This window comes from Mytilus galloprovincialis, chromosome 7, assembly GCF_965363235.1.
Source record: "Mytilus galloprovincialis chromosome 7, xbMytGall1.hap1.1, whole genome shotgun sequence".
Taxonomy (NCBI): Eukaryota; Metazoa; Mollusca; class Bivalvia; order Mytilida; family Mytilidae; genus Mytilus; species Mytilus galloprovincialis.
This window is the reverse complement of record NC_134844.1, coordinates 57464220-57608398: the sequence shown is the minus strand read 5'-3', so window position 1 is coordinate 57608398 and position 144179 is coordinate 57464220. Positions and strand designations below refer to the sequence as shown.

Here is a 144179-nt window from a genome sequence, read left to right as displayed (position 1 = left end):
TTAACAAAAATATTAATTTCATTGCTGTTTTACTCGGGAGGAAGAAGAATTACATTTTAAGAATAAAAACTAGCAGATCAGTGTGACAACATAATTTTCTAAAATACTTTTAGCAAGGCATATGATAAATTACGCATATGACATGTATGTTTATTCTAATAACATCGCATTCATAAATACAACAACTCCACGTACTCCCTCCTCTAAACTCTCCACTAGCTCAATCTTCGATCTGCATTACCTTTTTCCTAGACCATTTTCATATAACCGACTTTTGACTCTGGAATTTATATTTTTTCGACAGGTTACCTTCTTTGTAGTTTGACATCCTGGTATCAAGAGCAACGTAAAATAAGAAAATTAAAGATTTTAATCGGTACAATTTTGAGGGAAAGCTTACTGTTTAATTCTGTTTATACATGAATAAATCATCAAAAAACAGTAACCCCCCCCTCCTCCGAATTGGTCCGTTTATACACTTGATTTTAGTTCTTTTGGTTGCTCGTAATTGACCGAGTACCAGGATGTCTTACCACAGAGTCGGTTACCTGTCGAAAAACGATAGAACCCGGAGTCAAAAGTCGGTACATGTAATGTGAAAACAGACTATTGAAGGATGGAAAAAGTTCGGAATCGTTAAAGTAAGTCCACATTGTCATGAACCTAGTCTTTGGTTGTCATGTGTCGAAGTTGTTTGTTGTTTTGTTATATATTGACGGCAGATCATTGTTAGTATCTGTTTTGTTTATTCATATAGAATCGGTACGATTACGAAATTGACATTTTTTAAATAACATGTCTATTGTCACAGACAACAAATTCCATTTTTCCCTTAGAGGTTGTTAAGGTTTTTTTTTATGTTATTGAGTTTCAATGACGAACATTGTATACCCTATATATCTTTGTATTAACATAAGGGAATTACAAAAATGTAATTTTCGATTGCTTCCTGATACATGTATCACGAAAAGCCCTATATATTTATCAAAATCAACAAAGTATACAGACGATGAGTCATCTTTCAGAAGATAACATCGGCATACATTTGTGTGTACGTGTGACAAACTTCAATTGACACACTCTGTGCAAACCAAGTTTCACTACATGTATTAGATGTAGGCTTCTGAAATGTTAGGGCACCAATTCCAAGGAATGGAGAAGACTTTATGGACATCTGATCAGGGGCGGTTCCAGACATTTTAAAAGGGGGGGGGGGTCCCAACCCAGAATAAATTGGGGGGGGGGGGGTTGCAGCTATATGCTCTCATTCAAATGCATTGATCGGCCAAAAAAAAAGCCGGGGGGTTCCAACCCGCGGACCCCCCCCCCCCTGGATTCGCCAATGTCTGATTACATAGATGTTATATAAAATATATTATGTTTTCTATTGTTCTCAGGGGTTTATCTTTTAAATAACAGGAAAAGTATCATTGTCTCAAAGTGTCCAGATGCAGTTACACTTTCCGAAGATTTTTGTAGTTATAAATTTGGATTGCAATCTATCTTGCGTCGATTTTTCTGTCATCAAATATCTGATTACATGTACTTCTTTGTATGGCAATATGAGTTGCTGTACTACATGTATCTGGTTCGTTTCTGGTTTCTGATAAATGGCAACAATTGTATCATTAAGTGTAATTATTATCGTTAGACACTGGTTGCTCTCTATAAAAAAAAACTGTATCTCACTGAAGTTTTTTTATCTTTAAATATCAGTTCTTTTAAATGTTTCACGTTTTAAAATATATACAAATTAAAAATGTTAAGAATTAAAAAAAAAAAAAAAAAAAAAATACAAATGCTATTATATTGAGATCCTGTAAGAAAAATCTTTCATGTTATACAATTTCAAATCACCCCTATTTTGTAAATAAACGTAACATTGAACATTGCGAGAAGTCCAAACAAGAAATGTTTGTAATGTAGCTAAGTGTCATTTAACATGTTAGTGCGCCGGCCAGATTTTAGAGAAAGTAGAAAAATACAGATGTCATCATCAGAGCTATTGCTAAAAATACCTTACATGTTATACAACTATAATTTAAACTTACAAAGGCGGCCATCTCTTAATTTAGTAAATTAACGACACATGACGAAAGTTAGAATCTAGTGATGCAAATTTAAGATAGCTTCAATAGAGTCTTAGTGTTGCATCCATAGCTCTGTGTAGTATTGTAAACTCATACACATGTATAAACGATATTATACACGGGGGTAAACTATAGAGAATAATAAGACACAAAAATATTTTAAGAAAAAGAACAATTCGGTAAGTAGATAATATTAGCTACACTAAAAACGAAATAAAGAAATACGACCTAATACCTAATACGAAATTAAATAACAAAAAAAAACAAACACATACAAAATTGTCCATTCAGACTTTCCTGTATTGTACAAATGTATATTCATGGGTCATCGGTGATTCATTTATTTTCACGGGTCATTTTTTATTCACTGTAGGGACATATACCGATATCTATGCTATGACCAAAAAAAAGAAGATTGTTTGTGGACTGGATATATTTCCTTAGTACACCATGTATAACAAACAATCTATCGTATCCTGTTTGCTGCTAAATATAATATTCTTTGTTCATGCACAGAAGAAGCTACTCAAATGCTGATTTTTTATACCTTACCCAGATGGTTTATTGGGGTATAAATAATAGCCATCCTGACTTCTCCCATCCGGCAGTACAGTGATGCGTGTTTGGCTGTGCAAGGTATTTAGATACTCTGCAACGCCAGGTCGGAATACGAGCTTCAACTTCAATGCCTTATGAAAAAAAGTTTTAAGTTCTATGCATTTAAAGGTAAACCCATGTAACAACTCTTTGGAGGGCTCGTAGGTGGGTTGTGCTCCTTTACCAATGTTTCTCTCTTTTAGCGGCATTCGGAATTCCTTGTCCTTCATCCCGGTCACCTTCTTTGATAACATTCCAAAGCGAACAAGCGAATACAGACGAGGTCACAATGACAATTCCATAACTAGCCTTATCATAAACAATTGAAATTCGGGGACCGTCCACTTCACAGTCTGACACATTTTTACTGGTAAGTATGTCGGGAATGAGAAAACACGTGTTTTGACACCTAAAATACATATTAATGTCACTTTCGTAATAGGATGTCGTAATTCAGAATGAGGAATGATCACCTCTGATTGCGTAATTATGGCGCGATGAGCTACATACAAATTATTATAGGCTATTGTTATTATTAGATTACCTGTCAGCGATAAAATCAGCAATTTGGCATTTTTATGCAAGATTGACATGACAAAAAGAATTTAATATCAAACATGCCATTACATGTACTTTTGGAATTTCAGTAAAATTCTATATACGACACTCGTATAGATATATATTTTTGAATACTTCTACGATAATTACTGTAACAAAAATTGAAAATAATCCAAAACAATCCGGAATAAAATGTAGAAACGTTCGACTTTAGCATTAAAAGAAGTCCATGATACATTTTGTACATGTAATAATAAATTAAGGAATAGTGTAGAACACAACAGTTTTGATTTACATGAACATTCAAATAAAAAAAAAAACAAAAAAAAAAAAAACAAACAAACAAAGATTCAATATACTGTTACTGCACAAATATTTAAAACAATACAAAACATAACAAAATTGGCACAAACTGGTAGAATGCAGAATGAAGTAAATGGAATTTTTTTTAGTGTTATTCAGAGTATGTATGATTATGCCAAATCTCGTTTTATACATCAGGGTGACAAATCTTATTTCTTCCCTTGTGAGATGGGGGTGCGGCAAGGGGAAAACCTTTCACCTGCTTTGTTTTCTATATTTTTAAATGATCTTCAAACTTTTTTTGAAAAATATAACAGGTTTAAAATCAATATCACAAGAAATCGAAAATGAGCTGACAGTATTTTTGAAATTATTTTTACTTTTATATGCAGATGATACTGTTTTATTAGCAGAAAATAGCACTGATCTACAGTACATGTTAAATACATTTTACGAATATTGTGAAGAATGGAAAAAGAAAATAAATACAAATAAAACTAAAGTTTTGATCTTTTCGAGTGGCAGAATGCCAGCAAATCTCAAGTTCACAGTTAATTGTAACGACATTGAAATTGTAAAAGAATACAAATATTTAGGTATTTTATTTTCTAGAAGTGTATCCTTTTTATCAAATAAAAATTACTGAAAAGAACAAGCTACAAAAGCTATGTATAGTGTTTTAAAAAAAGGTAGACAAAACAATTTTTCAATAGAATGTCAACTTGATTTATTTGACAAAATGGTTTTACCAATATTGATATATGGATAAGAAATATGGGGTTTTGAAAATATAGATATACTTGAACATGTACACTTACAATTTTGTAAAATGATTTTACATTTAAAACAGTCTACTCCAAATTTCATAGTGTATGCAGAACCCTATTAATGTGTCTGTAAAACTACGAATGATTAATTTCTGGAGTAGACTTCTTAATGGAAATGAAAGTAAAATTGGTGCTGTATTATATAAACTTGTATTTTTATATTTTAATGATTACGGAATAGACACTAAGTGGATATCATATATTAAAAATATTTTTGATAATTGTGGTATGTCCAATGTATGAAATGCACAGTTTGCTGATAAATGGGTGTCAAAATGTATTGAGCAAAAACTCAAAGATCAGTTTCAACAAGAATGCTTTGCATTTGTTGCAGAATCACCTAAAACTTTATGCTATCGTATTTTTAAAAATAATTTTCAATTGGAAAAATATTTTTCTGTTTTACCTTACAAATTCATTTATGCAAATATGCAAATATAGATGTGGTAGTCACCACTTTCCGATTGAGTCTGGAAGGTGGCAGGGTTTACCGAGAGAAGACAGAATCTGCCGTCTCTGTGACTAAAACGACATTGGTGACGAGTACCATTATATTATGAATTGTGGATCTTTTATGTTTGAAAGAAAGACATTTTACCTACATACTGCTGGTCAAACCATAATATCTATAAATTTGATCAACTGTTTAATTCATGTTATATTGTAATATTAGAAAAACTATGTAAATTTATCAAAGTTGTAAATGTGAAAGTCAGTCCTCCAAGTTAATTTCATTGTATTGTTCACACATGCTTGTAAAAATTGTACCTTATAGTTATATTTACGTATGTTCTCTATAACTATGTAATTGTAGTTTTATGAGAAATAAAGTATTCGTATTCGTATTCGGTAGGCTTTTGTAAATGTTTCTAAAATCAAAAGTGTTGATACTGTTAGTAATATTATAGATATGTTTACAAAGAATAATTGAGCTTTTTATAGAAAGTACGGAAATATTCGAACAACAAAGTTATATACTATAATTGATATGAGTTCATACTCTGGCAACCGCATTGAATACATGTACACGAAAAAAACTCAATTTTGGTTTTACGTTTAATCATACATGTATTATTGACAGATTTAACAAGTATTTGACAACCCCACACAATGCAAATGCCATTAAAACATCAAAAATTTAATCAAATATAAAAAAGTGTGAGAAAAAACATGTATGTACTTGTATAATGAATAAATACTTTGTTTTGTGATAAATAATAAAACTGCTACATTGTATATGATAATGATTTCAACATATATAAATGGGATCCGTTCTTTTTTTCTTGACGTCATATCCTTAGTCACGTTAGTCCGACGGACAACTATACTAATTGTCTGTTTCACAATTCCGTTTACTAATTGACCCTGTAATAAGAGATGCATTTTTTATTTTCTCAATTAAGAGGGACAAAGCTTCTTTGACAATTTAGAGCTAGCTGAAAGAGCAAATTCATCTGTGCGTAATATTTTCAATTATTTAAAAAAAACATTTATTGTTTTATGAGCTAAAATCTTTTTATATAAGTTATAATTTTTCAATTCAAAATGAAAAAAAGGCCACGAAATCACTTTCAATTATTATGATTTGTACATGTACAATGTACAACAAGGCCCATTTTGTTCGGTATGGAACCAGTCTACATGTGTACAATAGGCATAGGGAAACAATTCGTGAAAAGTGTGCAATGACAGATTCAAATGGGTAATACATGTATTAAGATAAAATGCTATTCAAACATTTATAAAACAGGGAATACATCATATTTTAACGTAATTAGATAATGATGGTAAAATTTTCATTGCAAACAAATTTTGTATTCTAGATTTCATTGACTTAAGTATTCTTATGTTTATTGTATGTTTTAGACTATTTACTAACCATTTCTCCAGATGCAAACTAGCCCATTGTTACTGACGCAATCAATATTTGCTAGTCTTAATCATCAATAGTTATATGAAGTATCCATCCCCTACATTTATACCATTTTACTTTTTAAGGAGGTAAACCTAGGTTAAGGGAAATAACTCTTAAAATCATCAGTATGTTTGTGTCAACCATTTTCACAAATACATTCTAAGCTTCTAGGTTACATAGATTATTTTCAATCTGTTTCAGGTAAATGCTTAAAGTACATTGATGAACTTGGCTTTTACAAACGCTTAACTGATTAAAAGAGTTATCTCCCTGAACCAAGGTCTACCCCCTTAAATATATCTATAAATTGTGATTTGGATGGAGAGTGGTCTCCTTTGCACTCATATCACATCTTCTTATATCTACTTATAATTTTATGTGTACCGCAATATCTTTTTTGATTTTTCATAGACGCAGTCGTTTGATGGAGTTCTATAAACTGTCCCCCACTGAGTTAGTAACCGGGATGACTTCAACTGATTATTTATTTGAGAATGTCTAAAATTGATCGTATTATGTTATACTGCTATGTCATGGGTTCAGTGAAACTGACCACGGGATGTAAGTATTATATTTATTACATCATAAAAAGCACGTATGATACCAACCTTCGTGCGCATGTCATGTGGTATTGGAAGGTTGAAGACCAGGATATTGGTATTATGTAAAATATAACATAAAGTACCTATATATAATACCCATACCACACTGATGACATGTGGTTATGGAAAACCCTTGATCAGACACGATTTGCTCAATAGAAAAAAATCTGACAATAAAATATATCATTCAAATTTTGTCATACGGATGCACGGGCTTTTTAAAGCTAATGCAGTCGTAGCTATAAGTCCTCCATGAGCGCAGCGACTTAATGATATTGATATAAACTTTTTATATCGATGTCTGCGCCTAAGTTAAGGCGTAAGTTCATAAATGAGATGCGTCAGACAGAAATCGACCTTAAGCAAGTGAACGGATACATGTACATGTATGAGACTTGGATTTATTTTGGAACATTATAATACGAAATGAAAGATGAATTTTGGTCTATTTTGCAGGGTTCTTAAAACAACCCAATTTTAAAACAGTTACAAACTTGGCCTATATATATATATTTTTCAACCCGAATATGACAACATATGTATTGATATTCATTTGTAATAGGTCAATTTCTATTTGACGCAGCTCAAATGTTCAATGGCATCAAAACCAACAGGCCTTAACATACTGTTGTTAAGTTTTTACTGAGATAGATGCATCCTTTGATTTAATATAGCAACATAATGTTTCTATGAACATGTACAGGCAAATAGATCAATCAAATAAGATGGGTTGGACACAGGGCCTCATCCATCATTCGAGAGAAAATAATGACAAAACCCGAATTTCCGTGAAAACAAAATGTGTGATGGTTCTTTCCGGGCACTTTGGCTTCCTCAGCCAATAAAACCTGAACACCACGAAATAGAAAACAGTGATGAGTGTGGCGTAAAATGCACAAATCATTCATTCAATTACTAAATAATTGCTTGGTTATGTCAAAGGTGCTTGTTTAGTCAAGTTTAGTTCATCATTAGACCTCAGATCTCAGTTTAACATAAAGACGCTGCCGATTTTCATTTGCTTGTGGCTGCACGACATGGCCTTTCGCATGAAAACATAGATTCCTCGTTAATATGAGATTTAAAAAATGTTTTCCAGCTTATTCTTATTATTACTATTTTTTTGTGTGCACCAAAACTTAAAAAACGGGCATGTGACCAGGAATAATATTACGGTGCAGTCCGGTGTATCCGCGCACCTAAGACTTATGACTTCACTTCATTCAACTGATAAAACCAATAATTAGATATGATTGTGTAAACACATTCATAACATACTTTTATTTCATAAAATATTCTGTCTGTATGGTTTCATCCTCTAGATTTTGTGTAATGTGTGTCCAAAATCAGAGAAACCACTGTTCTGAGAGTTCCTCCAATGTCCGGTGATTTCGCGCACTCTCCAAAATAGCTAATTTTGAATAAAGGAAAGATTTTGTACTACGAAATATAGCTGAGTTTGAACCAAGCACACTGCTAAGGATGCAGAGCAAAAATTATTTCAATCAGATAAAAATTTGACTTAAATAAAACAAATTTTATCTGATGATGTAATTTGTTTTAAATTGGCCAAATATGGTAAATCACTGGATTGCAGTTATTAATTAACTCTTGAACTTATCAATTTTATTCTTTTTCATCCCTTCGGAAGGCTAAAACAATAATACGGTCGATTTTATTTGTGTTACTGTGTTGATATGACGAATCAGACACTGGGGACTGAACTGGAACGCTGTCGAGCGGAGATTTCGTTTACATCGGATGTAACGTTTTAGGTTTGTAAATTTTAAAAATTGATTTTAAGATGCATAGCTAGCAAATGCAATAAAATGTCACAAAATACATAAACTGACAAAATTTCCATCTAAAGGTGTTGCTTTTTTATATAAAGGAAACATGGGGATATAGGTTGACGAACACAATTTAGCACAGGTAGATGCAATTAACGCTTTTTATTAAGATAAATTACAATTTACCAATGTACTAACATATTTATATGACATTTATTGTTCTGACTATCCATCTTGCATGTGAAAGTTATTTTTGATTCTTGACCATTCAATTAGTCCGAAAACGAGGTTTTGAGCAGAGAATATGCTGGAGAGCTTTCAAATCAAGAATGTCTGGGTTTATGTTTTATTATTGTATATAAATTGTAATCATTCAGCTATCTCATTTTCTACTCATACATGTAGAATGTATAATAATATATAATAGTTCAATATTGGATGTTACATCTCTTCTGATTGGCTGAAAATTATATGTCTATCAGCTCATATATATAATTTAGTCATGAGGCATCTACATTTTTTTTATGATTTACTCCTTGAAAATATAAATTAGAATTTAATTATAATGAATGACTGTAATATCTTGCTGTCTATTCTTAAAAATAACCAACTTAAAATGATGTGGTGCACACACTACTACTCGGGTTATTGAGTGTGCACCACATTTTGTATGTTAGTTCTTCATTGTTAAAAAATATTCCTTAAATAATATAATACTTGTATTTTTTTTTATATATAATGTACAAGTGTAACATGTGTAAATATTGTTTCAATTGTGTTAGAACTATTATCAACAAATACTCGATTATATCTTTTCTAGAGTCAATTTATTCATATTCCTCATCGTCTCCATCGTCCCCATTTCCTGTCTACATCGTCAACATCGTGATGTTGACAACGTCGTGACGACATCGTCTATATCGTCCTCTTTTACAGTCTACATTGTTGACATCGCCGACATCGTGATGTTGACAACATTGTGACAGCATCGTATCCATCGTCCCTCTTTCCTGTCGACATTGTTAACATTGCCGACATCGTAATGTTGACAACATCGTGACGACATCGTCTTCATAGTCCCCCTATCATGTCTACATCGTTAACATCACCGACTTCATGATGTTGACAGCATCGTCCCCCTTTCCTGTCTGCACCGTTGAAAGCGTGATGTTGACAACATCATGACAATATCGTCCACATCATCCCCTTTTCCTGTCTGCAAACTTCACATGGCCAATATCGTGATGTTGACAACATCGTGACAACATCGTCTACATCGTTGACATCGCCGATATCGCGATGTAAACAACATCATGACGACATCGTCTAGTATATATTCACTATTTCTGTCTACATTGTTGACATCTCCGATACCGCGATGTTGACAACATCGTGATGAAATCGTCTACCTCGTTTATGTCGAGCCAACATTCCTTCGTCGTCAAAAATATTCAATCTGTGGTTAAAGTTTTTGAAATGTTAATAGCTTTCTTAAACCATACAGGAATTCTACTAAACTTGGACAGAAGCTTGTTTATGATCATAAGATAGTATCCAGAAGAATATTTTGTAAAAATAAAATTCCATTTTTTCTGTATTTTACTTATAAATGGACTTAGTTTTTCTGCCGGGAAACATTACATTCACTCTGTGGTTAAAGTTTTAAAAATTTTAATAACTTCCTAAACTATCCTGGGTATGTACCAAACTTGGACAGAAGCTTGTTTATGATCATTAGATAGTATCAAGAAGTTTTGTAAAAATATAAATCCATTTTTACCGTTTTTTACTTTTATATGGACTTAGTTTTTTTTTTGCAGGGAAACATTACATTCACTCTGTGGTCACAGTTTTAAAAATTTTAATAACTGTTCTAAACTATCCTGGGTTTGTACCAAACTTGGACAGAAGCTTGTGTATGATCAGAAGATAGTATCCAGAAGTAAATAGCTGTATTCTACTTATACATGGACTTCCAGCTAACATTACATACTGTCTGCAGTTAAAGTTTTAAAACATTTATTAGATTCCTAAACTATTCTGGATTTTTACCAAACTTGAACAGAAGATTTTTACAATCAAAAGATAGTATCAAGAGGAATATTTTTATTGATTATTTTCTTCATTTTTGTTGAGCTTGCGTTTAACAGCAAAAGTAGGCGAGACACGGGATTCCACGGAACCCTTACACATTTTTCTTGCTGTCTACATCGTTGACATCGCTGATATCGCGATGTTAACAACATCACGACGACATCATCTACATAATCACCGTCTTTGTCTACATTTTTGACATCGCCTCTATCGCGATGTTGACAAACTGTGTTTTGACAATGTCTTTTTTGAGATGTCGGCAATGCAAACTATGCAGAGACAAGATGATGAAAGGATATCGACAAAGAAGTACAACACCATGTCGACATCGTTGTATTCAAAATTAACAATGTAAACACGAGTAATGTGTAGCGATATCGGCAATGTCAACGATGTAGACAAGAGTACGAAACGATATCGACAACGTTGTGCACTATCGTGTTGGCCTTTAAGGTAAAAACGCAAATTTTTGTTTTCAATAATTGTTATTTTAACGTATTTCAAAAGAATAAATCAAAAATAAATATTAGAACTTACAATGTAAAACTTAAACATTAATTGGGTGTCGACTTTTGTCATCATTTCCCCTAATATAGATTTGATCCCTGTGTTCAATAACTCGATATTTTCTAACTTTCTATTTCCTAACTTTGTCGTATTTTTTTGATTATATGTATTTGCTTTGTAAATGAATGTAATTTTAGAATTGTAAGTGTTACAGTTTTTTTTAAGAATGTCCGATTGAAAAAATACAATTAAATGTCACAAAAACTGATAAAAATTACAATTAATGTGTTGATCATTCTATATATAGATAAATAGCTAAATAGGTTGATCGTCACATTCTTGCAAAAGTAGATGCAGTTTTTGCTTTGTATTCATGATGACATATATAAATCACAATTTATTAATGTTTAAATATATATATGACATTTATTGTTGAGACTATCTGACTTGCATGTGAAAATAAATTTAAATTCTTGACCAATTATGTCCAGATGTTTTTATGGGATTTTGGACATACGACCTAGAGACATATTATAATAGACTCATCATAGATACCAGGTTTTAAATTTTGTACGACACGCGCTCGTTTTCTCTACAAAAGACTCTTCAGTGACGAGGGTGATGTTTTCCTCTGGTAGAAATCCTTGGTATTTCGAAAACCTCTAACACTTGATTTTAGTATTATATGTATGATGATATCAAATTCATGTCAACACAAAAGTGCTGTGTACTGGGCAGGTGATACCCCGCCCAAATAGGATCAACATGGTTTTAACGGGCATGTTACCAATTACATCGTCAACATTCGATATCACGCTTAATCGTGTAGCTCACATTGCCATGACAAAAACTATCAAGAAAAACCTCAAAAATGACAAACGAGTCTAATAAAGCACTACACAGATAACCTACGACTGGAAAATACGAATTCGTCCGAAACCGGGAGTTATCTCAAATACACAATCATAACCTAGCTCATTCACAATTTCAGATTGTTAACGAGGTACCCTATCAGAAGCAAAGGACTAGGAATGACTTAAATAATTTTTTTTTACCCTGTGGTCCATATAGTATTTCAATTTATTGTTTTACGAAAACGGAAACCGAAGTCTAAGACATTATTGTTACCTTTTGCAAATTTCTTAACATATTAATGTTGATACATGAACAATGATTTAGTACATTTAAAAATGTTTTTTTATAATTATTATCCTTTAAATGTCAAGGACACATCTCCACTCTTTGCACTTGTTAATTAAGTTATACATGAAGTGTTTTGTCAACTTATTTAATTCTAGTGTGCCGCACAAGGACGTAATATAAATGTGTATAATTATTTTTATTGTCTACGAGCATTTTGTGAAATAAACAAACAACCGTTTACGGTTTAGATATGAACTCATTCAAAGAAGATTACTGTACATTTTTTTCTTTTTTATTGAATACCACTAACAGAATCGAATGTCTATTTTGATTTCCAAATTGTGTTGACCACATTTCATATTTGATCATTGCCTGATTTTAGTTTCAAATGCAGTTGACGAGATTCATAACATAACATCAAAATTCTGACACAAAATATGGGAATAACTAGTGTAATTATTAATAAATTACCAAAAATTACCACTGACTATAAGGCCTTTCCAGCGTCCAATGCACCCGTAGAAGTTTGAACCACTGTTTATCTGCAATCCGGCATCGAATTTTGAGCAGATGCTTTCGTTTAGATTATCCGACTATCTACATTTGCAGCCATGTTCGGTCAATGAACAACGAAATAGCTTGACGTTTTTCTTAGATAAACCGACATATAAAACGTTATCATAACATTTTTTGTTTGTTTGTAAATGGTGTTTATGTATTCTTGTGGTTGCAATTATTGCTTTGTACCATTATAATAACGAGTTAATCTTTTTTATTCATAAATATATACTCAGTCTGGCAGTCATGTTTGAAATCTTTGTTTTAATTTCGAAGTTTCAGAACGATAAATTTATTTTAGTTTTATTCATTTGGAGTCTGACCTTTGGATACAAGCTGTATTGAACATTACCACCCCTAGTTTGTGGTGGGGTTCGTGTTTCTTTTATTTTTTTATGTTGTGTCATGTGTACTTTTATTTGTCTGTTGTCTTTTTCATTTTTAGCCATGGCGTTATCAGTTAATTTTCGATCTATGAGTTTGACTGTTCCTCTGGTATCTTTCGCCCCTCTTTTAGCAATTTATACCCCAGTAAATTGTTAATAACTCATTATAATATAGCAGTTAACATTTTCCTTTGTTTTTATTTACACCATAAAGGTTTTATTGCTGGACTTATGAAACACATTCTGTTTATATTTATCACATCCCAGAGGCTGCTTCGAGGCAAACTATTTCTATAAATAAACATTAGTATCTATTAATACAACATTATATATTCTCTATTGTGACCATGTATGTAAGGTCAATAAGCCGACACACCTGCATTGTTTCTTTAATTGATGATGATAATGATGAGATATGTAAAATAGTGCATATCTTATATTTATATCAGATACACCCATGATGGTACAGTCCGACTTGGTGTACATTATTAAGACATTATGGTTAGTTCAAAAGATTGATTTCAATAACATAGGACGGAGTATCAAGTTTGACTTCCAAATGTTCATAATGTACATGTATTTGTTGAATATGATACATTATTTTCAATTTTCATCTGATGAAATTTCTTGTAATTAAAGAGTCCATGTTCATGGTAGAAAATGACATTGTACATTCCAGACCTGTCCAGCTGTTGAATATGACCACTCGGTCAAACACATTAACTCACAGACGATTAAAAACAATACAAACAGTTTCGGCATATGATACAAAAAAGTTAAAAAAATTAATTCCGAATTCCGAGGAAAATTCAAAATGGAAAGTCCGTAATCATATGGCAAATTTAAAAGCTGACTCACATCAAACGAATCGATAACAACCAGCATATTCTGAACTTGGTGCAGACATTTGCTAACAAATGTATGTAGACAATGGTGGATTAAATATGGTTTTATAGCTAGCGAAACCTCTAACTTATATGACAGTCGGATAAGGTTCCATTATATTGCTAACGATGTGTGAACAAAACAAACAAACATTATATGTAAAAATGTCAAAAATAGAGATACAGCAGTCAACATTGTGTTATAATCTTGATTACTATAAAAACAAACAAATATGCAACAACGAAACATAAAAAGGCATATAGACAAAGCTCATTAGCAAAAATAAAAGACAAGAATACAATAATGTATCATATCACAATAATCCAATGACGGGATGTATAAGAACAGAGCCACGTCAAATTGATATCACCAACAAACAGTACCCATAATCTATGCTTCAAGACCATCGTGTTTTATTTGTGAAGCTGAAAAGGAATATTTATCAACTAGGTCTAGGTTCCCTAAGTAAAAACAAATCACGTTTCTATGCTTCATAAACTCCAACTTAGAATCTGTTATATAAAGTACACATTGCATATAAAAGAAAATATGGGTATCAATTTCACTATTGAAATCATGTGTTTCGGGAGATAAAGAATACTGTGCACCCTCTTTTCAACTGTCCTCAAGATTTGTCAATGATACGATTCCTAACAAAAGAAACATTTGCAAGGAATGATTTGGGAGTCATTTCAGTATAATTATGTCTTATGATACTTTTGTCCATCGACCAAAAATAGTACGTATGACCTTGACTAGCAACACAGTTAGATATATAAAAATAAGGAAAATAAACATAAATTGTACATGCATGTACACCTACAAACATAACCTTTGTTTTACTGAGTATCATCTGACAACCTGGTCTTCTAATGGCTACTATGGACATGGCATGATGCTGTATCTATAAATAGAAGGAAAGTATTTAGTTATGCTATATTTATAACAGGACCACTTAAAGAAAAGGTCATCCGATGGACATACATAAATAACATTAAAATAAACAAAATTATGAATATACATTAAGTAAAAGATCACGAAGACAATTATAATACTACACGATAATTTAAGATAAAAAAAAAATGTTTGTGTGGTTTAAATAAATGGTGTTATCATCAATTGCCCCCTTCATTTCCAATGTTTCACGATGACCTATGAAATTTGACAATTGTCCACTGTTTTGGCTGCCAATCCCTGACCACAACCACAAAAAAAAGAACCAAATCGATAAAAAAAACCACCGAAAAGTAAAGTGAAATAAAGATAGAAATGGGACTAGTTTTGATAAAAAGGTGATGTGATGTCAATGGGGGATAACACAATCAGTGAAACAGTCATCAGAATACTCATACCTACCATTAGAATAAAACGGACATTGCAGTCGAAAGCAAAATGTCGAGAAGACACAACAATATTTTAAATGTCGTATTTCTTAATAAGATTGAGAATAAGGAAGGTGTCAAATAGACAAAAACCTAACCAAAGAGCAGAAAATAGTAAAATTCAACCATAGCCCCAGAACTAAAAAACAGTTATACACGAGGAACATAAGCTCATTGGTGACAAATGATTTCAAAGTTTCATCACTGCAATTTCATAAAATATCCGTTGCTTCATATACCAGCTCAAAAATACTAAGCTGGTGATAAAGCTGGGGGAACTAAGTAAAAACACTCAAAAGCACATGTTTATTATAACATTGATGATACCAATTCAATTACAACAGATGCATTTCGTTAAATAAGGAACAAAAGTATAACCAAACACAAAAAAAAAGGAATCAAATGACATTTGATAGAATGAAATTTGTCCATTAAATATTAAATTTATTATCCAAGGCAGAGATTACCTTAGCCGTATTTGGCATAACTTTTTGGGGTCCTCGATGCTCTTCAACTTTGTACTTGTTTGACTTTATAACTTTTTTGATCTGAGCGTTACTGATGAGTCCAATGTAGACGAAACGCGCATCTGGTGTAATAAATTATAAGACTGATACCTTTGATAACCAATTAAACCGTAATGTCTGATTTTGTTTGATACATGGGACCAACACAGATGCCTTTACTTCTGAAGTGTATTTGCCACTGGACGTTAAGCAACCAACAATCAATCAATTTACTTCTGAAGTGTTATTCTGCAATGATGACCATGATCAAGAAACCAGTGTTTTACAATGGGTTTGAAATTATAACGTGTTTTTGAAAATAATATTCACAAGTGCATGAAAAGCAAATATTGAAAACATATGGTTATAACTCACTCATGCAAATGTGACCATAAATGGTTGAAGCTATTCGAAGTTAATTGTATGTGTAAGAAGAAGATGATTTTATAAGTTTAGTAAGAACGGATCATTTATTGTGTTGACATTCTTTAAAATATGTATGTACTTTTACTGTATACGAGAACATTTATTATGATGTTTATTTCTGACACAACCAGGGGCTAATGATAATGCAAAATTTTTCTATAAACAAAAACAAAGGTGTTTTTTATAGTTTCATGTTCACTTGGGTTACTTGATTTAATGGTCCAATTTTTAACACGCAAGCCTTTAAAATTGTTTGCAAGAATTCAACCCATACAAACCGCTCATAATTTCGGTCTCTTGTGGAGAGTTGTCTAATTGGCAATCATACCACATCCTGTTTTTTTTTTATGAAAACACTTTTTTATTCTATGCTAAAAGTTTATAATAAAAGACATTTCTGTGACAAATGTTTGTCTTTTAGGAATAATGTCATCACACAGAATTTCTCAATCTAATTGTGTGATGTACATCACTTACAAACTACTCAAATTGCTCAACGTTCGTGAACACACTGCCATTTGTGCTCAACGTAGTTCGCGCACAGCTTTCTCTAAGTACTCCGTGTTTGTATAGATATTACCTTATGCTACCTATCGTTTTAGTAAATGGCTGATTTGTAACGGCTTATAATTCAAATCCGTTATCTTTATGATCTTTGGTTATGATCTCCAGAAGTCGTTTTGTTTGCATGTATTCTAAACTGATGTGGCCCAAGTGTTTTTAGTTGTTGCGTTTATTTCTATTGCCAATTATTCCAGAGTAAATTTCAGTGGAGTATTTTGCCCTTGTCTTTTAATTTCCAAAAAATATAATCTTTTTTCATTGTTGTAACAATCAGTTACAATTGCCATTTAAACGTGTACACTGTTTCTTATCACTTCCTCTGTTGTCTCTGGTACCATGCTCGAAGGTAGTGAAAGAGGTCATTGGACAAATTCACGACCGGTATGAGACTTTGCAATTGGTATCTGCTTCTTGACTTAGCATGCGACATCACAGCTAAAAGTAAGAACAAATACTTATAATGTCTGAGACTGTAACAAATTATGTCAATGATGGTTGACATGACTTCCTGAGGACTGTTGAAATTTCGGGTTAAACATCTGACCGTGTCGGGTCTAATACAAAAGGGGGTGAAATATTCATATCATACTAACATATTTTGTTCTTATATGAATTTGACTTTTTACCACTGGACATTAAACATTCAAATATCATCATCATTATATAATTCAATTCATCGTTATGGTTTAACAATTACAAACTTCAATTGGCCGTTTCAGAATCTAAAGAATCATGGGTAATTTCATTGTTCGTACCCCAAAATGAAAATAACGCCACGTCATTGGTTAAATTTTCATTGTTTCTGACATTTTTAACCAATCAGGACGTTTTGGTGAACACTTTTGAAAATATTACCCAGGATGCATTAGATTCTGAAACGGCGAATTTGACGGCCTGAACTTACTTAACAGTACGAATACAAGTAATTCAGTTTGAAATCATCACAAACACTAATTATAACAGGTTAAAGAAAATTAAAACATGTAGGGAAATATTATAAACGGGACGGTCTTTGATTTTATATATTTTCTAACTGTTGAAAGCCGTATGATGATCTATAGTTGTTTATATCAACCTATGTGAACTCTAGTGGATAGTTGCTTCCTTTGCAATCATATCACATATCCTTTTTTTTAATGAAAATTATGCATGTCAATCATGTTAGGATTGTAAATATCTTATTATGATACTTATAAAATTGCGCTAATATATTTCACCCGTGATATAAGGTGTACAGCTTGTTATAGTCCTTGCCTGCATATTCCTAGGATACTGGCTGTTTATCAAATATATACAATTGACCAAAAGTATAACTTTTACAGTTAACACTTTAGCTTTATTATTAATGTGCGTATTAAAATAGCTGTTGATTAATTGTCCTTCACCTAGTCAAATTTGTCAAAGTGGACCCCGATTAATACAAGTGACAGTATGCAGATAATACGGTCATGTTACGGGTCAGGTCCGGACAAATTATAGGTATGAAAAAGAATAAATTCTTTACGCTTTCTAACACCACTACTTCAGTATATAATATACAAATAACGACAAAATAATTTCGACAAGTGTTCTATTTGATCCCTCTTACCTGTGTATCTTTGTTATTTCGTAGTCATATATAAAGTTACAGGTTTGGCTAGACATTAAACCAGGATCAACCTCCATTTTTTGTTTTAAAATGTTCATTGCAGGGCTATAATTAAAGTTTTATGTCTAAATACTGAATTATGAAATCATTTTCAGTTTCTCCGTTAGTTTTAAGACCTATCCAGAAAATTAATTAATAACAGTTCAAACATTTTCTTTGCTTTAGATTAAGAAATATGGAGTCTTTGAAGTTGTTATTTACCTTAAAGTTATCAATCAACAACACACTGAATAGTTTCACAAGCTCCTGAACAGTAAACGAATTGTCTCATCAATTTTGAATTTACTGCAGTTGAAGTATGGATTTTTTTCAGATGATGCTATCAGTAAGATCCAAATCACCGTTTAAGACGTAGTTTCAGAAGTGCCTTCCTACATACAGATAGTGATGGTCAATTATCTTTGATCTTTATTTACAGACCTGCCAAAAAATATGAAAAACATCAAAATCCAAAATCAAATGATCAAAGGATATAAACCGTTAAAGGAACGGATAACAACTGACATATGCACACTTGATATAGGCATTTATCAAGTAAAAAATAGGTTTAACCTTCTTCATAGCTAGCTAAACCCCACACTTGTGTGACAGCTGCTTAGAGTTCCGCTTTGTTGCCAACATTGGTTTTTGAAAAACCAAGGGACCTAGTTGGTAAGCCTGAAAATAGTTGATATCTTTCAACAGACATCACAGGTGCAAATGACTTAAATATCCATACACACATACAAATAGGAATCATTCCTAACTGCAATCGGGATATGCACTCAAGGTCAAATCTTATTTCCTGTTGATTCGCAATCTTAAATAATTTACTAACATTTGTAATTCGTAAAATACTGGGAAATTCATAATTAAAAGTTTCTCATAATAATGAAAGATCTAAATGTGGTGAGTGTTCCGTAAACAAAACTCTAGAAATAACATGCAAATGCTAAAATGTAGGAAATTTTAGTAATAACGCATGCATTGTCATAATTTATTATACTTCACGTTAAAATGCCATATTTTGATTGGCTAGTACGAGGGTGTTAATTTACCCTATCACATCGCTGAGCGCGGGTGACAATCTTTTTGAATGTCGCCCTCTCCTTTAGACCAATCCGAAATCGATAATTTAAAGGATAATGCATTGAATCTACATCAAGTTATTAAAGACAATGCTTAAGTTCTACGTTTGGCTCAGATTTTATTATTTGACTATCTAAATAAAAATAGTAAAACATCTTGCTTCACATCTGTTGTTTTTCTAATACATGTAACGTTGGTATGCACATCATATCAAAGAAATCACTTTTAAAATAAAATTGACCTGTAAAAGACAATAACGAAAGGATATTCAGTATAATAAATTAAATAAAACATAGCTGAGAGGTTGATAGAGCAGATTGGAACAACTCGAAAAAGCATTGTTAACCTTGGCTTAGCCGCGGTTGACAATGTTTTATCGTGGTAACAATCTGCTCTAGCACCCTCTCAGCTAAGTGTTATTTATATAATAACAAAAGCATTTCGTTTTCACATTTTATGTTTTGTCCAACAAAAATTAAGTACAAGTGTTCTGCCATACATATAGTTAAGTGTGTATCTTTAATATATGACAGTACGTTTGTTAAACATATAAGCTACTTATTTATATCACAAACAATAATATGTATTTCCTATATATAATAACAAACGCATTTCGCTTTCCTTTTTTATGTTTTTTCCAACAAAAATTAAGTGCAAGTGTTCTGCCATATATATAGTTAAGTGTTTATCTAAAATATATGACAGTACATTTGTTATACATATAAGCTACTAATTTATATCACAAACAATGATATATATTTCCTATATATAATAACAACGCATTTCGTTTTCACTTTTTATGTTTTTTCCAACAAAAAATAAGTACAAATTAAGTGATCTTGATATGAGCGTCACTGATGAGTCTTATGTAGACGAAATGCGCGTCTGGCGTACTAAATTATAATCCTGGTACCTTTGATAACTACTGCCATACATATAGTGAAGTCATCAAGCCATTGGTCCACTAATAAATTGTCTGTTCTTCTTACCAGTACACTTGGTACAATCAAAACTTGATAATAAATTGTTCAAATAAGGCCTTCGAAAGTAGTGAAATTAATTACTTTTGCAGTGTCAAGAACTCGTTGAAAGTACTTGATAAATTGCATGCTTATAATGGTGAATTTGAATCTGTTCAAAGTTTTGATTTTTCTACCCTATATACCACATTACCTCACATTTTTATTAAGAAAAAAAAACACACACCTAATTAAATCGGCCTTTATAAAGTCAGAATGTGATTATATATGTTCAAACTCTTTTATGTCCTTTTCAAGTAGCAATAAACAAAACAACTATGTCAATTGGACATGCTTTGAGACTATATCTGCCCTTGAATTTTTACTACATATCATTTGTGTTCGCTTTGGAGATTCCGTATATCTTCAGGTTATCGGAATTCCAATGGGGACTAACTGTGAACAACTTATTGCGGACCTCTGTTTGTATTGTTGTGAGTTTTATTTATGACAAAAATCAGCAAAGACCCATCGTAACAACATCTGATACACAAATTTAATAATACTTTTTGATATTTGGATGATATTTTGGCTCTCAATAATGACGATTTCAGTATGTATACTAAAGACATTTATCCTGTTGAACTTACTTTAAATAAAGCTAACACTAACAATGACCACTGCCCTTTCCTCGATCTTGATATCTATATCATTAGCTTAATACTAAAATGTAAGATAAAAGAGATGATTTTTCATTTCCTATCGTTAATTATCCATTTTTAGATGGTGACGTTCCCTTGTCACCATCTTACGGTTTTTATATATCTCAACTTGTACGATTCGCCTGTGTATGTAACAATGTGTTAGATTTTAACAAGAGAAAAGACAAGGTTCATTAATTGCACAAAATGCTCTAAAATATCAACTTTATCATACAACACCAAAAAGTTCTCAATTTAGTTCGTAAAGTGTTTATTTCAAAAGTCCAAATGCTAAATATATCAATTCTGTTCATAAGAGTACAAAAATAATCTCCAAAGTAAGCCCATTTTGGACATTTTGTCAAAATATGATGACTTTGTGCCTTTTTCAGACCTAAAATCTTTGGAAACACATTGGCCGCCACCTACGATCCAAAATGTGTTGTAACCAAAAGATTCCAATTTTGAAATAGATTTTATCAATATAAAAACTTTTTGGAACGTAGATGGCGGCCAAGGTTGATTACGCCAAAAAAAAATTAAAATGATGGGGAAAAAGTACAAAAATTGACCTTTTAATAGAATTATGTTTATTTATGGGGTTATAGCTCCATAAATTGTAAAAGAAAGTGCCAGAAAAAATATATTTGACTTACTAGTATTATCATCAGTATTTCTATGTTAAATATGTAATATTTTGGCCCGATTTAAAAAGCATAAAAAATTCAGGGCCAATTTTAACCCTTCGTGAACCTTCTGCTTTATGTATTACTGAAAAATTATTACACCAGGGTTTTCGATATCACAAACTAGTCAAAACATTTACTAAATTTTATCATCGGTATAAGGAAATCATTCGGAAATATAGCTCAACATGCACACTTCTTATAAGTTCAGGTATTTCACATCCAATTTTTTATTGAAATATTCTTTATAAAGCACAAAAATGTCAGTATTCTTCTCAGAAGCTAACGGAACCTTTAAATATACTTATCAAGAAGGGGTATAGTTACGATACTGTTGTCAGGTCATTAAAGATTGCATATTTTGGCGTTAATATTGATTCATCTATAGGGTCTTTGCATCGGAACTAAACACATTTATTTAAAAACCTGTTGTTGGCATAACATCATATATGTTATGATGATATGATACTAAACCCCTAACGGGGAGGATTATGCCTGATATTCATATGATGAAGACATAATCTTTCAATCAGTTTAATTGAAGTTTGGAGCTGGCATGTCAGTTAACTGCTAGTAGTCTCTTGTTATTTATGCATTATTGTCATTTTGTTTATTTTCTTTGGTTACATCTCCTTACATCAGACTCGGACTTCTCTTAAACTGAATTTTAATGTGCGTATTGTTATGCGTTTACTTTTCTACATTGGCTAGAGGTACAGGGGGAGGGTTGAGATCTCATAAACATGTTTAACGCAGCCGCATTTTTGCGCCTGTTCCAAGTCCAAGTCAGGAGCCTCGGGCCTTTGTTAGTCTTGTATTATTTTTAATTTTAGTTTGTTGTGTAGAATCTGAAGTAAAGTATGGCGTTCATTATCACTGAACAAATATATATATTTGTTTTGGGGCCAACTGAATGACGCCTACGGGTACGGAAATTTCTCGCTACATTAAAGACTTGTTGGTGACCTTCTGCTGTTGTCTGTTCTCTGGTCGGGTTGTTGTCTCTTTGACACATTCCCCATTTCCATTCTCAATGTTATATAAGCTACTTATTTATCATGTTTATACCACAAACAACAACATATATTGCCTATATATACATGTGGCGATAGGGCAAATAGTTTTACCATAGATAATAGATATCTATATCTATATTAGGCAAAACTACTAAAGCGTTATTAACATATAGTTTCATTATCATTTTCTTTTAAATATTAACTTAAATTTAACAAAAAAAAATCTCGGAATAATCGACTTAACATTTATGTTATCGTCTTTAATTTCCGTATTATCTACTTTAATTGTGCAATTTCCACATTTGGTTTAATATAATCAACCTAAATCTTGGTATCTTTTGTTAAATAACAGCACTTTTTGTGCCCTTAATATGTTTATTGAAATGTCTTTCCTCGACATTTAAGTTTTAACCGACTAATAATTCCATAAAATAATCAAAGTTCATTTCAATCATAAAAGTAGATTTATTTAAATATACCAATAAAAAAATTCCGCCGACTTGGTACTCCAGTTATAATAAAATGTTACCGATGTTAGTATGAAAAAAAAAGAAGATGTGGTATGATTGCCAATATAGCCATGAGAAAACTCACAAAATACCAAACGACACTGATATTTACAGCTGTAGGTTACCGTACGGCCTTCAACAATGACAAAGTCCATACCACATAGTAAGCTATAAAAGATCTCAAAATAAACCTATATACCCTGCATTTTAAGAAACAGCTAGTTAGTCTTACATCTAGGACTTGAAATCAACTAAAAGATCTATCAAAAAATGGTACATAGGAATAATGGATGAGACATGTAACCTTCGTAGACGTCTGCGTACTTTTTGTGTATGGACGACCGAAATGGAACAATGATGATGATCGAAAACGAAAAATGTAAATGCAATGGAATTTCCCGTTTCAAATAAAAAAAAAAACTTGGAACATAATTTAAACGTTTACGTGTCTTTCAAAGTTAAAATATATTATATGAAATGTAAGTTATGCAACCAACTTTTTACGAGGCGTAAATTATCTGCGACGATAAGTAAATATCATACGGATTTTCTAGTCTTATTGCCGAGAAAAAGGTGTGACTTAAGTTAGCATTAGATTATCTATTCAGCGTTGAGCAGAGGACTGATATCTTTTATTTTGTATGTCTGGTTTCTTCATAGTGCAAAAGAAAGGCAAAAGGTATAAAAGGGACATCAAACTCTTACAAAACACGGTAATCACAAATAAATATAGTTATGGTCAATGCAATTTGACTGTTCAAATAACACAATTGCTGTATAAATAGCAATATTATTCCATATCAGTATTTGTTTCTGCCATTGGTTAACTCAACTTGATCTTAAGGAATAGTTTTCGTAAAATAGTACACCGTTAAGAAGATTATTGAAATCAGTTTCAATTTAGATTGAAATAAATGGTACGGGTTTCTTTGAAGGTCGTAAAATGTCAAACTTTGTTAATATGTCGAACAATTGTTTTTTGTTATTTTTCTGACCTTTCTTATATCTATTTTAAAACTTTGTTTAAATTATGTCTAGATTTATGTGACCTTATGATGTTTTACGGTGTGGTTAATCCTTGTGAGGGAAAAGTCAACCTTATTGACAACTTGAACTTGATTTGCGGACGTAACACTGATGTTTTAGCATCTATAACTACAATCGAGGCTCCTTTAACTTGTTTGATGCTGTTGAACAATCTTCAAGGTTTTTGGTAAATCTTCATGTAGTGATAAGTTATAGTTTAAAAACAAGAAGGACAGGTCATTTTTGTCAGATTTGAACATTAATTGTTTACCTTTATTAGAATTAATTGAATTTTATTCTGAATCTTTTTCGTCGTTATCAAATTTCTGATAATTTCATGTTTTCCCTGTTTATTTCTATTTGTAATTCCTTTGTTGGTCACCTTAGAAAAGTATAACCTCTTTTAGTTTCTTAATATGTTGGTTTACTGATAAATATATATACACGGGTTATGTTCTTCTCATATATGTTATGATGGTATGATACTAAACCCCTCACGGGGAGGATTGTGCGTGATATTCATATGATGAAGACATAATTTTTAATCAGTTTAATTGAAGTCCTGAGCTGGCATGTCAGTTTACTGCTAGTAGTCTGATGTTATTTGTGTATTATTGTCATTTTGTTTATTTTCTTTGGTTACATCTTCTGACATCAGGCTCGGACTTCTCTTGAACTGAATTTTAATGTGCGTATTGTTATGCGTTTACTTTTCTGCATTGGCTAGAGGTATAGGGGAGGGTTGAGATCTCACAAACATGTTTAACCCGCCGCATTTTTGCGCCTGTCCCAAGTCAGGAGCCTCTGGCCTTTGTTAGTCTTGTATTATTTTAACTTTTAGTTTCTTGTGTACAATTTGGAGTTAGTATAGTGTTCATTATCACTGAACCAGTATATGGTCGGGTTGTTGTCTCTTTGGCACATTCCCCATTTCCATTCTCAATTTTATCTAATGTTCCGGTCAGAAAAGTAAACATGGGATAAGGAAAATACAATGAGTGTTAGCATATCTACAGAAAGTGAGGTAAACACATTCGGTATGTATGTTAGGAAATGCCATATACAATTAAATTATTTTTTTTTTAAAAACACCAAAGACATGGATTTAGTAAAAATACTGCTTTGTAGTTGTACACTAGTTTTTTTTCTCTTCTGATTCATTTATCGTTATGTTAAACATACGGATTGATTTACATGTATTTAATTAACTTTTCTGGAGGAAAGTGCATAGATGAGACAAAAAACAGAAGGGTGTAACTATTTATTAAATCATAATTTAAAGTACAGGTTGTTCAGTTTGTCTTGGAGCATAAATAAATTGCCATATGATTCATTCTTTAATGGAATGTTTATTTGTTTGTTGTTTTTATTTGAAATATTTTGACATGATTGAAGTGCATGCAGATTTATTTGTGTCATAACAATTGAAAATACTGTGAGGCGAATACCGCCCCCTATCATAATATGTTAGTATTAATTGAAATAAACTGATGCGTTGGCACGTACATGTACTTAGATTGATTTTTGAACAATCAAATATAAAATAAAAGTTTTGTCTGTTTGCTGATTTCGTTTAACAGTTAAGTTGCATGTAGATTTGTGCAAGGATGTAATAATATTTGTATATGGTCGATTTCTATCCGAAGCTGGTCATATGTATTTTTACAGGATTTCTGCATTGAAATGATACTTCTTTAAATCAAGCATGTATACGATATTTGTATATATGATCTTAATCTTAATTGTTTTACAAGAAATATTTTTTCGTTCAAATTTGAGAAATCACTGCAAACACAGGTTTGTCAAAACCACTTTTTTTCAAAACGAATTATTGTCTTAGTGGGATATAAAACGTTTGTTCTGTAACGTTGTCAGCACTTCGGTGTTTACATGAATATCAATTTTTATAAATTTCCTGTTTACAAAACTTTTAATTTTTGGAAAAACTAAAGACTTTCTTATCCCTGAAGTAGATTACCTAGCCGTATTTGGCACAACCTTTGGGAATTTTCGGTCCTCAATGCTCTTCAACTTTGTACTTGTTTGGCTTTTTAACTGTTTTGATCTGAGTGTCACTGATTGGTCTTATGTAGACGAAACGCGCGTCTGGCGTATTAAATTAGGTACCTTTGATAACTATTAAGATAGTCGCGCCTATACTGTTAAAGCGACATTAACAACATGGCTTTCTATAGGCTATCATATACAAATATACATGTTGTAAGTCGAGTGATCTCTCCTCTCCTCTCTTTATCCAAGGATCGTGACACAGAACATGATTAATGGTGGCATGAAGATTGAATGCATTGCATATTAGCTATGTTACTTTTCAGTCGTCAAGGTTTATAAATACTTATAACGCAGTCTCCTCTATATGTCTAAATATATATATAACATTCTCTATTTAATAACCTAAGGTTATATGGGGAAATCACCACATATTACATATAATCTAATTTAGGCCAAAATTGTTAGATTCGCAAATTATCCGTAGCACAATTAATTCCTTTTTTCAAACGAGATATGCAACAATGTTTGTATGTTACGGGTGCAAATTAGACTTCTTTATACTGCATTTTACCAAGCGCGATAGACCATTCAAGAAAAACAGTTTTTTTTATAAATCCATGTTCTTGGCTGATAATGGTTTTATTATACCGTTGTTTTGCAAAACGTCGCATTTCTTTAAAAAATATATCATTTCGCTTATTTCTTGTGTGACGCAATACTACGATATAATATATTTCTGTATGATTTGCTTTGGGTATTGCAGAAGATCATGTTTCCCTTTAATGTTTTATAAATTGTCTTTGAAATATTACATAAGAGTATTAATGAATTGTACTTTGATTTAACTATTAAAACTTTATGCAACTGTAACAAACTCAGGACGACATGTATATAATCGGCTTGCTAGAAGACAGTTGGAGGCTTTTCGTAGTCCAGTTGCTGTTTTATGGCCAAAAACTTAAATCATTATATCTCATACTACCATAAAGTATTATTCCAACCCTAGATTACACAGCTGGGGAAATGCATCACCAAACCCATGAATAGGTTAAGTCTATATATACACCATAGTTGGCATATTAGTCTAGGGTACTGTGAGCATAACCAAGGAGAAACCCATACACTGTTCTACGATACTTAAATATAATTTTGAAAAAGGAACAAAATTGAAGACAATTAATTAATTGACTCCTTGGAATGTCTTTAGAATAAATATTTTTACGAAGATGGAACTAGCTGAAAATAAATAACTTTAAGAGGTTTAAAATGAAAAGAAATAACTTTGAACTAGACATGATGGAAAGGAATATTTTGCATATTAGCTATGTTACTTTTCCTGTATTATACTGTACTATAGTCCTCTATTATTATGTTGTCATTTTAATGTTATATTTAACAATGCCATCAAAGTGCGAGGTTTGGTATGCCACAAAACCAGGTTCAACCCACCATTTTTGTCTTTAAAAATGTCCTGTACCAAGTCAGGAAAATGTCCATTATTATATCATAGTTCGTTTCTGTGTGTGTAACATTTTTACGTTGTGTTCCGTTGTGTCGTTTGTTTTCTCCTATTTGTGAGTGTGAATTCACATTACTATAAGACGTGTCACGGTACTTTTCTATCCCAAATTCATGTATTTGGTTTTGATGTTATATTTGTTATTCTCATCGGATGTTGTCTAATGCTTAGTCCGTTGCTGTGTGTGTTACATTTTAATGTTGTGTCGTTGTTCTCCTCTAATATTTAATGCGTTTCCCTCAGTTTTAGTTTGTTACCCCGATTTTGTTTTTTTGTCCATAGATTTATGAGTTTTGAACAGCGGTATACTACTGTTGCCTTTATTGCCACATAAAATGCTAGAAAGAATTGTGTGCAATCATACCGATTCTTCTTATATGTATATACATGTTGCAACAGACGAAAAGTATTTCAATCCAGGAATCCTCCTTCAACATCTCCGAATATCATATGGTCGTTAACAATTTTATCTTGCAGAATGTATTCTGAAAACGTGTTAAATATATCTATATGCACCAATTCATTATCTAGTCATAATTTTACACGTAAATTTTATTGCAATGAACTGATCCCACGCAAAGAATACAAATTACTTTTTACATGTATTTACTAGACTAGTCTTAAGATGTTTTGTTTGGCTTCGACAAACGGCATATGTTCGTGTTTCCCTTGACAATCAACATAGTTTTGAGGTCAATAAAAAATCATTTCAAATTAACTACAAAGAACTCATGTTTCAAAAAGTTTCTTGTAGATGGCAGCCTCGTATCAAATATATAATGATAGTGAACGCAATGTCTAAAAAATTAGGATGTTTTTAGTTATTTTAATTCTTGCTATGATAGCCTTTTTTTATCTTCACGTTGTATGGTCCTGATAGAGTTTGGAATATCACTAAACTACTGCTGCATTCCTATTCCTCTTAAAACACCGGATATACGCTTACGTAATTTCGTAAATAAACTCGAAATAAGGGGTCCGGTTTGAACGATGTTTCTTTCATTTAGAGGACATAATCGGTTAACATAAATAAATAGTATATGATGCATTTCCCTATAACCTTGGATAGTTACTCGGAAGACCATTTGTCAAGCTGAAAGAGCGTTCTTACTGGCAAAAATCTATTCTGTACACAATGGACCATTTATTTCTTTATTAATAAGGTGACTTTCAGACAACCGACTTTCATAAAAGTACACGTTTGGCATTTCCAATAACCTTTTAATTGCATGATTCATCGAAGACCATTGACAAGCTAGTCCAAATGTTGACAGTGATAAACATGCAGTAATAATACATGTGCATTATAAGTCAATGATGAAATTAATGGATACTAATTACTCAGTTAATCATCTTCACAAAACCGAATCTAATACCTAAAATATGATTGTAAACTTAGTCTAGTAAGTTGAGATATGATTATTGTGCAATCATAAAGTTAATGCTAATAGCTATGTATGCGTATAAGAGGCACAGACAAATAAAACTTAACATGTAACTAAGAAGTAATATTGAAAAAAGGTTCTCAAAATCTAGGAATTTTGACTGTTAACTTGACATTTTAAAGATAATGCGTTTGATTACGAGAGAAAAAAGAGCATTGCACAAACATATAATTTTGAACAAAATGCATGTGTTCAACGTAATGTTGATGTTTAAAAATTAATACTAGACGCTTTCCTGTTAATTTTAGCAAACGCAAATTATAATATACACAAATACAAACTACCTTTCTCAAAACCATACAGCCAATTATGGCTGTTCTTAGTGACGGGAAATCATTATAGAAATTAATGTATGACCTATTAATTGAATTAGTGTAAAGATATGCGTTTTTTTTTTATTAACATCGAATCTTTGATTTCTAATATTAGTTTTTTTTCTACCCGATGAAGGTTTGTCTTTAAAAATTGTTCTCATTACAGTAAATTATACAATCATGGTTCCATGAAATAGATATCATGAATAAATTCATTAGACCTATATCTATAGTTATTCTACGAACTGTTTTTTATCTTAAGAAAATGCAACGGCAATTTTCATGCATAATATACACATTTTCTTTTTATTCCTATGCATACAGTCAATGGTATAGTGGAATAGAAGTTATCTTTTTACAATACTGGTAAAAGCTTAAGTTTTTTGAAAATATTCTGAAAATGATTTCCATTGGTAACAATATTTGTTTGGCACGGAAAGGGTTATTGTATTAGTTGTTGACAAACAGTTCGTTTTCATGTGTGATGGCGTTTGTTTTTGTTGCACTTCGGTGTTCCTATTAATCCTTTTTTTTCTTCTTGTAGCTAATATGTTTCCCTTGGTTTTGGTTTTTTACCCGGATTTATTTTCTCCAAATCGATTTATGACTTTTGAACACCGTTATACTATAGTTCCCTTTATTTATAGAAATTCATTATTTGCTAAAACATATTTTTACGAAGAACGTTAGTAAGAAGTAGCAAACTAAACCTGTTACATGTGTTACTCTTCAACTTCGTACTTTATTTGGCCTTTTTAACTTTTTTGGACTCGAGCATCACTGATGAGTCTTTTGTAGACGAAACACGCGTATGGCGTATATACAAAATTTAGTCCTGGTATCTATGATGAGTTTATTGAAGGGCGAATTGTTGATTTATCTATTGATAGTAACTATCTTAATTTGTTCAAAAATGAACTAAATAGTTATGTAGTATTCTCATTTCAATCTCTTTCTTTATATATGATTGAGAACGATGAATGTGTCAAAGCGACAACAACCCGACAAAAGAGCCGCGACAGCACATTCCTTCCACGAAGACTTCGAGAAAATCATCACGCAGTTTCGTACTTCAGCTAATCCCTCAACCACAATGTATACCAGTGCAGTGTAATTGGCTTAACACAAAAGTCCAACACTTACAAACGAACTAAAGGAAAAGACACACAAGATCAACAAAGGCTAGAGATTCCTGACTTGGGACAGACATAAGAGGTTTAACGCTTTAAAACCAGGTTAAATCCACCATTTTCAACATTTGAAAATGCCTGTACTAAGTCAGGAATATGACAGTTGTTGTCCATTCGTTTGATGTGTTTTATCCTTTGATTTTGCCATTTGAATAAGGACTCTCCGTTTCGAATTTTCATCGGAGTTCAGTATTTTTGTGATTTCACTTTCGATCAATTAAGTCGGGTGAACTATGTTTTAAGATATCTTAATCCTGCCCCCTGTCTGTATCCAATGTGGAATAAAGTAACACACATCAACACGTAGTAACACTTAGTTTTAAAAAGTCCGAGTCCAATGTCAGAACAGGTACAATAACAATGATCAACATTAATTAACAAAGGACTACTCGCAGTTGACGATAATAATATAACCCGTATCATGGCAACAACTGGTTTTAGAATACATGCGTGTATTGCTGATGCAAAATCTTTAAGAGTGAATCAATAAATGGAATCATTATTGACTTCACAACAGTATTGTAACTATATCTCTTCTGAATGAGTCTCTTTAAGAAGTTTAGTTAGATTTTTTAGGTGAATAATGAAATGTTTGTTGGTTAAATATAGAATTTCACCCTAAAAGATGGAATGTGAATTACATAACCGTATACGATGTCTGCGCAATGATTTGTATTTACGAATGATGTCCATATACCAATAAAATTGAGAATGGAAATGGGGAATGTGCCAAAGAGACAACAACCCGACCATAAAAAAAACAACAGCAGAAGGTCACCAACAGGTCTTCAATGTAGCGAGAAATTTCCGCACCCGGAGGCGTCCTTCAGCTGGCCCCTAATTAAATATATACCAGTTCAGTGATAATGAACGCCATACTAATTTCCAAATTGTACACAAAAAACTAAAATTAAAATAATACAAGACTAACAAAGGCCGGAGCCTCCTGACTTGGGACAGGTGCAAAAATGCGGCCGGGTTAAACATGTTTGTGAGATCTCAACCCTCCCCCTATACCTCTAGCCAATGTAGAAAAGTAAACGCATAACAATACGCACATTAAAATTCAGTCCAAGAGAAGTCCGAGTCTGATGTCAGAAGATGTAACCAAAGAAAATAAACAAAATGACAATAATACATAAATAACAACAGACTACTAGCAGTTAACTGACATGCCAGCTCCAGACTTCAATTAAACTGACTGAAAGATTATGATTTCATCATATGAATATCAGGCACAATCCTTCCTGTTAGGGGTTTAGTATCATACCATCATAACATATATGAGAAGAACATAACCCGTGTCATGCCAACAACTGGTTTCTGAATAAATGTGTTTAGTTCCGATGCAAAGACCCTATTAGTGAATCAATATTAACGCCAAAATATGCAATCTTTAATGACCTGACAACAGTATCGTAACTATATCCCTTCTTAATAAGTCTATTCAAAGGTTTTGTTAGTTTTTGAGGTGAATACTGACACCTTTGTGCTTTATAAAGAATATTTCCATAAAAAATTGGATGTGAAATACCTGAACGTATAAGAAGTCTGTATGTTGAGCTATATTTACGAATGATGTCCTTATACCGATGATAAAATTTAGTAAATGTTTTGACTAGTTTGTGATATCGAAAACCCTGGTGTAATAATTTTTCAGTAATACATAAATTTCTCTCGTTAAAATCTAAAACATTGTTACATACACGAGCGAATCGTACAAGTTGAGATATATAAACACCGTAAGATGGTGACAAGGGAACGTCACCATCTAAAAATTGATAATTAACGATAGGAAATGAAAAATCATCTCTTTTATCATAAATTTTAGTATTCAGCTTTCTGTTAGTGATATATATATCAAGATCAAGGAAAGGACAGTGGTCACAATAACAAGATTTAGTAAAGTTTTGTCAAGTTTGTAGTATAGAAAACTGTTACAGTAGTGCAGATTTTTCTTCCATCTTGAATGGAATATGTCCAATCAGAATGAAACATTCATTTCAAGCAGTACTTGTCCGAAACTATATCATGACATTAATGAGATGCTGGATGGTGTTTACATTATACAAAATAATGAACACAAACTGCTACATAATTGGCGAAATAATTAAACAATTCAGAAAAATGGACCACACAGACTGGAGACTAGAGAATATGAAATTATGGGCTAATCACTTATAAAAAATAAGAGAAAATTAGCTAAAAAAAACCAAAATAGAAATGATAGGAAGGGCACACATACACGCCATCGATTGTACTTATAGGATGCTAAGAATAGAGGGTTGACCTACTGGTCGAGATTGGGAGATATAAAATCGTAATAAAATTAGGGAAATAATTATGCCAAGTATGAATAAATATTGGTATAATAACAATTAAAACAACAAATGTTTATAGCAAGATCTGTCAACATACGGACGAGAATTAATGAGAAAGCGGATCTTAACTTCTGTCGACTGAATATTAATTTGAAAGAATGCACAAATTGTTTGTATTTATTTCTGAAAAGGAAATTGAACGACATATGTCTAAAACCGAGATTTCCTTATTACTTCCTTTTGTGTATCATACATAAAAATAATAATATGTAAAGTTATCTGACAATAATTCAAGTGTTCAATCTTCTTTGATTCTGGTCATGTCACACAAAGTAAACGAAGCATGTCCAAATGAACATGACCTTATTTGGTCACGATGGATATAAACACATAAATGGGGCTAAAACACAAAGATGCGTTCGGATTTCAAAGAGGAGATACACATGTTTCATTTTGGCGGCGCAGGATAAGTACATAGATAACCAGACCTATTTCACAATACAAATTCACAGTCACTACCCATGATAACTTCTTACATGTAGCTTGTATGCTGTTCATAAAGATGGAGTCGTTGTATTGCTTGTTCAAAGTCAGGATAATTACCGTCATTCGCATAACGTCCTATCCATGTTGTTTGAACCTTTTGTCCCACAACTAGCAAGTATAAAGTACACCAGTTTTTCTATATTATTTATTGTATTGTTTGTTTATTCAGTAAGTTAGTTTTTTGTACTTCGTTTACAATAAATGCTTGCTATACGTACAGGTAATGGAAATGAAAGTGAAATATGCATATGTGTATAAAACAAACGTTCTGCCTTTAAAGCAGTTTGTTCCGAATAAGTCTTCTTCTGGCCAGTCCGGGACTTAAAGTTCGACTTACACAAGACAAGCAGATACATAGTGATTTCAAGGTCCAACCGAAAGGGAACATAAAAGTTCCCTCTGATAAAAACTTAACATTAAACATCTATAGATATTAATGTGTATTTTCAAATACATGTACGAATCGAATTGAAAGCTTTGTAATTCAAAAAACAAAACAACAGCGGATTCTAAAATGAACCTATATTTATTAAAAACACACAATAGATTTTTTTTTACAGATATCTTATAATACCAGTTTTTTCTTCTTTTTTTTTAAAATTTATCTGCATGTATGAATTGCCTAAAGAAAGATATATCAGTATTTCAGAATGATGGCGGTAAACGAAATGCTTGACAAATACGCTTATAAATACTTTATTTCAAAAAACTTTTTCTAATTTTTGTTCAACAAAAAATCAAAGAGAGTAGCGAGTGTAATAGTCTAGCTCCGAAACCCATTGAAACGAAGAGAGAATGTGAATAAGAAGTAGTTGAAACACGAAACCTTGTAAGTACAAACAGGTTAACTTATTTATGAAACAGAGCCTTTTATTCCAAATATTCATCGTATTGTCATAACAAATAGTGAAATATGACGTTTCAAAACAAGAATGTTTGCTTAGTACATGGATGGCCCATCCGCACTATCATTTTGTATGTTCAATAGACCGTGGAATAGGGGAAAATCTCTGATTTGGCATTAAAATTCAAAAGATCATATCAAAAGTAACATGTGTACTAAATTTCAAGTTGATTGGTCTTCATTTTCATCAAAAACTACCTCGACCAAAAACTTTAACCTGAAGCAGGACGAACGGACGGACGAACGAACGAACGAACGGACCCACAGACCAGAAAACATTATGCCCATAAATGGGGCATACAAATCAGCCATAATAAGTTCTGGCTACTACATACTTTAAATTGATTCCAGTTGTTTATGCTGTTGTTGCTTATCAGCACGAGTGCGATGCTTAATAAAATATTAAGAGGAAAGTGATCTGATGTTTATATTTTGGGTAAACTAAAAGAATACAGATTAAGTTGAGTATTTTGACAAACTTTCAAAAATCACCCGAAAAAATCCAGGATCGTTGCACTAGTAAGTATCTTACAATTGATTATTTTTATAATTTTATTTGGATGTAAAAGCTTTAACTTCAGCACATTTTTTTCGTCATTGATTTGTTCTAAAAGGTGCACTCGATCAACGTTTTTACAACTCAATAAAATTTTAAAAGAGGCATAAATTTTTTATTCATTACATTTTTATGTAAAACCAAAAATTATTTCTAGCGTTTCGGTTGCTTTTCTATTCATTCTTTTAACATTGTACACGTGCAGTCATAGGTGTTGAATTGTATACGGAAATAAACATTTGATATTGGAGTACCTCACAATTGTTGTCATCCAATCAAAATCGCATATTCTAATGAAACATACATTAATGTTATTATTATACACAAACCAATTACTGAAGAGGAATAAAAATTAAGCTGTAATATTCAAATAATTTAGACAGCATTGAAGTTGGCACGTGCAATACATAATACTTTATTAGGTGGCACGTGCAAAAAACAAATTATAACAACTGAAGGCAATTAGAGTTTCGTAAAAGCGTTGAGAAATTTCAATCTGTCCTTTAAGTATAGTAAAAAAAAATCATGTGCGTTCATTATGATATCATCGGCGTCTTTAAACTTAAAACAAAGCTTTTGTTTTAAAAATATCATGATTTACGATGGATCTAATTATAAACAGTTGTAATACGTTATCGTTATGGAATTTGCTGGTTATTTTTCAGATGAGTACAACTGAACTGGAATTGTTTTCATTTCCTTGTACATATATACTTGAAACATCCTACACAAATATCAAATAGTCAATACATATATTATGCATATAAATGATTAGAGTTACAAAATATGTTTGGGATTTTCTTCAATGCATAAAATTATTAGTTTGAACTGTCAACGAATAGTGAAACATATATCTTCCTTTATGTTTTTCTCCAAGTTTCAGCCGTTGAGCGAGGAAATAAACATATATATCTTCTTTGTACTTTTACAGTTTTGTATGAATTCCCTGCAAAACACAAAAGGTAGAATCAAAATTTAATTATCATAATAAGTGCATTTAAAACAAGTTACAATGTGTGACCAGTTTTTAATATTCTTAAGATTCATATAGTACGTCAATACATCTTACGTTCCAAATTAAACTGATAAAACGGGTGGCTGCTTTTCATAGAATCAACACTCCAGATCATATGAATATTTACGACCATGATTTGCAAACGGTCGAAGATTTACATCTCCAAGAGTACAGATTTTTTTTCAAATTCAAACTGACCTATTTTCCGTGCAATCTTCATTCCTCGTTCGTTATGCGTGTGTGTTCTATTCATTTATCGTGCTTTCGACGTGCATGCGCTCATCATTCCGTGTATTTTCCATTCAAAGTGCGGTCATTGTTCGTAATTTTCTGTTTTGAATTTGTAAGAATGGGCAAATTTGAGGATTTTATTGGAAATATTTTTGGATAAACATTCCATTTAATACAGGTTTATGTTATGAGGAAACACAAGGCAAATCACTTACAACCTTTCATTAACTTAACGTCCACATAAACCCCATTTTACTTAAAAGTATGATACAGTTAAAACACAGCAAAGATTTTAAGACTGCATTAACTTGTTTCACCAACCCAGTAGTCAGTACTTGTGTGTTGATATGAATTATCATTCATATAGTCATAATTATAAAAATCTGTTTACGAAAATTTAAATTTTGAAATACAACTAAGGCTTTTTTACTTCGGGTTTACATTGCCTTAGCTGTATTTGGCAAATCTGTTATAAATGTTACGTTCTCATTGCCCTTCAACCTTGTACTTTATTTTGCTTTGTGTTATCTTTTGTGACTTGAGCGTCACTGATGATTCATTTGTAGACGAAATGCACGTCTGGTGCAAATACAAAATGTCAATTCTGGTATCTATGATGCATTTATTATATGCATTAAAAAAATATATTAACATGTTTCATGATGAAAATTCTGGTATTAGAACGTAAAACATCAGGCACGTTTCATTCTATAAAAAACTAACTGACACGTGCATGACCCAATTACAATATCAAAATCTAATGACCTTGAGGCATGTGACAGATATAGACAAGTTTGACGAAACAAATAAATAAAACGAAGTTGCAAAAATCGAACTCACTAATTAACAATGTTCTAATCATCTTACAAATATAATTGCAATATCAAAAGCCAATGACCTTGAAGAATAGTCATACTAGTTATATATTAAAGAAATAAAAATGACATATTTACAATTGACCTGATACAAAAAAAGGCAATATCTTATATATTGACATGTCTGACGAAAATAACTATATGAAACGGAAGTTAAAAAAAAATCGAGCGTAAAAGCATCTAGCTACCACGTTTGATTATCAAACAGACATTTATTCTTAGAAATAAACAAAGGCTCTTTCGCATTGTACTGACAATTTGTCATCAGAAAAATTATTAGAACAACTATATTTTCGAACATCACGCGTTCATGTCCATCCACTTGAATGTATCAATAAAACAACACACTTCATTCATGTAAGCGAACAATTTCAAAAGGGATTGTATGCGTAAAAATATTCGTGATCTGATTTTTGTTCATTTTATTTTATATTCTGAACGACAATGAACACTATAAATGCATTTTTTCTAATACAAATAGCTGATAAAAAGAATAATGCCATTTTATTTTTGCATACAGACTCTTTAAGTATAGAACCTATCAAGATTCGCCTGCGGTCGAAAATTCACTTCTGCAAATGTATATCACATATTGAATAACGTTGTGATTTGTGATCAGAATCATTTATTCAAACGTAAAATATCAGTGACACGTGCTTCACGCAATTGAAGGTTAAAAGTGTAATGACCTTGATGAATGTGATGCTAGTTACACAATTAAGAAATACAGAAATACATATTTATGATTTACCTGATATTAAAACAAGGCCCGGCATAACACATATATTGACAAGTTGGAGAGAGAAAACGGAAATGGTTTTCTAATAGTTGAAAACCGTACGGTTGCCTATAATTGCTTGCATTTACTTCCTCCGAACTTTGTTTGATGTTTGTCTCATTGCTTAGCATACAACATATCCTTTTGTGTATTATGAAATTATGAAATAATTATATTCTCGATTACATTTGGTAATAATTGGCAAATTGGAGGTTTTTTGAGAACTATTTATGAATGAACAAAAATACACTTTATCACATTCTATCTAAGACGGACTTATGAGTATATACACAAGGGAGACAACTAACACATTTCCATATTTTAAACATTCACATAAACAACATCTTACTTAAAAGTATGATACAGTGAAGCACTTCGAAGCTTTAAGACAGCTAAAACTTGTACGTATTTAATGCTGTTATTAAATGTTTCATGATGTAAAATCTTTTATTGAAACGTAAAACATCAGGACGCGTTTCTTTAAAAAAAAACACGTGCATGACTTAATTACAATGCCAAAATCTAATGACCTTGAGACATGTGACAGATATAGACATGTTTAAGAACAGATACATAAAACGAAGTTCCCAAAATCGAACGTAAAAGTCACTAATTAACAATGTGTAAATTATCTTACCGAACCAATTGCAATGTCAAAACTTAATAACCTTGAGGAATGTAATTCAATAGTTATACTAGTTGCACAATGAAAAAAATAAAAAAATGACATTTTTACAATTGACTTGATATTAAAAAAAGGCATGTTCATTTTTTTACTGAGGTTGTTTAGTAAATAGATATAGGAAGACATGGTATGAGTGCCAATGGGACAACTCTCCATCCAAATAAAAATTTATAAAAGTAAACCATTGTAGGTCAAGGTACGGCCATCAACATGGAGCCTTGGCTCACAACGAACAGCAAGTTATAAAAAGGCTCCAAAATTACTTGTGTAAATCCATTCAAACGTGAAACCAACGGTCTAAATAGTAAAGAACTTTTCATAATTCGCCAGCGGTCGACGATTTACTTCTGTAAATGTGTATACATGTATCATATTGAATTATGAAACGAATTCTGACCAAAAACGTTTATTGAAAACGTAGAATATCAGTGACACGTGCTTGACCCATTTGCAAGGTCAAACTATAATGAACTTGAGGAAGGTGTCGAAAGAGTCACACTAGTTACACAATGAAGAAATAAAAAAAAAAAAACACAGATTTATAATAGACCTGATATCTAAACAAAGCATGTCACATATTTTGACAAGTTTGAAGAGACAAATTGTATAAAACGAAGTTTCAAAAATCGAACGTTAAAGTCACTCATTAAACATGTGATAATTTACAAGCGAACCAGACAACAATACATTCTTTTAAGGATGTACATATACGTTAAGGGACATAACTCTTAAATTCATCAGTACGTTTGTGTTAACAATCTATATATATGTAATCTAACTAGTCACATATGTTTTCGAATCTGTTTCAGGTAAATGCTTAATAAACATTGATGAAACTTGACTTTAACAAACGCATCATTGTTTTAAAGAGTTATCTCCCCAAACCAAAGTCTACCCCCATAAGTGCAAAATAGTCCCCATCACACTGTACATTCAGAAATGTTGTCCTGGTATTACTGATTTAAGACTATATATTGTCAAAATAAGAAAAGCGTAAATTTGCAAACTTGACAATTAAAGTTTCCATCAACTCTTTATTATAACTTTTGAACTTTCCAATCGTTGTCTGTTTTTTTAACATCTTATGGTGTTTATATATCTAAACTTGTACAATTCGCTCGTGTATGTAACAACGCGTAAGATTTTAGCGAGAGACATTTATGTATAACTGAAAAATTATTACACCAGGGTTTTCGATATCACAAACTAGTCAGAACATTTACTAAATTTCATCATTGGTATATGAAAATAATTCGTAAATACAACTCAACATGCAGACATCTGAAGCCAGCTGAACGACGCGTCCGGGTGCGGGAGTTTCTTGCTACTTAGAAGACCCATTGGTGGCCTTCGGCTGTTGTCTGCTCTATGGTCGGGTTGTTGTCGCTTTGACACATTCCCCATTTCCTTTCTCATTTTTATTGATCTTTATTGTGTGGACAATAACAACCGTGATAAAGCTGATCGGTCCTTTTGACAAAAAAAAAAAAAAAAAAAAAATCAAACTGCCTTGATTTTCTAAACATAACAGTTGGTAATATTTCTCAAAGAAATTGCTGATCGGCTAAATGACTATAATTGCTACAAATGTAAAATGAATATCCCAGTTCACTTTATCTAAAAAATCTGGATCGTTGATATGCAGTTTTGTCGGCAATCCATCCACGTCAATGTATAAATGAAACGCAGTTTTACTAAATAAATGATTTCAATTCATTTCATAATGAACAAGAAACGCCATATTTTGTTAATACAAATTACTGATTAAAAGAATATTGACATTTCATATATATACTGATTTTAGAATTTCGCCCTAGTAGGCTCGATTCCTATCCTAGCTGATAAAGTAAAACAAAATACCATTATTCCATATGTTAACTACTCTTTTAATACATGTTCAATAACGGACTCTCTTTCATACAACGTGAAAGCATAAGGCTTTACACTGTAATTGTTATTTTTATTAATGCTATTATGTTAACATGTTTGTGTTTGCTTTATGTCGTTAGAATACACTAATTGTACATACCGTCTTTAAATCCTTAGTGGTGATGGCTTCGTCAAAATTAAACACAATACCATTTGACATATCTTCCGTAGGATCAGGGGATAGAGAAAACGCTACTGGTGAATTTATAGCAGTCGACATTCCGCTATCGACTGAAACTGAACGTAGAATATGGTCTGCCTTCTTTTCCAGTTCTGAGTTATCTAATCCGATGTCCCCTTCATCTTCGTCAGAACTCTCGCGCGCTACATGTAAATCAGGTACACTCGATACTGCTCCGATCATAGCAAGTGATGCAAAACTGTTCATTGCGGAGAAAACAGAGCTGACTTTTCTTTTTTTCCCTGAGTAAATAAAGGGAAAATATGATTATGTGTTTAATAATCCCATTAATTTACTTTTTTTTTAACATGTTGTATCACATTGCATTAAACTATTGAGAGGCGATAAGACTTTAAAGTTCATGAAGGCATTAATGTTTTCAATCAAAATTAAAAATTAAAAATTTTCAAAAGAGTGTTCTTGGGTTCAAATGTGAATGAGAGCAAAATGTAGCAACTAAACTATAAATTCCGTTGAACAATGAAAAATGAAGTGTAAATGTCTAAGTATTTATTCCAAAATCTCCTACAACTGTAATCTCTACCAATACCTTTTGAGCAAATTTTTTTATTTAACTTTCTATACAGAAGCTAACAAAACCTTTACATATACTTATAAAGAAGGGATATAGTTACGATAATGTTGTCAGGTCATTAAAGATGGCATATTTTGGCATTAATATTGATTCACTTATAGTGTCTTTGCATCGGAACTAAACACATTTATTTAAAAACCAGTTGTTGGGATGACACGGGTTATGTTCTTCTCATATATGTTATGATGGTATGATACTAAACCCCTAACGGGAAGGATTGTGTCCGATATTCATATGATGAAGACATAATCTTTCAATCAGTTTTGAGCTGTCACGTCAGTTAACTGCTAGAAGTCTGTTGTTATTTATGTATTATTGTCATTTTGTTTAATTTTCTTTGTTACATCTTCTAACATCAGAGTCGGACTTCTCTTGAACTGAATTTTAAATGTGCGTATTGTTACGCGTTAACTTTTCTACATTGGCTAGAGGTATAGGAGGAGGGTTGATATCTCATAAACATGTTTAACCCCGCCGCATTTCTGCGCCTGTCTCAAGTTATGAGCATTTGACATTTGTTAGTCTTGTATTATTTTTAATTTTAGTTTCTTGTGTACAATTTGGAGTTTAGTATGGCATTCATTATCACTGAACTAGTATATATATTTGTTTAGGGGCCAGCTGAAGGACGCCTCCGGGTGCGGGAAGTTCTCGTCGCATTGAATACTTGTTGGTGCCTTCTGTTGTTGTCTGCTCTATGGTCGGGTTGTTGTCTCTTTGACACATTCCCCATTTCCATGCTCAATTTTATCTTTTGTTTAAATAGTGACAGTAGTTTGTCTTTTGGGGCTTTTTGAATGAGGTTATGTATTGGTAAATTGAATAAAGAATTATGGGTCAAAAGTTCAGAAAAAGGGGACAAAATATAAAGACTAGACAAAAATAGACAAACAAAATTGAATAGAGAATTAAAAGAAAATGTCTAAAAAGTTTTAAAATATGGAATTGAAGCCTCTTGTATTGTTTGATATTTTTCCATTTGTCTAACTTTTTGTTTCCTAAATGTATGTACATGTTCATGTCGTTATTACAGGCCTGTCTGGAAATTCATTTCAGAACTAACTGCATATGACTTTTAAGTACAATTTGAAACATTGTTCAATGTTATAAATGTTTTATATTTAATTCTTAAAATGTTCTAGCTTTTAACATATTTCTAACCTAACCAAATTTAAAAGTTGAAAACGATTTTTAATTGAAGTGACAACCAATTTATATCTTCTTTTGATCTTTTTCTCTAGCATGCTACGAACCAGTCATACGTGTTTAAAATACAAATAACTTGTAACAAACTAGCATTTAATAATTTGGCAAATTCAGGCTTTCGAACACATGCACTTGTCTCTAAAACATGTAACCTATATATACTTGTTTTCAGTGGGTCCTCAATGCTATCCAACTTTGTACTTGTTTGGCTATTTAACTATTTCGATCTGAGCGTCACTGATGAGTCTTATGTAGACGAAACGCGCCGCTGGCGTATTAAATTATAATCCTGGTACCCTTGATAACTATTTTAAAGTATATAAGTATTTTTTTTTCCAGAGATAGTTGCTTGTCTTTGGGATTTTTGTATATCCAAAAGCTTGCCCCCTCCTGTTTTGAAATATCTATAAAGTGATCACTATTGATTTATAGACAAAATAGACAATTGAATTTCTGTTAGTTGTTCAAATTCTAGTTTGTGTTAATTGTGACATTTTATATAGTTTTACGTAGTAAACAGGATATTACACATCAAATATAGATGGAATTTTTTGACAGTATTTTTGTCCTGTCAAACATCAATAAAAAGTAATAAAACTATAATTAAATTGACTTTTTTTTAACTTAATTTGAGGTTTCATCAATAAAATAAATGAATAGACCTGTTTGTACCTTATATATTTTCCTTTAAAAATGTCCTGTACCAAGTCAGGAATATGGCCATTGTTATATTATTGTTCGTTTCTGTGTGTGTTACATTTTAACGTTGCGTCGTTTGTTTTCTCTTATTTTTTAGTGTAATTTCACATTGCGATAAGACGTGTCACGGTACTTGTCTATCCCAAATTCATGTATTTGGTTTTAATGTAATATTTGTTATTCTCGTGGGATTTTCCGTTTTCTGTGTGTGTTACATTTTAGTGTTGTGTCGTTGTTCTCCTCTTATATTTAATGCGTTTCCCTCGGTTTTAGTTTGTTACCCCGATTTTGTTTTTTGTCCATGGATTTATGAGTTTTGAACAGCGGTATACTAATGTTGCCTTTATATATAAAACTACAAACTACTTCTATTTAGTTTTATCATACATGTACGTATCTTTTGGTGACAATGTTTTTTTGCTGTCAAACATTTTTAAATAGATAAAAATATAATCAAATTGTCTATGTTGAACTACATTTGAGGTTCATCAATGAATAGATCCGTTTGTCAAAACCTAATCTTGAATCATTTTGATTCATACATGTACTACGTGTTCCCTGGCACATCATTCATAAAACTTGAGAAGGTTGAAATTAATAAAAAAAATAGTATTTGTCAATTTTGAAATAGAGTTGGGGTTTCCTCAATGAAAAAACAAATTAGATCCGTTTGTCATTGTTTATCTTGAATCATTTTAATTCGTACATTGTACATGTATGAGTTCGCTGGTACATTATTAATAAAACTCGAAAAGAGATATTTTAGTCAACCTTTTAGACGAAATGCTTAATGTTAAAAAAGCTATCATGCATATGCGCTAGTTATAGTTTTTAAAATATATCAAAGGTACACGGAAAGTAAATCACATTTTAGAATCAAATCTATAAATATCACTTGAAAGAGCCGACGAATGCAAATTGATTATGGTTGCGCAATCGTTTATCAATCAAAATGTCGAAGAAGTTAGCGATACACATTGAAAACAAACGTGCATTAAAAGTTGCTTCATTTGCTTCATGCATATGATGTACATTGAAATACTGAATGGAATATCCCACAATAGATGTCAAACATTTGTAAATGAATGCAATAATTTATGTTTACTGTTTCAGATTTTCATCATATTTTAAACAGACTGTACAAATGTCTGGAAAGGTCAAAATATACTACGTCTGGAAAGGTCAAAATATACTACGTCTTCGGTCGGGCTCTTCCTATTTAGTACATGTATGTTTACGAAATTCGAAAAAAATATATTACACATCACGTAGGAACTTCCCCCGACAAAAAAAGGTAAAAGTTTTCCATAAAAAAAAATCTTTTCCATAATATTGGAATATGTTTTTCCTATTTATTTTTAATACAGTGTCAGATAATAATTATGAAGTGAAGTTTATATGGTATTGGTATGATTGCCAATGAAACAGCTATCCTCCAAAAGATTCTAGGCGCAAAGATTTTCTCACACAATTTTGATCCGTCTTGATGAATAATACTTTGATTTAATATTACATATAATGAAACAATGTCATTAGGTACGTATTAAATTCCCCTAAACTGACTATTTTGTGAGTAAATTATTTAAAAAAAAAATGTTTAACTTTTAACGTCGTTTTATACTACAAATTCCCAAATTAAATGAAAATGAATGACGAAAGACGCTAGTTTCTGTCGAATTATATGACTATGTGTGATGAAATGAACTTTAATCTCTTGTCTGATCGATATTGATATGACATATATTGATTTAAAAAAAGGTTGAACGACAGTTTAGCATGATTTTTACTGCCATAAAACATAATAAGGTCAACATGAGTTTTTATTGCCATTAAACATAATAAGGTCAACATGAGACAATCAATCGGTCATTACTGTCGAAGTATACTACCGTAGATATTGTAAAAAGATCGTTTTGAAACTTGATGTATACATCGTTTCAACGCACTAAAAATTAAGTGCAGCAAACGTCTTTTCAGTTAAAGCCATCGAATGGTTCTATTTGAGAATTTCAGTTCAATGATTATTTAATCATTTTAAAAAGAAATTTTATTCTATGCAATCCGTGCAAACGTAGTTGTTTTTCAACAGGTTAATTTCGCACAAACGTAGCGAGTTTTGCCGCACAAACACCCTTTTTTCTCTCTCTTTTGCAAACGTACTAGGAAAAATTCGCCCAAACGTTACATTTATTTGATGTTTTTGTTGTTTTATAATTGCATATAACAGTCTCTCATGGTTCTTTTAAGAATGGCACATGCATTCTAAATTTTATATTGTGTACTTGATATTATATTGTGTTTATACTTGTATGTATGTGGTGAGACTTTAATAAACTATTGAATCTGAATCTGAATCTGTATCGCTATTATATTAATATATCATGTTTTTATTCACAACTTAAATTTCTTTTAAACATCAATGAGTTGTGTTCATGCATCTATTTTTTTTTATAGATACCCCGATGCTATTACCAATATTATTTCAACTGATTGGGCGGAGCTTATGTTTTAATTTGCATTAGGACAGTCTATTTGAAGATGTGTGCTATCAGGATGATTGCCGTTATAATTATTCTTCAACTCTAATTACCTATCAGTGTCACCAAACGCATATACAAAAGAACTGAGTGTATGATACCGGGCGAATAACTGGACACTTCATTGATGAGCTTATCCCAAAACTCCTGTCTATAGATGGACTGGTCTTAAATAAGCGAACTATTTAAACCTCGCCCAGTCAAGTGAAATAAATCTAGTAATACGCACTAAATAATGTTTAATTGCACTTTTTTCAGGTGACTTGAATGAGTGAGTTCGTTTGAGTTCAAAAATTTAAAACTATCATTTCTGAATTTATGCACCTGACTAAAAAATAATTACCTTGACATTAAACAAATTTTGCTATTCTTTTTTTCATTTATTTATTTTTTTCGTTCTTTTATGTTGTAATACTTCTCGCGGATTTATGTTCGTATGGTTTTGATCGTTTTTGATGACGGTGTTTTCATGAAAGCGCTTTGCGGGTACATGAACCACATTTAATTTATTATCTTATTATTAACAATGATTAAATCTTGTTATATTAGCCTATATTTGAGTTCTGTTGCATTTTTGAGGTTTTGCACTAAGAGCGACGGACCATTTTGGTTTTAGACTAAAAAGAGTTGCGAAATATCTGAGTTTTGAAATATTTCGTTTCGTAAATAAAATTACAAAATTAAGATTCATTGATTGTTGCTTTGCTTAACGCTTAAAATAAGAATCTGAACCGACTCTAAAAAAAATCAGGGAATCATAATTAGAGCTCCTTCAGGAAGTATTCGAACTAGTTAATACAAACATTAAGAAACATGTAAACGGACAATTACGAAAAGCGCTACAATACTATCATATGACTTACTCGAAGGATAAGTGCATCTAGCTTTGCCTTTACATTAGGTGCAAATTTTCAAGAGTAGAAAAAACACTACTCCTGCATTCATTTACCATTGAAACAAATAAACAAGTGACAATACTTGCCCCCTTTTTAGATTTTAGATGTCTAAAGACTTTTTCTCGATTTACTTCTATTGAACTGCACAAGAAAGTTTGTGATTTCGTATTTTCTTGCAGTCAAAATTAATAAGTGTAAAAAAGAGAAAAAAAAATGAAATTGTCAATGTCAAAGAAAACGATATACCAAACAGCAGAACAAAATATTAACTTAGACTAAAATTTTAGGTTACGGGGACAATTGATTCGAATGGGAACAGAAAAATTAACAATTGCTATAAAAAATTAAACAAAAGTAATTAACTTATTAAATAAATGGGTTAACTACTGTTATACATAATGCTATGTCAGGACAACACTGTTTCTGTCAAATTATATCATATTTGTACATTTTTTACATACAGTTATATATAAAACAACTGTAATTGTTTTGTGTTGTTTTCAGTTTTTGTCTCATAGTAATAGTGACACATTAGTTAGTGGATCTAATAATTGCAGAAAAAAAAATGACATAGATTTGAGATGATCTCACTTAAAAATCATGACTAGGTCAGATAAATATTCAAAGACAAAAAATCAACATTCTAAGTTATGTATGTCGATCCTTTATATTTGCATTACAATCAGGGCAATGCACGGAGATATCTGATAGGGGAAAATGGACTGACGAAAGTTCCAGACCTTGAACAGCAGGGAACATGTCGCAGAATGATTGGTTATCAAAGGTACCAGGTTTATAATTTATTTTGATATGGCAGACGCGCGTTTGTTCAACATTGGACTCATCAGTGACGCTCAGACCAAAATAGTTATAAACCAAAACAAGTACAAAGTTGAAGAGCAAGGATGACCCAAAATTCAAAAACGTTGTGTCAAATACGGCCTAAGGTAATATATGACTGAGATAAGAAAATCCTTAGTATTTCGAATACTTATTAATTCACACGTTTAATACAAGTGGCGAGACAATGTGTACTTTAGGTTAAATCCTTACCAAATGGAGCGCATGACTGTATTTCTGTTTCATTTGCCCCGTATTTTCTACACAATCCTTGCAGCTGTCTTGTTTCTGTCTATAAATATAACAACACTAGTTTTAGTAAATACTGGACTGTAGAATCTGTAGAAGTCTCTCGATCATCATAACTGAATATCATATTACTATTGGAGAAAGAAAAGCACAGGGTTCCGATTAGTTTCACATGTATTGACTCTTCAAATATGTATTGTTAAGCTTGAGGGTTGAAATCTAACAAAACATGCTTAACCCCGCCGCTTTTTTGCGCTTGTCCAAAGCCAGGAGCCTCAATGCTTTAATTTTTCAGTCTTGTATGTTTTCTAATTTTAGTTCATTTATATGTTTTGGAGTTAAATATGACGTCTATTTACTCTGAAATATTGCATTTGTTTTTTTTATTAAGGAGTCTGTTTAGGCCAACCTCCAGGTACGGGGTTTTCTCACTGCGTTGCAGACCCATTGGTGGACTGCGGCTGTTGTCTGTTCTTTGGTCGGATTGTTGTATCTTTGACATAACTATTCCCAATTTTGATTCTCCATTTTATTGTTAAATTGATTAAGTATCGCTCTTTCAAGAATTGTTTTCCACTCAAAAGAAACATTATGCTTCAACAATTTAGATTAAATGAAAAAAAATCGCCCACTTAAACTTATTCAAAATATATAGTACTAAAAATTGATTTGTTTTGGCTTTACAAGAAAAATTGTTTATAGGCACTAATTAAATTTGGATATTATAGATAAATTACCCTATAACCATCTGTTTTAATCTTCATTTCATTTGCTCTTTTCACTGTTCGTCTGTATTGCTGTTTTACTATTTTAAGTTGTACCAAATCTTTTTCTTGTATTACTAATACAAAACCTAAAAATAAATGAAACCAATTTTAGCACATGTTTAAAAGAGGGGCGGAAGATAGTAAAGGAGACATTTTAACTCATAAGTCGAAACTAAACTGTCAAAGCCATGACAAAACAGACCAGGCATCACGAACCTTACTAAAAATCGGGAGTGTAACGGTGACCTATACATGTAGTCAATTTCTTTGTCATGTGGTCTCTTGTGGAAAGTTGTTTCGTTGGCAATCATGATACATCTTTATATATATATATATATATATATATATATATATATATATATATATATATATATATATATATATATATATATATATATATATATATATATATATATATATATATATATATATATATATATATATATATACGTCTTACTCCAATAGATTCGAAAAGATGTAGAATTTAATAAAAGGCCAACATCAAATTTACTACGATGAAGAGTATTTGTTAGAATTCTTAGGTTTTTTTTATTGAATAATGAAACAATTTGGTGTTTTTTTCTTCTCTATCGTTTATTATTGTTATGTCCGTTTTCCAAAAATAAAATTGCATCAATTCTGTAGCCATACTCATTCCATAATTTCAAATAATGTGAGTATGACTTTTAGCCTACTGTATGATTATCTTAAATCAAGACATATTTAAAAATTTCCCCCGCGGTAAAAGATCGAATGCAAATAAAAAAAAAACAATTGTACTTGAAAATGTTTTGCATACAATCACGTACTGTATACTTTTCACAATATTGTTGTGAGAGGATAATTAATTTGTGATAGTTAGCATAATTTTTCATGTAATATGATATATAGTCTGTTGTTTAACTACTTTAATTTTCCATTGTCCCTGTCTCTATGAAATGAAGAGTCCCATCTTAATCTGACAATTAGCGCGCGAATAATGGACAATTTAGTTCATTAAGATGACATAATGGTGGTAGATTTTAGATATAAACGTGTAGCATTCGTTTACCATTGGCAGTGCTGTTATTTATGTAAATTCCTAACGCCTACTCCTGGATATTTTTGGCACGGCACAATTATAAGGAACTTATTTTTAAGTAACTTATACAAATAAAAAACTTCAATGCAACTGTTATTTGTAAAAAAAAAACAAAGGGCTACCACAAACATGTATGTCATGTCATGCTTTAAAAACAAATAGTTTTATTTTCTAAATTTGATATACACTAATTGCAATTTAGATGCAGTTTTTGGCTGTTGTGATAGTAGTAAAACATAGCAGATGCCACAAAAGAAATTCAAAACAAGAACAAGAACTGAAGTTTTGATAAGGGCTTCTTGCTAATCTTTCTGTAGTTTTCTGATCATCATTTTTTTGCATTTCTGTTTGTATGTTTCTCGTTATCTTTGTTTTCTTTTGATTATAGTGATGTCTTTCTTTCTTCGACACAATTTCTTTTGATTGACCTCTTGGTTGACCTACAGTGTGATCTCTTGGTATTATTGTCCTTTCTTTACATAACAGTACCATTATACCAAGCATATACGTACAGTGTCATCATTGGAAGGTTTTGTTACGAGTTTATACATGTAGTATTAACTAGTTCTTGCATAAAATTCTTGATATTTTTTTTTCAAAAATTGCAATAGTAAAACATTAAATAAAATGTGACAAGGCATAACTTTCAGAATTCTACTTTTAAACGGTTTGTTTTCAAAAGAAATGCACAGCGGAATGATCAAAAAGTGAAACATTTTTGACCCCTGACTGTACATGATTGTGAATTTATGACATATCAGCTGTAACATTTTTAAAACCTAAGTGTTCTTGATAAAGTAAATTTGAAATCCAGCTGTAATAAAAAAAAAAAATGAAAAAAATGTGAAATTGTACTATTTATTGTTTTATTAGTCAAATAAATGAATTAAGTCCGGAAATCGGTCGTCTCATGAATTGTTTTCTTTCTATTTTTATTCTACAGTTTATAATCTGACACTTGACGAAAACAAACTGTTGAAATGCTGAAAAGGATGTGTAAAGCTAACTTCTATAAACATTACACTAAATTAATATTTTGTGTTGCTTATAAGATATACTACTAATTATTAATTTCCCACAAATATGACACTTAAGGCAGACTTTTGTCTATGTTACGTTATAATTGCATGTAAATGTGTTCTCAACTGTCAAGCAAATGAAATGTTAACAAAATATAAATAATGAAAAATGAACCCTTGGTCTGCGGATCGGATGTTTGACCTCAAAACGACGAAATTTGACGCGTACCAGAAAACAACCGTTGGGACATGTTAAAGAGAGCAGCACTCATTAAGAAAGACAAATTACAAGCAAACATTGAATTAATTCACATATTTGCTTGTATAACCACTTTTATTTATAACCAAATCAATACTGTATATAATTATATGACAAGTATTTACATGTTTTTATTAACCAACTAAGTACATTATTGCAAAAATTACTGTTTATTAAAAACCCTAACTGGGCTTAATACAGACAAACTGGGAATTAATACAGGGCCATCACAGAAAACAGTGTTAATAATATCAAATATAATAAATTTAACATGGCCGGCGAGTTTCAAAACGGATCCTGTTTTCAACACATAACTTCTGTCAACTTATTATCTTGGATATTTGGTATATTAAAAGCTTTATTATAATAAATGTATTAAGAAAAACCACATTCAGTGAATAGAGCGGCGAACTTATTGCACTACTTTAGCATTATTGACCTCAATTCAAGTTGTTCGATCTACTATTTGTTGAGTATTTTGTAACAAGTAATACAAACAATAGCTAAGAGAACTTTCTAACTAGCTTGTAGAATATCAATGACATATTTTAATGCAATCAATTAGTGAATGAGAATTGCGAATAAAGAGGAGGGTTAAATTATGTGTTTTAGATACATTTTTTCTTCTTCGTTTAATCTCTTGCGCTTTTATCATTTTATATATCTAAAAGTTTCTTTTGTTATTTATTTAGTTGTAAAAGCGTTGATTGAAGCACATTTTGTAGGATTCGAAATTGTGCTCATGATCTACGTTTTTACAATCCTATAAAGATACGAAAACTAGCATTATTATAGTTTATGCTACAATTTTTAAATTACGATTTATTGCAATTGTTTTGTTCGTTTTCCTGATATGCATTGTCATGACGTTGTCATGGGAAGCACGTGCTGAGGTTGAAGTTTGTTAAAAATATTTTTATTTTAGATATAATACGTCTATGCTCAAAGGTTGTTTTTTTTTTTTTTTTTTTTTTTTTGAATGAAGTTCGGACGCAAGCGCTTCAATCTCAAATTATGAGCACGAACAACGTTTTTACAATCCTATAAAACTATAGAAAGAAGCATCCAAATCTTATGATTCCGTTGTTAAGCTACAACCGTGATATTAAGAGTTATGTCAAATTTTATGTTGGTTTTTCCAATGCATTGTTTCAACATTGTCACGGAAACATATAGCAAGTGCCATCGTTGCTGTTGTATTTCATACGGAAATAATATAATCACGACAATGGAATGCGTCGCAATTGTGGTCGGCCAATCAAAATTACTGATTCAAATGAAACATACATGTATTATAATTATTTACATTTATTTGATTTACATTTGTTTATGTCGTTCTCATGCAACCTATACAACATTCCTCATGTCTGTCAAACAAAGCACAAAGTACAAAAAGTATAAAGGAACTGTCTTGGATTGGTACATGTAATTTCTTCCTCATTGCTTTGAATATATTGGATGTTCATTGAGTGCTTTGATGATATTAGATGTGTTATGAGTATTTCCAGTACGAGATAAACATTTTAACTTTACTTTATCCTGCAATTGGGTGTCCTACTATACAGATACAGCCCTACAGATATCGCTATGCTGTATCTGTACCCTATACAGATATCGCTTTAAAGCTCCGCCCACTGCCGGACTGAGTATTGTTTGAACCTGTGTGACCTCAGAATGTGTATTCCAGTTGCCTTTCAAATGACGATAACAAGTGTCGATTTCAAAAACTTGAATGTGTATGATTGTGTTACAAAATCAACCATGTCAATTTCAGCATGCATGTTTAGTGAATGTCAAGTCTGAAGCGTAGGACAACTCGTACACTTCTGTTTCAAATTTGACAATGTTTTCTTATTTGTTTTTACTGTTGAAATTAGTTGTTATGTTAAAATAGATAATTATTAACCTTGAGCGATGTATTGTTGTTGACCATTCGAGATTCTTTTTTGCAAACCCGTCTTCAGCGTAATGTGTGATTTTGATATTACTACGCGGGCCTCAAGGGATTATAAATCGAAAATAAATGCTAAATATGTTAGTTTTTGTGTCTTTCAAAACAGAATTAATTGCAGGATAAAGACAATAACTGTTTAGTGTCTTTAAATAACAGCTGTATTTGTACTCGGCTCGAAACAGGTATAGTAGCTCGCTAAAAGCTCGCATACACCTTATTTCCTAGCCTCGTACAAATACAGCTGATATTTAAAGACACTAAACAGTTATTGTCTATGTATCTACACTACATAGTACATTTTTTGTACCACATGGTACCATGTTAATGATATGATCAGCTCCTCATATACGATGCAAACGACACAAAAATCACGTCGTTATGTTCCAATGAAATATGATATAAATGTGAACATTGTTGTCTCTTTAACACATTCCCTTCCGTTCTCAATCTTATTTTAACCTTTTTGAATACCAGGAAATGTTAATTATATTTCAGAAACCGGGCAAACAACAGATTGAATCAAATTCAAATGTTTTAAAACAATCATACCACGTCTTTTTTATATTGTCTATTATTCTTTTTGATTTCAAAACATGCAACCGATAACTTTCACATATGTAGCGGACTTGTAAATACCTCTTAGATTTTTACGATACTGCTTCAGACGAATTGTACAACCATAGTCGGTTTTGTGGTCATTTCTTATGTTATAAATATTTAATATTTTCTTTAATTGCTTTATATTTAGAACATCTTAACCTGCGGCAAAGATGAAATTACATATATGGCTTTGGTTATCTATTTTAGACTTTCTTTACGTTGTCGCCCTGAATACATGTTTTCGGAATTTCTGTGACTTTCCAGCTGTTTCTGTTTGGGGTTTATCCAAAACAAAACAATGCAACTTCTTAATGATATATTAGTAGGATAGGCATGGTATGGATAAACATATAACTTTGATTTCTGAAAACGTCTTATTGAAAATAAAACAATTTAGTCTGTTTCTTTTAAGTGCTTACTGTTTACAATCCTGATGACTCTCCATGGTAAGATAAATATAAGTATAGTAGCTGCTTCTGTTCCAGGTTTAGCCCAAATACCATCATAAAATGCTATATCTAAACACCAGGAGACTGTCACAACAAAGGCATCAAACACCTACGGTCATTTAAAATATTTATTAATATTTACTTTGTGAAAGTTAAAAAATCATTTTAAAAAACGTCAATAATTGCTACCGCGTCCGAAATTATTATTTCACTGTTGGTATTTGGTGAGATTCAGGTGTTCTCTTTTGTCGTTATGTTGTTTGTCCATCGGCACACACCTTGTCTCAATTTGTTAGTACGTAGATGAAACAGAATACAAAATTATAAAATTGAAGGTAAAAGCAAATTATAAATGTAACTATGAAAAAGGAGAAACGATGTACATGTATAATGATAATTCAGTGAGCAAGCAAACCAACAACAGGAACAATAGAAGACAACCAGACATATCAATCTGGAATAGTATGATATATTTTGTTCAGTTTATAAACTTAAATGACAGTTCATTTTACAGATGTCATTTTAAGGTAAGATGGACGAAGGCAAATATTGCTATCTTAGATGACCCATCGACTCACCGAGAAGTGATATTTTGTTTTCAACTATATAGTATTATAGTAGCAAAATTATACTAACTTCTAATCTGTGGTGTAAAAATTTCTCTCCCATTACAAACATTTTCGTGAAAGTCTGAAAAGAAAAGTTTAGATTTTACCTTAAGATTTATTTTTTAAAGAAATTGAGTAAAATTGTAAAACTAGTAATTATTAAAATCTGATTCACGCTTACTTGCTAAGAGGCATACATGTATAGTTAACGCGAGTACAGTATCTCATTTTCTACATGCACTTTTTACAGTTTTCAAATAAGTTCTTGCTAGGCAATATATTAATCATAAATATGAGTGTATTAAAAAGCAAACTAACGACATTCATAAAATAACCCTAAGAAAATGCATCTGAGATGCCACGAGTACCGTCTAAATATACAGCAATTGAACATGCATTATCACATCTCCATTAATATGGAAGTTATAAATTCAGAAACACATTATCAGTTGATTGTTGGTTGCTTAACGTTCGTTGAAAATATTTTATTCACGTTCAGGGCGATGACGGATATTACTGGAAAATTAAGCAAATATAAAATGGTTGTAATATTCAGAATAGCATACAATGTATATCGTACGTTTTACGGTAAATATAGAAATTTCTTGGTGGTATGCAAGGTTTTCCTTATTTAACGAAAAACAAAAGAATACAACAAATGGAAGTTTTTAACGACCTTGACTGGCTATACAGCCCTTGCACGGTCGGTACAAAAGAATAATTATTCTAGCATGCTATATATATACTGATAATGTTACTTGTTGTTAGTACCTCAACCACGAGTATTGAAAGAATAACCATACTCCCTAAATGAAATACGTGTGTAAGTTCCTCCAAGAGTGTGTGCTCGTGGTGGTCATGATCATCTCCTCCTGCAGATGCTCTCTTAACACGCTGACGGTGCGTGTTCATACTTAAAATTCTGCGTTTAAAGAATGAGCTTGTATCTTCCGTCAAAACTCTGTTCCACTGTTTAGTCTCGCTTTCGGCGTCCCTTAAACCATGAGTATTGCTATGAATGTCATAATGATGGTTATTAAAATGACCAGGCGGAGAACTATTACAATCATCAATAGTTTTTAAAATGTTTACAATTGATGTAAGCGATTTGGTTGTGTCTGTCCCATTTAATGCTGGGCATGCGCTGATAAATGTTGTCGCTGCATCCGTTTCTAATACTTCGCTATTGTGAATTTTTTCTACAATGAAATATATTGGATGTTCATAAACGTTATCAGCAACAGCAACTGGTTCAATATTATATTTGTGGCCTCCGTACCGCCACGAAAAAGAAAAGAAAAAAGTAAGGGGCATAACCTAGGGAAGTATCAACAACAGAAAGTCTCGTCATTTACAAAAGACGAGAAAGAATTGTTAAACAAACATATAAAATGAATGTTACATATGTACATGTAATAGGTATATTTGGACCAGATAGTGATGATTTGTTAACAATTTTTACTGCGCACGAAACCTTTTACCATTCGACTGAATGTAATTCTAATTGCGAAACTGGTACCAATGGAAATGATAAATGTATCAGTCCCTTAAACACGTGACATGATAAAAAACAAACATGCAAAAGCCATATATTCACAGACTTATGCAACAGTATTGAACTTAACGTTAAATTTTAATATCAAACTTTTACACTCTTCAAAACGACATCTTTTACCAGTATAATTACACTTGTAGCAGTGTACTGTTTTCTTGAAGACAAGGTCTACAGTAATTTATCAGTTATGCTAGACACTTGATATTACAAATGAGACAGCTATCACGAGACTTACTTTGTTTGTAGAATGTCAAAACATACGGATAAAATAAAAACAGTTGTCATTGGACAATGACGTATTATGTAACAAGATGCAGGAACTAAAAACCATTTTGGAATTTTACAAGAGTAAAAAAGATATGAATTTTATGCGTGCGGAGCGATTTCCTGGGTTTGCCTATATCAGGAACGCTTAATGTCAAATGCATGTATTCTAAAGTCAAGGACAAAAATAACCAGAACGGTTTTAAAATGTAGATGCTAAACAATGACAAACAAGGACTCGACAAATTATAGTCAAATTCATCTAAAGTCAACTCGCCTGACGTCAAAATTCAATCTAAAAATTATTTTGATTGCAAAATTAAATGATATACATGTATGATTTATTATTAGCATAATCTTTTGAATAGATGAATACTGGTAATACACGACTGTGTTCTGCTCTTTGGCCGGGTTGTTGTTGTTGTCTCTTTGACACCTTCTCCATTTCCATTAAAATTTTTACGTGTACGCACCTGTCATTATGAGTATATCACAGATGATCTGACCAAGGACGCATGAAGCATCTAATGCGCTGAGTACGCACACAGTTATAAGAGCAATGTGGGTATGTAATAACTGGGATACCCGTCGACGACATCTGAAAATAAGTAGATATATAATTCATAACATTTAGTTTACAATTTTAAATTTGAAAAAAATAAATAAACAAGGAACAATTTAAAACATCCCTTTATTCGAGGGAATGAATAAAAAAGAAAATTATAAGGTGCGAAGAATTGCACAATTATTATAGACTAGAAGGGTCACCAAGCACCACATATTCAAACTGGCCACCATGACAAAGCCGCTGTCGCTGAAAGTGGCATTTGACACTAACAAAAAGATAACATAAAACTTTCAGGTATTGCTACTATGGAAGGGGAGTCCCCTCGATGACTAAAAGGTCTAAGTAGTTCATTTATTCCAATCATTTGCCAGTCATCATTGAGGTTGTGAGTTTCGAAACAAAAACAATTGAGAAGGTTTTCTAGTTTCCTTGCCGTAGGTCGATGGTTTTCTTCAAGCGCTTCGGCTTCCTTCACCAATAATACTAATACAATATATAGCAAAGAGTGCTGAAAGTTGAATTTTTTTATCATATTTACATCTTCTACGTACTGTTTATAATCCTCCAAAGAAGGAGCACACCCGAATAAAGAAAGATAACTCAATCTGATTTTTCCTTGCATTGAGTGCACTAAAACACCAACAATCAGTTATTCAATCACTTTGAACATGATGAAAGGTCCAATGTACGAATATGATCATGCTTCTTGGTATCTGCCACTTCCGATTATGTCCCCCTTTGTCGACTTTTCTAGGGTAAATCCTTATACCTTGCTAAGAAAAAGCCAAAACATGGGTCATAGATATAAGAAGATGTGGTATGATTGCAAATGACACAACTCTCCATTCAAGTCACATTTTGGTCATATTCACCAAAAAAAGCTCTGAATTGTATTGTACTATAATACATAACATCTCTATGTAAGTTTTTTAAGAAGTTCTTAACTGTAAATGCAATTATAAAAATTACATCGGCATATACTTGATAAGAGTAACCAATACACTTTATAATAATTTTATTAAATTTACCACTTTCATTCATGATGCAAATGTATAGGGAATGAAATATTTTATAATTTCTAAGACCATGTCGAAGTAGCTTGTCCAAATTTAAGTACACTTATTAGCTAAAAGTACGGTCAAATGCACTTTGAAAAAGGCTAATGATCCCTAGTTGATTTGGTTTGATTATAAACATACATTTTCTGTCAGACACGTGCGTCACAGGAAATATACTACTATACAATTCAATATACATTAATGAAAGAAAGTCATGTCTTAAGATATGGACATTTTTCTTATAAATAATGGGCGGTAATATCTTTAAATAACACTTCAAACACATTAACGACACCAATAACTGTCCTCTGTCCAAAAAATATATATCACGGTCGTCAGAAGATTGTAACTTTTTCTTATATTATTTTTTAATTCTTCTAAAATTAAATCGTACTGTTATTTTACTGCAAGCTTATGTCATTAACAGCTTTTGAAAATTTAAAATTCGTTAAAAATATATTCCTAAAATTTTAATATACTTTATGAATGAAATAATTAAGTGTGTATTAAAAGAATTGGGCGTAGTAGCGGATATACATTATGCAACAAGTTATAAATTAAAAACAATAATATTTTTACAGTTCATTTCGTGTTGAGATTTTAAATTAAGAAAAATTGTCTAGGCGAAATTCGTTGTAAAACAAGATTGCGAAAAACAGGAAATTTAAATCTAGAATTCAGAGCAATGTTGACAATTATTAGGTATCATTATCTGTGAATCATATATCATTATATCATTTTTTTAGCAAGTTAACACTGTTTTAATTTCTCTGGTTCGTTTTAAAAGAGCACGCTTTTAGGCATATTAAATAGGGTGATGTTATAATGTTCTATTTTCTGTCCATCATGTATAGGTGTCGTGCCTATTGCACGGTTGTTTTCCACTGCAACGGGAATTCGGTCATTTATCTCGACACAGTTAAAATAATAGCACTAACATGCTTGGTACGTTTCTATTTTATTTGTTCAACCTTTTTTCTTTACTTACCAAAGATGTTTTAAAGTTTGAATTCGTTGAAATTCAGTGACTGGTTTAAGAAACCGGTACATACAGTGCAGAGTGCAGAGTGACAACCAATCTGATCAATGAGTGAACACAACCGTCACCAACATACACAGACCTCACATTTTAACACTATCACCTTATTTCATTGCAATTTTCATAAAACCTTTCGTGCAGACACACACTGTCATTATGAATCTCAAATACATTTTTTGTCAAATGATAATGATTTGGATTTCACATAACAAATAGAAGCACTATGACTAAAGTAAGACGTATCTTTACAAATGGCGGAAGCTGAGTTTTGAGTTTGTCATCTCTTCTCGCAGTTTTTCTTGATTACCTACTGTTACAATTATGCAAAACATTAAGCAAATACTGAATATAGAATCTTTTTTATATCAGCGTGGACAATACTATTTTCTTGCGCGCTCAGGTTATAAATTGACTGGGTCAGTGAAGTTCAACGTTCGTCTGTAACTTCCACTTGTCACTTCGTACGTGTTGTAAACATTTAATATATGTGGTCTCCAACGCCTATATAAAAAAAAAATACGAAAAAATAGCAGAGGACTCAACCTTGTGCACACTGATTGAGCTGTAACAGTTATCGATAGATCGACAAACAAGATAAATGTAAATGATTCAGTACTATGACCAACATAAGTATTGCGGTTATCCACGCTGTTATGGAAATGATTCTATCATATGTGACGGAGTCAATATTTTGTAGTATAACCTTTAAACAAATTGAATATTTGGTGAAATTTAGTTACTCCTTTTAACATTCAAAGTAAACAACATTATGATAAACTGTACAAAATTACTATAAAATTTGAAATTATGCAATGTATGCAACTTTGTACAGCATATGGTCAAGGATACATCTATTAATGAAATGGACTGGATAATTAGAAGACACAATAAAATTACAGACGCGATTAAAATTCAAACAACGTTTGTGTAAAGAAATAAACATACCTTTGCAATTATATAATTAATATTATGTAACAAAATGACAGAAAATAATTATGGTGAGTCCAACAATAAAACGTATGTTACCTACGGTAACAGTTACTGTATCTCAAAATTATATTTTCTATAATTTGACGTGACAGTCTTGATGAAAAAAAATCCATAGAAATGACCGTAACGATGAGTATGAAAATAAGACGATGTGGTATGATTTCCAATGAGATAACTTCCCGGCGTAGAAGTCCTCAACAATAGGTCGGTATTTAACAATGAGCACAAAACTATACTGCATAACACGCTATAATAGGCTTCGCTCTGAGAAATGTATTTTGGAGTGGCATGTGCTAGAATTGTATAAGTCTCTTCTCGAAAAAAAAATCGTGAAAATCCTGAAGTGAACATGCAGATCTTGAAAACTTCATAATTAATAATGTTCACACAAAAAGTTTATATAACGCATTATCACATAACTATAATATGGAAGCTGGTTAGTGTCAGGATGTCGAGTTTGATTTATTAAAGATATTCGCTTGTCATGTTTTGGATTTTTTGTCAGATTTTCAGAAACCTCTGGTTTTATCCATTTGAATGCCTTCAACAATTTTGACCATAGACCCACATTTTTCTTTTTATAAATCTTTTACATTACTGTATAAGTATAGGCCATTTGTAAAAATCTTATTAAATCTTTGTATTTTCTTTTACCTTTATATTTTTTTGCTCTTTTGATTTCTCTATAACCCCCTATTAATATATACTAGTGTTATGAAATTAAAGTTTGTTATTTTGAAACTGAGGAGCAAACCTCCTTAAGGATGTTAGGTGAGGTTAGGTAAAAATTAAGAAATTAAGAAATTAAAATTGATACTATAAACTGGTAGAGCATCAATTAAGGATAAAGATAAGCTAAAAATATTGATAGGTCATGGACCTCCTTTTCGAGATATTTGAGATTTAAAATATGGCGAGAAAAGGCTGACTCGGACTTTTACCTTATATTTGCATTGATATTATTGGGTCTCAAAACATAAGAAAGAAAATCAAGAATCTTCCAAAATTTTGATAAATGACCTTTCATGAGCTATTAAATCTTATATGAAAAAATAAATGGGTGTTATGGAGCAAAATATTTTACATTGTATTGTATGGAAAAACACCAAGGAGTCCGAACATTTGACACAATTCCCAAAACCTCACCTAAGTACATCCTTAAGTCGGTATAACGACTTTGCTAACCTGTTATAACGATTAACTAAGTTATTATAACGAGTTGAGTAATCAAAGTGTTTTTAACTCGTTACCAGTGTTAAATAACACTACACCATGACACTAACCGGCTTCTGTACTTTTGAAGGTTGCAAAGGGTTGACACATAATATTTTTAACATGATACATACTATTCGTAATATGCGCTTCCAAGCCAGCAGCCTGTGGTTCAGTGTCAATCTAATTACAAACCGATCTCTCATTGGTCCCTTTTTCTGATATGTCGCTCCCACGCGACATATCAGAAAACGGGAGCGATGAGAGATCGGTTTTTGATTAGATTGGTTCAGTGTGCACCGTCTTCTTTGTTTGTTTATGTTTATTGCATAAATCTGGCTATTGTTTTGCTCTTTTGACTTGATTTACATTTTGTCATTTCGGGGCCTTTGATATCAGGGACTTTCTATACTAACAGTATAGAAAGTCCCTGCTGATATAGAAAAAAGGCGTGGCATGATTGTCAATGAGATAAATCTCCGAAAGAGACCAAATAAAACAGACATTACGAATTATAGGTCACCGTGTAACCTTTAACAATGAGCATAGCCCATACCGCATAGTCAGCTATAAAAGGCCCCGCAATGACAAATGTAAAACAATTTAAACGAGAAAACTAACAGCCGAATTAATGTACATACATACAGAACGTAGCGGTATTTACATGTTAGCAGGATCCCATCCCTCCCCTAACCTTGGACAGTGGTGTAACAGTACAACATAAGAACGAACTATAAACATCAATTGAATAAGGCTTTAGAAATACATCTAACAAAAACACATTGGGACGTGTCCAGGCATTTGTATTAACGACAATAAAAAGACACTTAGTACTGATCTGAGAGTACTCGCAGTTACTGACAGCTAGTTCAAAGCCAAGCCACTAATAACTAATACAAAGAAATAAACATTATAAGAATGACTTTAAAATAGTTCATTTTACGGCTAGGAGTTCGCTCATGGTTGAATGAGGGTCTGGTTAAGGTTTACAGAAGAGAGAATAATTGACAAGCAATGCAAAAAAAACCCATCAAACATAAAGAAAGACAGGCAAACAAAAAATAAAGAATAGAGAATGATGGGGTCCTGAAACATACAGAATAAAGTAAATATAATGAGCAAACCGTAATAACAATAATGAAAAAAGAGGCTTATAAATGTAAAGAGTACAGCAGAATTGAAGAACCCCTCAATATCTAGACCATCATGGTTCAATGACGTTTGGTGAGATGTATCCTTATTTTCATCTCCTTCCTTTGGTATTCTGTGGATACATACATATATTTGCCGTGTTAAAACATAACAACAAGTCATTAGCCAATCAATTTTACCACATCAACCTATTTCCATATAAGGAAATTTTCCAGTTCTTTTTCAGACGATTCATGATCATTGATCTCTTGATGTTTTATACATTATACATTAACCTATAAACGCACAGATGATTATATACGTGAGATGAATTTAGGAGAAAGTTTCATGGCCTATATTTTATATCTGACAGCAAAATGGGCACATTTCTGTCAATAATTGAATAAACATGCGCAACATGTGACATTTACATTAAAATTCTCAATCTCCAGACAATAGCATTTTGCATATTTATATACTTAAGATTCGTTCTGGGTTTTCAAGAAAATAACCTCGTGCTTTGTCTTAAAGAGAATTCTTTCCTCATTCCTTATGTATATGTAAGAGTCTAGCTAATTAACCTATAATTAGATTTTTATAGTTATTAATGACATAAATTTTGTACTTGAGGACACTGGTATGTTTTCGACTGGGATCATTCACTTGACATTTGGAATATAAAATGAAAAGAACTATAATTGCATTTGTACGAAATTTAATACATAAGCATTATGCTGTTGTTGCATCTAAAAGATAAGACATATATCATGTATATTTCTAAAAAAAAAAAAAAAAAAAAGCGGTCATGGTACATGTATGTGGATTAGTGCGAAAAACATATCGGTCATACATAAATATAACATAAGGAGCCCGTCATTACTTCGAAAATAAAACATGTAACTAAGATAAAATTTAGCATATACATTTGTATGTGAACATTAAACAAGGTACCATACGAACATATTAACACTCAAGCCTTTTGTCAAACAATGAATGCATCGAATCCACCTTTAAGCAACTAGAATACTATAATGTAATTCATAACACGATTAAGGATCACGAAGAAAAATTATCTTTTCATGCCTTTTTGTGCTTCTTCGTTACATCTGTTGTTTTTATAGTGATTAAGATTATAACACAATATTGACTGCTGTACCCCTATTTTTGATATTTTTACCTATTGCGTCTGTTTGCTTTGTTAACGCATCAGTAACAATATAATGGAATTTGATGCGACTGTCATACAAGTGAGAGGTTTATCTAGCTATAAAACCAGGTTCAATCCACCATTTTCTACATAAGAAAATGCCTGTACCAAGTCAGGAATATGACAGTTGTTATCCATTCGTTTGATGTGTTTGAACTTTTGATTTTGCCATTTGATTGGGGACTTTCCTTTTGGAATTTTCCTTGGAGTTCAGTATTTTTGTGATTTTACTTTTTTCCACGATTTCATCTGAGAAAATATACTGTCAGTAGATTTTCCCTATCACTTTGACGTTGTTTGTATGCGTTATTTTGGGTGATTACTGCCCCTTTCAGCGACCTTTGCTTATAATGGCGGCTGGATTTTATAAGTGCATGCGCGTAGCTACGTTTACGTCAAAACGCCCGTGCGTACACTTGAATTTGGTAAAAAAAAATCATATAAATAAAAAATAGAAGAATTGGTTAACAGTACATCAACCTTTGAAGTCTTTCTTCAATGGCTTGTAAATGCGAATAAAAGTGACGAAAATTAGTATCATATTATTTCTGTCAAATTCGAAATCTACCGTTTATTCTATACTCTCTCTCCTTTATTTTTTTTTAAAGCAATTCATTATGAGCTAAGATTCGATATGTGGTTTTCATTTTTGTTAACATTGTTGTCGCGAAAGCGAGCTATTTTGATCGTAAATTTTGTCGGCGGTGCCAATATTATAACTATGTACATGCAGGTTCATTATGTTGTTTTAGATTGAAGATACATGTATCAATAACTTTTTCAAACATTTGTGAAATTTTACGGTAGCTGGACAAAAACTGTTTATGCCCAAACGAGTATCCAGAGCATAATGACGAAATTATATATGATGAGTTTTCCCTTATTTTATAGAAAAAAAAATGAATTTCTTTTTGCATTTACAGTCTAAGTTAAAATTTATTACATATCAATTACTTTGTTTAACCTTCGTCGTATTCAATTAAACTTCCTTGAAGAGGTTTTTTTTTCATGGTTAATTTCAGAAGCTAATTTTTTTTCGTTCATTTTTTCATTTCAGCGCAATTTAAGTCAGACGATCTGGCCATCGTTTAATAACATTGCACATAGAGGCAAGCTTTCAAATACTTGTAAGATCTAGTAACGTTGCTACATCAGATGCAGAAGCCATCGCGCTGCTAGATTCAATTTCAGATGACAACATTTTACGAAAGAAGTCGAGAACACTTTTCTGCGATTGATCCATCTTGTTTTTTCATAAAGTAAAATAATCCTAAAACTTTCGGAGGATTGTCTCTGCTTATCAACTTCCAGCAGGTTCTTTGGCCTGGAACCGCTTGGGCCTTCAGGTCCCTTACCGAGGTTCGGGCGTACACGTAAAAATGACATAGCTACGCCACTGAAGTGGAGTCAATTCCTTGGATTGGTTTTAAAATCTTTTTTTGAAATGGAAGATTAATGGTCGTATCAAGAAGGTGTGTTGTCAATAACATTGAAAAGATTACTGAAAAGGAAAACACCTATTGCTCCACGAAAAACCACTCGCATAAATACAGCATTTATTAGTTATGCATCAAATAAAATAAAATATGAGAATATCAAATTGAATGATATTTTGATTTATCATACAAACACTTCACAGGATATTGTGCAAACAAAGCTTAAGGCAACTCGTCAATCTTGCACATGCTATATATGCTGTTGTTGTTTATTTAAAGTCAGATCAAAATAAACAAATGGTATCTAGACGTACTTTGTTTGATATTAGTTATACTTTGTTTGATATTAGTTATACTTTGTTTGATATTAGTTATACTTTGTTTTAATCAAAATAACTACATGTAACATATAATTATAAACAAGGTGTAAATGAACTGCTGAAAGGTTAAGGTCAAAACAGAGTTCGTATGCTCAGTACTTTGTCATTATATGTGTAAAACTTCATTTGTTTTCTTTTTTATTTCTTGATTGATGCGTGTTTGTACTTCTAACAGTTGCATGTTATAACACCGCCAGAGAATGACTCATGCTGTATTTTTTTCGTTTCGTGGTGTACGCAGGTATGCAACTATGATAGCTTAGACACCCATGAATAAGATTGCTGTGTCTAACTTTAAGGTCAAGGTCATGCAAGGTCAAAATGCAATTTTCAAGACAACCCATGGTCTAATGCAAAAACTTTCAATCCAACGAAGGAATAACTAAATAAAGGATTCGATCGCGCTTTATATCGACAGACTATACCTGATTACGATTGCACTGTAAGGCATAGGTTGTAAGTTCAGGTCATATAATTGAGGGTTTGGATAGAGATTCTTAGTTCCTAAACTTTTTATACAAAACTGTATTTTTGTCTTTTTTTACCTTTAGTCTCTCTTTGTTATATTTCAGCACAGCATTATCCTCATGCTTTACAATATATATTTAAGGACTATTATAATTCTTCTATTTTTATGTCTTTGTTCTTTATAGTTTTTCCTGCAAATTTAGTCCAGACTCTCATATATTTATTCGAGTCTGTCATGGAAAGATGGCCGATTTCTACTGAAGTTCTCCGCAATGTTTTTGTAATTAAAATTTATTGGGGTATGCATTATAAAAAAAAAAGATATTGAAAAAATCTGAATAATTTAGTTTTTTGAAAGCGCGAGTGTATAGTAATTTTTGTTTCTTTGGTCTCATTAACTTTAAGACATGCGCATACACATACCGTTCAAAAATGGAAGCATTTTGATTTGTGTGGAAAATATCTTTAGTCTTATAAAGACAAAACTAATAATTTAATAGAATATTACGTTTTCCATTAAAGCAGCTAAATAATTTTACGTCACGAAGCTCAGGTCAAGAGTAAAATGTCAAATTAGGTCAATTCAAGGAGAACTTAACCATTAATTACCATTTATAACTGATCTCATTGTTACGATTTAGCATCTTCCGCCTTGTTCTGTCTCTTGTAAACATTTGTTTTCATGTATTACACAACAAACTATTTTCATAACAACACTTTAAGGCTACAAGTTGAAGGCTAACACTGTGAGATCCAATATGTATTTATTGTTGTACACTAGTACATTTTCATTCTGTTCGCAACGACTACAAAATGCACTAACATTGTGGCATAAATACAACATTCATGAAAAATATAACAACACTCTTTAAAACTGTGCAAATATGATTTATTTAGTAACTGGAAGTAATCTTAGATCGGTGCTTCGTGCCTTGTTTCCTTTTTAGTTTTTCTTTAATTTTTTTACCGACTTAATTAGTTAAACCTTTTCAACAAAAGTTTACACTTTGTTCTAGTAACATTTAGAAAGATTTGAGCGATACTGATTGCCAACCGATATTGATCAAGTGTTTAAAATATGTATATATACATAAATAAAAAAAAACCACATCACGTCTAAGGCGTTTTTCAATGCTGGGCACTTTTTAGTTTTATATACTAAAGTTTTGCTCATCTTTGAAGGCCGCTAAGCTGCTTACATGTACATCAATGTTCTTGGGTCTCTGGTAAACAGTTGTCTCATTGGAAATCATTCCGCATCTCGTTTTCTTTAAACTTGCAATAAATTATAGTTTGTCTCTAATTGATTTTTTTAATGACAAGGGAACTAATATACTAGTAAATTTATTCAAATTGGAACAAATGTCGATATTAAAGTGTAAATCATTTATCTAACAAATATAGTTGTAAGGAAATTCAATTTATTACTCTTACTATATCTTCGTGGGAGAGACATTCAAATTAAGAACTCATCTTCAAGGTAATTAAACACAATGGCATTTACTCAGACAATAAATCTTCTTTAATTAATATTAGGTTGAACGTTTGTATATTAAGTCAATGAATAGATAGGGGTTTTTGTTTTACATTTAACTTTTTACTTATGACTAAACTTTGCAACTGTGAAACGGCGACGCAAAGACGATATTTTCATTATGACTGAGTTTGTAAGCTACTTTATTATGACTCCCTTTTTTCCATAAAAAAATGAATGGTAGATGTCATTGTTTTTAGATTCGGATTTCGTAAACGTCTCTTTATTATTTGATTATACATAGCAACAACAGACAATTGAAAATTGAAATAAAAATTAAAAAAGAAAAACGGGTTTTGGTAAGGATTATAAAAAAAAGGAAACATGGGATTTTTTCTTATTTATTTGATCTCAATAATCAGGGGCGGATGCAGGAATTTTCGAAAGGGGGGGGTGCTAACCCAGGGCAAAAGGGGGGGGGGGTGCAAAGGGGTGCAAAACATATGTCCCGATACAAATGCATTGATCGGCAAAAATAAAGGGGGGGTGCGCACCCCCGGAACCCCCCCCCCCCCCTTGGATCCGCCACTGATAATAATGGTAAAATTGAATTGGAATTATTAATTAATTTATAGATTTGGAATATTTTAACTTGTAACATCATAAATATATCAAACTTCAATAAATGAGAATTCTTTAACATTCAATGAAATGACATTAATGTGTTCTATGAACCCTATGCCATAAAAATACTTACTTGTATTTAAGAAAATCATTACCAAGCATTTGCGTTGAAATGCTTACATAACCTGTATGAGTAAAAGGCATAATAAATACATGTACAAGCATCCCTCGTTTATTCTTTAGCCAACTTACTATATATGTCGTATACAGGATGACCAAAAACAAAAGGAGATTGTGTTAGTCATGAAGACATCAACCTTACAAAAAAAAAAACAAAAAAGAAACATATACGATTATAAACGATATAGTAAAGGTGTCTAGACTAAGTATTTATACATACTCCTGATGTAAATTAATACAGGTATTAAAAGTTTGACGTCAAACCAACTTCTAAAATTGAAAACTAAAAAGACAACAGACAACCACTGACAAGATTCCTGATTTTAGACAGGAACATAAACATACTGCATGACGGTATTTTCCCTATAGTTCTCCAAGGTTAGAATGTCTGAAAGCCAAAAAGCAATGTGAAACAAAACACAGAAGCTGCTGAACTTATTTTGGAGTAAAGGATACTGTGGAAGTTTCAAAGGTTATTCATAAAAATATAAATTCTGTGACTGCATCTAACATTAAGTTGTAGGATTTTTACAATTATAGATAATTCATCTGATCTGTTACAATTGCATCTGCATGCCTTATATATAGCATGCACTGTGTTACGACGCTAAATTAAAACTGACGCGGAATGGTAACACCCGGCCACCGAAAGCTCTATTTGTAAGCGCCTAGGTGCTCGAGTGATCAAGCGCGTCGGGCATAGTACAATGCGATTTGGTGCCACGATATCTCAGGAGCACGAGTTCGAATCCCGACAAGGGAAGAATAAAAAATTGCGTTCAGATCTAACATTGTTGGGATGATGTTTAGACGAATTGTATTGGTAGAAACGAAGCTCTTTTTAATTTCCTTATAAATCTTTACTGCATGTACATGTAAGCACGCAGAAAGGCAAGCACAAGGTTAAAAATGTTAATGGAAACAGGCATTTGTTCATCAATCATACATGTATATTTGTTTATATTTTGATAATAAACAAACTTGATAGTCGAGCTTGTTCTTAATAGAAATCGGTACAACCTGGTACAAAGAACATAATTTACACATGTACCACCGTTCCATTTGGAAAGATGTGAAATACTAGTAGTCAGAAAACATACAAAGGGCGACCATTCAGATTAAGAAAATAAGTTTACCACAATAAGGTTGGGACAGTGTATTTCACAACCAGGACAGTTTCCGTATAAAACAACCCTTCCTGGTACGCTTTTCAAAATCAACTGAACGAAATATCAAATAAAAAAGAGTCTAATTTAAAATTAAATTTTAATAAAGTTTTTCACTTTTTCGAATTGTACAAAAAGTCCATGTAAAACATGCATTGTCTCTATGGTATTTTCCGCACTAAATACGACTGTGGAAATACACAGTGATTTTCTTCTAAATCCAATAATTGTTATGAAAGATTATTAAAAAGACAAACAACATCAAGGTTATAAATAAAAATAACTGTTTTGTCTAGTTGGTCAAAGAATAAATATCTGCAAAGCGGTTATTTTACTAATCACAATTTCAATCGAAAACGTCTATATTTTTACCTAGTAATCCTATATTTTTACCTAGTAATGGATAAGGTATCCTATTAAGAGGGTTTTTCTATCTGAATCTGTTGAACATACTGTTTATTCTGTGCCAATAACTTCAGGGATAAGGGAAGTAACATTTTTATGATTTTTTTTTATAAAGCATGACTCTTGTATCTTTCTACCGTAAATCACACAATCACAATTATATTTTGACCTTTTGTCAACATTTCATTACATATTGAAACATTAAATCTAATTACAAAGGATAATTGTCATGAATTATATTTTTGATTTTGAGATTTACAATTCTTAAGCTATCACCTATCACTATAAAGAAAGAAACTTATTTTTAAAGTTGATTTGTACGGAAGCGTATAAGCGCCACACAACTTTACTTTTGCGATATTTCGCAAATGTTTGTGACCTTTGCGTTGTAACGCAAAGGTTTGTGTTATTTCTCAAATGTTTGTGTTACAACACAAAGGTTTGCCTTACTTCGTAAATGTTTCCTCTATATTTCAAAGGTTTGCGTTACAACGCAAACATAATATGAAATACAGAAAAGAGTTGTGTGGCGCCAATACGTATATACCGGCTTCCGTGAACTAAACAATGCTTGATAAAAAGACAGCGAATTCTGTACAATGCCAAGGCGATACGAATTTTTGTAGATATTTCCTTGAAATATTTTTCTGAATTTTATATTAAATTCCAAGTAGAAGTTCATTCAACCCTCACATATTCACATTGCCACTAAGCCACATAATTAAGCTGGTCAAAATACATTTTGTAACCTCCAAATCACCATAAAATATATCAATGCATTCAGCATTTTTGTGTAACAATAACCATAATTATATAAACCATTTGGTAGATATTAATAAGTACCATTTAATTACTGCATAAATATTGAAGCATGTGACCTTTTTATGATAGAAAATAAATGATAATATGTATATGTGTCACATGCATTCATGTGTTGATGGACATTAACGTAGGCGTTACAAAATGCGTTATATCTAATTACAGTAATTTATTAGCAAAATCAATTTCATGCTTCCAATCCCTTTGATTATCCTAAAAATTTAAATATTTTCAATTAATGTGTCATTGACATGACCCAATTGCCTGGTATTGCATTGAGTACAGAAACTGCATGCACAAACTTTGAATAATTCTTAATCAGCTGATGCAATATCTCTTGCAGGTAAAAGACACTCTTGTAAATTTCAAAGAAGAGCAGGCTAATGCCGTTACAAGGCAGCACTCGCATCTGTAAAAGTGGGAAAGGATTGATATAATATAAGTTGTAACAACTTGTTTCCCAATCAACTTTAAATGAATATGTTTAAAACTAATCAACCATTACTGGTTACAATTTACGAGGGCCAAAATACAGTTTTAACCAACAACGTCTTTGATGTTCATTATTTCACACGTGTCTATTACCAATAATTCATGCACAGTAATAATTAAACTATTTATGTTTGACCTTGCACCTATTAGAGAGATGGCACTTTCATTCACACTGGACATATTTTACAAATTTGACAAATGAATATAAAATTAGATTGTATTTTAATGCGTTTCAGACTTTGATTGACATGAAAAATTAGTCATTTTTTACAATTTGCTTCGTGTGTATATTTTTCAACATTGGACAACGAACTTAAATTTTCGCATTCGCGCTTGAGGAGATGTAGATAAAAAAAAAAAAAACTTAAAAGTTTACACTTAGATTAAACGTCTAAATATATAACGAAATGTTGACAGGTGGCTATCATATAAACATTAAACTGTGATTGTGCGATATACAATACATAATCAAGGGTCCTAGCTGCTATATAAATAAAACATTGAAATATTACTTATTTTATCCCTCCAATTATTCGTTTCAATGCCGAATTGTCAAAGCGTGGATTTGACTATACTTAGGAAATAACTGAATTGTATTTTAAGCTCCGAAGGCATCAATTGGTGATTTCATTGTCGCAAATAAAGTTTACTGGCGACGCGTTTGCGGAGACAGTAAACGGATATTTGCGACCATCAAATTAAGAGATAACTGTATTGTATTTGAAGCTTTAAGGACGTCCATCGGTAGTTTTACTGTCGCAAATTTAGTTTACCTGGCGACGCGGAGCGGAAACAGGTAAATGGGTATTTGCGACAGTAAAACTACCGATGGACGTCCGCAAAGCTTCAAATACAATACAGTTATCTCTATTCTAATGCAAAACAAGTTCATATTAAATTTCAATTATTATTTTAGTGTAAAATCTTCATTAAAGAAAATTCCGCGAAAATATGTTATCTTCTTTGGTCCCTACACTAGGTGACGTCATAGATATGCTTCCGGCGTCAAACATAAACACTGGGCGTTTGCTGGCTTTTGTGCCGCTTCAGAATGTAATAAAATTTGATAAAAAGAAGATTTTTAGCTACAACAAGTGAGTTTTTTTAGCTTATTATTGAAGAAATTACATGTCAATACATTCAGCAATTAAAAATGTCGGCTTCCTTAGTTACAGACAAGGAGATAGAGAATTTTACGCTAACTGTCATCCAATCAGAACCATTGATACAAAATAATTGCATTAGAATCAACAATTGATGCCGTCGGAGCTTAAAAGACAATATTGCTATCTCCATTCTAATGAAACTGACAGAAAACGATGTCGAATCATACCCCCACTACTATGCAGGCTTTAGTATCATTCCATATGCAAACATTTCTTCTGGGCTCTAAAGTTAACATTATACCTTTCCAGTCACATTGGAGTTATAGATTACCCGAAACCAACTTGATTCATACAGATCTAATACGGAAATAACTAACTTTTGATTTATAACAAACTGTCAATGCTAATGTAAAACAAGCAGAGAACATATGCATATACATGTACTTTCTATTTTCATAGTTGTATCTGTCATCTCTGATAACTAGGATCTGAATGCGGGTCCTTCATTCTTTATTTATGATTTTTTATGAAAAAAAAGAAGATGTGTTACATGTATGATTACAAATGAGACAACTCTCCACAAGAGAACAAATGACACAAATATCGACTGCTACAGATCATCATACGGCCTTCAACAATGGAAAAAACCCACACCGAAAAGTCAGCTATAAAATTCCCCAAATCACAAATGTAAAACAATACAAGCGAAAAAACACACAGCGTAATTAATGTACAAAAAAAAGCCCCATCATTCTTTATGTTATCACCCTATTGTTTTCTTTTCCTTATTTATTTTAGCTTATTTTTCTATATTCTTTTTGTTTATTCTATAATCTGCACTTTTTGTTTATATTTTATTGTGTGAACCCCACTCAGACCCTCTGATATGCCTCGAAAGTTAAGAGACATATACATACATTGTATGACTGTCGTTCGTTGACGCACATGTGATAAATAACTTGTATATATAAAAAAGAAGATGTGGTATGAGACAACTATCCACAAAAGACAAACATGACACAGACATTAACAACTATAGGTCACCGTATGGCCTTCAACAATGAGCAAAGCCTATACCGAAGTCAGCTATAAAAGACCCCGATAAGACAGTGTAAAACAATTCAAACGAGAAAACTAACGGCCTTACATGTATTTATGTAAAAAAAATGAACGAAAAACAAATATGTAACACATAAACAAACGACAACCACTGAAATACAGGCTCCTGACTTGGGCCCGACAGGCACATACATAAATAATGTGGCGGGGTTAAACATGTTAGCGGGATCCCAACCCTCCCCCTAACCTGGGACAGTGGTATAACAGTACAACATAAGAACGAACTATAAAAATCAGTTGAAAAAGGCTTAACTCATCAGAAGGACAAAAAATACAAGTGGACGTAGCCAGGTACTTATACATCCAAACACAAAAAGACACAATGAACAAATCTGAGAGTACTCGCAGTTATCTGACAGCTGGTTCAAAGCCATATATATATATACATGTATATATGTACATGTACTTTAAATATCGGTCAATGTTAGGGTAATCGATGTGCCGAGAAAAAAAAACAGTAGTAAATTACCTTTAGATTTATATATAAGGCCAATACAAGAAATCCGTTAACATATGTATGTTTTTACTATCTTTCGTTCAATGTCTTTAAAAAAAATATGAATTTTATATGCTTTTTGGTCTGAATTACAAAAATGTGCATATCAATGCAAAAGTCTTTAAAACATTTGATTATTATCATGTCCACTAAGTCTCAAGAATTATAATGCATTTTTAGGAACGTGTAAAATATACCCATTGGGGAAGTTTAATCAGGGAGAGAAAAAATAAAGAACAATTTGTATACGAATTTCGACTGTTTATAATTGTAAATTTTCTAACTTTAATCAACGTCCATTTCGGATATATTTTTTTATTCATTTAGCGTTTAAATGCGCAACCCATATCATAACAGTTGGTCACGTTGAGCTTGTGCGAAGGCATATGCTTCCTAGCTTATGACGCCACAACTTTCGGTTTAAAACACGACGAGACAATGTAAATACGGGATCAAAACTGTATCGTATGCCCTTAATACTCCTAACACATTTTTCATTTCGATTTTTTTTAGGGAGGGAAATAATACGCGTCTATTGAAAAGGAGTTTTGGGATATATATATATACATGTAGTAAAGATAGGATTCCTGGACCTCATATTGGACCTCGACTGACAAACACCCCGGGCTATGTACATGTTTATCATATATTTAGTACAAAATACAGCTTTTTTGTATATCTAATAAAGGTTCTTTTTTCCAGTCTGTATCACCTACCCTGTATCGCATACCCCGTATCGCATGGCTAAACCCGTATCGCATACCCCGTATCGCATGGCTAAACCCGTATCGCATACCTAGCGTTACGTCATAATTCGAATGACGTCATCGTTTGACCTATGACGTCCAGTTGTATTTGCAATCCTTGCATAGGAAAAAAATGAGTTCCCATTAAAACAAATGTCATATCATTTCAACTTAAATCGATATTTTTCCAAAAATTATTTCCCAGTAACTTTATGAGTGACTTTTATATATATATTTATCATATATTTAGTACAAAATACAGCTTTTTTGTATATCTAATAAAGGTTCTTTTTTCCAGTCTGTATCACCTACCCTGTATCGCATACCCCGTATCGCATGGCTAAACCCGCATCGCATACCCCGTATCGCATGGCTAAACCCGTATCGCATACCTAGTGTTACGTCATAATTCGAATGACGTCATCGTTTGACCTATGACGTCCAGTTGTATTTGCAATCCTTGCATAGGAAAAAAATGAGTTCCCACTAAAACAAATGTCATATCATTTCAACTTAAATCGATATTTTTCCAAAAATTATTTCCCAGTAACTTTATGAGTGACTTTTATATATATATATATATATATAAAAGACATTTATATATATATATATATATATATATATATATATATATATATATATATATATATATATATATATATATATATAAAAGACACAATAAGATGTAGAAATATCTGAAGTTTTATTTTTTGTTTGGTCATAATTTTCGTGAATTTTCATTACCTGATGGATTAAACACAAATGCAAATTTTATTTTTATTTGGTTAGAATAGATAGCAAACTTTTCAAGGAATATTTTTCTTGCTGTTCGTTCACTCGTCAAAAAATTAAAATTAACATTAAAATGATTATGAATAATATCATCGTCAAATAAACAAAAAAACTTTAAACATTTCTACATCTTTGAAAAATATTAATTTTAGTTGAAATAATAGGACAGTATTGTTAGAGGATGCATTTTAATACATATGTATGGTTTTAAACGTATATTGAAAATGTAATAGGTTAAAGAGGACATTACGATGTGGATATTAAGCAAATAAGGAAGTCAATAAAAATAAAGTCAGCTGGAAAAATACAAGAAAATCATAATGTTCTTTTCTAGCTTATAATTTTAGACTATATCCCATGAATCTGATTCTATTAGAATATATGATAAACAGAATAATACATGGCAAAATCCGTATCGCATGCTGTTTCATCACTCGACCAATATCAGCCCTCGGGACCTTCGGCCCTCGGGACTGATATTGGTTTCTCGTGGTGATACAGCATGCGATACGGATTTTGCCATGTATTATTCTATATATATCTGTGAATATTGGCAGGATATCGGGACTGATATTATAGATAAAGACATGTAATAAAAATACTGTTTGATGAAAAAGTTTAGTACAGATGTCAGTCCATGTCGAATTCTGAAATAAGGCACACACAAAACTAAAACGATATAGGTCTAGATACAAAATACCCCGGAGTCACCAACAACTAAAACAAGCTGTTTGCACTAAACTAAGTACATTTCAGTACGTTTTACTCTAGAGGCGTTTGTTGTGACCTGTGTTGTTTTGATATATCACCCCATTGCTCCATTAATGCATTAGCTGCACATGTTATCATTACTTTATTGCTTCTGTTTAAATAATACTTTGGGGCTTTTTAATAACAATGAATAATTTATAAGGTTACTTTAGATTTAGGTACTTGCAAACCAACAATTCTTTTGATCGAAGTATACAATTTACGAACTGTCAATCGAGGTAAAATCACTGAATTTTTAAGGTATACATGCATATACAGATTAAATAATAGCAATACGACACCGATTCACTGCGAACAGCACGTGCTCAAGGTACCATACCATCTCACTTTGAACAGTATCGTATAGCGGGTTATTTTCGCGGAGTGTAAATGTTCGCTTATTTTTGCAGATAGAACAAAATCGTTAAAATAATTCCGCCAATGTAAAAGTTACATGCAAAGGTACTGACAAAAGTTTTGAATCCGCCAAAATAATAACCGCTAAATTATTTCGTATACCTTATTCATTGAAAATCGCGAAATTTTACACCCGCGAAAATAACCCGCTATACGGTACTTGTTTATGTAGTAATCTGGCATTAAAGAAAAACTTTCCAACTTGAAGTTGTTTTTCTTTGACAGAAACACAATCACCCGTAGTCTGTGTAGAACTACAATAGGTTGAATGATTGATTGACTGCCGTTTAACGCCGTATCAGTGTTAATTTTGACTTAATTTGTATAACTGCTTGATATGGTAGTAATAGTATTTGAACGATTTTGCGATTAGGAGGATGATATCATCCCCGATTTGCTTTCCTATCTCAGGGTAAGCATAGTAAAATGGTTGAGTAAAACTTATTTTTAGCAGTCAAAAAGACTGGATCATACGAGAGGAAGGGAATGACCATCTAAACTTAAAAACTGGAGAGGAGGCTTACTCAGACAAACAAAATTAACCCTCTTGAAACTGGTTGCTCCTCCAAATGTATATATGTTGTGTAACAATGGTTAATATATGGTAAACACAAACTATCATTTGTTAGTCTTTTACAGCGTTTTTCACCTTATCAAAACCCGAAAAAAATAACCATGTAAAATTGAGAAAGGAAATAGGGAATGTGTCAAAGCGACAACAACCGACCATAGAGAAGACAACAGCCGAAGGCCACCAATGGGTCTTCAATGTAGCGAGAATTCCCGCACACAAGAAACTCAAATTAAAAATCATACAAGACTAACAAAGGCCACCGGCTCCTGACTTGGGACAGGTGCAAAATTGCGGCGGGGTTAAACATGTTTATGAGATCTCAACCCTCCCCCTATAGAACTGTACCTCTAGTCAATATAGAAAAGTAAACGCATAACAATACGCATATTAAAATTCAGTTCAAGAGAAGTCCGAGTCCGATGTCAAAAGATGTAACAAAAGAAAATAAATAAAATGACAATAATACATAAATAACAACAGACTACTAGCAGTTAACTGACATGCCAGCTCCAGACCTCAATTAAACTGATGTGTTTGTGATGTATTGTGTTGAGGGGTTCAATTGCGTGTATGCATATTAGGAGAACTGGAGTAAACGTCAGACCAATGCCAAAAATAACCAAAAGACATTTAGAGGACAGCATACAAGCTTAAGTTTTCAAGTTAACATCTTTGTATTAGATTCATATGATCACGTATGACTTTTGTGACGTGAAACATTTTGCATGCAATAGCTATAATTTTCCTTTGTGATTATAATATTATCTTAGTTTCTTGAGCGAACAAGGAAACTTCATTATTATTTAATTAATTGCATGTTCATTTTTCTTTCATCTGAAATTGTTATTACTTGCAAATCTTTGTGAAAAATATTAGATATAAAATTGAATAATTAATTATGGCTTATAAATGACATGTTATGTAAAATTTTAGATAGTAATGTATGTTAAGTGGTCACCAGAGTTGAAATGTTGGTCTTCTTATTCAATGCCTGTCAACTTATATCACCTGAATATTCTATAATGTATGACATGCGGTAGATTTCATGTGATCGTAAAACGGTATGTTTAGGGTGAAATTTGTCATTTGAGGAATAAAAAAAGTGTCTAAATAAATATTGAAAATCATAGGTAAACTTAAACATGTTTTATCCCACCACATTGAAATATTGCAATCTGGAGTTCTCCTGTAAATCCAAGCAGGGTACCATCTCTTATACTGTGCAGGGTGTTTAATATACAGTCCGGTCAGAACGGGGATATCTAAAAATGTAATCACTCGTACAGGTAAAGGTCTACGCTCAGTGCACGTTACCGAAATTTTGCAACGGTTCTATGAGAGTTCCAATGGTAGCATGTTGCAAAACCACGTTTTTGAAACTAACAAATGTATCTGCCATATGTATGTACATGGTACCACTATTATTTCAGTCGGTCCCTCATTTGAAGTTCACCCATTTTGAATAAATCTTAGTATAAGTTTTTACCGTTTTATTGTTTATTCATTTTCGTCTTGATTATGAAATATTTGCCATTGGACGATTAACCATTAATCAATTACATCTTCCTTCATTCATATTCTGCAGTTTTATCCATGTATACCTACATTATTATTCATTGTTGTTATTCAGATTGTAAGTAACAATGCTGTAAAATATATTTTAATTCATGACAGATTATTTATTGATTGCTTTAGGTCCAGTGGCAAATGTTTCATGCTTTTTCAAAACGAGAACACATTAATAATAAGCATAATTTGAACGTTTGTTTTTCAACATTTTTTACATATACAATTCGTTGGTGAGCTACTCTACGCCCTCTAATGTTAGGACAACGAGTATCGTAGCAAACGGGTGTCACATGTGAAACAGGATATATCTACAATTCCGAAGCATTTGAGATCTCCCTGCATTTAAATGGGATCCATTGTTGTTCAGTCTTTAGTTTTCTATGTTGTTCCAAGTTTCAATAATTGTGGAAATGTTTAATTCCATATTGAAACCAATCAATAAACTACTAACAATAGACATGCAATTACATTCTTTAAAAAAAATAATTTCGATATACATTGTACATGTATATTTAGGGAGTCAACAAACAGCTACTTATAGATCGAAAAAGTCAAGTGAAAGTTTCATTCACTTGTTATCAAAGTTTTACGCATTATTCTTCATATTTTATCTCTTCATCGTAAGTTTTTCAAAAGATTTAGCACGATAAGTAATACCAAGTTGAGGATGCGATCTATATAATATCTTGGTATAGAGATACATACCATATATATTACATAATGCATTTGTACTGATATAGAAAAGTAGGACATAGGTAATTACGTACAATGTCTGGCTATTTATTTCACGATTTAACCTACATTTTAGTGATGTTTTTTACGATTTAGTTTGTTTATTGCATACATGTAAGCATGTTGACACAGTTTAACTTTATTTATATTGCACATAAGCTTGCAAATCAAATACAAAACAAAAGAGGGTGAATAGGGGGTCCTTTTTGGTTTAAAAATTAAGTAAATATTAACGTTGATATAATAAATAGGTATGTGCAAAGTCTTAGATGTAAGTTCTTTACATTATGTCATCTGGTTAACACATATATTTTGTTAAACAGGAAACATTTTATGATCGAATGCATGTTAAAATAACGTCTCCTTATCTCTAATGCTAGTAGCCTTTTTTTATAACTAATATTAAAAAGAAGATGTGGTATGATTGCCAATGAAACAACTCTCCACTATTTACAACTATAGGTACATTTAACTGTACAACCTTCAACAATGAGCAAAGCATATTCAGCTATGAAAGGCTTTATATGTATTAAGTGCATAAATTCATGGATGAGAAATGCCAATTCCGATGTGTGCAGCTTGTCCAAAAATTTCCGGACAAGTTGAATGTTCCAATATATGTCAGAGAATTCATTCTGTAGTAGAGCAACCAGGGACAAGACATTTCCACATCCCCGTTATCACAAAGACAAGCCCCTGTGGTTAGTTATTTAATTGATTTATACATGATTTGAACAAAACTATGGACACAGACAGAAACCCCTTACAAGTGTAAATTTAGATTCATTGAAATTGATATAAAACTATGGAAGAAAACAGAAACCCCTTACACGTTAGCCTTTCCTTTCATGTCATAGATGTAGTTATAATGTTTTCTAGTCACTTTTCTCCATAAACGTTAATTTATTTTAGCAGTTGTAAAATAGTCGATTCTTGGAAACCACTAGTTTTTAAGGTGCGCTCGGTTGATGAGTCCCAGACAATCGGAATGCAAGGAAACTACCGGAAGTTCATTAAAACAAGACGGGTTTGTGTTCAGAAAGCTTTTCAAAAATACGAAATATTAGTTGAAGACATAATTCAAATTGCTAGAGAAGGGAACTGAAAGTTACAGATACAATAATATTTAGCTTTGAATGAAATGTAAACTTCAAGCTGATAATCAGTTCAGTCAAATTTGTATATTAGTAAATATAAAAAAGAAGCTGTGCTATGATTGACAATGAGACAACACTCCACAAGAGACCAAATGACACAAACATTAACATCTATAGATTGGGCTTAATTAATGTACAAAAAATGAAAGAAAAACAAATATGCAACACAGCAACAAACGACAACCACTGAATTACATGCTCCAGACTTGGAACAGGAACATACATGCAGAATGTGGCGCGGTTAAACATTGTAGTGATATCCTAACACCCCTCCCTTTACATGAGAGACTATAAAAAAATCATTGGTTCATGATCAATATGTTTGTAATTGGATTCTAAGAAAAGTCATGGTTTGTCTGACTGAAAGGTCAATAACTACAGCCTACGGACAAGTGAAGCCAGTTGCAATTAAGTCTTGCAACTCGAAAATGCGATTCAGTTTTAATTACAGTAACTCATAATTATTATCTCATGTATTCGTAGATATTGTTATAAATAAAGTAAAATAAAATGAAAAGTCATAAAACAATAAACAACACATTTTCGTACAGTGAATTTGAAGTGTTATTTTGTTACCATCGATGATTATAAATTACATTATGGATAATGGTGATAAGGCAACGAACGGAACTTGTAAACTCTTGAATCGTTAAACGTTAAGCTTGTTTTTAGCTGACTACTACACTTTGTTCATAGTTTGAGAGAAGCGTAAAGCAAGCGGATTTAAGTTTACGTTTAATTTCTGAAAGTCCGGAGAAATACGTTGTGAGCGCACTTAAATCAATATCATCTTTTTTATTAGATAGTTCTGCAAGGTACTACTAGACGTGCTAATGGACCGCTAGTATTGTCCGATTAGAGACAAATTCAAAAGCAAAAATCAAAAATCAAAAACAAAACATTAATCCATACGCACCACATAATGTATATTATATGGAATACACTTAATCAGGTTCAGCTGAAAACATACGTATAACGTACATAGATATAGGAAAATATGGTATGAGTGCCAATGAGACACCTCTTCATCCAAGTCACAATTAAAAAAAAAGTAAACCATTATAGGTCAAGGTACGGTCTTCAACACGGAGCCTAGGCTCACACCGAATAGGCTCACACCGAATAGCAAGCTATAAAGGGCATAACAAATTCCTAGTGTAAATCCATATAAACGGGAAAACAAACGGTACCCGTATGATCTATATAAAACATGAGAACCGAGATAGAATGTAAAGTACTGAATACAAATATGTTTGTAATCGTAAAGACTAACAAGAGACACTGACTTCGAAAGCCACAATGGCCGTGTTATGTCAATTTTTCTTGATAGAGTTGCAATCTTATTTTTACTACACCCTTTTTTGAATAAACTTTCCAGTCACTGACAAATTACAAAGAAAACCTTAAAATAAAAGACATTATTAATTATGTTGATATCTTGTTATTACTTATCTGCACATACGTCATTAATGGCCGTCAATAATTTTTGAAAATGGTGTTAAAAAATTATTGCGTATATCGATTAAGCGGTAAATGTTAACAATTTCAACTATGGAATGGCATACATGTGCTCCTATAAATATTCCCATGTTGGTATCCGTTTATTATATTATAATAAAATATGTATTGACACTTGCCAAGAGTGACACTTAAAACACGTACAAACTGTAGCTAATTATGCGTTGCTATGCTTACCGATACCACTTGCTTTTTCTTTGGAGTTTAGATTTCCTATGCTCGTCAAACTTAGTCACAAGACTTGTATCACCAAAAATGTTCTTTTCCATGTCTGCAAGACTCTTCGTACTCGGACTATAGACCATTTTCTTTTTTCCATTTCTAGTTTCTTTTGCAGTACCCATTTTTAAGGACGCGCACTATAGAAATTTTGAAGTAAAGGGGTGATGTTTAATTACCTGTTGACTTTATATATAACGATTGAACAATACTTCAATAAATTAAACTTATTATAATCCTGTTTATTTAATATAAGTAAATATCTACTAAATTTATTGCACTCGAAGCTTTCCGGTTCGAATTAAGGTGAATAAAAATTCGAAGTCGTTAAAAATTATATTGATTTAACGTAAAATTAATCAAATAATTGTAACCACAAAAAGGTTTTATCTTTTAGTTAATTTCTCTTCAAAAGTGTTTTCTCCGTCAAAAATAATAAAATTGGGATTCAGAGACAATACTAACAACTTAAACTTGTTACCACAGACATTTTCTATGGAAAGCATTTTTATTGTAAAGTTAATTTGTATGTGTTTTCTTGGTTTGAAATAATTAAAATGGCAACGAAAGATAAGATTTACTGCTTTAAGATTGATTAGACTATCACGAGGTTGTATTATATGTAAATGTACACCAATGATTATATTAAAATGTTATTAAATTCTAAAAAAAATATTTTTATCAAGAAAGCACTTATGAAACATATACATGTTCATATTTGAACTTAAATTAGTACGTGTTTCAAGTTTTGTTGTATTTCTGTTTCGTTTATGAAGAACATGTCTTGTATACACATTTATTTAATCGAGTTTTCTTACTACATCAAGTCATGTATTAAAGGAATCTCGTGTTCAAACTCACAGGAACCAATTGGTCCGAGACCACAATTGTCGTCCCTTGATTTGTCGTCCCTTGATTTTCGTTGTTCACGAATATACTCCCTAGTGTTGACAGTGGGTTACTTGCCATTAATTTTTATACCCCTTCCAAATTCATTTCTCCATGTTTAATGCCTAATGTGATTAGGTCCAGCTGAAAAAGGTTGAAAATTAGCACTTCGGAAGCTGTCAAAAGATTTCAAGACGCCCTAAACATAAAATTGTCCATATTTTGAGTTAGAGCCGATGAAGTTTTCGATAATTTTGATATAATTTGTCCCAAAAGTTATACAATACACTGTAAAAGTTTCTTTGAGAAAGCGCAGGTGGGATTTTTTTAATTTTCATTTATGTTCTAAAAGAAATGCACTACGAAATAATTGTGTTCTCGGACCAATTGTCAACAACAGAGCATAACATACAGTACGTTTGCAAAGTCTCTAGCAGTATGAAAATGAGATATCTGGTTCTATACTAAATATTTGTAATTATTATGTGTATACACAAACACATTTTGCCTGGAAAAATGAATATTGCTGTCTTAAACTATCAAAACATTTCGAGAAAGTCAGAACTATTTTCACCATGGATCAACAATGCTCTCAACATAGTTTTCATTTGCTACTGTAACAGGTCTTCTAACTAATTGCAAAATTTGTAATTCTTGAATCCCCGTAGTATTTTTTTTCTCTTATATCTTTATTCTCATAACGCCAATGCATTACATCAGTACAGAGATAAAAACAATAACTATTTACAATATATACAAACCAAGGAGAGAGGTTACAGAAGTCACTAGCCAGGAGGACAAACACAAGTATTAATATATTTTTTATAAATAAACAAAGTTTCTTTTCAAATTATTTGATGTTCAATGTAGAGGAGACAATACATACTGTTATCCAAGATGACAATATATATTAGTTTGACCTCTTTTTTCATCTCTCGTAGACTTTTATTTTTTTTAAAGCTCCGAGAGTGGGGGCGACTATGCAAAAAAGGGTAAAGGTACTCTATTAGTTAAGTAAACATATTGTTTTCTGCATAATATTACATATTTACAGCGTATTAATAGTTCCGGTTTTCAATAATATAGTATAGCAACAGCAATAGCAACTAGCGCAATGAAGCGTTGAGCTGTTATATTTCCTTGAAATGATGTCATGAATTTTGAGTTGTAATGCCATATTCTAGGATTTTTGATTAAAAGGGAGATCACCAGAGACTAGATAACAATAGCTTTTGTAAGCTGGCAATATACATCTAAATGATCATTTTAACACATAGGAGCCTCTATTTTTTTTATCATCGACTCTCTTAATGTTTTAAGTGTGTATAGTAGTATTTCACCATCAGGATATAAATATTTAAAATGTTTAGTCACTGTAAATATTACACACATGTTTGTGTTCAACTAGTTTGTTCTGATTTTCTAGCTCTGACTTTTTGATATATATCATGTCAAGCATCTTACCATACCTACTTTACATGTACGTTCATGAAAAACAATTACAAAAATATCTGTACATGTTTACGATTTTATAGTACATAATATAATTACATAATTCGAATTATTTTTTAGAAGCACGTTTTAAGACTAGTTACAAAACACTGATTTTGTTGCAATCAGGGGGATGGACTTGAATGTAAATTTAACATATCATTGAAAATGTCATTTGTTTATCAATTTAAATGGAAAGTTAAATAAAAGTCGAGAATAAAGTGCCATATAGGTATCAAAATATTGACAAAGGAGAAGCCCACCTGTCAGATATATTTATGTCCATTGTCTACGAAATATAGATACAGACACGACTTAATCAATCCAAGGTTAACTCTTTAAGTTATTATATAAACTTACAAATGTTCTTTTCAAAATGTGCTACTGACAATAGTAGTCAATGAAATTCAAATCAAAAAAGTAAACAACAATTTAAATGCGATTTTATATGACTGATCGGCATGAATGAATACCTAGCCACGTCCGTTAACTAAGATTTAATAGACTGTTTGGGATGTATACATACCCAGCTATCAATCAATCAATCAATCAATCAATCATCCGTTAATTTATGTAACATAGTCTTTGGGCGCTATATATATATCAAGCCACGTCCGTACATTAAGATAACATACACTGTGTGGGATGTCTATATACCCTGCCACGTCAGTTATTTATGATACCATATACTGTTTGGGATATATAAATATCATACCACGTCAGTTAATTAAGATACCATAGACTGTTTAGGATATATAAATACCCAGCCACTTCCGTAAATTAAGATACCATAGACTGTTTGTGATGTATATATACCCTGCCACTTCCGCTAATTAGGATACATGTACCATATAATATGTGAGATGTATAAATACCATACCACGTCAGTTAATTAAGATTCCATAAACTGTTTGGGATATGTACATGTAAATACCAAGCCACATCGGTTAATTGAGATACCATTTACTAGGTGGGATGTCTGAATATTCTCTCACATCTGATAATTAAGATACCATATGTGTGGAATGTATACATACCCTGACACGTCAGTTATTAAAGATAGCATAGACTGTTTGGGATATATAAATACCCAGCCACGTCAGTTAATGAAAATACCATATGTGTGGAATGTATACATACCCTGACACGTCAGTTATTAAAGATAGCATAGACTGTTTGGGATATATAAATACCCAGCCACGTCAGTTAATGAAAATACCATATGCTGTGTGGGATGACTGAATATTCTCCCACATCCGTTCATTAAGATACAATAGAAGTAACCTCTCTATATCTTGTCTTTCAATGAATACAACATAGCTCGTACGTGATCAATTACAATTCAACAGTTTAATTTATTCTCATCCTGAATATCCAGTAACTAGTTGCCATTGGACATTTGACAAACAGAAATGAAAGGAAATCAATTTTACAAACTAAATTAAATATCAGAAAAAAGTCTTTTGGAAGAAAATTAAAGTTCGATTTTAGCAAATTCCGAATATCCACGAATCAGTTGTCGCTAGAAATTCGGCAAACCCAACCATGACATCAATGCTAAAAAAGTTTAAACTGTTTAACAAACTAGATAATGTCTCCGCCGGGTGTCAGTCACATATTGATTATAAATATATACAAACATGTACATGAATGAACATTTGCAATTAAATATCAAAATTGTTTAAACAGCAGATCTACTTTTTTTTTTTAGGTCGGACTAAATTAAATTTGAATTTTATTGATATTTATTAAAATACATTAATATATCATTTAAACTTTTGACTGGTTTAGACTGTTTTCGTGTATTTGATTTTGCTGATTTTGTAAAATAGATGTAAGAAGATAGGGTATGAGTGTTAATGAGACAGTTATTCACAAGTCACAATTTGAAAAAGTAAACCATCATATCAAAATACGGTCTTCAACACGGAGCCTTGGCTCACATCGAACACCAAGCTATAAATGGACAAGTGTAAAACCTTTCAAACGAGAAAACCAAATGTCAAATCTTTATTAAAAACGAGATGCGATATTATAAAGTTGATGGAAATCGTCTCTACTTTGCTATACAATATTTTAATATGACAGCCTCCGTCAACAGAGAAATGACGTAATGTGATTGTTGTAAAACGAAGTCAAGTATTCTGAATTCACCAGTATGCTGAAGTTTTACTTTTGTAATAGAGAACTTCATCATCATATTATTCCTTTAAAACTATACATTACTTTGACTTTTAATACTGAAAGAAAAAACGGGATTTAGGTAGCATTCTTTTATTTTGTGATAAAATTTCTAATCAGAAAATTTAATTAAGAACAAACTTAGTACGTTAATTTGATCACTTATAAGTTGCTTAAATATTCAGATAATTTAGCATTCAATGTTGATAGTGAAATGCATCTGCTCACGATCTTGTTTGTCTTTGAAAATATTATAGGATTTAACACATTATTTCTAGAGGTTATTGGTGTGTAAACAGGGGCGATTAACTAACAAACTGAATAAAAGTCTGAAGGACTTTTTATGTCAAGTTTGTGCGGTAGAGACCCGGTTTACACATCAATAACCTCTGGAAAAAATGTGTTTAATCCTTATAATTTTTCAGCCATACATACGCGATTATTAATTTACATTATTTGTTTGATGGCTACTATATTTACCATCAAAAGCACAACGACATGTCGTAACGAAGGAGTACGCCGCCATCTTGACTTTTTAAAAACCATAGATGTCCGATAAATTCAACAGAATCTAAAATGAAATAGCACCTACATGTACTTCAAAAACTTCATTTTAATTAGATGTTATCCGAATTTGAAGCGTACACGGAGCAAAATAATCTTTCTCTTGAAAATTTTCATTCGTATGACGTCGTCTTTTGCCATGACGTCAATTCGCCAAATCCTTAATGAAATTTCGCGGAATTTTATTTAAATTTTATTTTTATACATTTTCGAAGCTTTAGGGCATTTTTGTTTTGTTTTTTTATGATGCATTAGAATAGAAATAACTGTTATGCATTTGTTTTTTAATCTCAATTTGCTGAAAGTCCCAGTATCCCTGCAAGAATGTGTAACGCGGATGAATATATTACGAAAGTAGTTTCGGAAACATGGTTTATCGAAGTGTAAACTAACAGAAAAATTCTAATTGACCAATCCAATTCAAGTATTTATAGGTATGCATATGATATAAGAATTATATTTCTATATTCATGTAGAAGTAACATTTCTTATACCGAATAAAATATTAAATTTGAGTTTTCACAATCTAAATAGCTAGAAAACCATTGAATTTATTGAAAAAACATAACGCGAGTCTTCCATTAAAAAAGTATTTATGGTATTGGTATTCAATTGTGTATTGATATACATAGTTACGTTTTTCAGTTCCCATTTATTTTTAAAACATATTTTCTGAATTAAAACAAATCCCTTCCAATGTTGCTAGTGAAATGAACCTGCTCATGATCATGTTTCTCTTTGAGAATATATTTATTTATAGTAAAATTTCTAATACCGAATATAATACTTAATTTGAGTTTTCATAATCTAAATAATTATCATAAGAAAACTATTGAATTCATAAAAAACGTAATCAAAAAGTAAAACAAAGCATATAACAGAAAACGTTATTCTATGTTGTAATAGTATTCATGGTATTAGTATTCAATAAACTAATCAAATATACCAGGATTTAATTTTGTATTTACGCCAGACGCGCGTTTCGTCTACAAAAGACTCATCAGTGACGCTCGAATCCAAAAAAGTTAAAAAGGCCAAATAAAATACGAAGCTGAAGAGCATTGATGACCAAAATTTCTAAAAGATTTGCCAAATACAGCTAAGGTAATATATTCCTGATGTAGAAAAGCCTTACTAGTTCAAAGTTTCAAATTTGTTTGTTGACGGTTAATTTATAAATATTACCATATCAATGATAATTCATGTCAGCACAGAAGTCCTCAATTGTGTATTGATATATATAGTTACGTATTTCAGATCTAATTTAGTTTTAAAACACATTATCATAATAAAAAAGACACAAACTCGTTCAGTGTATGAACAGAACGGTAAATAGAACCAAGCTGCAGAATCTGTCCTATAGATAATTCCTTTTCAAATTCGAAACATTTGTTTTTAAATATACCGATTTGGGCTCTTCCAGTCTAAATTACACTATTATCAATATTCGAAAATTATGTTGTTAAATATAGACTACCTTTTACTTTTCTTCCTTTTAATTTTTTCATCCACAGGTTTCTCCGTTAACTGAGTGGATAATCCGTTTTCACTTTTTTCGCCTGTCATGTTTGACATTAACTTACTAAATGAATAGGAGATGGACAACAAGACTGAATTATATTTTAGTACCCATTGTTTCCAAATGGAACAGTATTTAAAGGCCCGTAAATTTTACTACTGTATTATCCAGAAGCGCTTCCAAAATTTTACAGTTTTTAGAATTGCATTTTGTTCAAATAAAATTTGATTTTATTGTTATGAAATACGATATACTTATAACCCAATAAAATAATATAATATGATGTACTGTAGTCTAATTATACTATACCATCAGTGATAATCAAGGATATATTGTATAATGTGGGATTTTCACTTAGTTTTTACTTCAGTTACTACTTCTGTATGTTACGTACCAGCCATTTTACCATTAACCTGAATAATGTGTAAAAAATGCAGTTAATACTATTGAAAAAGTCAATACAAGTACCTATGCATGCACTCGTAAAAAATGTGCATAGCTCAATGAGATTTTTATAATAAAAAGATAAAATAGAAAACATACGGGGAATATGAAATTGTGGATGATGACTTCGGTCATAATTATAATTTAGTGGACAATGCACATGAATATAATAATAATAATAATATAATTGATGATGATAAAAAAAAAAAAAATATTTATATAATGTATATATATGTATTAATAATAATAATGAAAATAATAATAAAGTTAATGATAAACAAGAAAATAATGCTAATTATAATAAATAAATGATATTAATATAATAAACATAGTGATATAATGAAAAAAAATTAACTGGTTTAACCTAAACACAAATGTTTGTGCCTGTACAAGGTTTGGACCCTCATGATTTGTTTTCATATGTATTATCTCTATGTTTTTGATGTTTGAAGAAGTTGATGTTCATGGCAGTGCCTTGATATGTTCTTTTTAAGACAAATCTGTTGTTGACTTCGGTCGTTATTTGAATAAAAGTAAATTAACAACAAATAACAAACTCCTATTAAATTTTAAACGGAAAGTCCTTATAATGATAAGAAGATAAAAAAAAAAAAATCAAAAGCTCTAACACATCAAACGAAAGGATAACAACTGTCATATTCATGACATGGTACAGACATTTTCTTATGAAGAATTGGTGGATAAAACCTTGTTTTATAGCTAGCTAAACCTCTCACTTGTATGACAGTTGCAATGGTCAATTGTATAGAAACTATCGATTGTTGAAGAATATATGTTGATCCCTAGATACATGTATATTTTGGAAATTGTTGTCGTTAGTTTGCTGTGTGTTTGAAGACATGTAGCTGTCTTTTGTTTATTTTATGTCTTTTTTTTCTATCTCTGGATTTATTTGTTTTTGTTTTTAAATTTTTTTGTTATAATCAGGAAAAAGTATTTTAAGAATATTTTCTTGGTGGTTAAACAAACGTTTGCATTATACATTTTTATACATGTTTAGAATCGAACACTTTTACTCCCATGAACATTAAAATTCTTAGTTCACGAAAGGCCACGAAATCCCTGACAATCATTATCTCATGGATATTGACGAATCCACAGTATCTTAATTGGATTTATGTATTTGATTTCCGTCTTGATAACTTTTAAATTTTTCTATATAGAATCGACTCTATAGAAAACAAGTGGAACTTAGCACGTTTTGGCTACGTTTTCTTCTTTGCGTAAGACATTGAAATGACTTTGACAAACAAGTGTCGAACCTGAGGTTTTTGATACAGCGATACAACTGTATCTTCTATTTACTTTTTTTAAATCTAATTTCAAGATCACATACTAGTTCATAGAAACAGAAAAAAATTGGAACTAATCATTTTTTGTCTCCCCTTTTTTTGAAGACATTGAAATGACTTTGACATAAAAGTGTCAAACTTGTGGTTTCTGATACAGAGCAATGGATTATACTACGGTTGCCTTATTGAAGAGTTAAAGTAAATACATATATTGACTTAACTTATGTACTGAAAGTTTTATTGTTATCAATAATACTTATTTCTAAATTGTTAAGATAAACAGTATATCTACGCGTGATTTAAATACGAACATTAAATTGTGACACGACCTGCTTCCATTTATCATTATCATACTTGGCAATGTATATTTTAATTTCATATTTTTAAAAGTCTTAAAGAACAAAATAGATGAACTTTGCAGCATTAAACGTGCTGCATGAGTGAAAAAAACTGCACAAGGATTTTTTTCCAGAGTTGTATACAATTCAACAAAGACGGTGCAATAGCAATTCAACTGAGGACATCTTCTCCAAATCGTTATACCGTTAAAGGCTTTGATATATAAATTGCGTTCGGACATATGATACGTTTTATCCATGTCTTTCTCTTTTATTATGTGTAACTTTAATTTTGACTTTCAGTACAAACATATTATGTAAACTGAAAGTTATTATCATGCATAATAATGTCAACTGTAAGTTTATAAACACCTTAGCATGTAAAAAGATTTTAAAAAACAAGATACCAACAGCAAACAACATCAGGTAAAAAAGAAAACATACAATACAACGACTAAACAGAAAATCAAAAACAGTTCACCCAAATACCAAACAGCAAATTAAAAAACGAGCAATTCAAGCTGCACACAATCAAATTGGGAGAGGGTAGATAAGTACGATTGTCCCCTTTGTGTCTTGGCAAGAAACAAAATCATCGACCAAGGCGAGGAAAAGAAGCAATAGTTATGATTACAACTTCATCGCTTGAAACTTGTTTATTAGCTTTCCTGCCATCAGTAAAAGAGGGACGAAAGATACCAGAGGGACAGAGGTAACACTCTATGGAGGACTTCATAATTGGAATATTTAGCCCCGAAATATCGTATTTTCCATATGCATGCGCTGCTGATTCACAACTGCAAAATCGAACGTATTTTCAATCAACCCACATTGTTAATTTCTCAATGTACGTCAAGATATGAAACACAATTTACGGTATCTGTGGTATCCTTCAATCCAAGAACATTGAAAGTTAATCAACGTTGTCACCAAACTTTTAATTATTTATCTATTTAGCGACACACCATAACAAAATACTGCCAACTTGTTTTCTTTCGTTGTGAGCAGGTCTTCTATGAGTCTGCATCACTAGTAGACAGGAACGTGTCGACAGGAAAAGACACACAGTGAATCTCTGAAAAATATAAACTTTGGTCTACTATCCTAGAGATATGTCTGTCGTGTGTATATTTCTTTTTACAGTATTATTACTTTTCAAAAATAAATCAAAGTACGCAATTAAGATTTTATTACATAGTATTATATGATTTTTAAATAAAACTTCGAAAGATCACGTACAGACGTCTAAATAGGTATTCCTTACCTTCAATACCTTATTTCACTGATGATCATTTAAACATTTATTGTGACATTTTTCAATACATTTAACAGATGGACGTTGAAAAATTCTAGTCCTCACAAGTATTCGTTTGTTTTATATTGTTTACTCTTTGGGGTATTCTAAAATAATCGATACATCCACCGTTACATTTTATTTCGATTAGAACCTGTGCATTATAGAACCTTTTCTAATGCCGGAAAAATGTAAAAAAAAAATCTTCATCAATTTAGTCATACAATCATATAAAATCAACAAGTTTGTCTAGATTCATCATTTTTTAATTGTAACATTTCATCATATTATTTCAACTCACATTCGAGAACTTATAAAAAGAAAGCTTATTAACCAACACTTTCAGTTGTTAATATTGGGTCTCGTACAATGGTGTATACAAAACAAAATGACAGTGTAGTATTAAAGGATTACATTATAACTTGTGACGTTCAGTTTTGTTTTAATGTTTTAGTATTAATTTTACGTTTTAGTATACGAAACTACTTATTGAATACGCCGTGATTATAAACAATGGGACAAACATCAACATTAAATTTGAAGTGAGGGGTTTAGCTAGCTATAAAACCATTTTTTTCAACTATTTCTACAAAAGGAAAAACCTGTACCGAGTCAGGAATAAGACAGTTGTTATCCTTTCGCCTGATGTGTTTTTGATTTTGCCATTTGATTATGGACTATGGATATTTTTGGGATTTTACTTTATCCAAACTGTCTCTGTTTCATCTTTACCTCTTGGCCAAGTGATATAAGAGCTTCATTTACAGTGATTACTGTCAACTGAGTTTGTGAAGTCCGACCTGAATCCACTTTTTAAACTTTTTAAACTACAAAATTGTGTCATCAACACAACAATGAAACAAAGTACATTTTCGTAGGGACGCTTGTACATGTACATAATGTAAACTTCTGACCTCTCATGATAGTTGTGATCGTATTTAAACACGACATTTGGAAAACATTTTGACTTATTGATAGAGATCACCACTCGTCTGTTTTGGTTTGATAATTGCGTCTGGTATTGATTTTGGGCGAACTGAAGCCAGCCCCTTGCATACTATATATGAAATTGCTGTATGAGTTTTCAAAGCATGCAAAATGAAAGGTCAGTACCAAAAACTCAAAAAGACCTATATATATGACCGAGAGGATTCTTAAATAAATCGATAAATTCACCGTAACCTTTTATTTGGATTAAAACCTATGCATCATAGAACTATACTAATGCCGGAAAAATGTATAAAAAACCTCTTTTATCAAAATACCGACCAGAATTGTTGAAGGCATATAACAATTAGATAATCCGGCTACATACGAAAGAGGATAGAAAAAAATATTCCGTTGAATTTGACCGTTATAGGAAATTAATCTTACAATTCATTGCAGTAGAACAATTCTGGGTCTTAATAAACATATATTTTGGGTGTTTCAAAAAACCATTATTTTTCATTTGTTGCTTCTATAGAATATTTTGGAAACATGAGGTTACATTGTTACTTAAGCTTATTCACAGGTAAAAAAGAAAGTACAAAATAAAACTTTAATCATTCAAAGTATTTCTTTATTAAAAGCAAAGATAAACTCTGCACATTTTTGTATAAGGGCAAAAAAAGGGTAAAATCAATGTGAATTAGTCAATTGAATTCGAATGGCATTCGGAATGTTCTTTAACGAGTTTAGTAGATTTGAACTGCTAGACGCTGTCCTAGGCTAAAATTGTCAGAATTAGTTAAACGCTAGAATTGTCAGAATTAGTACTAGTGTAGAACTGTCTAAAACAGTTCCAATTCAGAAATGTCGCAAACTTGCTACGATAAGATCGCTTCTGTCAGAAACCGTAATAAAGGTGTAACCTATTGCGTATACCTGTTTCGAAATTAAAAGGGAGCACCAATGGTTCCGTGGTTTAGTGGTTAGTGCATCGGACTACTAAAACCAAGTTTCCTGGTTCGATTCCCGTTCCGGGATGAAAATTTCATGGACTGAATTTTCGGCTCTCCCTTGACACCATTTGCGATTATGGTCTTGAGGAAACGATGATACAGTAGTCCGTCGGAAGGAGACGATACATGGCTGATCCGTTTTAAGTGCTCGAGAGAGCCATATCTCTTGCACGTTAAAGACACCCTTACAGATTTCGAAAAGAGCAGGCTCATGCCGCTACAAGGCAGCACTCGCACCTGCAAAGTGAAAAGGGATTAATACAAGTTGCAAAACTTGTTTTCAAATCCCCTATAAATAAACATGTTTGAACTGAACCAATGGTTCCAAGAAAGAACGTTGAAATCATCACTTAGAACATTATATAAGTCACGCATGACAATATTCCTAAAATTCTTTTTCTTAATTCTTGCAATACTGTGCGTATTAGTCATATAATCTCGTCCACTTTTCTTCGATTGCGCCACCATCGAATGAGACTTATCACCGAATTTATACTTACCATGAATAACACGACTGTTGTCAAAAATGTTAACAGGATTTACTTACCGGCCGTCCTGACGTCTCTTTGTTATCTGACTTCATATGGACAATAAACAGAACCTGATAAGGTAGTAAAAACGCCATATATATTTTTAACTTCTCCATACGGTTATTTTTTTATCAAGTGAAATAAAATATTAAGTTAGGTAAGTGACATGTTTTGTCCCAAATATTAAGTTCATTATTTCCAGATAAATATGTTTCTAGTTTATAGAACAAACTTATTTTATGGAGATTGAACAAATTATATAGAAATTGTCTATGAAATATTTTCTGTGATATAAGTTCCACTGGGACTTTTTTCACAGGAACAAATTTTGGCTCACACTATCAGCTCGGGGCAAGAGCTCAAGTAAACATGAGTAGTATACATGTTTTTTTAAATAGTTACTTTAAATCAGTAATTCGATCAAATTTTAGGATTTACTTCATTATTTTAGTTTTCGATCTTATATTGCGTAGACCTACATCTGAATGTGCAAGGCTTTGCCATACTTTAAACGAAATTTCAATTAAAAAAAATGAAATAAAATCAAGCTGAATGTAATTATTGTATACTTGATGCAACAGGCTTAATAATTTCAAATTGAAACACACCACAGTATTTTCTGAGACATCAAGAGAAAGAGAAAGAATCATTTTAATTCGACGAGATCAAGAAGGTTTATTATTTTTTCAATATGAAGATATATTATAAACGCCATAGTATATACGGTGGTATTGGATTATTAAAAGTCAAACTTCGCCAGTATTCCTCACAGACAATCCTTATAACATGTATAATGCAAAAGGACAAACGTCATTGAAGACTCGTGGGTGGTCTTCGGCTGTTATCTGCTCTTTAGTTGGGTTGTTGTCTCTTTGACATATTCCCCCTTTTCATTCTCTATTTTTTAAATTCATAGTATTATGAACACGAACATTTGTAGTGTACTATAGGTAAGGCTCTCAAACATGAAATAAAACTACCGGTTAACCGGTTAATCAGTCGAACGACTATCCGAGTAACGGTTAGGCAAAATTGTACGATTTGACATTATAAATATATTTGAAAAGTAGTGTGCTTTTTTTTACCTTTTTATCCCATCTCATTTCGGTTTGAGCCATAGATAGATATGAGAAGATGTCATATGTAACAATGAGACAACTCTCCACCCGAGTCACAATTTATAAAATGTAGACCGTTATAGGTCAAAATACGGTCTTCAACACGGAGCCTTGGCTCACATCAAACAGCAAGTTATAAAGGGTCCCATTGTAAATCCTTTCAAACGGGAAAACCAACGGTTTAATCGATATCAAGATTAAGTGTCATGGAAATGGATAAATAAAACCAAGGATAAAGATCCCTACGATTTATAAGAAATTAAATGGAATACATTTGAAATAATTGTTATTTCTATTGAATTTATTAGAGTGTTAAATCAAACTTTCCTCCGCAAGTTAAACTTTATCAAATCCTTCTCTTACTTTATCTATAATTGTTTGAGCAAGTCGGCTAAATTAAGTCTTTAATAGATAAAAACAAATAAATGATATAATGAAAATGCACCGCATATACAATACTAATGTGTCGCTCTACAAAGATTGATTGATTGTTGGTTGCTTAACGTCCAGTGGCAAATATTTCATGCATATTCAGGACGAGAACAAGTTCACAATAAATACAATAGGTAGGTCTTGTCACAATAGAGGCCATCTGGGATGATGGTCGGAGAAATTTGAACTGCCACTGGAAAATGAGGGTATATTGGATAGGGACAGAAATTTTGCCTTGCAACAGGCCACCTACGGACCCCTCAAAGAGTTGTAGCAAGGGTTCTTAACGTGCAAAGAGCGTGGCACTCTCTTGACACGAGGCATCGGATTTAACGTCCCCATTCTGACCGGACGTGACTGCGAACTTGATACATCCCGCACAGCCAAACGGACGCCCCACTTCGGCAAGCGTTTTACTGCCGGTCGGGAGAAGACCAAGTGACCATATTTCTATACCCCAGTCACCCTTGGGGTGCTCTACAAAGAAACTGAAAGTATAGTATCATTATTCGACAGTAAACATGACTCGCATAAAGAAAGCATCATAGTGGAAGTTAGTTCAATATGAAGAAACTGAATGACAAAACCTATTCTACGTTATACAACTTTAATAATTGTGTTGAAATGAATATTTTTCTGCAACAACATCTGATCTGCTAGTTTTAAATCACCTGCACGATCTGTTCGTGAAATGTCCTAAATATTCAACTATTTCGGTTTATATTTCACAGCTGGATGGCTTAAAGCGAGGTTAAACCCCGTTCACATCTCTAACATTGTCTTACTAGTATTATTTATAGCTAAACATATTCATTTTAGCTCATTTTCTTAATTTTCTTAAAAAAAAATAAAAAAAAATCGTCTGTTTATTTATCATTCTACATCAGACATTTATGGCATATACAGTGAAAATAATATTTTAGGATCCGCACTTTACATACACGGTCTTAGATGACTCGAAAGTTATTCTATTTTCTTTTCATCGATTGTGAAATTACACATTGGGATTTATACCGTGACTGTTCTTACAATGAGTGACACGACGATTCATGTACCCACTAATGGAACATACAATGATGACCATTCCAGAGCACCTGCTATTCAATAAGAAGATTTAGCTAACAATGAGAGAACTGTCTATCATATATCAAATTACGGAAAGGTTAGTGGATAAAGATCATCATACGACCTACAATGAGCAAAACCTATAACGATATCAAGCTATTAAACAGGACCCTGAAATGAAAATACTGATCAACAATAAACGAACAAAACATACGACAAACAGCAACAAGCAACAGCAACTGAACTACAGGCTCCTGACTTTTCTCTGGCACATATATAATGTGTTCACAGCCAGTATTGTGTTTAGATTTATACAGAATGCTGCGATGTTTAACATATTAGTGGGTGCCCGACACTCCAATTATCTATAACAGTGAACAAAATACCACACCTTGCAAAACAGTCAACGAAAACAAAATATAATAAAAATCAACAAACGACTACCACCCAATTACAGGCTCTTGAATTGACACAAGCACATGTATAATGTGTTCACTAACTTGTTTTATTTTCATTGTAATTATTAGTGTTTTTCATTCTTATATCTGTTCGTCGTTTTTCCATTTTAGCCATGGTTTGTCTGTTTGTATACGTATTGGCGTAATAAAATTTATTGTCTCATTTGGATCTTCGATGCTTTATAAGAAGTAATGTGTTTAATTTAAAACCACTATGTGGGAACTGTCCATAACAAAGAATTATTCAAGAACTGTAATCAGCATTTAAAACAATCCTCGGAAGTTATGATGTGAAAATTATCAAAATATAAAAAAAATAGCTTTTCAACTATAGCAGAATAACATTGATTCAAACAAACAAAGCAATCTAGTCTAATTTCAAAAGACATGATAACTTTTATGTTAGTTGGTCTCTAGTTGAGAGTTGTCTCATTGACAATTATAGTCCGTTTCTATGTATACTTTTGTTGCAGTTCAGAGTTTCGGTTGTTCTGTTGTTTTCCTTTAAAAGTTAATGTGTTTCCCTCGGTTTGCGTTTGTGACCCGGATTTGCTTTCGCTTAATCGATTAAAACCTACGACGAAACGTGTATATGTGGTACACAATAATAAGATGATCGGTACCTCTTAAAGTTTTCTTTGATGTTTTTCGAAAATCAGCAATACAAGTTTTAGTCAAATTGTATAATCATATAATTATTTGACATTTGCTGACATATTTCATGTATCTAATTCGTACGTATTTTAAATAACTTGATACTGTTCTGGTCGTTTAAATTTAATTTCACTGTAGAAAAAAAAACAATTTGTGAAATACCCGTACCTTATAAGTAAACCCATATAGAGCTCTCTGTGTTCAATCAACTTAATCAGATCTTATTCGTATACAACGCGATAATAATATAAGCAATCTGTCCTGAGCACATAATCGCAATTGTAATTGCGATTGTAAAATATATTGATTTTTATTATGCTGAAAATATCATATTGGCAAAATGTTGACCATGTTCTATTATAGAACGTGTACACACATATATATAGAATAATACATGGCAAAATCCGTATCGCATGCTGTATCACCACGAGAAACCAATATCAGTCCCGAGGGCCGAAGGTCCTGAGGGCTGATATTGGTCGAGTGGTGATACAGCATGCGATACGGATTTTGCCATGTATTATTCTGTTTATCATATATTTTAATAGAATCAGATTTATGGGACATCCATTTTTTTAAATCGTCTGAAATTATAAGCTAGCAAAGACGGTGGACATCAGCTGTTGTCTGCTCCATGGTCGGGTTGTTGTCTCTTTTACACATTCCCCATTACCATTCTCATTTCTATTATGATTTTCCTGTATTTTTACAGGTGACTTGTTGTTTTTATAGACATCCTTATTTGCCTAATATCCACATCGTAATGGCCCCTATAATCTTATTACATTCTCAATATATGTTAAAGACCAAGTATTAAATTGCACCCACTAACGATACTGTCCTATTATTTCAACTAAAATTAACATTTATCAAATAAATATAAGATGTAGAAATGTTTAAAGTTTTATTGTTTATATGTTTATTGGTCGATGATATCATTCATGATCATTTTAAATTGCTGAAGAGGTGAACAACAAGACAAATATTTCTTGAAAAATTTGCAATCTACATGTTGTCTAACCAAAATTTAAACAATAAAAAATTGCATTTGTGTTTAATCCATCAGGTAATGAAAACAAACTTCACGAAAATTATGACCAAATAAACTTCATATATTTCTACATCTTATTGTGTCTTTTTTTATATATATAAAAATCGCTCATAAAGTTACTGGGTAATAATTTTTGGAAAAAATATCGATTTTAGGTGAAATGATAGGACATTTTTTTTAGTGGGAACTCATTTTTTCCTATACCATGAAACACAGCAACTGAACGTCATTTGAATTGTGACGTCATGCCAGGTATGCTATACGGGGTTTGCTATGCGATACGGGGTATGCGATACGGGTTTAACCATACGATACGGGGTATGCGATACAGGGTATGTGATACAGACTGGAAAAAAGAACCTTTATTAGATATACAAAATTGCTGTATTTTGTACTAAACATATGAAAAATATATATATTGAGTTTTATAAGTAAATATCCTTCGTTGTTTTTGTTTCACTATTTGGCATCATGCATCATGCATCTTTTCCCACCAAGCTCGTACGTCGGATTATTTGATAATTCTCTTCTAACTATCTTTAATATTTCTTCCAAATCCTTCTGTAATTTACCCTCTGCAACTGCTAAAAACGCTTGAATAAATCAGGATCCAGTCCAATTTCCTATTATTTTCCGGAAAGATTGATATCCTTAACAGAAAAAAATATTTGAAATATATGTATATCAACAGTTAGTAGATATAGTATATAATAGTTCAAAAAGAAAAAACAGAGCAAATTATTTAACATGTTCAGTGCTGGTTATAATGTTTGTCTTCTTTAAATATCATATTATTTATACCTATGGTAACAGCGTGTGTGTTGTTACTGATATATACAGCAGGTGATGTTTTTATTTGTAGAGGATAAAATAGTTATCAAAGTTATCAGGATTATAATTTAGTTCGCCAGACGCGCGTTTCGTCTACTTAAGACTCATCAGTGACGCTCATATAAAAAATTCATCATATAAAAAATGGTCCAAATAATGTTTTTTCGTGGTAAGTAGCTTTTTACAGCATTATGGAAAATTTCTATACTAGACTAAAAACGCATTCATCCAATGTGTATGCTGCATTTTTGCGGGGTATGAGAGAACGTAAACATTCTTACCACTGAATTTTTTAAACGCACGGTAAAATAGACTAATTAAAGATGGAAAGTGTCATGTCTTGAAGATAAAAAAAAAACATGCAAAAACAGTTGCTTTGTGAGTTTTTAAAAGGTTTGATAGAAAATAAAGTTTTGTGTTAAGTTAATATTAAGATATTACACGCCTTAATCAATAAAAATACATCAATGGCAAAAGAAAATAAATTTCTTTATGATGAACTTGAAAAAATAAAACATGGAATATGTGGTATGATAAACATATTTACAATTTTAGTTTTCAGTACCGAATAACCTTAAATCTTCTCCGAACAACCTTCTGACGTCTGACAACACTCACATTAAAATTGTGACGTCAAATGTTTAGAATTGTGATGTCAAAGTTTACGGAAACCTGTGTGATTTTACGTAATGGCGGACAAATATGCATGAATGTGTAAATACGTCTATTGCCTATGACACAACTTCCCACGCAAAAATCACATGACGTAGATGTACGCACTTATAGGGCACCATTATATCTTTAACACCGAGCAAGCAAAACCTTTATGTACATAGTCTTTTTTGGTCACGCATAGGTCTAACGATAAAAAAATTGCGTAACGTAGAGCAGACATTTTTGTGAATTAATGGATTTGCAATAAACGCAGATATACATGTCCTGTTAATAGATTAGTTTATATATTGATAGTCATACTACAATGTGTGAATTATATGATATATTCAATATACAATTGTGTTACTGGAGTCTATTTGATCTTTTATAAGCTAGCTATAAAACAAGGTTTAACTCACCATTTTCTACATTTGAAAATGCATGTACCAAGTCAGGAATATGACAGTTCTTGTCCATTCGTTTTTGATGCGTTTTGTTATTTGATTTTGCCATGTGATTATGGACTTTCCGAATTGATTTTCCTTTGAGTTCAGTATTTTTGTGATTTTACTTTTTAAGAACTTAACATCTATCTGTTATTTACTATGTAATCCCATCTTTTGTCCATGTTGATTTTTAAAATGTGATAATTTACATCGGTGCTAAATATTGTCTTCTTATTATATTTTCAATATGATTTGAAGATGGGCATAATCATATCAAGAATTAACATAGGGTATATTAATAAAATGGTTTAATTCGAGTTTATACTAAATGATTGAATATAAATTTAGTTTTGAAAAATACTTTTGAATAAAATATCAAAATGCATGATCATGCATATTATTTTACGAAAAATACGTACATAATGGATTAAATACATGAGGTGACTTTAACATTTCTTTCTGTCGTCAATGCGTTAAATACTGAAACATACCTGGTGTGGTGGCATATGCAACCAAAATATCACACTCGTTAGGTAAAAATACTGTTGACGGCCATGTATTTGCCAAATCCGCCGGTCCACTTTCAGACTCTATTTGCATAAACCTCTGAATGTGTATCAGACCTCGACACATGTAAAAAAAGAACACATTTGGCTTACCTAATTCAATCGACAATAAAGATAATGTTTATCCAATAAATTTCGATTATTTGAATTCGCATTTAATTTTTTTGACGAAGCTGATGAATTTTTAATATTCAGAAATTATAAGGAATAAATGTTTTACGTTGACTGTGAACTCCTTGATTCATAATAATACTGGACTACACGTTCCAGAAGATTAAGATCTACAATGCAAATGTTACGTTAGACTTGATAGCGAAATTTAATTTCAAATTATTTGAAGTCCCTTCATATTGACTATATTAACACAACCTGGACAAATGCACAGAATAATACGGCACAATCAGCATTATCAGGAACGATTGTTAAGACGTCCGGTTATAATTACAGATTTTTCAAACGTTTGTTTGTACTAACAAATTCAGCGACGGCGTTATTTCTAAAGAATTTGACTATCTCTTCTGGTGGAATCAATCCATCTGTAGTCGCAAGACCTGTCTGAAATAACATGTTTTTTTACAGCTTTGTATCTAATAATTATTGCAAGACAATCAAAGATAACACTTTGCTGAACATTATCCCAATGTACTTTGACAATAAACGCATTTTACTTAATATGTTACATATTAATAAATTTAAACGATGTTTTCTGAACATTTTAGTAAGTTTTCATCATTTTCATCTCCAGGTGTTTGACTCCAGTTTAAAAAGATAGTTCCGCAATAAATCAAAAAATATATAAGGATTTCCAAGTAATAGTGACTTCACCGTTTGCTTTGAAAATATTACTTACAGTAATCCTGCATTTGGGTATCTAATTATGTATTTGTATAGTGGACATAAATTGCTTTAAAGCTTCGCCAATTACCGGACAAGTTGTATTGCTGTTTAAGAATGTTGCATGAATTTTCTTAACCTCAGCATGTGTTTAGCAGTCGTATCTAAATGGAGTATTTGCAATTGTATGCATGTTCCAGTCTCCGGTTTATAATCCACACTCTGCGCACAGACAAACATGCACAGCAGAATTAACTCCATTTTCGATTTTGCAAATTTTCAGGTTGAAAAATGTCAATTATCAGTGAATGTATTGGTCAGTTCCAAATTTTGAGGCGTTTGACAAATCATAAACCTGTGCCTTAAATGGGACAATGTTTTGTTATTTCGTTTTCCTGTTAGAATTAGTTGTTATAATAAATAATTATAAACTTTGAGCACTGTACTATTGTTGACTATGCGAGTCTGTTTTCGGCATACATTGTACCGGTACTTATTTGATTGAGTGATTTTCCTTATAAAAACACTACGCAGGCCTCAAAAGTAAAAAAATAATAACATCTTTCAAATCGAAAATAAATGAAAAAAATGTGAGATTTTTTTGTGTTTTTGTCGTTTTGTCTTTCAAACACCAAATACAAAATTAATTATATCATAGAAAACAATAACTCTTTAGTTGTTTTTAATATCACATGTATATCTCCTCGGCTGGAAACGTGAGTAATAGCACGCTGAAGCTCGAATAACACCCGGTTTTAGCCTCGTACAAAACAGTTGATATTTGAAGACACTTAACAGTTACTGTTTATGTATGACATATGATCGCGTTGTATACATGATGATTAGTTATTCATATACTTTGCCTAATATCAGCAGTTATGTCCTTAATTGTGGGCTGTGGTTCTTTCAAAATGGCATAGACCTTAAAGTTGCATTGAAACTGAGACATTGTATAAACAGTTGTTTTAATTTGAATCTACCATGGTCTTAAGACAGTTTAAATATATGAAAATTAACACATTGGTAATGGCAGTTATTCAAACTACTAGCATGTTACGGAAAGTATAAAAATGTTTACCATCTGTTTGTAATTTGGTAAAACTTACTTCGTTTCCATGACTCATGAAAACGCAATAAAAGCTGTGATATTTGTGGGAATCTTTTTTTAAGCTGTCATTTTTTAAATCCTCTAGGTATTGTTTTAATTCATCTATATTCATGTCGTCCTCATTATGCAACACTTTGTAATTAAGTTTCTCAAAGACACATTTCAAATCAGTAACATCTTTCTTTGAACTTACACAATGTGTTTAATTTCAATATTAAGATTTAATGACCATACACATCAACTTTTAATTCTAGTATATTGAAAACAAAATTATTAAATCTAAATATTATATTCTGTAACACTGATTGTGTTCATAAAAAACCACCCTTTCATACATCCCTAGTCAAAGTGAATCGCAGAATCTTTTTCACAAATCTTCATACATTAGCCCATTTGCCAATTTCCGATTTGATTCTGTTATTACACACTTATTAAACAAATTACTTCCCTTTTGTAATCGTAGACTGATTATATACCGCACAATATTGGCTTTTGCCAATGCAAAGCATGATGTATTAAAAATGATGCATCGGCAGTTAAAACTATTTTTTCATGAAACAAATGCCTGATGTCAAAAGTAGTTACCTTAACAACAAATTAATGTAATTAAAAAAATTGAAAATCTTAAAGATTACTCGCGTTATGCACAGATGAATTTGCTCTGTCTCCTTGTCCTCCATTGTTAATAAACATCACTGCCACTCACCTCATAAGGGAGACAACAAAAACGGGAATCTTTAATTGCAGTGTCAATTACGGGAATTGGCAAAAAGACTATTGAAAATTAAAACGGGGAATGTGTCGATTTGAACTGAAGAACACAAATCGTATATATTTATGAACATGTTTAAAACATTTGTAAGCATGCTCACATACCCTGCAGTCCGACATTGTCACTATAAAAAAAGAGGAGCTTCGATCGGAGACTAATACCTCCTACAAAAATCAAAAATCAAAAATCACTTATAAATAGTTTTTGTCAATACGCAAATCTATAAAGTATGTTCCCTTTAATTACACATTTTCGTTCATTTGTTGGGTGTGGTTCAAGAGGAGTTAAATTAACAAACGGTTACAGTTGTATATTTAGGAGAAAATTCAATGTTCAAAGGGACAAAATCTTAGGAAAAATTAATTATATTTTCCTATCATTATGAACATCTCAGACTCTACAGTAGGTTCTAATTATCTACAAAGTTCCATGGTTGTCTGTTTTGGTTTCCGAAGACAAGAATAAAACTGACAGCTGGACTGACGGACAGGTCAAATCATTATACATGTACCCTACTCAAAGCATATACATATATATATATATTATATTTATAAGTACGTCTGAGCTGTGACAACTCCACAACAGATTTATCCACCGGATCACCAGCAGTGTCACGATATCTCAGTAACATGGGTTCGAATCCCGGCGAGGGAAGAACACAAAATTTGTCATTTGAACAATGTTTCAACTAATGCAACTACTTCATACTTAGCTGTTTTAACCGAAACTATAACCACCCCAGGCAATGACGGACACACAGTTGGCTACTGACCTTCTATTGAAGGCGTTATTTGAAATTGAATGCAATGTTCAAACAAACGAGATTTTTAGTTAATAGAGTTAATGCAAATGCTGAACAACTGATACACTCTTTGCTTTCAAATTGTTCGATCTTTAGGTTCTGAATATAAATATTAAGGACGAATTATTTACAAATAAGGAAAAATGGAATCCAATTTATGTGAGTATTATAATATATAGTATACCAAAACGTGTTACCATTATGAAATAAAAATTCAAGAAAAACAAGCAATTAAATGAAGATCTAATGTTATAAAATATATTTTAAATATTTCGAAATCAAGACGAAAAATTGGATTTGAATAATCGAAGTGACCAAAAAGGTTTTGCTTCCTCGTCAGCAGAAGGATAATGAAACTTTGTCATCTAAATATATATTACTCTTAATCCATTGGTTGAGGTCTTGATTTTGACATTTGATTTAGGACTTTCTGTTTTTAATCCTCCTCCAAGTTCGATAGTTTTATTATTTTTTTTTTGGACAATCAAATTAAAGTAATATAGTGTTGTCAAATTATACCCGAAAAATGTTTCAGATTTGGCTAGGCAAAGCAAAGTGGTGAAAAAAGAGAAGTATAACATGTTTCCCCGTGCCATTAATTAAAATTACGATTCTGTCAAACCGGTACGCAGTTTTGGCGTTTTAGATGTTTTAAGAGGGTTGTGGTTAGGATAAGAGTATTTAATTGTGGCACTTTCAAAACAAAACTACAACAAAAATAACAAAATTTACCGTTATCCATTTAATTCACCTGTCCTTTGGTCAGGAGATCCAGTAAATTCAAAGTTTATTACCAGGAGTAGACCTTGCTGTTCTGGATTTTTTTGTGTATACTTCTGACGTCTAGTTTAAAATATAATGCAATAGTAGTAATGCTAAATATAATTAATTAATTTTGTTCGAATAATCTACGGTCGCTGAATATGCGGGCAACTTGTATAAATCATTGCATTCTGAAAACATACTGTGTCACCAGGAGCTCACGATAATCCCGTCAGAAGCTTATTGATTTATTTTACAATAATGTAAAATTAAAACTTGTTGAAGGTGTTGTATCATAATATCGTAAAATCTCCCTGCATGAAAATGTGCTTCAGGCTGTTCGTTGTCGTATCAATATTACAAATTGAATAAAACAATGAATGACATATTATGTTGTTCATGTCAATTGGCTCTGAATAAAACTTATCCGAAAATAATTAAATAGACGCTTAACTCTTCGTCATTAATTGAAACAAGTGTGTCAAGATTGATGTGTATATGTCCAATCACTTTCAGTATATCGAGTGCCTGTAGTATACTGGTTAAAGTGCGATAACTCAAGAAATGAAAAGAAATATTTTGTTTACTGATCAGCTAATTATATCAATAATATTAAGTTCACTTGTGCGAACATACAAGAGTAAGTGTGCGACATATGTACATTGACTGTAAAAGTCCTCAAACTGTAGAAGGACAACTTAAAAGCTTATATCTAGCGTACTCTTACACATTGTAATAACAATGCACAGTTTCTGGAAAATTCATACGATACAGTGTAGAACATGTTGGAAATTGATTTAGATTTAATAAGTTTACAATAGTTTTAAACATCGAACTGGAAAGTGAGTCTGTAATATATAATAATCATAATAATAATATAATATTAGTTGACGATAATTAATATATATATAGAAAGCAAATTTACCGATATAACATTGTTAGGTTGATGTTTAGACGAGTTGTATATACATAATGTACACAGCCATGTATCACCATCACTGCTGGTGATCCAATGGATAAATCTGTTGTTGACTTGTCACTGACTCAGACGTACCTATAAATATAATTGTTTTCTGTGACTGTATCTTACATTAATTTGTAGGATCCTTTACTATAGATAATTTAGCTGATCTGTAAAAATAACATATCCATGTCTTATATATATTGTACTGTAGTACGACGCTAGAATAAAACTGACGTGAAAAGGTAACACCCGTCCACCGAAAGCTTCATTTTTATGAAGCCCAGGTGGTCGTGTGGTCTAGCGGGACGGCTGCAGTGCAGGCGATTTGTTGTCACGATATCTCAGTAGGATGGTTCGAAATCCGGCGAGGGAAGAACAAAAAATTTGCGAAAGCAAATTTCAGATCTAACATTGTTGGGTTGACGTTTAGACGAGTTGTATATATGTATATATATATATATATATATATATATATATATAACATACAAAATAACCTTATTGTCGTGAATGCAATTCATACATATCAGTGAACAAAAAATCTTTTTAGATGAAATACATCTAAACCATTTTTGTTAAGATGCATTTTAATTATCGGAAACCAAGGATTTAAAATCCCAAATTGATATTCTATGTCTACGAATAGGAAAACCTTTTGTGTTTGGAATTATTTAAAGGTGTATGAATATAACAGTTACAAAAATGAACGTGTCAAAAACATTTTATATTAACAAAAAACATTTTAAAAAAAGATAAGGAATAAAAGAGCACTTGGGGATCGATAATCTCACATACAAACCATATTATTTGAGACGGATGAGATTTTAGCGAGTCATATGTTCTTCGTGGTTTAAATATACATTGAACAGCAAATATTAGTACTAACCTTGTTTGTATTGAATATCTAAGCTTCATATAATTCCGTACACACAGGAATATGATAGTTGTTTTACATTTGTTTGATATGTTTTAGCTTTTATATTTTGTCAATTGTTATTGACTTTTTTGTAACTTTTTTCTTGGAGTTCAGTAATTTTTATGTTTTACTGTTTACTACAAATATCCAACGATTGAATGGGTGTATAGAAATAAGGAAATTTTGTAGTATTGCCAATACGACAACTATCCAGCAAGAATTCAAATGATGTGGATGGAGCCAAATATGGGAAAACGTATACCGTATATTCGGACTTTAAAGGCCCGAACATGAAAAACATTAAACAACTGAATTGAGAAAATGTACGGCTTCACTTACAACAAAATAATTTACCAAAAACATATATGACAAACATGAAACTACGAGATTTACTAGAATAGGCACATTAAGAATGTGGCAGGGTTAAACATGTTGATGAAACCCCTCTTAACCAGGGACAGTGGTGTAACAGCACAACATAAAACAAGCTATTAAAATCAATTTAAAAAGGCTTAGATGTATAGTTTTATTGTTGATATTCACCCCAATGTGTATCTAGTGTTAAATTATGTATTTATATGACAGAACTTTCCAGGTATTCCTAATTATTGGAAGATTTTTATACAAATAAGTAATATACCTAAAACGACAAAGTTATTTTTCATTTACCTGTATATATTATTAAAAACGGTTTTTTCAAAGTGATTTTTTTCGAAGGGTTTAATATTTCGCAGTGGTGTCTTGCCATGGCTTTGTTTGGATTTGTTTGTTTGCTTTTTGGCCTTGAATGTTTGTCCCTAATATTTTTTTACAGTGCATTTGCATTCAGATATCGTAGATCAAATTCATTCGTTCATAGTGTGTTTATTTACGTTTTTTGATTGGGTTAAGCCTGCCAATTGATATTTCATTGTGTGTTTTTCTATGTTGTGATGTTATGCTATTGTTTCAGAAAAAGGGAGAAGGTTTGGTACCATTAAAACGTTTAATACCGTTGCAAATGTTTGCACCTGTCCTTAGTCAGAAATCTGATTTCGATACCATAAATTACTTAAAACTTTTACTAAATTCTTTAATAGATACAAAGATTTGATTAGTAAATGTGGCTGTACTTATTAACATTGGTATTTCACATCCTAAATTTTACGGTAATATTGTACTTAAAGCGAGGAAATCACTATGTGATCCGTGTAAACTCATCGAACATTTACACAAACTTATAAGTATGGGTTATCGTACAAATATTGTTATTAGATCTCTAAACATAGTTTTCATTGGCACTAATATCGATTTTGTCATTAGCAAATTAAAACATAACTAAATTATATCTTTTTTTTGAGGCGGGATGTATAGAGAGATAAACGGACAGAAAGTCACAGGACAAAAAGTTACAGGACATAAAGTCACACATTTGATCGGACAAAAAGTCACAAATAATTTGTTGACAATTGTTTGAATATATAAGAGATATATCTTGAAATATTTACTTTTTATTACATATATTTATATTAAAGTGAAGGAAATTTGTCATTATACTTGAAAAATTAAGATTTTAAGCACGCAAAGGGTATATTTCTTGGCACCATGAAGCCATTCAAGTGCCAAGCCACTTTGACATTTTGTTTTCATAACAATTATTTGATCATCTTTGATATTGTTTTTGATAAATTTTGTCTACAAAGTTGGTTTATTTACAATAGTTCAAGAAAAATACAATTTTGTTTTTTAAATAAGCAATTTTTATTAAAAAAAAAAATCTAAAAAAATATTTGTGACTTTTTGTCCTGTGACTTTTGTCCGTGACTTTTTGTCCTGTAACTTCCTGTCCTACATTCGTATAGAGACACACACACGTCAATTTTTATTTCTAAAGAAGTCGCTCCTCACTATCCTACACCTGGCGATACCGTTATTTTTGGCATTGCACAAGTCATGTCTTCTCTGACTGTTCATGACGTTAAAATACTAAATCCCTGGGATGTGTTTAAGTTGATTTTATTCTCTGATGCATGATTTTTTTTATTATTAATTGTTTTTATCTTTTAACTAGCTGTCAGTAATTGCGAGTACTCTCATATCGCATTTTTCTTGTTTATTCGACCTGTTGATACTGTTTATAATGCTTTTTAGTTATTTTATATTAATGTTCCGGACCATATGAGTATTTGGACCATACTCGTATGGTCATGACCATATGCGTATACTCATATGGTCCGACCGTACGCGTATGGTCGGACCATATGAGTATAATACTCGTTTGGTTATTAACCGGCCGGACCATGTGAGTATTTGGACCATATAGGTATTTTTTTTAAATTACATTATAAAAGATTCAATTATACAAAAAACTGTATCTAAAAAAAGAATAATGGTTATATGACAATGTATTATTTTTATAATTCAAATACTACGTAAAAATTAAACATTGATGCCATAGTTAGTTTTTATTGCTAATTACATTCTTGTAGGTAGGCTTGGGTGACATTTACTTCCACATCTTATCATAGATGTTTTGCATTTGCAAGTCTTGCATGGTTGTGCACGATCCTTTTCATTTACACCTTTTGTTTGCGAGTATAGCTGCGTACAGTGATACCGAGGTCTTGGGCCATTCCGATATTTCTAGTAGGTGAAATTCTACGGTGTTTTAAGATGCTCTAGATCTCAAAAATCGTAACATGATTGCAATACACCATATTCACAAGACAACTTAAATAAACTGTGTTAGTTTCCAGTGACTTCTTGTGTAGCAGTTCATTAAGAAATTTTTGGAATTTATTTATTTAAGTCGACATATTGCCATTACTCGTTATTACAAATCGGTAATGACCATCAGTATTGACCATCGGTATAAAATGTGTTTATTATAGTTTTGACAAGTAAGTAAAATTAACTATGTGAAACTTATAATTTTTTATTTAGCTAATCTTTTTATTATAATATAATAAGTAAAATTACCTTATATGATAGCGTCTTTTTAATGAACGGTCATACCATATGAAGACTTTAGAAGTATTAAAAGTAAACTGTAACATATTGTTAATTACCTCGACAAACCCCGCTAAAAAGTGGTAAATTTCATCCAAAATCAACTCAGAGGAGTGGTCATGCAGCCACTAAAACATTTTTTAAGTCTGATATGGACCAACAATGTATTACCTGAAATACAGTTTGGCAAACATTTACAGTAGTTCATTTGTCTCTGTTTGTCGACTTACTAGTAATAAAAAGTTCATGTCATTTCTTCAAACGACAACAACAACTGCACCACCATTAGTAATGCATGACTTCTAATTATGAATTAAATGAAGAGCCAAGTACATAAAGACTCGAAAGTGCTTATAAGTACGGTAATAGACCATACAGCACCAACTAATCCTGTCTACTATAAATAAAATCAATGATTTTGAATGTTAGGTCACGAGATTTTAAAAAGTGAATACACGACTTCCTTTTCCTGTTTTTTCTCACCATATAGCTTCTTCATTAATACAATATTTTTTGCATAATTCCCAATGCTTTAATTGATTCACTTCACCAACTAAATGTTTTAAATATTTGTGATTTTATTATTTTGTACCACCCGAATATAACCCTATTTTCATAATTTATTTTAGCAACCGATGCTTTGTGACAGTAGTGGTGTGCATTCTTCGCAGGTAATGTATCCCTTTTCAATGAAATAATTGCTTTGAAAATTTCATCTTTCCAAATTTCACTTTCACAAACACATTTTTCCTGCTTCAGAGAGATAGTAATATACATTTTGAGATTTTCCAAAGCCTCTTGGTACCATTGCTCCTGTTTGTCTTTAAATTTGTGTATGTCATGTTTCCAAGAACTTCAGATTGTTTTGAATATATCTTCACATTTTTAGTTCACCTGGTCCAAAAGGCCAAATAAGCTTTTCCCATCACTAGGCGTCTGTCGTCCGTTGTCCATCGTCGTCTATTAACTTTTACAAAACTTCTCTTCTGAAACTACTTGGCCAATATAAAAAAGAAGATGTGGTATGATTGCCAATGAGACAACTATCCAAAAAAAGACCAAAATGACACAAACATTAACAACTATAGGTCACAGTACGGCCTTCAACTATGAGCAAAGCCCATACCGCATAGTCAGCTATAAAAGGCCCCGATAAGACAATGTAAAACAATTCAAACGAGAAAACTAACGGCCTTATTTATGTAAAAAAAAATAAAAAAAATATGTAACACATAAACAAACGACAACCCCTTAAGTCTACCATCCAAACGTGGTCACACTCATCACTAGGATATCTAGTTTTAAAAATGACCTCGCCCGCCAATCAAAATGGCCGAAAAAATGGTTACAAATATTCATTAGGTCAAGATCAATCTGCCCTGAATTCAGATGAATCAGACAGCCTATTGTTGGGTTGCTGCCCCTGAATGGGTAATTATAAGGAAATTTTGAAGTTTTTGGTTATTATCTTGAAAACTATTGTATGTAGAGATAAACTATAAACGGCAATAATGTAGTGGAGGGGGCATTAAGTTTTACCCACTTCTGTATGTCTGTCAGTCCGTACAACCCAAAATTGATTTCCGTTCTCTAACTTTATTGATACACAATGTTTTTAACCACAAAACACTGATGAAGTTGGAATTATGTTGGCGTAAATGTCACCATTCTAGAGTTATGACACTTTATATAAACGAAAACAAATTTTGTTTGAAAAATACTTGGTATTCCTTTCCCTTACTTAAGTTTGCCTCAACCAAATGTTATGAATCTGATACGTAATGCTCATTATCACAAACTCAGAACAAGTTTGTTGGCATCATTTTATTGTTTTAGAGTCTCAGATGTCCATTTACAAATCCATTCTCTAACTTAAGTTTGCTTGAATCTATCTGCAATTCTTATTACCACAATAGTCAGATCAAGTGCGAATATGGGTAGCGTCACTTTTACAGTTCTTAAAGTTATGTCCCTGTTTAACAATACATACCAGCAGGGGCGTTCATCTATACCTCATAGCCACATAATCATTTACAATTTATTTTCATAAAGATTTACATCAGCATTACTACAAATGAAGTTGAAAAGAAAATAGTTCTTCTGTTTAAAAGAATATGATATGGAGGATGTTGACATTGGTTTTAAATACAATTACTATATACCATGCAGCAAACCTTTTGCTTTTTTATAATGATATGATTCTTACTAACTGCGACTGCGAGATTAACCTTTAAAATATTACTACATAATATTTTTTGCTTTGTTCATTTGTTGTTTGCATCAGTATTAATAATCAATATCTTTGCCTCACACACAAATGTGCAATCATTTGTGTCAGTATTCAAAAATTTAAACTGTATTTCTTACATCATAATATTTCATATGAATGAAGCTGCACTTCTTTCACCTGGAGAATATACAAAAAGTATTGCAAAGAAACTTGATACAGAAAACTCAAGAGAAGGATTAAGAGGCAAAGTCGTGAGTTCAAGAAAAAGAAAGGACTGAATTTAAGAAAAAAGGGAATAAGAAAGAAAAGCGATTTAATAACCATGAATATGTTTCACATCAATCAGGAATTGCGACAATAGGATTATCATTTACTGCGGCTGTACCTATTCCATCATTTTTTTTGTCCATCGCCATTGAAATTAAACGGCACAGAATCATTTACATTTTTTATTTGAAAACCACAAGATTAATAAGAATAAGTGATATTACTCAGATAGAAGCTGTTCATGATAAGAAATTATACCAATCTTATGATGTCATATTTCAGTTGAAGCCTCAAAAGTAACCGGAAAAACCTGGTCTGGCTAAAAATAAAATGCATGTACACGGAAAAGAAGTGGATACTAAACCCCAATAGGAAGCATTATTAGATTTTATTGAATTCTTAAAAACAATTCAAAATCCACTCCTTATTGAACATGACATATGTAATTTTGACATGGCAATTCTGTCAAACAAATTGAAGGAGTTCAATTTATTTTCTTCATTTTGTAATGTTACTTCTGGTTTATCGGCACACTTAAATTAGCTAAAAGGATCCCCCCCCCCCCTGAAATGAAGTAGACAATTAATTTTTAACGAGCGTAATAAATGCATCACTGGGAAATTATTGTGTCAGGGATTTCGATACCATAAATTACTTAACACTTTTACTTAATTCTTTCATAGATACAAAGATTTGATTAGTAAATTTGGCTGTACCTGTAGAACACTTATTAAAAAATGGTATTTCACATACTAAATTTAACGGTAAAATTGTACTTAAAGCGAGGAAATCAATATGTGATACGTGTAAACTCATCGAACCTTTAAACAAACTTATAAGTAAGGGTTATCATACCAATATTGTCATTAGATCTCGAATATAGTTTACATTGACACTAATATCGATTTTGTCATTAGCAAATTAAAACATAACTATATTGTATCTTCTTTTGAGGCGGGATATATAGAGACACAGACACGTTAATTTTTATCTCTATAGAAGTCGCTCCTCACTATCCTACTACCTGCCGATACATTTCTTTTTGGCATTGCACACGTAATGTCTTCTCTGATTGTTCATGACGTTAAATACTAAATCCCTGGGATGTGTTTTAGTTGATTTTAGTCTCTGATGCATGCTTTGTTTTATTATTGATTGTTATTTGGCTTTTAACTAGCTGTCAGTAACTGCGAGTACTCTCAAATCGTATGTTAATTCGACCTGTTGATACTGTTTATAATGCTTTTTTGTTATTCTATATTAATATGGATCTTGTCTATATACCAGCTTTGATTATTTGGAATATCTTCTAGTTTTAACTTCTTCGTACTACATTTGTATAAACTTCAAGATTTACTTGTCTTATTAAAACAGTTTTTTTCAAAAGTGATTATTTTCGAAAGGTAAAATATTACGCAGTGGTGTCTTGCCATGGCTTTGTTTGGACTTGTTTGGTTACTTTTTGGCTTTGAATGTTTGTCCCTAATATTTTATTAACTTTGCATTTGCATTCAGATATCGCAGATCAAATTTATTCGTTCACAGTGTGTTAATTTACGGTTTTTGATTGAGTTAAGCATGCCAATTGATATTTTATCTTGTGTTTTTTTATGTTGTGATATTATGCTATTTTTTCAGAAAAAGGGAGAAGGTTTGGTACCATTAAAAAGTTTAATCCCGCTGCAAATGTTTGCACCTGTCCTAAGTCAGGAATCTGATGTACAGTAGTTGTCGTTTGTTTATACGTGTTTCTCGTTTCTCGTTTTTTTATATAGATAAGACCGTTGGTTTTCCCGTTTGAATGTTTTTACACTAGTAATTTTGGGGCCCGTTATAGCTTGTTGTTCGATGTGAGCCAAGGCTCCGTGTTGAAGGCCGTTCATTGGCCTATAATGGTTTACTTTTATTAATTGATATTTGGATGGAGAGTTTTCTCATTTGCACTCACACCACATCTTCTTATATCTAATTACAAACAATCAACTCGTATTTTAAAGTACATGTATGTTGGGTTAGAATACAGTGCACATAATGCAACAGAAGACGTACATTCTTTACAACATGTATTTCACCAACAAATGAAAAATAACTGTAAACATATTTATATAGTTACATACTATTGTTGTTGCAATTCTTCTGATATATTAGTGCAAAACAAAACTGTAAGCAGAGATACATGTATTAGACTTACTAAAAATGGAATATCTTTATCACAGTTACAGATAGCTAACAGTAGAGATTCAAATGGAATTAAATTATTGTTACAAGAGTTCAACATTCCTACCTCCTTTCTGCTTTTGCAATTGAACAGTAAATTTGTATAGTCATGACAAAAGATTATTTTGTTACAGGAATGCTGTTATTAGATTAATATGCACATAATGTTTGAACTTGTCATAATGTACACCATCAGGTGTACAATGTATCAATTTATATTGTGTTTTGTCCTGAAAGGATATATTGGTTATTCTATTTTATGAGCTACATGTAAATATCTTACTTGATTATTCAACGTATTGTTAAATGAAGCCAATGGAAATTACCTACCCAACAGATGGTTGCCATTTTTGTGATATTGTTGATTGAATTTTCTGTAGAGATGCAAAGATGGGCAATAATATAAGACATTGTAAATGACAAATTCTAATGTTAGAAAGTCAATTTTAACAATATACATGTTAAGCATTCACATGATAAAACTATGTGAAAAATCGGTAAAAAATTGTACAAATTGGTGCATTCAGATTGAAAAGATTAATTCAAGTGTTTTTAAAACTATTAACTGTTACTTTACTTCAATTCATAGAATAGATTTTTGAAAAAAAAAAGATCTGTCAGAGAAATAGTCACATAAAATTCTCTATACAGCTGGTTTGGAACCATCAGAACTGGAATTCCTTGTGATTGGACACCATTAATCTAGTAAGATTTTTTCCTCTTTTTTAAAATATTGGTTTTGCATTGTGTATGTCTTTACTGAAAAGTGATAAATTTAAAAAAAAAAATACTTAGGTGTGTGGCAAAATATAAATATCATAAATTTCACATTTGTCATGGCTAGTATAGACTACAGTAGCTAACTATAATACATTATGGATTTTTCCCATTGTGATAGGCTACACTATCGTCTATAATTGCATGCTTACATCCAATTCATTTGAATTCTGGTCTTGATAGTTGTCTCATTGGCAATCGAACATGTACAAAATCTGATTTCTTTACATCTTACAAGTTAAAATTGTAGAAAAATGATCCAACGTATTGTTAAATGAAGCCAATGGAAATTACCTACCCAACAGATAGTTGCCATTTTTGTGATATTGTTGATTGAATTTTCTGTAGAGATGCAAAGATGGGCAATAATATAAGACATTGTAAATGACAAATTCTAATGTTAGAAAGTCAATTTTAACAATATACATGTTAAGCATTCACATGATAAAACTATGTGAAAAATCGGTAAAAAATTGTACAAATTGGTGCATTCAGATTGAAAAGATTAATTCAAGTGTAATAATTTATTTGAAGGACATTTGGATTATTTATTCAGTCAACATGTTGAATATATTGTGATAGTTCTAAGGGCTTTGTTATTTCATAAGCTGATAAGAATTGTGATTAGATCTATCACAATTTACTTTTATATTATAACCTTAGCTTTAAATTGTATTTTTTGAAGTAAAAAGCTACGTATATACTGACCCATTTATATTGCATTATTATATCACATTGTTATGAAATAATGTACACATGACTGAGATTCAAATAAAATGCATGACTTTCAGGTTTCCATAATATACCGGGGATAAATTAAAGTGTCATTTGACTACTTTGGTACTCAATTATTTAATGTTTTAAGAAGAAAACAATAGAGCTACACTCTTTATCCTATTTTTTTCACTTTGGAAACCTGAAAAAACCATAAATTCTTCTTTCGAGCTTAATTTCTGTTTTTTTTTGTGGAATCGAAAATGGAAACAGGGATTGTGTTTAATAGACAGCAACCCAACTTAACAGCAGAAAACAACCCAAGGCCTATAATTGGTCTGCAACACAGCGAGAAAATACCGCACACAGAGGCTATATTCCCCTTTACAACAACATGAATGATGTATACTTGTTCATTAGAATGCTTGTACAGATGAAAGAAATAACAGGGTTCATAACACCACTTGGTCGATGCCACTGCTGGTGGACGTTTCGTCACCGAGGGTATCACCAGCCCAGTAGTCAACACTTCGGTGTTGAAATGAATATCAATAATGTGGTCATTTTTATAAATTTCCTTTTTACAAAACTCTGAATTTTCGAAAAACTATGGATTTTCTTATCCCAGGCATCTTTTACGTTAGCCGTATTTGGCACAACTTTTTGGAATTTTGGATCCTCAATGCTCTTTAACTTTGTACTTGTTTGGCGTTATAAATATTTTGATATGAGCGTCACTGATAAGTTTTATGTAGACGAAACGCGCGTCTGGCGTACTAAATTATAATCCTGGTACCTTTGATAACTATTCATATCAATGAGACAGCAATCTAAAAATGTTTCATCCTATTTGAACTGTTAGCTGTTGATCACTACAATATACCATTAGCATTTGATATTTAACAAGAAGTTGAAATGTGATGGAAGTGAAAATGCATCAAACAGTATAGATTTTGTTTTCAAAAAAGCTTTTAATACCCACAAAGCCTTGGTTTGTAGTTTCTAAGAACGGTCAAAGGAATTTGCATGCAAACACACACTGTGACAGATATCGCTTATCAGGTTACAATATCTTATGAATACATTCTTTATGATAAAAAACAAAAACCAATTACTGAACTAGATATATATAAAAGACTATAGGGTATAGTCTTTAGAGCAGATACATGTAATTAAAAAAAAAACACTGTTATATTTTAACCTACTAATTCTACTGAGACCATGAAAACTTTTGAACAGCACATAAAAGAAATGTTGAGATATTTGCATTTTGTCCTTCTCTTGGTAAGTGAAACATTTAGATCAGATCTCTTTGCATGCAGAGAGGATCGGGGTTGAGGCTGGGGTTGTCACTTCCTATATACAAAGTGATAGGACGTGCCGCTGGAATAGGTCACTATTTTTCGAGCTTACAATTTGGGAATAGGTGGGGAAACATCTATCAGAAATATATGATAAGGTCAATAAAGATTTCATAACTTCGTCAGTCATCTTTATTGGGGTTAATGTTAATGTTAATTTTTGGCATTTTGGTATTCCACTTCTACATGTTCTACATTACACACCCCATGATACCCAGACAATATAGGAAAAGGTAACATGTAAATCTAAATTATATGAAAAGGATGGGGTAACAGAAACCCAGCGGTACCTCCTATCAATAGAGTATTGAAGCCCTCCTCTTCTTGAGCAGACACGCCGACTTGAAAAAAAGCCGTTTGCAAAATATGATATATTGAATTACAAATCCAGAAGTCTTACCAAAGTCTTATGATCATCATAGGGATGCAATTTCAAAAGTCGATGAAGCTTGTCAATTCAAAATCTAAAGTCTTCAGATTCAAGTCCTAGCAATTATAACTCAGCCTACTCAGGTTGTGCTCTTGTAGATAATATCTCAACTACTATTAAAATACAAGCTAAAGCTAACAATTTACTCACATTAGCACACAGAAAGTATTTTGAAAGTGAAGGATTCTGTCCTTTTTGGTGTAAACATGTAAAAAAAATAATTAACGGAGCGGTTGTAGTCCAAGGGAATGAAACCAATGTCATTGTGATGCAATGTCATTTTGCACTATATTTATTTTTGGGCCTATTGTTACTTAACTAATACATAGGTGGAAGAAGGATGTGTTACAAACAAGCACCAACTTATGGCTTAAAAGAGGGACGAAAGATACCAGAGGGACAGTCAAACTCATAAATCAAAAATTAACTTATACGGTTAATGCATAGATCTTATCAAAGTTCCACTCAAGTCGTTTCTTTATCGGCATCCCTCACCCCTTTTTTAGGTCTTAAACTTGTATACCATTAGTTATGTCTATGAGGGTTTATAGATATCAATATTTGTTATTTTCTTCAAAATACACTATTTTCAGGTCACTTTGATCAAAATATTATTAACATTGAAACGGTGAAAATTGATAAAAAGTTGCTATTAAATTTACGAAAACTCCAGTTATCGTTTTCTAATTTCCCAAGAATACTTATTTATCTAACGTTAATATGTAGAGATAATTGAAAAAAAAAATCATATTAACTCAATATCACAAAAACAAAATCAGTCGTAATTTCTAATTTAACACTCAGTGCCTTTCTAGAAATTTTACACACCTGTATCCGTTTTCGTTTCACAACCATGTTCAATACACATACTTACTTATCCCGGGCATAAAAACAATGCCGTATTTGGCGAAACCTTTTCAACTTTTGATCTTCAGTGTTGTACAACTTTGTACTTTTTTCACTTTCGATCTTTTATATCTGGGCGTCACTTGTAAGTCTTGTGTGGACAAGGCGCGTTTTTGGCGTATTGAATTTTAAACCTGATGCTTTTTGTTATCTATTAATCATGTTTTTTCTTTGTCTAATATGTTCTATTAATTTGTATTGTAGTCCTGTAATATTATGTTGTCATTTCAATGTTATATTTAACTTTGCCATTAAAGAGCGAGGTTTGGCATGCCACAAAACCAGGTTCAACCCACCACTTTTATTCCCCTTTAAAAGTGTCCTGTACTAAGTCAGGAAGATGGCCATTGTTATATTATTGTTCGTTTCTGTGTGTGTTGCATTTTAACGTTGAGTCGTTTGTGTTTTCTCTTATTTTTGAGAAATTGAGATAAGACGTGGCACGGTACTTGTCTATCCCAAATTCATGTATTTGGTTTTCATGTTATATTTGTTATTCTCGTTGTGTTTTGTCTGATGCTTGGTCTGTTTCTGTGTCTGTTACGTTTCGGTGTTATGTCGTTGTTCTCTTATATTTAATGCGTTTCCCTCGGTTTTAGTTTGTTACCCCGATTTTGTTTTTTGTCCATGGATTTATGAGTTTTGAACAGCGGTATACTACTGTTGCCTTTATTTACTATAAAACACTGGATTTTAAATTAAAAATATCACTTATACAATTACGAACATAATTTAAAAACCACATACTACGTGTTGCTGTTTGACTTTATCGAGTTTGATATTATGCGTGTTATCACAACAAGTATATGTAATGTATCATATGCATATGTAATTCGGTGGTTGTCGTTTGTTTATTTATTAAATATTTATTTTTCTTTCATTTTGTTGTACATAAATTAGACCGTTAGTTTTCTCGTTTCGGAGCCTTTTGAAACTGACTATGTGGTATGGTTATTGCTCACTGTTGAAGGCCGTACAGTTAATTTCTGTGTCATTTGGTCTTTTGTGGAGAGTTGTCTCATTATCAATCATACTAATCTTCTTTTTTTATATCTTATTGCACAATGACATTGTCAGTATTTCAAATCATTAATTATACGCTTGATGACAAAGGTCACTCTCGTGAAATGTATCGAATTTATTGTTCTCATTTTACTTATCTTAATCGTTTACAAACTAGTGTTATATTCATAAAAATAACGAGCAAACCTGACAATGATTATTCCATGCATATTACTGGTATATTGTTACTGAATTATTGATCATTTCATAGATGCAAATTTTTCATTTTACAGTTTGACTGTTCCCGTAATTAATATTGCCCTACATCCTGTCGATACTTGCATTGTGGTATTATTATGACATATTTACACAAAGTCCGTAAGTTGTGTACTGATTGAAATCTAGGTAAGGGAATGCATGTTTTAATCATTATTTGTCATTGGCTCAATAACGCTGGTTACTCTTGTATTTGCTGTCCTTTTGTTTTTTGAGTGATTCAAACGAATGTGAAGAGATTTTTTCATTTGGTTAATACAGTTCTTTAATAAAGTTTTTTTTGATTTTGTTATCCTATAACCTCTATCATAAGTATGATTAGGGTTGACTAGTTACACACTCGTGTCACTCAAGTCGTATTCCGTAGTATGTGTTCACCCACGTGAGGAGTATGTAATGGTTGTCATTAGTTGAAGATGCCGTATTTGTTTTTCATTTGTTAACAATTTCCTGTAGTTTCTGATAAATAGTTGTCTCGATTGCAACATAACAAATTTCACATGTGTGTACGCTATACTGTCAGGAGAATGAATGATTTTGGATCTTGTAAAGGTATTTGATGGTATATTTGATTAACAGGAAATTGAATGCCTGTGCCTCAGGAAATCCAATATTATGAAGTTAGAATAGTTATTCAAGTATATAGAAGCAAAGTGTCAACTTTCGGTCTCTTTTAATGAGAGAAAGGGTACAAGAATTGGTGAGCCCAATGTCACACTAGTTCTTTAAAAAGAAAAAAAGATGATGTTTGAAATTGTCAGTGAAGTAAATGTTTTGGAATATCAACACAGCAACACATATTGGGATACACGTCTTCCTTACAGAGACCGATATGTTTAAATCTAACAATAGAAAACAAATGCATAACAACATACGGTCATGCATATTCTTGTATTATGATGTAGTTGTGATGATGGTCTCACTACGATAAAATAAAGCGTGTTAACTTTGTCAATACCTAACAAACTTACTAGGTTCAGTGATGACATGCAATTATTTCGACGGATACTTATATATTTGAGGTTGTTGAAGATAAAAGAGATTACGACTATCAGACGACTGGAATTTAGATAAAGACAACAGTAATATAGGGAAAACGGTACTATTACATTTTCCTTGCATAAGGTAATACTGTGTGTATATTTACAATATATCAATTTTGAAAACTGTTGAAATATTTTCTAAAGAATTATTCGAAATGACTTTCAAAATTTTATAAATTTGGTGTAAAATGACGGTGGGCATGGATAACATAAACAAGCTCCGTTGGAAGTTGGTCATGGTACTATTTGGCTTTAACTTTTAAAACAGAATTATAAAGTACTAACACCACAAATAACTGTTTTATCCAGGTTTTTATTATAAAAAGTGGTAAATGTAAAAAATAGTTATAACACGCATAACCTTGTATTTTTTAAGGTTAATAAGTGCAAATTTGTATAGCTGAAGTCTATTACAAAAGTATTTGACTACAATATTGAAATTAAATATAAAACATTTATGTTCATCACACAGTTACTTTGACTTGCTTTTTCTCAGCAAAGAATGCATATTTTAAATTTAGAAACTCCTGCATCTGTGGTGAGAGGAACTATGAAATCTGTCAAGAAAAAAAAAGACATACCTGTAAAATAGTTACAATCTTCTACTACATTTGATTGAAAACATGATTTCCATAATCCCATGAACTAAATCTCCAATTGTATACCAATATGTAGTTGAAAATCCTATTATATGCAGAATGAATGATACAGTGGTAATAATACTTCCCTCAATAATCATTGGTGGAATAGTAGCGAAGGTATCAGCCATAATCATATATTATCGTCTGTAGTGTTTACACTCGCTAATGTCTAACGATAACACGTTTTATCTGGTTTTATAGAATTATGTTCGTTATTGCAAAAGGGATTTTCTAATTTTCAATCTTTTGTTTTATAGTAAGTAAGTCGAAAGATGACGTTTAATGGACATGGTTCGGATACGCACACGGTTACAAGTGAAACCTTCCTAGAAAGTCACTGGGTGCTTTTTAAAGTTATAAATTTCGTCAGATTTTATTTGTGTTTGTGTGATTTTTTAGTTAAAACTCAAGTTTTGTTATTATTCAATACGTATTACTGTGGATACATTAGTTTTCGAAGAAAACCAATTTTCGTTATAACTTCATAGGTAAAGGTGAACTACGAATTGAGAAATTTTCAACAAAGTTTAAATTTTCTAGATCTTTGTATGCTAACCACGAAAATACCATTTTCCCATAATCACCTTAAAAACATGAATCCTTTCATAAAGTATATCTATTATCTTAGTTTGAATTAAAGCAAACGATATTGAATATATGTAAAAAAGGGAATGTATTGTTTCAATTGTGTTAGAATTTTTTTTTTTGGATTTTATATGTTTTAAAAAAAAAAAACTCATTGTTAAACATTGGTAGAAATTAATAGGGTAACAAATGGGAAGGGTTAAGTTTTTGGTGTAACGGGACTTCCGCCTTTTACGAGATATCGATTTCAGTAACACCAAGTAAAGATATTAACGTTAATGACAAATATAGATCTGCAGAGGACGGAAATTGATGGTTGAATTTAAATTAGACTCAAACGAAATTGTTCGAATTTTAATGTCTACGCCCCTTATTATAGCATAGAAAGAACAGACTTCTTCATGTTCTTTGATACGTTAATCAAGTATAAAAAAATGTGGTCGTGAACTATATGTTATGGGAGATTTAAACTTGTCTAAATAAGACATTAGATAGATCCAAACAAAAACCAATACTCATTTTCAAGGGATAATCATACTCGTGAATAGATTAAATATTCACTAGTGAGAATATCGATTGTAGATTAAACAATTCAAATACCGTTTATTTCCCGTTCAGTGATCACAACGGCGTGACAATTACTATGAAAACCAACGAACCAGAAAGAGGTCCTGGTTATTAGGAAATTAATAAAAATGAAATACAAAACCCAAATCTGACGTAATTTATAATTTTAAAAAGCACTCAGTGCCTTTCTAGGAAGGTGTGATTATCCGAACCATATCCTTAAACGTCATCTCTCGACTTACTTACTATAAAACAAAAGATTGAAAATTAGAAATATCACGTATGCAATAACGAACATAATTCTATAAAACCACTTTATATGTGTTACCGTTAGACATTAGCGAGTTTAAACACTACAGACGACTTATATTTGATGATGGCGGATACCTTAGCTACTATTCCACCGATGATTATTGGGGGAAGTATTATTACCACTGTATCATTCATTCTGCACATAATAGGATTTTCAACTACATATTGGTATACAATTGGAGATTTAGTTCATATGGGATTATGGAAATCATGTTTTCAATCCAATGGAGTAGAAGTTTGTAAATATTTTACAGGTATGCCTTAATTTTCTTGACAGATTTCATAGTTCCCTTCACCACATATGCAGAAGTTTCTTAATTTTAAATATGCATTCTTTGCTGAGAAAAGCAAGTCAAAGTTACTGAGTGATGAATATATATGTTTTATATTTAATTTCAATATTGTAGTTAAATATTTTTGTAATCGACTTAAGCTATACAAATATGCACTTATGAACCTAAAATAACAAGGTTATGCGTGGTTGTTTTTCAAAAATGTAATATGTCGATATCGGTGATATCGCATCAAGTATACATGTCATGTACTATACATGTTAGATGTATTTCATTACACAATGATATTGTCAGTAATTCAAATCATTTATCATACGCTTGATGACAAAAGATCCAGTAAATGAATATATGATCCATGTAAACTTATTGATTATTCGAATCATTTTATCCTAAAAGGCTATACAATTCACGCTGTTGTATGATATATTTAAATATTGTTTTTATTTGTAGTATTGTCTTAATTTTTATTCATTTTAGGAATGACTTTAATATTTATTGAAGAAATAAAATTTAAAAAAAACCTGAATAATCCCTGTAACGGTAATTTAAAAGTGTGCAACACATTTTTGAGATTATTCCGAATAGGCAGACAAAATATTACAGTTATTTCTTATAATTTAATTCAAAATTCCATTTTCTAAGCAGTAAATCATGAACAAACATTGTTGACGTCACGGTCACATTACAATACTATGTGTATGAGCTGATAGAAAAAAGAAATAAACTTAAACCCTACATCCAGTCGATACTAACTTTTTTATATTATTATGACGTATTTACACAAAGTCCGTTGGTTGTACTGATTGAAATCTTATTAAGGGAATGCATGTTTTATTTACTAGTTGTAAATGGCTCAGTATCGCCGAAGACTCTGTTTTGTCCTTTTATTTTTTTGAGGGTTCAAAAATAATGTGATGAGTTTAGTCTTTTTCATTTGGTTAATATAGTTTGTTCTTATTTTGTGATGCTATATTCAATATTCTTCAATGCTGTGGCCTTTTATAGCTGACTTACAAGATGGGTTTTGTGCATTGTTGACTACCCTATAGTTGCTTACAATGTCCTTTAGTCTCTGGTAGACTATCGGACTGATATCAGTTTTTACTGATTTAAAATATACTTTTCACATTGCGTACGCTATACTATGAGGAAAAGGTAGGATTTTGCATCTTGAATTGGTATTTTATTGTTTTGTATGATTAACAGTATGGAAAATTGAGTTCATGTGCTTCAATAATTCTAATATAGTTTGAATAATTTTGTTGTAATAAAGAAGCAGAGTGTCATCTATCTCTTTTAATGAAATAAAAAGTTACACGAGTTGATGGTCCCAAATTGACATGTGTTATTTCATAAGATAAGAATGACAAGTTTTGAAATTGTCGGTGAAGAAAATGTTTTTGAATATCAACACAGCTACACATTTTTTTAAAAATGGCTTCCTTCCCGTGATCGATATATTATCAATCTAATAATAGAAAACAAATGCATCACAACATACGGTTATGCTTATTGTTGTAATTAAATCTAGTTGCATGAAGGCATCACTACAATAACATAAAGCGTGTTATTTTAAGACCCAATACCCAGACCCAGACTTACTAGGTTCATTGATGACATAAAATAGTTTGTATGTATATTAACGGACCTTTGGTATATTAGGGGATGTTAAAGAGAAATGGAAATAAAACCATTAAATGACTTGCTGTTATGACATATCAAAGAAATGCTTGCGTATAGGGTTTCCTTACTGTTGAATTGTTGAATGCCTCATAATGCTTTTAATTAGCTTTATTTGGCCATCTCGGGGTGAAAATTGACAAATTTGCAAATTATCGTCATACATTAATGGTACAAAAGAAGCAAAATAGGAAAAACTGTCTGCCGACATTCCCGTGTTTTTGCCGGAAGATATCCTAACACACATATTTATTAACCTTATTTTTATAATACAATATCGCAGATGCACCAGTACGTGACGCTCAATTTACAGCTGCCGGAGTTCTGGAAATCTTTGCACTGGTAGCCTTTGTCGCAGCTTTGGTATGTGCTTTATATGAGATATTTGTACTCACGGAAAAAGGAATTATGTTTGTTGTTATAGGCTTACTCAACTTCATGGCAGGTAAATATTAATAACTTCATTTGAAATTATGTCAATGTGAAATTCAATATAACAAAAATATCGAACAAGGAAAAATCGAAATGGAAAGTCCCTTATCAAATAGCAAACATTAAAACTCAAACACATCAAACGACTTGGTACTTATGTGGAAAATGGTGGATTAAACCTGGTTTTATAAGTACCTAAACCTATTACTTCTATGACAGTCGCATAGAATTCCATTATATTGACAAACATATGAGAGCAAAACAAACAGATATATTTTGGTATTGCACAAGTCATGTCTTCTTTGACTGTTCATGGCGTTATAACACTAAATCTCTGGGATGTGTTTTGATTGATTTTAGTCCCCGAGGCATGATTTTTTATTATTAATTATTTTTGGCTTTTAACTAGCTTTCGGTAATTTCAGTACTTTCGTGTTGATTGACCTGTTGACACAATTTGTAAAGCATTTTTGTTATTCAATGGTGCTTGTTTTTGTGTTATATCTCGTCTCACTATTTTTTTTTATATGTACCACCTTTGATAAGTGTTTAATATAACTTTATATTTTCACGTCTGTTCTCGTACTATGAACAACAAAATAATTTTGTAAAAAATATTTCCGTACTCCAAACAACAAAATTATTATAATATTGAAAGTTACCTGTGTACGTTATCATTTAACACCATTTTGTCCCAGGTTATAGTGTCTTTTTGACATTGTTTTACATATTGTATTTATATTGTATCATAAATCATACTTATTCGTTCAGTGTATGTTTGCTTGTTTTGTTAAGATTCTTTTTGATCTAGTTAAGCCATTTCTATGGATATTTTATGGTGTGTTTGTCTATGTTGTAGTGTTGTACTGCTGTTTCAGGTAAGGGTGAAGGTTAGCGCCTGTTAAAACGTTTAAACCGGCTGCATTTGTGTGGTCCTGTCCTAAGTCAGGAACCTTTTGTTCATGGGTTGTCGTTTGCTGATGTGGTTCAGAAATGTTTCTCGTTTCTCGTTTTTTTTTATATAGATTAGACCGTTAGTTTTCCTGTTTAAATGGTTTTACACTAGTCATTTTTTGGGCCCGTTATAGCATGCTGTTCGGTGTTAGCCAAGGCTCCGTGTTGAAGGCCGTTCTTTGACCTATAATGGTTTAGTTTTTACAAGTTTTAACTTTGATGGAGAGTTGTCTCATTGGCACTCATACCACATCTTCTTATATATATGGAATTGGTAAAAATTTCAAAAATTGGGATACAGCAGTCAACATTGTGTTATGATCTAAATTATTATAAAACAAACAACTATGTCAACAAAGGAAAACAAAATGGTATATATACATTCTGTTGACAAAGCTCACATATAAAAAAGAAAGACAACTTCAATATACAAAAAATAGTAAAGTGCAGTTTTTAGTCATTTTATATGATGATTGTTAGGTTTTGTAGCCAATTTTTAGCAAGGTTGAGTGTTAAGAAAATGTAAGCTAACCCTGTTCATCAGCGTAACCTTGTAATGCGTCTACTGTAAGTGCCATTACGAAAATTGAGAACAGACATGTTTTCATTATATTATCGTCATTGTCGAGGTGAAGAGTGCACATGTTCTTATTCATTTTGTATTCAATCGTTTTAGTATTTACCAGAGTCTCCGTTCTACCTTTCTTGACTAAGGAACAAACTTAATACAAGATTGTTTTAATTATAATAGTAGACAATATTATCAGAATGGCTTATAACAACTATCCTACGCTCTTTTTTCTCAACATCTTCGTGATTAAGTATCTTCCTTTGACAAATGTTTTATATTTGCTTTAATTTCACCAGACGGAAAATCAGTAAGTCGCAAAAATCTATATTAAGGTTTTCATCATAACGAAACTCCCTTACTTTGATACAACAGGATGTTGTATTTCCCTATATTCTTTTATGTTTATGCTCGAACGGTTCCGTCTATAATAAACTATATATAACCAATAGTTCGATCAAATTTAAATTGAAATTCATGTTTGTACGTTCCGATTATAGATAAATTGTAAAAAAATATAATTCAGTTCGTGTTTCGAATTAAAAGTTGGTTTATTCATCTTGAATGTAACATTTTTGAAAATCTATATCATGGTTGAGGAATTAAAAATTGAAAAATGGTCATTACACTGTTTGAAATATAAAATAAACTTGTTGATTTTAGTTGGTAACTAGAACAAATGGAGTCCGTAATATCGCTTAACTTGTTCACACAATAAAAGCTAATCACACCCCTTATACAATGTCTGTTGTGAAAGACTTAAAAAAAAAAAATTACAACGGTTGCCTAAAAGTTGCGATTGTGTTGAAATAGAAGTTTTTTTTTCTTCTTTAAGGTTGTGCCAAACACCTTGACTAAAATTAATTTGACTCGTTTAATTTTAATTAAATTTTGACAAAATATTTACTTTGAGAAAAATATGTAAATTTCGAAAAACTTGAACTACACACTTTATCGGAAAAAAATCATTGGATATATATGGCAGTTTGACAAACACTAATTTTGATCATTGAGAAGCTTCATATCTTCTTAAGAATAAAACCTGATTAAAACGTTTAGCTGATTTTTACAGAGTTATCTCCCTGTAGTTTGATGAACCACTTTAAGTACTTACAGGTTCAGAACACGCCCAAGCCATTAAATTTGACACTCTGGGATTTGCTTTATATTAGTTTAATCCAAATCAAATCAAAATTTATATCATTAACAGTTATTGCAAAATCAGTCATTTATTGACGTTGAGATCACCTTAAAGTCGGCCATCATAGAAACAATTACAACTTGAAACTTGCATTTCCCTTCATAATAGATACAAGGTAATATTAACTTGGAAATCAATAACTTGTCAGTATAACAAATATGTTATTTTCTTTCAGGAGGACATGCCTTGATCGGAACAATAGTCTTCGCAGCAATTTCTTCTGGTGGCATTATGTTGGATCCTTCAAACTTTCACTATTCATTTGGGCTATGCATTGTAGGTGGAATTGGAGGAATTTTTTCAGGCATTGTTTTCATCCTAGCATGGCGGTGGGTGAGAAACTAAAAGAAGTGGCTGGATCGAAGAGCTAATTTTATAAACGTTATTTCTATGATCTCAACGAAAAAAACTACATTTCGCTTCTCCATAGCAATTGGATGTATTCGAAGGATTTAAACGATGTAAGGTACTCAATGCTAGATAATGTCATATCATTGTATTCAAGGCGAGATAATGTCATATCATTCTATGCAAGGCGAGATAATGTCGAATCATTGTATGCAAGGCGAGATAATGCCATATCATTCTCTGCAAGGCGAGATAATGTCATATCATTCTATACAAGGCGAGATAATGCCTTATCGTTGTATGCAAGGCGAGATAATGTCATATCATTGTATGCAAGGCGAGATAATGCCATATCATTGTATGCAAGGCGAGATAATGTCATATCATTGTATGCAAGGCGAGATAATGCCTTATCATTGTATGCAAGGCGAGATAATGCCATATCATTCTATGTAAGGCGAGATAATGTCATATCATTCTATGCAAGTTGAGATAATGCCATATCATTGTATGCAAGGCGAGGTAATGTCGTATCATTCTATGCCATATCATTGTATGCAAGGCGAAGTAATGTCGTATCATTCTATGCAAGGCGAGATAATGCCATATCATTGTATGCAAGGCGAGATAATGCCATATCATTGTATGCAAGGCGAGATAATATCATATAATTGTATGAAAGGCGAGATAATGTCATAGCATTGTATGCAAGGCGAGATAATATCATATCATTGTATGAAATGCGAGATCATGCCATAGGCATAGCATTGTATGAAAGGTGATATAACATGTATAATGTCATATCATTCTACGCAAGGCGAGGTTATGTCATATCGTGATATGCTAGGCATGATATAATGCCATTCCATATTATGCAAGGTGAAATAATGTCATATCGCTGTATGCAAAGTGTGATAAAGTCATAGAACGGCATATCAGTCTTGATATTGGAATATCAACATGTGTAAAGTGTTAAAACGCCACATCATTCATTATATGCAGTTCGTTTCTTTAATTTCTTTGATATTTGGATTATATTATTTATAATAAAGAATTTTATGAAAGGTAAAACAGATATTCAAATGTGCACATTTGCTATATTCATTCATTGGACAATTTCTTTATAACTCAAGATTGATCATTATGATGGTTCGTATCAATGAATGCATAGCACAAGGTGAATCGTTCACTTCGCCCAGTTATTCCGAACTACGTTGAATTATCCACACAAAGCAAAGCGTAAGATTTTCCCCCCCAGATTTTCATCGGTAAAAAGTAGATTCTTGGATTGATGATTGTTTTAACCCACTTATTATAGAAGCGCATTATAATTTTCGGTATGTGTGTCCGTTCGTAGGTCCGCTGTCGGGTTAAAGTTTTATTTTAGGTTCTTTACTAGGAAGTTTTTGTCACATCTTCTTGAAAATAATATAAGCAAAGGATACCTTAGGGAAATTCAAACTCATAAGTCGAAAATACACTGACTGCGCCATGGCTTTAAAAAAAGACAAACATACAAACAATACAAAATAGATAACCAAAAACTGAGTAACGAGAACCCCAATTAAACTCGGGTGCTCCGGAAGTGTAAGCAGATCTTGCACCACATGTTGCACCAGTCATGTTGCTCATGTTAGTACAAACCCGGAGGTAAGTCTAATTCGGTAGGTCAAGTTCGGGGAAAAGAGGATGGGATTTTAGTGACGACAATTGGAACATATCTGTTGCCATCTATGAAACGGATACGCCTTACCGGTCAACAAACTCGTGATGGCGTCCTTAAAACATTATTATTGATGTTTATTATGGTGTAGACATTTTACAAAATCTGACATACAGAGGCGGCAAAGTCGAGCGGAGATTCGTTTTATCTTTTCTGAACAATTAGTTCCTCAATGTTGTTGGGCGCGATATATATTTCCATTATAGCTTAAACTGATTATAAAGTATGGGTATTACCCATCATTGAAGGTCGTATTAAATCCAATAGTTGCTTAAATGCGTTCAATTTGGAATCATTGGCAATCATACTACATCTCTTAATTTCATTAACATCTTTTGTTTCTCTTATAGAACCGATGCATTACATCGGTAATAAAGTTATGCTACGAAACCAACTAGACCATTGCAAACAGATCCCTAGCACTCCAAGACTTTAAATTACCCACAATTTCATTCTCCATTTTCAGGAAGTGATGTATATATTTAACCCATAGTTTTCGTTATCTCTATGATTGTTTGGTGTGACAAGTATTCAAGCCAAGAGAAAACTAGATTCCTCTTTAGAAAACAATACGTTTTATACTAGAAAAGATTGAAGTAACACATTTAAAACAAACTAAACAGACACTTTAGGTAAAAATGTCAACAATAGGGGTAAAGCAGTCATTATTGTGTTATAATCTTAATCACTATTACACCAAACAAATATGTCAACAAAGAAAACAAAATGGCATATAGACAAAGCATATCAACGAAAATAAAAGACAAGAAGACAAGAATACATAAAAATTACCCTTGCACAATGCCACAATGGCGGGATATATAAATACCGAGTCACGCCAAAAGGATATTATAAAAAATGGACTAAAGTGTATATATATTTAATACAATTACATTAAGTGTAGTATATATACAAATAATATAGAAAACAATGCAGAATTTTGACATTCTCAGTGGCTACATAATCGTTCTTATCATACCTCTTCTTTCTAAATGAGTGGTCATCAAATATTTATACTACGATAACCTTGAATTGAAAATACAATTCAGCATAAGTGAAATTATTGACCAACTGTACATCCTGATATTAAACAATCAAAATATACGGATAACATGTAGGAGGGTGTTGACGGGTGTCCACCATTTCTGTATTTTTTTCCCAATTTTTCACTTTTTTTTATATTTTTTGCACATTTTTAACAATCTTTTATGTTTTGCAACCCATTATATTTATTCTATATTTATTTTGGTCTATCTATTCTATTCTTAATTTGTTGGACTTATATTCAGCATTTTTAGCCCATTATTATCTGCTCTGTAAACACCATTCAGATCCTCGTGTAAGAACCTTCTATTTTGTTTTGTTTTTTAAATAGAAAAAGCTTAATTGGCCCTAAAAAATTGTGACACTAACTGCCTATTTGGAAGAACACAGTCACCGATGCATTATACAATGATATGGACTTGCTGGACTTTATGTCTCACTGTCCTGTGAATATTTTTGAATTTGCAGACCATTTTCCTTGAAATGTGTTATTGTATTCGTGGTTTCTATGATCTATTTACAAAATAATCGAAAGACAAAAAAAAAAAAAAAAAAAAAAAAAAAACTACGGTTCTGCGGCGAAGTCTCTATTATTATACGCGTGAAGGAATCATTTTGTTTTAAATAATATTAGTTTACAGAATGTACTAGTGACCTAATATTTATTGGGTCAGTAATTCCCATATGGGGTGAAAGCGGTGCTCGAATTCCAATTTGGAATTTGCTGAACCCATATATATAGTATTAGGTAACTAGCTCATTGTGTAACGAATTTATCCTTCCGACTATCTTAACATGTGATATTTAGACTAGTGGCCTCTCGTAGTGATCAATTCTTCAATATTAAGAACCTACTTACATTGGTTTATACAAAAACAAATGCCAACAATAACAAATTGTAAGTTTTTTATAAACAAATTTCAATCGTTTATCACCAATTTCTTCGTTTGTTAAAGAAACGTAAGACCATTACTAACTATGTATTGAAAAAAAACACGCCTATTGACCCAATATAGAATATACACGGTCCTTACTCGGGTGCTGTTACCCAATCATGTTCATAGAAATGCATAGGAGGTAAGATAATGATATATAGTTTTCCTTTATACACTTCCAACGTAGATCTTCAACCTAATATACCAACAAATCAAAGCATAAGTATAGCTCGTGGGATACATCTTATTTTCTATAACGTATACAAACTTAGCTACGGCAGTGACAAAAAGTGACCTGTGGATATCATCCAAAACAGGAACGTTAATATTCAGGTACTATTCAAACCGGATGAAGATTGACGGTTTTTCGTTATTAAAAGATAAAAAAAAATTATATATATCGACCAGTATCAGCTCGTCAAAACCTACATTGTTTATGTAATTTTCTTATGATTTGAAGTTCTGTTGTGTAAATTAAAAAACAGATTAGATGAGAAGATAACGATTAAATATATTTTGTTCTTGTTTTTAATTTGAAAAATACAGTACATTTGGTTTGTTTTAAACTGACTAGAAATGTTTTGAATTTCAAACACCTAAAGCGCTTTCCTCTATATGACCGAAATGCGACCTAAAAAATGGCAAATTCCATTCTGAGGTAAATTTACTTGGGGGAGTTGAAACTTTAGTTTCTTTATCATTTAAAAATTTTGAAACGGAAAATTTTAGAAAGGCTTGTTATAAATCATGTCTATCTTGAAGTAATGACCACTTAACTGATGATACCCTCGAGGAATGATAGTCCACTGCCAGCGGATATCGATACAGTCCTGTAAAAATGAAATCAACACGTTATACATTTCAGGAGTCCGAAGCGCTTTTATGGATTTAACTTTATCATGAACGGTCAAAGCCGAATATTTGAAAGCCAAGGATGTACAAGAGTTGATATTCTCCGTCAAGATTTTATAGCGTATCGTTATTCTTAGTTCCTGTTTCCTGTTTCCAATTGTATACTGTTAGCCACACCAGATATATGATTTTTAATGTTACAATTACATTCCTCTTACATGAAATCTAAACCCTGATGAGCATCGATGTGACCGCTACGGGAAAAGGACTGCTGTTTATTTTAACAATTTCGAATTTCTGGTGGCATGAGGAATCTATCGCAAAGTCAGAAACTGTCAATCAGCATATATTTTGTATGATGTCTTCCATGCCAAAGGAATAAGTTCACAAAGAGAATGGGCATAAGAATTTGGATGATTTGATGATCAGGCCAAAATACTACAAATGTCACATAGAAATATTTGTGATATTAATATTAATACAAAATAACATCATTTTTGCACGTTACATTAACAAAGACGAAGTATTGATTCCTTCAGTATGTTGTAACGTCAGTTTTGGTCAAGTTGTCAATAATTAACAGTTTTTAAGATAATTTGCTTTGGTCACCACCCATAATCCAGAATTTGTTTGTTTCTAGGGTTTCAATATTATCATTGGCTACTTTTTGTTACAGAACATTTTGGATCCTAGGTTACGACCAAGGGTTTCTTCAATCTTTTAGATTCGAAAAATGTACAAACGCATCGCATTTTGAAAACATATCCAACTTGTGCGGATTTTCAATATAAAAAAAAAGATGTGGTGTACTTGCCAACGAGACAACTCTTCACAAGAGACAAGAGACCAAATGACACAGAAATTAACAACTATAGGTCACTGTACGGCCTTCAAAAATGAGCAAAGCCTTTAACGCATAGTCAGTTATAAAAGGCCTTGAAATGAAAAAATGTAAAACAATTCAAACGAATAACTAACGGCCTAATTCATGTACAAAAATGAACGAAAAACTAATCTTTAACACAGCAACAAACGATAACCACTGAATTACCGGCTCCTGACTTGGGACAGGCACATCCATATAGAATGTGGCGAGGTTAAACATGTCAGCGGGATCCCAACCCTCCCCTAACCTGGGACAATAGTGCAACAGTACAACATAAGAACGAACTATAAAAATCAGTTGAAAAAGGCTTAACTCATCAGATGGATACAAATAGAAATATTCTAAGCAACTTTCTTTTGTGTTTTCACTTAATCCATCAGACTGATTCTGGAAATTTAAATAAATTGTCAAAGGCAAGATGTGGTATGAGTGCCAATGAGACACCTCTTCATCCAAGTCACAATGTATAATAAGTATAATATCTAAAACTCTTTCTGAATAGAAGCGATGTGATGTGAATGTCTAAATCGAGAATAATACTTCGACCATTAACCTTGACCTCATTCTCTAAGTAAGGACCCCATCAAATCAAATAAAAAGATTCTAAGTTTATATGGCTAACGCTTTACGAATAATAAAAACATAACAGCAAAATCAAATTATTTGGTAAAGGTAGTTTACTCCTTTAAGATTCAGTCGAGGATTATGCCAGGCAATGGGTTAAATGCGAAAAAGAAGACGTATATACACTGTTTGAATCGATTAAGGCTGTGGGGTCGTTGATACAAATCAGATTTAAAAAAAAAAACTGAATGGGACTATGAATACCAATGCTACATCGATCTTTAAAGACCTAAATGTTGCAAAAGACCTGTCCTACCTCCATGACAAATATGATTTTGTCCCTGCAGATCAAGTACAAAACAACATCGTTTTTTTTGTGTGTGTAAATCACATTACATAAACTGCTTAATTCGGGAATAAGGTATTGACAATTCATTTGGAAACTCAAAATAACCCATTGACACTTACCAGAAGGAATTACTGGACAATCATATGTCTGTTCTACATTTGTATGTTCCTTTTTGAATTTTAACCAAAGAGGAAGAACTCGATCTTTCGTCACTGCATTTACCTAAACTACATAATTGTCATGAAAAGCAACGTTATAAGTGCTCTACGAAACCTCTGTCTAAACTATTATCAGCAAGCAAAGCCCGCGGGCTTCAGAGTTATTTCAAAACTGCCTACTCTAAAGGTGGCGTGAATCAAATGTGGATACTTAAAAAATATCCGAGGATCTTTAAGAGTACATAAAATCTAAGAATCACTCATCTAGTAATAGTATTCCCCATTCCAAATTAAAAGACATGGTTCTGCTTTGTTTCTTAAAAAAATACTGCCTACGTAGATACACGTGTCTTGTCTTAGAGAGGGATACATCGTACTTTGTAAAAATTCACTCTAATTAAAACAAAAAAGTCGCTGAAACTGACTTTGTCAAGATTCTTGATTTCTTTATTGACAACAGATTTGTTTTGTTTGGAGAACTAGTTTTTCAACTGACAATCGGGATCCCAACGGGAACCAATTGTGCTGCTCTTCATTACCGACTAGTTTCGTTATTCATAGGAGGCTGACTTTATACAGAAACGTCTTAGGAAGAAAGAAAAGAAGTAAGCAGTATCCTTTAATTTTTCTTTTCGCTAAACAGATGATGTTCTCTCACAAAATAATTTAAAACAAAATGGTGACTTTCTTGAACGCATCTATCTCATCGAATTTGAGAAAAAGGATACAACAGATATAATTAAGTCTGTCTCATGTCTTGACTTACATTTAAAAAATTACAATGATGGTCGGTTAAAAACAAAAATTCACGGCAAAATAGATGATGCAGTTCAGGGATAGTTCAGTAATCCCACATACAGAAACATATGCATATCATTTGAATAAGATTTTACCGAACCATAAGTCCTTCATGGCTTCAATGAACATCACATTGAACAGCAAATCTGAGGACTTATCTTGTTTGTATTGGATACCTAAGCTTCGAAAAATTCCGTCATTTAATATATCGATGATGTTTTTTCCGTTAACAATCCAAACTTTTCTAATTGGGTTCCATATATATATATCCCCCAGGATTAGAAATTAAAGACACGGCCTCCTCCGCCCCATTGTTAGACTTATACCTCGAATATGACACACACGGTCATCACAGTACCAGAATCTATGACATACGAGACGATTTTAATTTTGAAATTATCAATTTCCCCCACCTTAGTAGAAATATATCAATTTCACCTGAATATGTGATATATATTTCCCAACTTATTCGGTATTCAAGAGCTTGCAGCTGCTACTCAGACTTTGTAAAACGTAACCAGTGTCTGCGTAGAAAGTTGGTGAACTAGGGGTATGACAAAGAACGTCTCGTCCTTTTTCTAATAAAGTTAATCGGAAGGTACCTAGACCTTATTACTAAATATTTCGTATCAACTTCACAAGTAGTACACGATGGTCTTGAAGTATATATTCTGGGTACTGACGTTGTTTATCATCTTACACCTGTTTTTCAAATTGTAATCGAGTAAATTTCAATTACTTGTAATCAGCAATTGCATGATTACTGATTACATGTGATGACTTTGCAAAATGTAATCGAATACAGCTGATTACGATTACTGATAACGATAACCCCATGCCTGATTCAGCTTCCCTATTGTGAACTTGTCATTTCTATGTAGCAACATCCCATTTCGTATCATGATTTCCTTGATAGACGATTGCTACTCACAAGGAAGCTATCAAACCAACAGTTCCTAGTGGTGAAGTTGAAATGGTACGTATGTTAATTTTACGGACAATCCCTCGTCCCCTTTCCCCTGAATGTTACCTACAGATTTAAATTTATCATCACTGTGTTTGTACTAACATGAGCATAATACGGGTGCCACATATGAAGCAAATAAAGACTGAGCAACACGTAGCATGCATCACCCGTTGGAGCATCTACACATTTTTAGAAATGTAAGAATACAAATATGCATTTGTTTTTAATATTTGTAGTGATTTCAAATATCAAAATAATAAGTTACTTGTGATTTAATTGAGTTTTTATAGTATGAAAGGTTTTGTAATTATTATTTTCACATTGAAGATCATTTTTTATTGATTTTTTTTGTAAAATATAGATTTAATCATTATGATTGTATATCTACCTCTAATGTGATGTATTCGAGTTTGCACTATTCAAAATTACTGCAATACTATAATGCCTATTTTAATCTCTGTGAATACATTGCTCTTTTTCAATTAAGCTCATCGATAATATGTTACATTTTAAAACTTTGTGTCTGTCGCAATTATATTTGTTAACAACTTACCATTACTGCAAGAGCAAGTTGTTTCTGAAGATACGTTTGATAAGGACACTTTACTAACGTTAAATATTCTACCACTGCATCTAGTGTGATACGATATTTAGCAACTTGAGACAGTTAACTTTTCAAATTTGAAACTCGAGGCTCGCCGAGTGATTTAAATATTTAAAATGTAACCGTCGAGAGTTGATAAATAATCGTATTGCACGAGATTTGGAATCTGTTTCTATAATGATTTTCAGCCGATATACGGAAATCGTAATCCTTCTTTTCGAACGACCTGCAAAATGATGTGTTCTTTCTACGTGACGTCATCAGACATGGTCGCCTTTTTTCGTGACGTCACAATAGGAATTTCAGAGGAAAGCAAGAAAATTTGACGTCATAACCTAATCGAATATTAACCAATAGAGAACTGAGATTTTACGAACCACACGTTGATTAAATAAAAATAATCAACAGGTCGGGAAATGGATAAATCTAGTAAGAATTACCAGGCTTCTCACAAAAGAAATCAAAGTTACTCAATTTTATTACGGCACAATATATACACAAGACAAACAGATATATTTCACAGCACAGGACAAACACTCGACTATACCACTGACAGTCACACATAACATGTAAAGTTAATGTTAAAGAGCAAATATAGCGTCTAGCCATTAGAAATGATAAATATATTCATTCAAACAGCTCGAATAAACACACGAGCTAGCCACAGTATATTCAAGCACATGTTATAAATAAGTACATAAAATGCAATAAAATTCATAACTAACACAGTTGTATGCGGCGGGTGGGAGGGTAAATAGTTTCAATGAAAAATTTCAAATGTACCGCGAATCCCGAAACAAAGAAATATATAAGAGCGTCCTGTATCCAGGTAACAAATTGACCAATCAAAATAAGGAATACGCGGAACAATTTCTTCCGAGTAAATGTAAACAGTGATTCACGTGGTAATTATCCATTTTTATAAAATCAAAAATTACACAATTACCAGGCTTCTCACAAAAGAAATCAAAGTTACTCAATTTTATTACGGCACAATATATACACAAGACAAACAGATATATTTCACAGCACAGGACAAACACTCGACTATACCACTGACAGTCACATATAACTTGTAAAGTTAATGTTAAAGAGCAAATATAGCGTCTAGCCATTAGAAATGATAAATATATTCATCCAAACAGCTCGAATAAACACATGAGCTAGCCGCCAAGCCAACGGCCGCCAAAAAATAAACAAACATCTGTGTTGAACAAAGAATTAGGCAAATTAATTTAAACTATCATATAAACAATACACAATTTAAGCTTGTTAATCTAGCATGCAAGAAATAATATCAAACAAAAACTAAATAATTAAAGCAAGCAAGGAAGAAACAATATCAACCCTGAACATAAACTTTTCTCCATACACGAAACCATATCTCATATGAAAAGAAACAGCACCCAACAGTGTGAACAATACTCACTGAAAAGAGTCCCTTACCTGCAATATAAAAATTAAAATATTAGTACATATTAATATAAATAAACATAACTACATCATAACCAAACAAAATAAATAATACCAATACATATTAAGGAAAATAAAATAAAAATAATATCAACCATAAACTAAAAAAAAAAAACCCAAAGGAAGTATGGTAGAAACATGAAATTCAACCAAAGCTAATTCTTTAACTCCACTTGAGAAATTCATCTCAAATGACAAGTTAACCTATCTAAATTAAATGAGCAACCCTTCTTTTAAAATATAAACCTAACTGCCTTGTACCTTCACAATTAAGATGTAAACCACCATCTTTATAAGCAAATAACTCCACCTTTGGCTTTCCACATTTCAAAAAAATATCTATAACGAATGAATGAATTCTACTTTATAACTCAAACATAAACTCAACAAAGCCATATTAACATCCTTAATTTTCTGACCCGTTTCCTCAAAATCAACAGGACGAGGAAGAATACCAGACAAAGCAATAACCATAGAAGGAAACAACAACTTAGCAGTAGAAATCAAATTACAATAGGCAGACTTAAACTGATCAATAGATAAAATATGAATATCATTGGTACCACAATGATTAACTAAACATTTATAACCTTCATAAATACTCCCCTTGTTCTTGTTAAGCTGATAGGTTATTTCTCCAATGGAAGCCCCCCGAAACGCAAAAACATCCGCATTCTCAAGCTTCACATATTTTGCGATTGAGTCTGACACTATCAGAAAAGTTCCTGGTTCTACAAAGAAACAATTTAAATTAGTAACCTAACAAGGACACACTCTTCGACATCATTTGCGAAACTTGCAGTTTCTGTTCCAAAGTAAATTCTGAATACTTTTTATAAGCATCACTATGCCAATCTCCATGAAGTTGAATTAATTCCGTAGAAACCTCAGCATCAAAAGCTGATGATGCCCCCCCCCCCTCTTCTAAAACTATGAGTAGAGTAAAATAAAGAGTTACGACCTGTGTTTTGTATTAAATATCGAAGCTTACTTTGATACTCTTTATAAGTAATGGGTAGAATGCGCCCCATTTTTACTTTACAAAATGCAGGATCCTTTTTAACCGCTGGAATAGCTTTGATCATATTCTTGTATGCATTAACCGGACATAAAATACTCCCCTGAATACTAGAAATGGGAATTCTCAACTTTCTTTGTCCAAACTGAATTGTTTTAGACCATTTCAAAATAATTATCAAAACATCATTCTCAATAATAATATCCCCTCTACATAATTGTTATTTTCATCAAATTCTTTTTCTGAATTTGGAACAGGATTAGATTTTCTACTCATCATAAAAAAGGCTAACAAAAACAAACTCCAGAAAGTCTTATCCTGGGTGTCATTCAAATCCATAAACTCATAAATTTGTTTTAAAATCAAAGGAGTTATAGGTAGCACTTTCCTTGGTAAATAAGGATTTAATCTCTGTAAACCTTTCAATGTAAGTTTTAACGAAAAACTTTGTAGATAAGGAAACTCCAAATCATTGTATAAATGCAATAATCTTACTCCATTTATATAATTTTTTATAGAATGCACCGATTTAAAAGACCTGCTTAAAAATTGAGCATACAAACACACAGTATTCAAAGATGCTGGTAAAAATTTAAAACCAAAATAAATACAAAATATTAAAAAAGTCCTCCACTGAACTTTAATGTTTTCAAAAGTGTCACGAGCAAAGGCTGACTTGCACGATGTCTGTTTATCCACTTTCAACAAATTCAGCTGTAAATCTACAATAAATTACCAATCATGAGTAAACTGAAAAAGACCTGAATAGACAAATTTCTCAAAACATTTACCTATTCTCACAACAGGCAATTCATAAAATAAGTCTTCAAATCTTGAATCAGAATGCCATCTTGCCAAAATATCTGCTTTTCTGTTTTCAACTTCAGGAAAATGAACAGCTCTTAAACAACATTGCATATATGCATCTCTAGTACAACCAGAATTCAAAACCATCACAGTAGATTGATTATCACATCTCACAAAAATTTTTCTATTTACAAAATGTACACTCCATACTTTAACACAAATCATCAAAGCAATCAATTCAAATTGATTTATATGTAAATTCTAATCCATCAAAAAGGAAGGAAATTGAACATGAAAAAACTCTCTTTTTTCAAGAAACCAACCTCCACATTCACTCAAAGTAGCATCCGTCTCCAATATTTCATCTGGCTGAGACCAATCCTCTAAAGCCATCATAGAAACACCATTGTAAGACTTTAAAAAATGATACCACCAATATATATCTTTCCTTATATACAAAGGAATAATATGGTCACATTTGTCATCTGGTAAACTACGAAGCCAAGTAAGCAACCTAGAAACAAAAAGCCTTCCTGGTCTTACACAGTTAGATACAAAATGTAATTTACCTAACAATGACTGTAACTGTTTAACTGTAGCAACCAGTAAATTTAACCAAGTCTTAACAAAATCTCTTCCACTCTCTCAGTTGTTACTGAAATTGTAAGTTCCGAAGTGTCAAATTTCAGTCCTAAAAATGTCATAACCGTACGTGGAGAGCTGGCCTTCTCCACTGATTCTTCAAGACCACAACTGTCTAAAAGTCCACCTAATAAATCAAATACAACATTTGCATCTTCTGATTTTTCTGCTCCAGCAAAATCATCTTAATAATTTAATAATAAATAACCAGACTGCTTCATCATGTAAACTACAGATGAAGTCACTCTCTGGCAAATATGAGCTGATGACCTAAGTCCCATACTTAAAATTCTATCTACAAAAATGTGATTTTTCCAATGAAATCCAACAAAATTAATATCTCCAGGATCAATTGGAATTTGGCGATAAGCCCGCTTCAAGTCCCTCTTAAAAATACCACAATTTCTACCTTTTAACTTAATAAGATTAACAAAATCATCTACAGATGGATAAGTCAAATTAACTGACTCACCCAAATAAATATCTTTATCAATACCTGCATTAATACAATTTTCAGAAGGAAAACTTAAATCTAGTAATACCCTTCTTTCACCTGGTGTACTTTTTGGAACTGAATTTAAAGGAGATAACACTAATGAAGAATATATAAAAGGGTTCACTTTTAAAGGCCCAATAACAGCTTTATATTCTAACTCCTTTTTCAAATACTTCAAAATGAAATCTGGAAAATCTCTAGCCCCGCTATGATTACGCGGCTTTTTGATATCTACTATATCACCTGCTGTATAACCAATGGGAAAACCAAATAAGTCACACAAAATGTGATCATTATAATCAACTAACATAGATCTAAAAAATTCTATTTTTAACTTTGAAAAAACTGGTATTCTACAACCTTGATAATTCGGTAAACCTGACAATTTAATTTCTCTCTGAATATCCACAAAATACTGCAAATCTAAAGAATTAACATTCAAATCACAAATTAAACACTTTTTGTGTTT

General features: G+C 31.8%; 2 protein-coding genes across 3 annotated transcripts; one reads left to right on the top strand and one right to left on the bottom strand.

The window, feature by feature from the left end:
* Positions 1 to 34598: 34598 nt before the first annotated feature.
* LOC143083358 (uncharacterized) lies at positions 34599 to 89426 on the bottom strand. Of its 2 annotated transcripts, none has more exons than XM_076259615.1 (9): positions 89269 to 89426; positions 57297 to 57421; positions 55776 to 56203; positions 55033 to 55086; positions 54367 to 54505; positions 49005 to 49120; positions 48232 to 48310; positions 41165 to 41487; positions 34599 to 36497 (listed from the first exon to the last, which is right to left on the bottom strand). In XM_076259615.1, exons 1-9 carry the CDS (start codon positions 89364 to 89366, stop codon positions 36477 to 36479), a joined length of 1383 nt encoding a protein of 460 aa, XP_076115730.1. In that variant the 5' UTR covers positions 89367 to 89426; the 3' UTR covers positions 34599 to 36476. The 2 variants fall into 2 exon arrangements, with proteins under 2 accessions (XP_076115730.1, XP_076115729.1); XM_076259614.1 differs by lacking the exon at positions 89269 to 89426 and adding an exon at positions 82626 to 82816.
* A 35433-nt stretch (positions 89427 to 124859) lies between these two features.
* Positions 124860 to 130932, top strand: LOC143081804 (uncharacterized). Its single transcript, XM_076257497.1, has 3 exons — positions 124860 to 125172; positions 127175 to 127336; positions 130222 to 130932. The coding sequence occupies exons 1-3, from the start codon at positions 124980 to 124982 to the stop codon at positions 130389 to 130391; spliced, it is 525 nt and encodes a 174-aa protein (XP_076113612.1). The 5' UTR covers positions 124860 to 124979; the 3' UTR covers positions 130392 to 130932.
* The last annotated feature ends 13247 nt before the right edge of the window (positions 130933 to 144179 follow it).

Coding starts and splice junctions, on each gene's coding strand:
- LOC143083358 (XM_076259614.1), bottom strand. CDS start 82,792: ATGGGTACTGCAAAAGAAACTAGAAATGGAAAAAAGAAAATGGTCTAT. Junction 56,204..57,296: donor TGATATACTCATAATGACAG/GTGCGTACACGT, acceptor ATTTCATTGTAG/AAAAAATTCACAATAGCGAA. Junction 55,087..55,775: donor TTTCAATACTCGTGGTTGAG/GTACTAACAACA, acceptor TTTTCTTTTCAG/ACTTTCACGAAAATGTTTGT.
- LOC143081804 (XM_076257497.1), top strand. CDS start 124,980: ATGATGGCGGATACCTTAGCTACTATTCCACCGATGATTATTGGGGGA. Junction 125,173..127,174: donor AGTTTGTAAATATTTTACAG/GTATGCCTTAAT, acceptor ACAATATCGCAG/ATGCACCAGTACGTGACGCT. Junction 127,337..130,221: donor CTTACTCAACTTCATGGCAG/GTAAATATTAAT, acceptor ATTTTCTTTCAG/GAGGACATGCCTTGATCGGA.